Here is a 133,748-nt window from a genome sequence, read left to right on the forward strand (position 1 = left end):
AGAGCAGCCCCAGGAGAACGACTTGGGGGCAGTGGTTGATGAAAAACTCAACATGAGCGGGCAAATGCGCTCACAGCCCAGACAGCCAAACATGTCCTGGGCTGCAGCCAAAGGAGTGTGGGCAGCAGGTCATGGGAGGGGATTTTTCCCCTCTGTTCTGCTCTTGTGAGATCCCACCTGTGTACAGTTCTGGTGTCACCAATATAAAGAGGGACATGGAGCTGTTGGAGCAAGTCCAGAGGAGGCCATGAAGTTGATAAGAGGACTGGAGCACCTCCCCTACAAAGACAGTCTGAGAAAATTTGGGCTGGTCAGCCTGGAGAGGGGAAGGTTGCATGGAGAACTCTCAGTAACCTTCCAGTACTTTCCTCCTTCCCTGAAGGGGTCCTAGAGGGAGGCCAGAGAGGGGTTCTTTGTCAGAAACTGTAGTGATAAGACAAAGAGAAATGGGTACAGACTGAAAGAGAGGATGTTTTGATTAGATAACAGGAAGAAATTCTTTACCAAGAGAGTGGTGAGACACTCGCACAGCTTGCATAGGGAAGTTTTGGATGCCCCAATCCTGACAGTATTCAAGGCCTGGTTGGATAAGTCCTTGAACAACCTGGTCTAGTGGGAGGTCTGCCTGCACATAGCGGGGGAGATTGGGTCTAGATGATCTTTAAGGTCCCTTCCAACCCATAACATTCTATGAATCTATATTAAATCTAGATCAAGTGCTTGTGGGAGACACTGTGGGATAATCATAACCATCACTTCCCAAGATTTGTCATACTGCAAGAATATAACATAACCAATGGTAACTAGAAAATTACCATTTCTCAGAAAAAGAAAATGTCCTAAAAAAACACCTTCTCGTAAAGACCTATTAAGAGCCACTATGAAAGCACAAGGTCTGAAGCTTCTGTGTGGAAGAACAGCTTTTATAAACGTGCCATGTGTTCAGCGTGGGGAGAAGAATTTGCCTGTGGTGCAGAGAGGAACGAGCATCTGGTGTGCAGTGGGTCTGTTGTTGCTGTCGTGAGACTTGAAGAATGGGTTAATGAAGATAGCTTTCAGAAATCATGGGAGAACTGAGCCTCTCTTGTGCACTGTGCAAGGAAAATGCACACAGTCTGCATCCCCATGCTCTTCCCAGTAATATACACACACACTTAAAAATATCTTTTCACATGTGTATTTGACAACTAGAGAGGAGGTGTTGGGGGTGAATGGCAGCTGACGTTGTATGTTCACTATGAATAGCTGAAGTTCCTTCCACAGCAGTTTTCTTTTTGTTTCTTGTTTTTTCCAAAATGTCTTTCTTTTTTTTTTTTTTTTTTTTCATTTTTGAGGGAAGATGGCAAGAAGGGTGTTGGAGGTAATTTTTCTGCAGTTCCTCAAATAGTCCAAGGAGTGCCAGAGGCATGTTACTGTAGTTTTAAGACCAAAGTGTATGTTCCTTGCCCTTGGAGATGGCAAGAAAGTACAGGGGATTCAAAGCCTGGTGGGAAATGGCTCTTTAGGATGAAGGGACCCCAGCTGGGCACAGTCCTGCTCCTCCTGCCTGAAGCAACCAGTACCTGGAGTGAAACAGTCTCCAAATTATGCTCCAGTTTTGTCTTGGATGGAAGCAGTTGGTTGACTTCAAAAGAAAGTCCTGGAGTAAATTAATATAATTGCAGCAGTGTGATCAGGCAGAAACTTGAGACTGAAGACTGAACTTTTTTTATTTGAGAAAGTAGATGCTGTTTAGCAGCATTTCTCTCTATCTCTCTCTAACTTTCCAGTAGTAAGAGCTAAGATGAAATGTAAAATACGAGGAGATATATCAGCTAATGATCTCATGACAAATAACTGTAAATTATATTAGACTACATGAAAAATAACTCAAAAGATGAATGTTTTGTGAATATTCTGATTGTTTGGACATAGGATTGTATGAATGATATCTTAAATTGGTTTTTTTCTTTTTCTGGCCTAGCACTCGAACACAATTTGCTTAGGAGATTCTTTGTATTTGCATATTTGGATTCTTTTTGGCTTTACATTCCAATAGATGTAAAACAACAACCATTGACTGTTGCTTCAACTTCATCTCTACAAATCTCAAAGGAGACTTTATGAATGATTGTTTCTGGTGTCCTGATGCATTAGAGAGAGTAAGATGTCAAATTTAGCATATCACTGCTACTTCAGCATGTCAGTTTTACTATCACTCTATCTGTGTTTGCCAGATGCATTCAAAAACGCAGTTACATCTTTATTACTATGAAGTACAAGAAAATTTATCTCTGAAAGAAGTCAGTGGGGTTTATTTATTTTCACATCCATCCTCCATTAAAAAGAATAATCCAAAATAGCCACTTTTTCTGCTGAGCAAAATGTTGTTCTGTGTGCTGCAGATACCACATAATGCATGTTGTTCATTGAGCCCTTAGCTTTAGGGCACATGGTGCCATTTCACTGTTAGGCATGAAAACTGGCAGTCTGGTGTCTCAGCCAGTAGTGGAGATGGAAAGCCTTAAAGTATGGGGATGCATGTCAGGACATAGCACACTGTGTCATCCTGTGTTTTCTAACATGCACATGAACAGCAGCAGTTCTGAGTAGGGAAGTCACCTTAAAAGACCCCTCCCCACAATCAGTGACCTTAAGGTTGGTTTCTCCTCAGCTTTACTTGCAGGGAAGCAGGAGAAATGCAGGGAAAGGGAGTGTGAAGAATATGGAGTGTGGAGGCTGAAAAAGATGAAGAACATCAAAAGAGAAGGAGAAGTGAAAACAAAATGGGAAGAACAGCTGGGAGGTGGCTTCTCTGTGAAGCTAAACAAATCTGGGGGCTTTGACAGCCACAAGTTTGTGAGCCTATATTTTTGTCCCTGACAGCAAGAGATTGCTCCACATCACTGATGTAAAGAGATACTGGAATAATGTTTATTTAATTGCACAGCCTCAGTAGGTAAGCATTTTTTGGCTGAGGTAATTTATGCAGAGTGGAATCCCAGTCCTCTATTAATGCAGGTGCTGGTCTCTGTTCCTATGGTTACAGTTGCAAAGAGCAGCCCTCTGCTTTTAAGTTGTTTGTAAATATATAAAACTGTCATCTTGGGAACAGAAATTTCCTGAGCTTGGTACCTTCCCTGAGGTAATACTTTCCTTTAAGAACTTTTTTAAAAGCAAGGTGGAGAAAGACAATTCTGCTGGTTAGAGAGGAATGAAGGAAAGTATGATTTTCTTCCTAAGTGAGAAAGCTCGTGCAGAAACTTTGGTGCAGGCAACCAGGAGGGTGTAATAGGATGCTTGCTCTTTTGCTGAATACTCAGTATGTATATCTCCTTTTCCCAGAAGTATTTCTTAGTCATAATCCTCTGGCCTTACTCTTACTTACTGTTATTCCCATCCATACCAAAACGAGGTGCCATGGTCTATCTGTGCTGTTCCCTTCCATCCAAGGGATGGTGTAAAAGCCTGCTTTGTACACAAAGGCTGAAAAATGTCAGATTTTGGTAGAAAAGGAATAGTAATATGTACACATTAATGGAATCAGTGACAAAGTGATGAAAGGCTCAGTGAACTTCTAGCATGGTTATACAGTGTTTTGAGAGCTACACTTTTTTCCCCTCAAAATAAGTAGTGCCCTTTAATTTAGATTGATAGGCTTTCCTGTCCTATTACTTTTTCTAAATCAAATTTGTTTCCAAAAGAAAATCTTATTCTTTTGAAAGCCCTTTTCTGAATGTTGACTTAGATATCAGTCACTGAATTTCTAGCTTTTGGATTAGTCTATTTGTGAACATGAGCTGAAACAATATTTTCTCCCTAAACTGAATTTGAGTCGAAAATAGAAAATACTAGCACACCAAGGCAATTCAGTAGGGCTTCTATGGGGAAAACTTTTAATGGATAAATGTATCTTGATATGCCTCTCCTAGTTTCAGAGGTCTCTGTATTGAATCATAGTAATACCTTTCTCTGACATGCTCTTTTGTATAGATGCCCTGGCTTCATCAAAATAAAACTGGACTTTTTTATTGAGGTAGTTATATTTCTGGAAAATTAGATAGAGATAGGGCTTATCTACTGTTACTTTCTTTTCTCTAAAGAAGGAATGTGGAATCTAGATGGGATTTGTCATTAATAAAACCAGACCTATTGCTCTCTTAACAAGGGTTGTATGGGATATTTACAAATGCTGTAACGTTACAATTTTTAAATTTAATGCACACACATATACATGCATAATTCCTGCTTAGATGTTTACTGAGTAGTGTCTGTCTTTATAATGTACAATTTAATAGGAAATGGTATGTAGAAATACTTGTTTGAACTCAGACAAAATGGTCAAAGAAGCCTCAGCCAAAAAAGGAGGGGAAAAATCATGAGATGTGAAACAGGGTACAGAAAAGCCAAGCAGTGGAGGTAGGGAAAAGAGAGAAGCATGAACAAGGATCCAAAAGGAGTAATACTTTACAAAGAATGTAAGCTAACTGCCTACTTGTCAACCCACATTTAAACCGTATCTTTTTGGAACTTGCCCTCTAGAGTCCTGCTCTCCGTCAGTAATTCCAAAAGCTTTGAGGAACATCTAAAATTTTAGATGTATAGAAAGATCATAGGTTCTATCACTGAACCTATCAGAAATCTGTCAGCATAGGAGAGCAGGAGCTTTTGATCCTTACCTGTACAATCAAGCTCTCTGATGATTCTGCACATCAGTGCATGGTAAGTGAAGTAATAAGAATGTAATCTGGGAGCTTCCACTCTGTTCTGCTTTGTAAAGAGAAGACTGGAAACCAGTAATTTAAGAAAAAGCCTTCCTAAAAAGACCTTTTCCTAAAACACATTGAAAAGAATTACAAAGCATTTTAGTGCATGTGGCAACTGAGTTCAGTGAAATTTTAAGAGAATCATTCTGGCTGCCAGAGAGAGTCTTTGGGACTCTGATGATGTCTCTTATCATCCAAGTTTCTTTTTCTATTTTATGTCATCAAAAGGGAAAACAAAATCTAACCTTTTTCTTGTCCTTTGCCTGTTTTGTTTTGTATTTCAGAAACTCTTTGCGTGCTGTTTTCTTGTACCAATACAACACATAGGATGCTGTGACTATCATTCATGCACATCTGGAAATGCTTCCATGAATATAGATTTAGAGCCAAGTTCAATAATAGAAAATTGCTGTTGCTAACAAATGTCACCTACACTTGACTTCTGTTTTCTAAAAACTTTCCAAGTTTATTGTAAATAAGCTCCAGTGAAAACAAACTGAATGATTATAGTCTGGATTCCCTTCAGAGTGGTTTCTGGCATGTAGGAAATAAATTATAGTATATTCAGAAAACCAGCTGCTTCCATTTGGGTAGAATATGTTATGATTTAATGAAGACAACCATCTGCTCCTGAGTAAAATCCTAATTAAACAATATATGACTCAAAACAAAATTAGCAATAAAGCAGTTAATATTTTACAAATGTTGCCTGCAATGTATAGCAGCTAGTATGTTAAAAGCTTCTTTAAATATGTCTGGCTTTCATAATATTTTAATAGACTTAGAGAACATGTTTGCTATGTCTGTGGCTGGTAGCACCACATTTCCATGGCAGAATTTAGATTTCATAGCACAAGCTAAAGCATTGTGTTCAGCACTAATATGTCCATCACGTTTTACATTTTTTAGATTGTTTGGCTTGTTTTTTTTTCTCCTGTTTGCTGCTTAGCATCACATTTAATGAATTATTCTGCAAAACAGATGAAAAAGCTTCTGAAAAAAAGCTATGGACAAATGGAACAGCCTGCCTGAACATATAATTTCTGTGCCAAAGTCAGATTTGAAGATGGAAAACTCATTTAGTTAGTATGGCATGTCTCAGACCCGCTTATGCAACTGTGCAAAAGGACACAGAAAGCTGGTTAAAAGGATCTTAAAAGTGGAGTTGAGATTAGTGCAATACATCTACTCCCATTCTCTGAGACAACAAATATCATACTTCACACAGCCTAGATGCTGATGCTTAAACTACAGGCAAGGTTAGAGAGATAATAACTGGTCGTGTATGGTTAATGTACTTTATGGAAAAACTATTTTTTCTGGTCAAATGTGAAGAATGTGGACCCAGAGACTGCAGCTGAGGACATGTACAACCCCAGCTCTATTGCTGGCGTGAGCTGAATCTTCTTTGCATTTCTGTGCCATGGCTTTACCTCCAGAAGCATGAGACATGATGGGAAACAAAGGAAAATTGAAGTGGTAGAACAGGCAGGCAACACTTGTGTGCTCTGACTCACTGAGATATAGGAGGTCCTTGTGGATTGTTCAATGAGAATGAACAACCATCATAAACAGCACTACTGTGCATAAGCACTACTCCATCCTGTTCATGGCATATTGCCTCCTTCTGCATGTACGACCCTATTTTTTTTAAGTGCTTTCAAGAACTAGTAAAAGATATAAGGAAAACCAGAAACTACAGCTCACTTGACATGGATATAAAATTTAATAATCCTGAGAACTCTCTCTGTCTCTTCTTTAAGCTGAAGTAACTGTCTGGGTCAAACAAAAATGGAGAAGGTATTGTATTATTACATGAGTGAAATTAGGTAGTCTGTTCACAAATCTGCTCCTTGCCTTTTTTTTCAGAGCCTTCGAAGTAGACGTAGCTAGACTAAAAACTTGAAACTCCCACTTCCCCTGCTGTTTCCCAGTGCCTGTTGAATGGAAGAGAAATTTTTGAGATTCAGAGCATTGTTGAAGGGTTTTATCTTGCTGTGATCTGCACAGCCTCTGACTTGCTGTGGCACAGCTGTCTGTACATGGGTGATCCCACCCTGGGACTGTTCAGGCTGACACAAACCAGATGTAGGGCTCCCATCAGCTACCAGCCAAGTCTGGGTGTGATAAGGGATCAGGACACACACCCCACACGTGTATTGGTTATCAAAAGTACTTCATCTATGACTCAAACCAAAAGGACTTTAAAATTTTAGTTGTTGTTGTTGTTTTTCCTTGCTTATCTCCAGAGACTCTTCTGTGTTTTTTTTCCTGGGCAAGCTTCTTTAGTTTAGTCCCTGAATAAAATGTTCCAGTGCTATGCTGAACTGGGCTACACTGGGAGGAATATTTTTCAACTTAGAGATAAAGGTGTTCTCCTTTCCCCTAATACTCTTCAAATTAAACTTCAGAGAACACAGTGAGTTCGCTCATTTCATACCTAGAATATACAGCAGGTCTTTAAGGCAAAATCCTCTGAAAGAAAAAATGAATAATTTTCTCTTGAGGATTTTCTCTGTCTCTAGGATGAGCAGCAGTTGCAACAAATTCAAAAGTTCTTCAGTAACTCAGCTAGAGTGGCCCCAGTGGATAGACCCCCTATCCTCTGCGGTCTGCAAAGATCTGTTCAGCTGTGTATGGAAATTTTACACTGCTTTTATTAGGCATTAAACTGCAGTGCAGTTTTGAAGAGCAGAGTTAGCCACATCATGTTTTCCATATAGGTGCTGAGGGAAAGCAGCTGCATGTAGGAAACACAGTTTTGAGGGCCAGAGACAAAGCTCTGAGATGATTATGCATGTTGTTTCTTTCCCATTACTGACTTTGTCCTTTTATTGCTTCTAGTCAAATTACTTGTTCTGGTGCTGCAGACAACCAAAATTTCTGTGTGAATTTTTTTTTTCTTTTTTTTTCTCATGTTCTTTCTCCTTTAAAGTACTCAGAATTACCACTCTAAATCACTAGCTGGATGTTAGCCAATACAGCAGCAGTCTTCACTCATGTAGTTTAAAGCCCCTGGCTGCACCAAAGCTGATCTTAGCCTTGAGATCATCTTGTTCCACCGCCCTGCTATGGACATGGATACCTTTCACTAGACCAGATTGATCCGAGCCCCATCCAGCCTGGCCTTGAACACTTCCAGAAAAGGGGCAGCCCCAGTTTCTCTGGTCAAGCTGTGCCAGTGTTTCACCACCCTCACGGTAATGAGTTTCCTCTGTCTGGTCTAAACCTGCTGCTTTTCAGTGTGAAGCCATTAGACTTGCTGTAACAGGTCCATGTCTCTATCAGGCTCCCAGACCTGGATGTAGCACTCCAGATGGGGTCTTGTAAGAACAGAGTAGAGAGGCAGAATCACCTCCCTCCACCTGCTGGTCACACCTCTTTTGATGCAGCCCAGGATATGTTTGATATTTCTGGGGGAATGGGAAGGTTGCTGGTTCACATTGAGCTTGTCAGCCACCATTCCTTCCCTTTCCTGATGTATGAGATACCTGTCAATCACTGACAATGCAGAAGGTGTCTCCTTAGGGCTGGATATGATTAACTCCACAATAAACAGGTTGCAACTTTTGTCTCAACCTCAATGAAAACGAAAGGCAAACCTTACAAACCTGTTTGTACCATGTGGGTATGAGAACGACGTACCTGCAATGAGTTTGCAGATGATTTTTGAATCTGGACAGGAACCTCATGAATGTCTTCACCCTGGCTCTTTCTCCTCAGGAGAGGTGCTGGACCATACCTGTGGAGGAGGCCACTGCCTGTCTCCTCGCTGTCTGTCCTGCCAGGCCTCCCTCCTTTCTCTCTGTGAATGGTCACCATATTGTACTGGCCACCTGCAGGCGTCTGGTGGCCAGATTTTGCTACAGGGACATCTGTCTTGGCAGGCCCCTACATGGAGGGGACAGGTTTTGGATAGGGACAGACCTGCAGGACAGCACAGTTGTGTCCTCACAGCTCGCTGCTGGCAAATGCATTTTTGTCTCCTCCTTCTCGGGCATTGTGGAGGACTTTGTGTCTTGAGGAGTTTCTCCGGTCAGCAGGCCGAGGGCTTTGTGTTATGGTGAGACCCCTCCCTAGAGTCACACTGAACTTCTCTGGACTACTGGCAGGTATTGCTTCAGGCAAAACCTAACCCTCACCGCTGAATTTTTGCATCATGAACCTCTGCACTTGAACTTGTACAGATTAGTGATTATTCCAGGTCTCAAATTTGTTGTGGTTACATTACTTCTACTATGAAGATTATTTAAAAATAACAGGATTTTAAATTGGATGCAGTAGCTACTCTCAGTATGTTTCCTTTGAAGGAGGTATCTGTATATGTTTATGTCTTCTCTTCTTTGCAACTGATGAAAAGGTTTTTGAGGTGTAAAAACCAGTCTATCTTTAAGATCCTTTTTTGGCAGTGCAAAATATGAGGAAATGTATATTTATTGGTCAATCTTACCTGTCTTCTGCTGGATTGTGCTTGATAATTTCTGCCTGATATCAATAGAAAAAGCTTGTACATATAGTGTCAGTTTGCCTTTGAAAGCAGGTCTGGCTTCAGCATCAAGACAGAAAGAGTGTGCACATATCACTCCTGACATTTTCTCAGAGGTATTACTGCCTTGCTAGCTCACCTATCAAGCATGGTGAATTGTGTTTCTACTCATTATTACTAGCTTTCCTGGACAACTGAAAGTGTTGCTAGCTATTACCTGACATGATGTAAATCTGTTGAATACTTTAGCAGGTACATTGTGTTAAGAAACTGTATTTTTAAAATGTCCTTAAGAGGATTTTATGTATGTCAGTTTGCTTTTATCTTATCCTAGTACTGGCAATATCTACATTTTTGTATGTATGTATGCATCAAGGTGCCTCTACACCAACCTTCTTCCATATTGTTATGATACGATGTTTTGAACAGAGCATTCATAAATTATATTGGAAAGGGTTGATTAAGGGGGTGATTTTATTTATTATAGTCACAAATCTTTAAAATCCACAGGGAAGGCTTCTCAGCCGGTGACGTTATAAATTTTAATGCTTTACTGACCAAGTTTTGGAAATCACACCTTGTCCCTGAATACTCTGAGGATTACGTATCCCCTTGTCAAAAATGGCAAGGTTATTATTCACTCATACAGTGCCAGTAATGTTCAGGGGCTGTAATCATCTTGTAGTGATCCATGTTATTAGATTTCAGTAGTTTGACAACGATTTATCAAATGCCACTTACTATATCAAGAAGGGCAAGCAAATAAACCTGTCCTGTCCTGTCAGCCTCAGCACCAGCACACACGCTTGCTTCCCGGAGCACCCGAGGCGTGAAATCCACCAGGGCTATTTCTGACACATCCCGCTTTTAGAGAAAACCAGATATTTCTGGAGAAAGTAATTCGCGTGCCCGTTCATCCGTGCGTGGGACCCAGTTCACGAGGGACACCTGTGCAGCCAGGCCAGAAATTCCCTTCTCCTACAGCCTTCGGGGCTCCCGCTGCACGGCGCCGCTTGATCCCGGCGGATGGGGGCACGGCTCTCCCCGGCCGGGCACCGGGACGGGCACAGGGACGGGCACAGGAGAGAGCACCGGGGCGGGCAGAGGAGAGAGCACCGGGGCCGGCAGAGGAGAGAGCACCGGGGCGGGCACAGGGACGGGCACAGGAGAGAGCACCGGGGCCGGCAGAGGAGAGAGCACCGGGGCAGAGGAGCCGAGTAGCGGAGCCGGGCACCGGGGCGGGCACAGGGACGGGCAGAGGAGAGAGCACCGGGGCGGGCAGAGGAGCCGAGTAGCGGAGCCGGGCACCGGGGCGGGCACAGGGACGGGCACCGGAGCCGAGCATCGACACGGGCAGCAGAGCGGCCGGGACCCGCGGGGGAGCGGAGTAGCCAAGGGCCGGGTGCCCTCTCTTGGCCACCTTCACAAAAGCAGCCAAAAAAAAGGCCTTTAAAATTGCGGCTGGCTCGGAAGAGACGTGACCGCTGAACGGCTTCGCGTCGCGTCTCCGAATGAAGAGAAATGTTTGTTTAAATGCAGGCGCAGGAGCTGAAGGTGCTTGTCTGAACCCACAGTGCCTCTCGAGCTTGGGGTGAGACAAGGGACCCCTTGGTCTCTGTCAGTCCATCCCAACGACAGGGCTAGGGAACTCCTTGGGCTCTAACAACAGCGACAAATGAAATAGTCAGGGTTCCTTAGCCTGATCCCACGCGGACTCTCCTCTTTGGCTGGTGTCATTGATCACAGCAGCCTTTAGCCATGGGATTTACATTTCGATGAAACACCACAGCTATCATTATTCCAGCAAGATCGCCAAGATTGGCCAGCTGTGGGACCAAGGCACACATATGCCCTCATGATAATACTAGAGCTTTAGTGAGGCTTAGTGGGGGATGCCATCAAATTTCTGAGGTTATTCACTTCGTCAGCAATCAAACCTACTAGTGGATCAATCTTCTAAAAAAGCACCTTCTGGCACTAAATAGTGGTTTCTCTGTGTGAAAAATAGAACCAGGACCAGGAGTTGGGCTTGGATGATCCATGTGAGTCCCTTCCAACTCAAAATATTCTGTTATTCTTGAAATAAATGATCATTGATTAACATATGAATGAAAATAGAATGGTTAAGGAAAAACAAACAAACAAACAAACAAACAAAAAACCCAAAAAACAAACCACCCACAAAAAACAACCCCGTTTGATCAACTAAGAGTTTAGTGAAAGAGACTTTGTCTATATAGAGTCCTTGTCATCCTACTAAAAGATAGCATTCTACAAAGAATCTAAATTATCTTTATGTGATAGAAAAATGTAATAATAATATTTTACTTATGCTGAAGACCTGAGGATCTAGCACCATCCTTTTTTTTTTCCTCTTTTTTTTTTTTTTTTCTTTTAGCTAGATTTCTCAGCAATTTGCTTATAAGTAAAAAGAAACATAGAATATAGCAAAATTTGGTCTATGCACTGAAATTGCATCCCTCTGCTGTTTCAGTCAGGTTTTGGGTGTAAGACAGGATTGTTAAATAGGAGTTGAATGCACTCTATTTCCAGCTCTCTTGCTATCTTATTTTAAATATCTCACTAAACCTCTTAACTCATAGAATTATTATCTGAAAATTGATAACTATCACAGGCATGCCTTTGCATCTGTGTGTGAGCTGTGGTTTATGAAACCCCCTTAAATGCCTAGTGGAAACACACTCTTTGAAGGCTTGTAACTGGTTTGTTGTGTGACATGGATATAGACAGAGCAATTGCCATTACAAGACAGACAGCCCCTTTCTGCTGGGATGATACTGGGGTGAACTGGTATGGGTACATCCCATGTTAAATCTTTCACCCTAGGCAAAACTATTTGATGCTCAGTTTGGAATAGAGGTAAGCATTTTGCATCTTTTGAAGAGCTGTGTGAATTTCCTTAGAATCAGAGAGCAGAATGATTCAGAACAAGCTTCAAGGCCAAAAGAATGTGTATGGATGTAGAAAGGAGATAAACAGGCCACAGCTGATAAAAGAGAAGCTCTCAGAAGAAGTATCTCAAGCGTCCACTAAAGAGTGGACAGCCATGAATCAGAATTAGTTGCAATGAGCCACTTTTAATGTGAGAACCATTGATATCCTTTGAGCTGCAACAGGCATTTAGATCTTGTTGCAACCAATTCCTGTTTCTCCTAATTAAAACCAGAATGCATTCAATACTCTAACACAAAATGCTCATATAAATTATTTGCATTCTTCTGCTTGAGTTGACAAGTCAAAACAACCCCACATGAGAAGGGACTGCAATATGCTCTGATGGCCTATGCACAGTGCTCATTGATAAGACAAACATTTCCTGAGATGCATAATAAAAAACTGATCTTAAAACCCTTAATAGGCAGGACAGAGTCTGCAGGCTGCCTGCTCAAGCTACCTATTCATCATGTATGGAGCTTATAAACAGTGGGTGACATGGTGCTATATTTTCATGTGGTTTTATTATTAGTTAACAAAACCAGGAACGATATTTGAATAGCAATTCTATGTTTGGAAAGGTAGGCACTTTTAAGGCACGCCTCAAGGCTATACCTCATTAGTTTGCCTATGTTACCTAGCTATATATCCCTGGGAATGGAGTAGGTGCTTTACATACAAATAAAAGGTGTGGGTGGAGGAGGAAAGACCAATGAATTATACTCTTTTCTGCCCTGCAGCTTGTGTAATCATGCATGCTATGGCAAAGTGAATGTAAAATACCATAAGCAAGGTCTGAAGCTGATGTAAGTTAGTACAGCCCTGTTGAAGTTGACAAATATCATGGGCAGCTTCTGTGAAGGCTTGAACCTGCATTATATTCACTGCTGTGAATGACTATAAGGAATCAGGTCTGAGCTCACAGGCCTTGTTTGTGCATTCTAAATAAGCATAGGAAATCAGGGGGGAATGATCTGAAAGCAAAATATTATTTTGAGTTGTACAGGTTTCTAGACATGTGAGCAGGTAACTGGACTTCACTTAGGCAAATAGATGTCAGCTGGTTGCTCTTGAAGAGTAGGAAAAATAGATGTCAGAGAAGAATTCCTATTCCAAGCCAATAATTGACTCTTTAAAAAAAAAAGTTTTCATAATTTTAATCTAGATTAGGAATAAAACTCTTAGTCAATGTGACAGTGGCATGGGTTAGTACACAATACAAATGCCAGGAAAATGCATAAAAAACCAGATGCAGTTTCTGAGTTAATTAATTGCTCAGCACTGGTAAAGCAATGTAACCATTTATTAAAATAGACAAGGTTTTGTGTGGAAGTCACAGCTGAATTGCCTGCTAATTAAGAAAGAGCTAATACTCATTTAGATAATAGTCTTGTCAATAACTGTGGACAAAAGGAAGAAAAATTTTATTAACTGGAAAAAAATGGAATTGATGACTTCAGGATATTGAAATCTGAAAAAAATTAATGAGCTTGAGAGATATCAATAGTAAATGGTACGAGACACTTCCTGTTGGGTGACTATGTTCTATTAGACACCTTCCAGGACACTATTCTCTCATCACTCATCATTATTATTGGCTAGGGTTCTATTGTGTATTTGATAATGTACTTGAGGGAATCTTTAATGCACTGTGTGGTAGTAAAGAGCATGGGAATAAAAATTTGATTGTAAAGAATTTCTTTGTTTACCTACAGATAGAAATTCTGAACTTCATAATATCTACAAAGATGCAATTTTGAACAATCTGTAGATGTCTTATTTCCAAAGCTCAGTGGAGGGATGGTCCAAGCCATAGATGAGTGTTTGGGCTACATCCACAAAAGGTCCCAGGTCTCACAGAAAATACCTGGTGAAGGGAATGGTTTGCAGAGAGTGATTCATGGTGGCTTTCCCGGGGAGGCATGGCAATCCAAAATGAAATACAGAAAGAGAAGCTCTCAGTAGTAATAATAAGTGCAGGGACATTCTGAAAGCCATCCTTTCAGTGCTGATGGCACTATCCTAGTATGCTTGGTACAATCATGAGCCAGGACTTTGCTTTGATCTTTCAAAATATCTTGGCTCTTTCCATTTACATGACCAAGAGTGCTGTCCCTGTCATGACCACCTTACGGGATTATTAAGAGCTTGTGACTTGTCTGGAAAGTGAGATGTGCCCTTCTCAGCCTTCCAAAAATTTATTCTTCAGATTTATGCCTTACAGACCAAATACCTGGGCTTTGCAAGTAGATCTGTGTTCTTTAGGCCAAACAGGCACGTTGCACATTGTGAGCCAGATGTCACCTTGATTGCAGGCATCAAACAGAAAACTTCATAGTTCTTTTTCTGACACATTCCTGCCATCTCCTCTGGCAAAGATTTCACTTTCCTCTATACCAGACTAGTTGGTATGCTTTTCTGTAGACCCTAGGGGTAAGCTTTGGCATATCTAATCTTAGAGATCTCTAGTGTAAACTTCAGCTTCTGAGTGAATCATCGAGATTCCCTTTATAGACAATAAGGAATAGGACTGTCTTGAGCAAAGTCTTATTGTATTGTAAATCAGATATGCAAAATAGGTTGGGTGAATCCTGCCTAAAAATACGTATTTCTTTCCTCTAGAGAGCTTCAGGTAACTAGCTCAAGATACACTTCTAGGGAGAAGCATGCATATCAGTGACATCCATGTGAGATAAATCCCTCTCTAGATTTCAAGGTCTCCCACATCTGAAAGTCATTGAAGGACGTAATAGAGGGTGAAAAATAGGCACTACTGTCTGTCTCCTTCAATTCTCTGTCTCAGGCTTCTCCTTTAAAATTTACAGAAATTGTACTCAATTTTTATCTGTTGTCCTATTGATACCCAGAAAATTAGTTATGTTTTGTTACTGACCTTTTTTGTAAGGAGCAGTCTGGAAGCCTGCGTGTCTTCTATTTTGTTTTTTTGAAAGGGCTCAATGAAGAGAACGAATCATTCTAAGTCAGTTGGAATTAGATCAACCTTTTGGGAAGATTTTTATGTGTTTTGCTTATTCCCCTTTTCTAAAGTTCATTTTTGTGTTTGGAACAGTTTCCCCTTGTAAACTCTGAGTATAATATAATCACAGAGAAACCGATATTCACATAATTATTTCTTTTTTTACTTCTCCACATCCACTGTTCATCTGCATTCCTAATGTTCTTATGACTTGTTCTTTGGACCTGGTGAACTCATAGTTAATTGACCTTGACATTGATCAGTGAGATGTGACCAGTTAATTTGACTCTAAAAACTATTTGTGCTGGCAGTTAAATTTTTCAGCATTCTTAATGGAAAAATGCAATGAGACATTGCAAGATGCTGGATGTTTTGGAAACGCGTAAAATTTACAATATAAACATCAAATGTAAAGAAATAAACTAGTTGACAAATTGTGGCAAAGAAGAGACTTGATCAAGCTTCACTTCAAATGCTGGATGCTGACTGTATCATCAAAAGTTATGGCTGTTTGTGCTGATAGAGGGATTTCAGCCCTGCATGCCTATTGCTACAAAGCTTTAGGTTGCTTTTCTTCGGGTCTAGGCCAGTTTTCAAGAAACTGAAACTGTTCTGTATGCAGGTAGTTCTGCCAAAAACCCCTCAAACAAAACCAAAGTAACACATTGCCTAATTCAGTATCTACAATTTGGACTTTTTGGAAAATGAATATGTACATCACAATTTTAATTTTTAAGTCCTTTCTGATGAAAACCCATGTCATCACCTATCAACAATACCCATGTAACAAAATACATTATCACAGAAATGTCACAGATAGCAATCTATAGATATATTATGGATAGCCTCTTGGTGGGAAGTCATTATTTGTCAAGCTTATTCTAATAAACTCTCATTTACTTGGGTTTTGTTTGTGGTGCTCAAGCTGAGAAATGCGACTTAGTGGGATTGATTATTTTGCAACTTAATGCTAAATCAGGAGGGAGAGGCCTTTCTTGGCAAGGATTACAAACATTTCTGAATCCAGAGATTAAGTCTGCTTGTACTTGATGATTGTACTTGATGATTTTTGGTTACTAGTGCTGATAAATATAAGGGTTCAACTAATGGCCAAAAGTGATAATTTGCTCAAGGGGCTTAACACTGACATCTTGAAAAGAGAATCTTTGGAATTCATCCAGCCATATACTAATGTCAGGGCCATCTATTGCTATTTATTATAATTTCAAAACCCCACCTCTTTGAATCATCAGTGTTGAAAGGAGACCTTCAAAACCATCTTGCCCAACTGTCAACCCAGCACCACCATAACCACCCCTAAACAATATCCCAAGTGCCACATCCAGATGCCTCTTTGCACACTTCTAGAGACAGTGACTTCACCACCTCCCTGGGCAACTAATTTCAATGCCTAAGCCCTGTCACTGGAATGAAAAAAAATTAGTACCTAATTTGAACCTCCCCTAAACACAATTTAAGGCTATTTCCTCTTGTCCCTTCACTTGATAGGTGTTAGAATAGACTGACCCCCACCTTGCTACAATGTCTTTTCAGGTGGCTATAGACAGAATATGAACACTTAGACTAAACACCCCCAGTTCCCTCAGCTGCTCCTCACAAGACTTGTGCTCCTGACCCTTCCCCAGCTCTGTTGCCCTTCTCTGGACATGCTCCAGCCCCTCAGTGTCTTTCTTGTCATGAGGAGCCCAGAAGTGAACACAGGATTCAGAGTTGTGACCTCGCCAGTGCTGAGTACAGGGGGACAATCCCTGCCCTGGTCCTGCTGGCTGCACTATTGCTGACACAGGCCAGGATGCCACTGGCCTTCTTGGCCACCTGGGCACACCTGGCTCATGTTCAGCTGCTGTCAAATGGCACCCCCAGGTCCTTTTCCACCAGGCAGCTTTCCAGCCACTCTGCCCCCAGCCTGCAGTGCTGTGTGGGGTGGTTGTTACCAAGTATTTTAGTTAGTTTTGTCTTGAACAGTATAGAGAATCTATGTAAACATTATTCACATTTATGTAAAGACATCCAAGACATTGGTGGGAGGAATGTGTTATTCAAAGAGGGAAAGAATTGAATTGATGATGATATTGTTGTTCATAATTGTAAAGATTATCAGACTGTTTACTAAGATTGTGGGGACACAGTCCAAGCTCATGAATTTTCCATTGGATTAGAACTCCTAATATTCAGGTCTATTTTGTTTTCCTATATTTGACCACATTTATGTTAAATGTGGAAGTTCTTTCAATCTTGTTAGGTATAAACCATGTGCTTGCAATAAAGTATTGTAAAACTAATGGCCCTGTAAATCTGTGACCAAATATTCTGAAATTTTCTTTAACTTAGGGACATGAACAAGCATCAAACTGACAACAAACTTCAGTGCAATTCTCTCACAGTTTACTGGGTGTGAGAACAAAACTTTACTGAGTGCTTGAGATTCACTTGGTCTCTGTCTTAACCTTTGTCTCTTATCGGGTTCATCAAAGCTTTTAGGAGATACAGAAGCTTTTTGATGAAAAGCAGATTAGGACTGCAGGATGATACTGAATTTTGATTTTGGGTTTTTTTGGCAATCCTGAAGATTTTTTAAAGCAAAGTACAGTGGCTTTTAACAGAGGGAAAAAAAAAAAAAAAAAAAAAAAAAAAAAAAAAAAAAAAAAAAAAAAAAAAAAAAAAAAAAGTTATTGTAGACAGTTTAAAGTAGACCATCTAGACAGGAAAAATAATATTTCTTTTCATTCCCCCAGGCTGTTAAAAGCATCTGGTGGCTGATGAACCTTTCAGTCTAGCTGGGAAGTAGAAGTTCAGCGTTAAACTGGAAATGTCATGCAGGTGTCAGATTTGTAACCTTTTGAGGTGTCTCACAGCTTTTACCTACTGTCTGGCCTAGCCCTTTCCATGAGATGGAGACATCTGTGAAAGGCATTAATGTTTTTATTTTTGTTATCAAAAAACTTTCCCTCCCTTTCGCTGCTAAGTTAAAAATAAAGACAAGGAAAACTAGCCAAGCAGTTCTCTCTCTCCTCCTAAATCACCTTGATATTTGTTGTTCCAAAAAGGCTTATTTTCCAGCTTTGCCTTTGGTAGGCTGGTGCAGAGATGAAGAATGTTTGAAAACCTGTGTTCTGCAGAGTGAGACTCAAGGAGAAAAAGCTGAAAACTTCTTTTAGGCTGTTTCCTCTGAAATTACTGAACTTCTTTCTTTTCGGTGCAGGTATTTGGACAGGTCTTTCTTAGAGGCCATTTGAGAACAGTTTAGGGATATCTCTGCCAGGATCACCTCACTCCATTTTCACATTCGTCCTAACAGCTTCACCATCCTCTTGTTTCCTACTGCAGCTCAAATTTCCATGTAGACTCCCCATAATCACCTGTCTCTCACTTTTATCCTTTTAAGTTTTGTCTGTTCAACAAAGCTCCTCCCTGCTATTTCACGCTTGGCTCTTCCTCTTTTGTCTTCTGGTCATCCAAATCCCTAGACAGTGAATCACAGACTCCTAAAGGGAAAGTGAAATGCAACAATAGGGTACCTGGATAGTTGATGCTTTGGGGAATGGCTCCAGCCCCATCAGAGACGGTATTTGTGCAGTCTCACCATGGAAAGTAGGCAGGAGTTGGGTGCTTCGTGTCACTCCAGTACATTTGATCCATGTATGAAACCAGAACTTGGCTGGCATTCAACCACTTCTCTTCCTTCCTCCTCCTCTTGCTGCCAAATGCAGTCTTCTTCTTTCTTGAAAGTTACTGATCATCCTCCTTCAGTCCAATGGCCTTCAGGAAAACAGTTAATTTCAGACATGTGGTCTGACAAACTCCTTCATTTTCTCATCAGCTTCTGCACTGACTGCAGCAGGGCAATAAAACAACTGCACTTTTCTTTTGCAAACAAGGCGCCCAGTGCCCTCAAACACAACCTTTTAGAGAAAGATGCCCAAAGCAGAATAAATAGGCCGAAATTATAAATCTATTGCTGTCACAGAGTTTACAAGTTCTTAGTTGCCTTGCCTGTGCATAGCTGGTTGTTTTCTTTCTGCACAGCAGCATGTAATTAAAATATTCATATGCAGATTGCAGCCCATTTAGGGCTTAATGCTGCTTGATGCTGAGCAAAATTTGAATAGTGCTGAGAGCTTTCAGCTGCCAAGGAAGAGAGAGGACGCTCAAAGTAGTCTGAGTTGGCCAGCATCTGGCAGACTGCCTTAACATTGATTTGTTCTTATGTTAGGATAAAACTGGCAAGGAACAGGAAAGCAGTTTAGGGCTCAATTAACAAACAGCCTTTAAAAAATGTATTTCACTTTCTGCCTTCGGCTTTGCCTTAGGGCTAGTCTTGTTCACAGAGCTAAGACTAAAAGAGAAAAACTGCTTATATACATAATATCCTGTAAACAGTTATCCCCTCTATAATAACGGCAATTCAAAAAATCTCAATGTCACAGACACTCTGGTACGGGAATCAATCAGGCTGCTATTAGGCCAAATTATTCAGTAGAGTAACAAAGATTGTTTTGGAAAAGGCTTGTTTGTTTGTTTGTTTGTTTGTTTGTTTGTTTAAAATTTTCATAGTGTTTGAACTGGAAAAAATAAAATAGTATCTTTTGAATTTGGCCATTAAGCAGGCTGGGCTGAAGAAGTTGTATGGTACAAGGAGGCTGTTGCTTTATCCTGGTCATGGAGAATATTGTGGTGGATAAAGTAAAGCTGGGATGATGCTATTGGGACGTATTACATTGGATAAATATATCAATTACGGCAGTGGCTACTCTTTTCCTGTTGCACTTCACAAAGCTGCAGAGGGCCTATGCTGTAACTGGGGGTAGTTTTGATTAAGTCACTTGTGTGCTCTTACAAAGGCTTATGTTATGGCAAAGAAGAATGTTTTTTTTGAGAAGTGTTTTTGGAAAAGCAGTGGAAGTCATCTCTGCAGAATGACTGTGACTGGGGCCATGGTAATCTGTGACCCACCTTCTAGGAGCTACTGCCCGGAGAGAGCATGTCTCACTGCTGCTCTCCCTATCAGCAGATAATCTAGAAGACTGGGGACTTGAAATTCTTCAATGCATTACAATCCTTTTACTCCTTTAATGGGGTCAACAGCCATACCACCCTTGGCTGAATTTTCTGAAGTTTTGCAGAGGTCTTTGTGCAGAAGTTAAAAGTTAAATCAGTAAAAATGGCAAGACAAATATCCATCTGCTTTATCTTGTTAAGTTCATTTCTGATTATTTGACTTTATGAGACCTTTTTGCCTTTCCTTCGTTCAGGGCAAAATCAGGCGGCATAGAGAGAGAGCAATTCCTTCTAGAGCAATGTTAGTCTACATTCTGTTTGTCTATACAGTTTCCCTAAGTTGCTATAGCAGTGTTGATAAGGGAGATTTATTTCACCTTTCTATGTATTTGTTTTTCAGTTTGGAGAGTAGAGAAAGAGTGTGTCTGATCACACACTTCCTTTCTTCCCTTTGGAGAAAGGTGGAGAGTAATATTTCTCAATTGAGCTGATTCAAGATTGATTAGCACTGTAAAAAACCTGATTTTGCTGCCCAAAAGATTGAGCTTGGGCTAGCTTATGTGATGGGGAAGAGAGGGACTGCAGAAAGGATATGGGAGAAGCTGTTGCACAGGGAGATTATGAGCTTTGGAGAGCCAGGCTTGCTATTTTTGCTTCTGCAGGAGGAATAGGATATAGGGCTGACTTTTGGGAAGGAGACAACACCACCTCTTTTCTTTAGCAAAAGAGCCACAAGAATGACCCCACAGGGGTTTATACATGCTACCATAATTCTGAGCAACTCGGCCAATCGGCCTCAAAGAAACACAACAATGTCATTGCAGTCCCTCTTTCTCAATGGGAGCTTCTCTGCTGAACTTACATGAAAAGCACAGCATGGGATGAAGCTGAGGGATGACAGATGCTGCTCTGCTGTTCTCTGTTCACTGTTCATGTCCAAGTCTGTAAAAAAGGATATGATTCAAGGGTGATGGTAAGAGAAAAAATATACAACTAGCCTCTTATAAAGGTTAGACAAAATATCATGCTGGAATTATTTGATTTTGGATATTTTTGGTGTTCTGTTTTAATTTCAAATCAGCTGCAAAAGTTGAGGCTTGAAAATAAGGTGATACTTTATTTTTGTAGATCTGAAGAATCCCTTTGAAGGTTAATTTATCATAAGCTTGTAAATTACATGCGTTTTTCATGAAAAGTTGAATAATGGCCATTAACAAGTACAGAATCTCCTAATTGTTTCCAAGTGATAGTGACTGATATAGGTATAAAATGCTTTAATAAATAACATGAGTAACTAGTTCTTAAAACAAACTTCTTTTGCAAACAGACAGTGCTTTTTTATATTCACTCTTGCTAGGGAATTGACACTCCAGTTGTTATCTGCATTATGTGAATTCAGTTTTGCAGTGGAAGTGAAATTTTATTTTTTGAAGATGTCTGATATGAAAAAATACCAGAGAATTTAAAATTTTCCCTTGAAAAGCCATTCAGATTTTAAAGAGCAGTCACTATTGAATATTACACTTGGTTAACGATGGATAGTAGTTTTTCATCTTTGCTGAGACTGGATTTTTCCCCTGCAGTCTAGAATACTTGAGTGCTTTGTCATCTGTGTGGGTAAAGTCCTTTATTTTCTTACTATGATATATCTTAATGTGGCACCTGCTGCTGTTCTTGGAAGTCTTGGAAGACTTATTCACAATCTAGTTTTAAAGACAGATCAAATAACCAGGGATATTGTCTAATTTTTTTCTTAGATCTGTTTCACTGTCTACCCCTATCATTACCCTGTCATCTTAAGGTGACAGGGCATTAAATTGTCTACGAATTTGTTTATGTGGTACCTGGTAGACCTGAATTCAAGTGGAATCCCTCACTATTATATTCATCATAATTAGCCATTCATGTCACATCAGCAGGAACAAATCTTTTGAACAACTTTCAAACACTCCTGTTTGTTGCAGCCCTTTCAGTCACAGACTGACTACCTTATATTTTTTAAATCAAGTAGAGATGTTGCACATCTTTATCTGTAATGCCCTTTTCAGCTCTGCCTGTATAACTCATTCCTTTAATTTATCTTCTTTTTTCTGCCTTTCCATTCTGCTCTGTGTGTCTGTTTATCCCTTCTCAAATAAATAGTTTGCAACTTTTTCTGGTATATTCCACAGAGTCCCAGCTGACAGTCTGTGTTTGGCATAAGTGAGTGGACCTTGTGCAATTGGAAAAAATCCTGACTGGGTTTAGGTGGAGTTGCTTGTGGTATAGCTAAAGACCAAACTGTTTTTCTAAGTGTGTAAAGTCTCCAAAATTCAGTGCAGGATAAGTAAAGGAGTGGATAAAAAGGAGACCTTCTTTGTATTTTGAAAAACTTCCAGGTAGTTATTTGGTACCTTGATATTTCCAAGTACTGTCTCATTTATAAACCAGAACTGCAAAGACGCTTGCAAATGGGTGAGGCTCAGAAAGAAAATAATCATTACATTTCAGCTCCTCAAGAAATAATGTCTTCTGACTGTGTGTCTAAGGATGAACTCAGGGTTAGAAAGACAGTTGTAATCATAACCTGTGATTCTTTTCTACTTGTACCCCAAATTGCTTGTAATTCACTTAATTTCTCCCTTTCTTAGTGGATATATCAATATCAACTTCTTCACCTTGAAAATAAAATTGTAAAGCACAAATCTGTTTTTCTTGAAAAGCAGTGTATTATCCATTTGTTGAGAATCAGTTTGGGATTCATGGACTTAAAGTACTTTTTTCCTCTTCCTTTCTTTTTCTCCTTCCTATAAAAAACCATTTGCACTCTTGACCCCTCTTCCATCCTCCTCATGCTCTAGTTACTTGTCAGTATATAAATTCTTGGACATGATAATATTTCATGCGCCATCTTCAGCTTCTCTGCAATTAATATTCTGTCCTGTCATTTAAGTCCAGTCCCGTGTTCCTAATGTCAAACACATTTTGTTCAATATGACCAGCATGGTAGCATATGTTTCCACATTGAGTCTCACTGCCAGTTCTGGAGATATCTGCCATTAATCATGAAGTCTACTTTGTCATAGTGCAGCTAAAGTTATCACCAAATTTTAAGTACAAAGTTTGAATAATAATGACTCCTCTTTTGTTAAATGGCGTTAACACAGCTGAATAGCTTGCCTGATGGTTTATTATATTAGTCTTTCAGAACATTGACTGATTTGTTTTTATTACCATGAAAGCTTTTGTCTTATGAAAATTACTTGGGACCACAGGTCAATGTTTTTCATGTCACATCTCTATAAGCAGTACATTGCTTTATTATACTTTGTATTCTGCCACTGCAACCTGCATGTTACTTAAATTTATTTGTCATGATACCACTGCCAGGCTGCCATTAAATTGTTAAAGGATATTCAGGAAATGTTGTTGCAGTAACCTTTAGAGGAAGACATATGGAAATGGACTATATCTGTTAATTAACTTTTCGAACTGCAAACCTTCCAAAATATAGGGCCTGGTATGAATCATTACACATGAGCAGAATACTTAGGGGGGTGATGATCATGTTTTTCCTGAGACAACAGATCCTTCAAGTTCAAATTGCCTATCTATCTATTTAAACCGGAAGACTAAACTGTTAAAGAACAAAAATGAAGTCTAGAGAAAGGTCAAAAAATATATGTCTCTCTTCTGTCCTTCCACACCAGTATCAAAATAAAATGTCCTGTGATGCTTGTCTGTCTCAACAACATTTAAAAATTGCAGCTCACAGAAGGCAAACAGAGTATAAGGAATGCATAAGAAAGAAGAGAACCCATGGGAGAAGCTCCTGAGGTGTTTCAGGTTAAGCTGAACTAGGGATCCCAAGTCTTGGATACTTCACACTCCCCACTGGAGAAGGCACTGACAGAGAAGATGTTGCTATCTCTGAGATAACATGCTGTGATGCTTCCCTGACATGTCCTGGGAATAAAAAGTTGGACTCCATGCAGATAAACTGAAGCTGGAGAGGATTAGGTTTTCCTGTTCCAGATACTGTGATCTCGAACAAGATTGGTATGTTGAGGGATATTTAGAATATTAATTGTTCATACTTCAGGGATGGTCAGAATTCCTGAAGCTGGAACTCTTAATGCTGATCCCATAGTAATATGAGTACCTGAAGATGACCGAATCCAGCACTGTTGAAAGAGGCTCACTGCTTTTCTGCATGTTAAATTTTCATCTACATTGATTCCCTGACATGGTTTGGGGCTGCATAAATCCCTGTGGCAGCATAAACTAACATAGGAACATGCTGGGTTTTTGAAGGTGGCAGAGACAGGGAGCTGTGTGCACCAAAACAGGTTTGGAGTTACAGTGGGAGAAGTAGTCTCAACAGGCAGCTGCTGACAACGTGGCATAGGGATAAAAAGAGAGTGAGGTTGAAGCAGGACGTGCTTTTAGCCCATGCAAGTATGCTTAGGTGAAAATATACATGGATAAGTGTGATACATGTGAAAAGCAAAATGATAGACAATGAAAGGAAATCCACAGCCTAGAGAAGGCAAATTTGTTTGCTCTGAAAGGAATGATGTTGTCCGTCAAACCTGGCAGGATCCCCCAGTTTTGCCAGGTCTGACCTACCTGACAACACTGCATGTAAGCCAAGAGCTGCCCAACAATCTGAGCCTAAAAAAGGAAAGGGGTTTATTGAATACAAGCTATTTTTTTCCCTGTGGACATTATAAGGTAAGTGGAGGAAACTGAAAATTTGTGGTGAACTCAGACAAAAGACTGATGGCTAAATCTAATTTTTTGTACTTTCCCAAGCATTAGATTTCATAGATGGCACTGTGAATTCTGGTTAGGTACATGTACTAGGCTATGTAGCATGTGATGTATGCCCACAGCATCTCTCATAGTATTAGCTTGTTTTCATTCTTTTGGGCTATTGCCTGGCACAAGTAGTATAAAATAGGTTGCAAGAATTCTATAATCAAGCTCAAAATATGAAGAGAATGCAGCTGTGGAATTACATATTTGAGAGGAAAAACTATTATAAGACCAGAAATATAGGATGCCAATATAATTGTTATTTCCATTGTTCACTCTTGTCTCACTAGGTGAAAACCAAAACAGAGGCTTTGGAAAGATCTGCATTGTATCTTGCATACAGGTTGTTTCTCACTACAGTGTATTTCAGGATCCAAAATTACACTTCTGGAAAGGTTCTTCCTTCTTACTCTGCTGCTTTCATTAGAGAAATTTCATTATTCTTTTTCATTATTGCTTATGAGCTTAGGGCTAACCAGCAAGCTTCACAATTTCTTGCTTTTCTGAAAGCAGTTTGTCTATGAAACTAATGTGGACGACTACAAGTTTTTCTTGAATTTTGAGGTAGAAGTAAACCCCTAACTTGTTTAAGTATTTGAAGTTTTCACTTGGCTTGGATGAGAATACAGTGTAACACAGATGTAGGAAAAAGAGAAATTGCTTGAAGGAATATTTCAATGCAGTTCACTAACCATTAAGTATTGTTCTACTTTTCTGAGCTTAAATCTCTACTGACATGAATCTTTTATATCCTGCAGTGCAAGTTGTACTACTTGGATAACTAATACAGTTAAAGCAGTGGTTTCATTAGATCTGAGAAACTTTGGAATTGGTTGTGATTGTTGAACAATTGAGTCTCTACTTTGTGACAGTGGAAATTTTTTATGTTTTGATAGACAAATATTCTTGAATGTATTCCTGAACTTGATTTTAGCCATCACTCGTTAAAAAAAAAAAAAAAAAAAAAAAAAAAAAAAAAAAAAAAGTAATTTTAAATGGGTTTTTTTTTGAGACAGCAAATTGAAGGTGTATTTTTTTGTAGTAGTAGTACATGTTGGTTCCTATTTTTATCTATGGCTTTAAATTTGAGTTTATTAGCATGGAAATTAGAATGAATGACGTTAAATAAGATGAGCAGACAATGAAGAGAATAAAGGGGAACTGTGACAGTCACAGAGGCAGTTTTAACAAAACCATGGCCAAATGTTTTCTACATATATATAATACTGTGCCAGATACAGCAACTCTCTATGGAAATTATATATACTGAAATGTGACATAGGGTAGGACAAACCAAAACTGTTGAGCATTTTATTTGTTTAAAAAACATACATTTACTGCTGCTGGTAAACTGAAGTATTTTTTCTTGGTCAGTTTGTTTGTTATTAATCTCTTCTCTCCTCATTATCCACAGGGAATGAATACTGTGTACCCAGACAGCAATAAACCTTCAGCTGCAGAACACTGACAGAAATCTATAGACCACCAATTTGAGAAACCTCAGCTTTAAACTCTAAATGATTCAACGTTTGTGTAAGTCAGACATGTTCTGCTATTATGTAACTGAATAATTTTATCTCCATGTTCATTGTAATGCTAAAAAGCTCAGACAGTGTATGAACTGTTTACTCTTGCAAATTGTCTCTCTAATAATTAGGTGATAAAACTGAAAATGCCTTTGAACTCTAAATATGTCCTTAAAATGTGCAGGAAAAGCTGTGTGCTGTTTGCAGGCTGTTAAAGAAATCCTTGCCACAGTGACACATTTTGTACTGCTTATGTGGTTTGGGTTGGGTTTTTTGGTACAAAACTTCAGCTTGAACCAATATTGCTAAACAACTAAGGTCCTATTATATTGGTATTTAAGGCAAGGATCAAATATTAAGTTTAATAATGCAAATGATGTGTAGAAAGTATAGAGCTAACACTCAGAGCGGTTTTTTTTTCCATAGCCAAACTGAGTATTTCAGGCAAAGACAAATATTGGTATTTAACTTTTTACTTCCTCTGTTGCTCTGCCCTTTTTTTACTTTACAGTGAGTGATATTATGGAATTGCAAAAGTATTACAAAAGGGGACAATTTTGACTAATATAGGTTGAAGTGTTTTATGAATGGAAACTGAAATACAAGCCATAGAGAAATCACTTAAGTCACTGCTGAGATGCATTCATCTCTGGTAGTGCATAAAAGTTAATTAACAGTGCAGTGAACTGGAGGCAATTCAGAGAGAAACATTATTAGATGAGGATGTACAAAGAAAGTGAAACATCTTTCAGTTTACTGGCTAAGGATAGATGAATATCTACTAATGTCTGTAAGTGACCTTGACAGCAAGGAGGAACAGTCTGACTGGAGATGTTCCTTGGGGTGCTCTCTCTGTGGGAGTAATAGGGTAAAAGAACAGGTGATCAGGCTGTGATGTGAAAGACTAAGGCCTTTTCCATCCTAATGTCTGGCAGCTATTGAGGCTGCATCCATATAGCCCCTATATGCAGAAAACATCTTTACTGATTGAGCACACTCATATAGGGCCACTTAATGCAAATTTCAGTTCTCTGTTGTATATATAGCAACTGAAAGTGGAGAACAAAAGCCACTGAGGACTGGATACTGAATTCCCAACTTGAGTAGATTTCAAGACAAGGAAGAGCAAAGCCACTGCTTTGTGTATTTAAAGCTAAATTAGAAACTACTATTTAGAGTATTTTGAGAACAGTCCTGCTCTCACAAAGAGGTTGACTTAAAACTTTAAATCAATCTTTTTATATTCTGTTTCTTGTTATGGGATGATAGAGTTTCCTTGTGCCAGCCCTGGATAGGCTCACAAGAGTTATTAACCTCAAACACATATTTGTGTGGACTTTTCTGGTTTTATTCTGTTCTTCCTTTGTTGAGACAATTATGCACACTTGATGGAAAATAAGTGATTAAACTATGCCTGCTCCTGAAAGCTGAATTTTCCTATCCTTAGTTTTCTTACCATTTTCTAGATAGATTTGGGATGTGGAGTTTGTGAACAGTAACAGGTTATTACTCATGTGATCAAGGACAACTAGGATTCAAGAGAAACCTCAAATTTCTCTTGACTCCATATCTTCTGCTGTCACTTCCTTCTCTCCCAGATTTTTAGGATTTTCCATTGCTGCAGGTTCTCCATGAATGTTATACCAATTCCTACATCACTGTCAGAATTCTGGAACTTTAAAATTTTAGCCCTATTTCTTCTGTTCAAATGGTAAAATGAAATGGATTTATCTGCATCTTTATTCAGGTTAAGAAAATTTAATATTCTAAAAGATAATTTCCATTTCATCCATGATCAGTTAACATCCAGAAGCTCTCTTTCTCTATTGATATCCAGAATGAAGGTTTAAAAGTACTGAATCTTATTTTGAGTATAACAAAGTTGTAAAGGTATGAGCTTGCTCCTTGCTTGTTTGAAACTGAACCCCTGCTGTACACCTTATTGGCTAACCAGGCATTCAAAGAGTTCACAGACAACTTGATGTTTTGATGAGTGACTGACCTCTGCAGATGAAGTACCAGGAGAATTCCTGGGAAAGTGAGCTCTGTAGCTACTGGAAGCAAAGCTGTGGCATCTGCATGTTTCCCATTGTTCTAGACTCTGTGAGCTGGCAGTCAGCATGAGGAGACAGAAATATTTTCTTGAAAATATTTCTGTTCAAATGAGTAAAAGGATAGAATAAAAATAAAACAAGAGTGAGAGACAGGAAGATAGCATGAAAATAGCAATTTGAGTTATTGTCACAAGGGAGCATTACACATGGCATCACATAATGCATGAGTTAATCATCACAACATTCTTTGGAAGTGAAGCAGAAAAGTACAGAACATGACAAGAATTATATTTGAATGCAATAGAATCTTATTTGAAAGTTGTTTACATTTTAAAAAAGTAGATCAGTAAATTAAGGGTAGATGAAACTGGTTTGTGAAAATTCCAGGAACTTGGCAGAATTCATCCATACAGTGACATTAATTCAAGGCTGATATATTTTCCTTCATAAGGTTGATTGCAGCAGGCTCTCCCTCCCTGGAGACCAAATTCTGTCCAGCATTCCTTAAGAAAGCAATGCTAGCAAAGCAGATAGAGTGAGGGAGCTTAGTTGTCTTTGCACCTTACATGGTTCCTTGGGGGTGATTGAGAGAAGTGCTGGCTGAGCACAGTGGCTGCACTGTCACCTGGCCTGCAGTAGTGTGACAAATTATCACCAACCTGTGACACCCAAAGTAGACCCTTCCACCAATGTTCCCCATTGGTTCTGATAAGAATGTCTTCACTTTGCCAAGACTGGCAGAAAGGGGCCAAGTGGGGTTCCCCAGGGGACTTCCATCCTGGTGCTAATCTAGAAGTAACCAGGAAAGAAAAATGAGGAAAGACAAGATCAAAAAAGGAAATTGTTTGAGGAAGAAAATAATGAAAGCAACAGAGGCAAATCAATTAAAACAAAACAAAAGAAAGGACAGGAAGGTTTAATTCATTCCCTGGGCCAGATGCATCCCTGGGACCTCGGCAGTGCAGCCCTGACCATAATGGGTATCCTGGTGGAGCTAAGGCATTCCCTGAAACATGACTTTTGTCATGATGTATGATGACATCTTCTAAAAAGTAACTGTGCTATCTGTGCTATTCAGCCTTCCCAGAAAAATTGGGACCTTCCAGTTGATATGGGTCATGATGTGGTTTTGGGACTTGAGTGCTAAGAGTTACATACACCCCTGAAATTAATTTGACTGCTGTGTACCAAAATCTAATTTATTTCCTTATCTTCTTCCAACCATTAAATTGCTAGATTTGGGTTGTGTAAATGCTTTAAAGAAAGGCAGCTTCTAGTCACTGAGGAATATTGCAGAAAATTTGCCTTCTGAGCATGGTTATATAACACCCACTTATTTTAATTAGACTTTAGCTCTCAAAGTCCCACTTTACCTAAGTGGCATGATCAGTGAAACACAGTAGAGATCTGTGATAGCAAATGCAATCTATCTGCTCCTTTCAGCAGTGACTTCTCCCTTAATATTATGTCTCTCAGGCATGTGAGCCCCAAGCAGCTGCTTGCAGTGTTGTCTATTATTAGTGCTTACTCAGAATGAGTCTTGTTCTCCAGAAGAAGTGCAAGAAATGTCTGTGTAAGCATTGCATAGCTTTAATTTTCCTACAGAAGAGTGGTCCTCAGGGAGGAGAGTCAAATAAACAGCAGCCTAAACTGTACTCCAGGTAGCTGAACACCAGGAACAGGACCAAACCAAATTACTCACAAAGTAATGCTGATGTTAGTCTTTTCTCAGGAAGATACACCAAGCAGAGACAAGGGTTTTTTTTCTTAAATAAGTAAATTCCAACTAATTAAAGGGTTCCCTTCCTTCCATTCTTACTTGAATTTTTTCTGCATTAATGTCTTTGGCAAGCATGAAAAAGGTATTGTGATTTCATCCATTAACTCCTCAAACCCTTCAGCCAACTGCCTCTTCTTCCAATGTTTTTTGTGATGTGTCTTGCTGCAGAACATGGAGACCCATTTGGCCAGGCACTGAATGAATACTATTTCTATGTACAAACCCAAAAAGAAAGCCAAATTGTACATTTGTCGTATCCTAAAAGGCTGATTTGTGTATGTAGGTGGCAACAATCCCTTTCTGGTTTTTGTTTCAAGTATTCTTGTACTTCTAACTGAGCAGATGAAACAATCTGTTTCCATGTAATCATAGCAGGCCTACAGGAAATTTCTGATAATTGTGCTATGCTTTGTTATGATGATGAATTACTGCACATGTTTCTACCATACTCATTAGTCTTACTTTGCAGTCTTCACCCTGCATGTGCTCTGAGATAAATTGGACATTGAGACTAAAAGGCAGCATCATCATGAACCAGATTTTTTATCTTGCTTTCTGACATCTTTCATATCTGAAAATGGGAAAATTTTTTTTTCTCTCTGTGTGATTTAGAGACTGAATACTTTATAAAACATGCCATCCCTTAGTAAAAAAGCAGGAACTAATTCCAAGAATAAGTTCCTTACAAAAACGAGCAGAAAAAGCCAATCCTACATATAGATAAAACAGTCTTGGAGCAATAAGGAAGAGTTGGCTCTGCCTGGAGGGAAGAAATACAACTGATAAAAAATTCAGGAGTTTATAGATTGGTAGGGAAATTTGAATAAACCTGTTTAGGGAAAGAGAATAATCAAGGTAATAATCAAATGATACAACCCATAGTGAGCATTTGCAGCAGTTTATTTTACTGAGTGGATTTTTTACTTCTCAGAGCAGCCACTGCAGTCAAGCAGGAAAAGAAATGCAGTCGAGCATCTGCTACATGTCTTCTTTCTCTCAGTGGACACTAGAGTCTTTGCCACACACAACACATACACACAAGAGGCATGTTGGGAAGAAGCTCAAAGAGCTTGCTCAGTCATCTGGGAATATCTAGTCTAAAAGAATAGCTAACCATCAAATGGGTATCAGGAACTCTACCTGTGTAAACTGCATCCATAATCACATTTATTATGGTCAATTTCTACAAAAATGCTGCAGTGGAGAAGTTAAAAGGGGATTAAATGCACAAAGATTACATGAGTAATAAGATTATCTGAACTTTTTAAGGGAATTACTCAGGGAACTGGTATTTACAGAACATGAAGCTGTTGGAAAAATTACTACATTTTGTTTAGATTCTCTTAATAAAAGGCAACTTTTGTCAAAAATGGACTGTCAAAAGGTGAATATGTGTTTCTACACAGATATGCTCTCTCAGTGCTTCATGTGTGTTTTGTTGCTGATGTTTCAATGTACCAAGTTCATGGTGATCTTGCAGTGAGGGCTTCAGCACCAAAGTGTCTGTGTATACCTAAATACTCAAAGGTTAGTATCTGATGCCCAAGATTCTGCAGCACAGGCCAGTTCTAGCTTGGATCATAGCCCAGTTTGCTGTTTACTGAGCTTGCATGAATAAACTGAGAGGTGTGAATTTTTAGTTCAAATGTTATCCTGCAATAATGTGTCTAAATGCATTGCAAACCTGAGGGGGAACATAAAATGTGGAGTTAACTTATGACCATCTAAATCTAATCATATAGCTATGCCTTAAAATGACCCTTCAGCCCAAAATCACTCTTCTGTAACTCTTGTGAAAGGAATTGCTGGTGCTTTCTGCTTGACTGGTTCTGAAGGCAGAGTATGCAACGCATCCTTGTACTCCTGAGGAACAGATATGAATGAGCTTGTGCTGTGCTTTTCTCTTGTTAGTCTTTTGAATAGGAGGGAAACCATAATAAGCTGCTCCTTAGAGTTCTACATATACTATGGCACTACATGGCCTTTCCAGATAAAGCTGTTCAAATTCCTAAATGCCAGAGATTCAGCTGACAACTGAGATATCAGATTTATTATGCCTACCTGCAGGAGTCTATCTGTGGCCTAAAGGCTTCCTTCAGTCACCCTCACAGAGGAACTGCTGCCATTTCAGATGCCCTGGAGTAGGCAAGGCACCTTGACAGCTCTGCAAGATGTATTGCCAACAGGACAGGCAGGTTATGCTGTCCATCTCAAATGGCACTGGCTCCTTCTGTGTGGGCAATGGATTGAGCCCTCAGTCTCAGAGCCGTTGTTAGAGTCAATAAAGATCAAGGCTGGAGTCACTGGAGCTGAGCGAGTGATTCAGCTCAGCAGCTGCTGGTTCCCTTGGATGGGGGGAACTGAATCGTGCTCCAGGTTGCATTGGCTGGATTTCTGCTGACTGCAGCAGGCAGATGAATGTGTGCGTGCCTAGATGTACATAACTGTGTTTGGATAGCCTAAACACAAAAATAGTTTCAATGGTCAAGAATTAACTTTAGAAATTTGAAAGGATAGTGGCAGAAGCTTCTTTTCAGAACTAATACGGAGCAATCACAGTACCTATAAAGTTTAAAGGCCTCATGGGTATTTTTTTCTATGGAAGTTTATAAGGAGAAACAGCTATTTACCTGGTATACAAAAAATTAACATACAAGACAGACAAACTAAGAAATTACCTGTCAGACAGGTTCCCAAAGAAAAGCAGAGTCTATTGCTTGGTGTCTTTTAAATGCTAAAAGACATGCTAATGATGAATGGAACATTTCCAGGAGGTGAACTGGAACTAGATAGCACCATCACAGTTTTTGGCTGCTCTGATCCCAATAGCTTTATGGGGCAAGATTTCCCATTCCTCATTAGTGAAGTGCTAAAAGGGAAAAGGTGTGCGATTTCTTTCAGTAATACATTTTTCAGGGAGTGAAGGCTGAGCTTTATGTGCTGTTTCTCTGCTACAGGGCTGGCCTTGTTGTACTGAAGACAGAGGTGCAGTAGCATTCACATGTGCAAAATTTAATTACTCTGATTTATCAAGCAATTATTTTTCCTACTAGTTTTATTTAACTGTGGGAGATCTCATCCCTTCTTTGAGCGTAATGAGTGCATTTGCTTCGGGAGGCAATTTGCCATTCACAGATGAATTCTCTTTAACAGTGACTTTGCCTTTATTTATCATTTTCAAATGAAATTACATTCTCAATTTGTTAGTAAATTTGAGTAGTAAATTTCTTGGTATATGGGAATAGTGAATTCTTTATTGCATGATGACAGAACTTCTGCAGGAAAGCAATTCTCATCCAAAACTTCCTTCTAAAATTGATAACCCATGCTGATGGAAGATGGAAATTTTGAGTTTGAACCACCAGGCTCAGGAAGGTCCCATATTCATAGTTTCTATTTCCTGCATAAGAGCACTTAAAGTCTAATCTATAACATAAATTATAATCACTGCTTCCATTTTTCAGCCATTTAAGTGAATTAAGGAGTGTTCTGTTTCCAAAGTACTTACCATAAGTGCCAACATCCAGCACAGTGTTTCAGTCTCTAATTGACAAGCTTGCACAAGCTTTTAGCTCACTTTTTAGCCTTAGTTTTGGTAAGGGGACACCATGCCATCTTGTTACTACTACCTCTGGTTAGCAGAGCGCTGTGTTTACTTGTGATTCTCACTCCCATTTAGAAGCATCTATCTCTTCCTTGCATCATGAGAAGGATTTGTTTTTACCATCTATATTTGCACTATGTGGCTTCTTCTGAGGGATCAGATAAGTCAAAGGAAATTAATCTTATTCTGAAAATATGGACTCAGCAGGGAAATGGGTTGGTTAGGTTGTCCTGCTTCTGCTGCCCTGGGGATAAAGGTAAACCTTCTTTGTGAGCCTTTAAAAAGAACCATTACCAAAGAACCCTCGTTCACAGAATGATTGAGTTTATATCAGTTAAAGATGTGACTTGCATATGACACAACTCCAGATTTCAGTAGTGAGGGCCTGGAACTGGACAGCAGCCCTCACTGGGCTGTAGAAGCCGATTACCCCTGGTTTTGCCCCTCCATTCCATCTTTCTTTGCACCCTGAACACCTTCCAGTATTTTGTCTGTTTTTCTTTTAAGAATATTCCACTGAAAACTTATCCTTTTCTCATTTAAAATTTCATATTATCCATTCTAAACTATTGGGCTAAATTGGTCTTTATAATTCCCAGTTCATGTGGAGCATCTCATCATGTTCTCCATTTTACCAAACCACCTTCTATGTTTTTGTATCACTGCTTATCACATACATACAGGGCAGCATCTCCCAAAGTCTATAACTTTCACCAGATTCATTTCCCACCCTCATAACAGCAGAAAAGAGCTGAATTTTCATTAGAAAAGCAATCCTGTTGGAACAAAAATAATTAGGATACATCAGAATAAAAAAGCCATGTGGACCATGACAGGAGAGAAAATGCTCTTCACATCGATTTTTCTTCTTTTCATTCTTGAATGCTTCAGAGTTTTCACTTGATTCATGGTGATAAGATGCACTTAATATAGTTGCAATCTAGAAATCACAGAATCTCTCAGAATCGCAAGAGCTGAAACTAGAAGGAGCCTTTGGAGACCGTGCAGTCCAAACTGGTGCTCAGAGCAGGGTCAATTACAGCATATTGCCCAGGGCTGAAGATTCTATAACACCTCTGGGCAATGTGTTGCAATACTCAACAGTATTCAGTTAAATATATTTATGAAATCTAGATAGCAAGGCCAGAAGAAAGCATTAGAACCATGTAGTTTTATCTCCTTCAGAAAAAAATAAGGAAAGACCTTGTCAGTCATTTCTGCATAAAGCCACACATATTAACTGTTGCAAGACAATATATTTCATAGGAAGGACTCTTATTTTCAAATGCAACTAGAAGTAATTAGCTGCAACATCTGCTGGTGATTTGTTCAAGTAGTTATTTTCCTCTGCAAAAACAGAGGGAAAAAAACCTGAAAGGACACAGAAAATAAAATGGGAAAAGATCCAGAATGCCAACTCCCTTAACGTGAAGCGGTGTCATATATGCCTAAGCATTTTTTGATAGATGTTTGTCTGTCTTTGCCTATATTAACTCTAGTGATGGAGACTGAGCTGTTTTGTAAATAACTTTGCTTGTCCAAAAGTTTTTCCAAGACGCGGCTTTGAATTTTCCTTTTGGTATTTATGTGTGAAACTCCTTGCTTTATCTGTAGTTTTGTGGAGAATTGCTTAGTCTCTTCCTTACATGTAGTTTTTTCACATTTGAAAACTGTTAAAGTTCCTTTCAGATTTCTCTCCTTTAGATTATATGACCCAGTCAACGCTTCTTGAACAATATTTTATTGAATTCTATCATGCATTCTGTTCTCTTAACTCCTTTCAGATGACCTAGACTATTCTCAAGGAGCAGTGCTTGTAACTGAAAACCTACTCCAGTGGATGCTGCACCAGCTCTTACAGCCAGCTTTTCATTTAGGCAGTATGTTTGCTTTTGGCAATGTTATTGGCACATGCTCTGATCTGATCCATTTTAATCCTCAGATCTTTTACAGCAGAGCAGATCTGTCATTTCCTATCCTCTCTCTGTGTAGTGTAATCTAAATGCGTAGCTTTTTTTCTTTTCCCTCTAATATGAATCCTGGTTTTGTAGGACTGTTCATAAGCCTTTTAAGATTATTTGGAGTTTTATTTCTAGACCTTTCAGTGATAGAAACTTCTGCAATTTTTGGTATGATCTCTGTATATAACAATTATATTATATTCATAACATTATATAAGTGATCTTAGAAAATATCAGATTCTGAAATACTGTATTTAAATATACTTAAATTTTGAATGGAATATCCCCAAATAGTTGTTGATGCAACTTCCAGCTCTGAAAGTCATTAAGCTGCATATTTGTTGAAACCAGTACAGCCTACAACATTAAAGTTAATTACATTCTTACCATACTTTTTTCGTGTTCTTGCTTGACACACATAGTGGTTTCTATCAGAGAAAAGTTATTCAAATCGGTGAAGTTTAAATATGACTTATACAATCAGGGCATCATTTACAGGGAAAGACTCCTGAGATCATTAAGACTAGTCATCAGCCTAGCACTGCCAAGCCCTCCCCTAAACCATATCTGTAAGTGCCAGTCTACATGTCTTTTAAATGCTTCTAGGAATGGTGATTACACCATTTCCCTGGGCAGCCTGTTCCAGTGCTTGACCACCCTTTCAGTAGAAGCTTTTCCTAATATCAAATCTAAACCTCCCCTACTGTAACTTGAGGCCATTTCCTCTTGTCCTGTTGTTTGTTACTTGGGAGAAGGGCCCAGTCCCCACCTGGATGCAGCCTCCTCTCAGGTGATTGTAGAGAGAGACAAGGTCCCCTCTGAGCCTCATTTTCTTCAGACTAAACAGCTTCAGCTGCTCCTCACAAGACTTGTGCTCCAAACCCTTCTCAGTTCAGTTGCCCTTCTCTGGACATGCTCCAGCCCCTCAGTGTCTTGTCATGAGGAGCCCAGAAGTGAACACAGGATTCAGAGTTGTGACCTCACCAGTGCTGAGTACAAGGGGACAATCCCTGCCCTGGTCCTGCTGGCTGCACTATTGCTGACACAGGCCAGGATGCCACTGGCCTTCTTGGCCACCTGGGCACACCTGGCTCATGTTCAGCTGCTGTCAAATGGCACCCCCAGGTCCTTTTCCACCAGGCAGCTTTCCAGCCACTCTGCCTCAGTCTGTTGCACTGTGTGGGGTTGTTGTGACCCAAGTGCAGAACTGGCACTTGGTCTTGTTGAATCTCACACCACTGGTCTTGACTCATGGATCCAGCCTGTCCAGATCCCTCTCAAAACCTTCCCACCTTTAGACAGAACAACACCTCCACCCAACTTCATCTTATCTTGTGACCTGCAACCCCTTTTATTACTGATTATTTTTGTCTTTTTTACCCTAGTAATTCTGATCTCATAAAAAGAATTAGATTAATTTACTATGATTTGATATTGAAAGGTCCATGTAGGCAATCATGATATCTCTGTCTTTTAGGTGTTTGTGAATTTGTTTGACTCTTCGTTGCAAGATTTTTCCAAAACTGGAAACAGTCTGAGTGGTTTTCTCTCCTCTAGCCTGTCTCTCCTCTTTTTTTTTTTTTTTTTTTTTTTTTAATTAGATGTAAGAGTGGCTTTTCTGGTTTTGTGGAGCCTAGGGTTTTTTGATGAGTTTTCAAAATATAATCATTTATCATCCATGGGACAAAAGGCAGACTTAAGGAAAATACCTACAGAGAATTTCCACTGAGCCTGTCTTGGAACCTCTCATTTACCTATTTCCAATCTGTTTGTCACTGGTCTGGTTTTATTACTCATCTCTATCTCTGCAGCTCATTTTCTTAGCTGCAAGATCAGAGTTGACATTTTTAGTGAAGATAGAAGCAAAGATGACAACACTGTGACCTTCTCAAGATTCCTATTCAGAAACAAACCAGCATTTTTCTTAATAGTCTAATAATAATAAAATTTCTCCTATCTTTTACTTTGTCACAAGTTATGTTTTGCCTTTCTCATTTTATTCCTAGACTGTTGACACTCTAGTTTAGGATGCTTTGTGCCTATGAATTTTCCTTTTTCATTCCTTTTGTTTTTGTTTGTTTAGCAGCACTAGCAGCTCTCTCCAATTCCTACTCCCCTTTTTACTGACATTTTGTAAAAATCTAGCACTTCCACCTCCAAGTGTTTATTGCAGTCTGCTGTCCTGAGCTCCATGATTTATGATGTTTGTGTTCTCCCTTCTAACCATCTGAGGCTTGTTAATTCTGTCATCTATTTCATGGTCACTCTGACAGGTTACTTTGCATCTGCACAATCTCAGCCTGTTCTTCCAGGCTGCCCAGAAACACAGGCAGAGGCCTTTTCCTTTACTTGCTTTCTTTAGCTTTTGTAGAAGCCGATGTGTCACCACGAGACTTTGTTACCAATATGTTCCTGCTTCCCTGTTTTCCAAGTGGTCTGGGTGATTAAAGGGTACACCTCAGACCTGTCCTGTGCTCTTCATATTTTTGCCAGTTGCCCAGAAAATGCATCATCCACCTTATCTTTGTGACCAGACCCAAAACGTGACAATTTGCTTTCACCTTCAATATTTCAGCAGGTTTTTATTCCTACATCACCTGAGATTCAGAATAATATAATTTATCTTGGATACACAGAGAACATGTAATTTGTTTTATTTTTCAGTGAAAACCCAACAAGATATATAGACTTATGTCTGCTAAATAATTAAAGTAGGCAGTATGGAAGAATTCAAAATCTTGTACCCTCTCAGTCAAATTATCTGTTGGTATAAATCCTGTGAGTTCAATATGGTTTCTTAAGCAGAAAATTACCTATATTTTCCCCTTGAAAATGAACAAAAAATACATGTATTTTCTTAAAATCTGAAGTTAAGTTTTTATTTTAACTTAGGAAATCACAAAACATTTGGTTAAATTTTCTGACCCATGTAATTATTACTTTAAATATTATATCAGGGGTAGTTCATACACCAGAAGTAATATTACTGCAAAAAAAAAATAAACAGGATTATGAGAGCAAAGACAAAACCCAAGACAAAGAAAATCTTTTCACTACTTGTGGTTACTACATAATAAGGCAATGAGGACTTTCCTTTTATATGATTAATTCAGATTTTAATAAGTAAATTCTTCTCCAAAACTGCAGTCAATTTTTCATCATTAATGTAGAAGTTAAAAAAAAATGTTCTTTCTCAAGATGAATGGAGAAAAAGGTATAATATTATTGACTTTCCTAAAGCTATCTCATATGATGGATTTATGAAATGAAAATAATATAGAAATTCCTTAGACTGTGACAGGAAATACAAATCAAGTGGATGGAAAGGCAGTTGCACTGAAATAAAGACATTTCAGAAGATGATGGGTTCACTACAAAAGGGTCTTCTGTTAAATACTCCTTGTAATTCTGTTTTCAGTGGAGCACCTGACAAGATGCATGCAAGGCAAAGATGTATGTGGGTACATCATGGTTTTGTTCACTGGTAGCTGAAGATGTATTAGGGCTGTAGGCAAACCAAATGCATGAGGGTTGGAAGGATGGAAAATTCTTTCTCTGACCTGGAATACTTTTTCCTGGTTAGTACAAAACCAAAGGAAACCAAGAAAAACTTCCATAACTGACTTACTAATGCTTTAGTTGTGATTTAACTCATTCAGCTAAAGGGGAAAGATCATCCAGCCACAGTGATAGAGGCATAATACCAACAAAGATCAATGAGTTGTGTCTTCTGGGTCTCAAATGTGATCAGGAAAGGTTTTACTAAGTTGTGCAAAGATGTGTTTAGTTCTATATTACCTTTATACTGTCTCAAATAAATTTTCTGGAAAAGAAAGCACATGCCAGGGAGATTTTATGGCTTAAGGTGATCTGTTGACTGGAAGTCTTGGAAAGACATGGAAAGGACTTTGGAAGCAGCCACACCTTACCATGGCTTTGAAAAAGATGTTCACACTCATTGCTGGTGGCCGGGCTTGTGGGTTTGCACAGCATCATGGGTTTGTGCAAATTATAGATGAAGATTCTTTTTTTAAATTCAATGAGCTGATGTCAAAAATTTTCCCAAGGAATGCAAGAGATTATCTTTAGTGATGGCAGTAGGCCTGAACATGCAATTACTTTTGTTCCCTTGTATTACTCCATCTGGGAATTCCTAAAGGTTTCTTCTTGCTGTTAGAAAAAAAAAAAAAAAACAAACAAACCTTTGGTTTTTTTGTAAAAGCTTCCCCTACCACTGCTCTTCTTTTTCTTTTCTTAAATAAAATTTGAGGCTATAACAGGAAGGAATAAGAATGGGCAGAGAATTCTGACAATGCTTTTCTTAGAATTGGGTTTTTTTTACTTCTACTCTGAGATATAAATTCCCAACACCAAAGAATGAAATAATAGGTAAAATTTCTCAAAGGTCGTAAAACTGAAGCAAAATTTCCAATGCCTGCAAAAGCATCACCCCAGATAGGCCGAAATAGAGAATGTCTCAAATAGACATTCAGCTTTTTATGTGGGAGTAATTGGTTCATACTAACCTGTCCTAACGTGAGAAAAATGGTCTCACTTGAATTCATGGAAGTTGATCCCAAAACACACGTTCACAGAGCAGCAGATACCAAAACTGAAAACATCTTCAAAATCCATTTTAGAGCACTTGAATAAAGGCCTTCTCTATGTTAGATTCTCATCCCTGTTCTTTTTAACTAAAGCACATCTAATGCCTCATGTGCGCTGGAAATCAAATTCAAGAATTACATAATTTGCTACAAGAGAAGTGAGTGGCTGCCTTAAGGGGTCATCTCCCATTCTGCTACTTCACAGTAAATCTGAATGAAATCCTATTTCAATGAAAGTAGTCACTAGAGGGAAATATAACAGAATTTCATCTCTAAATTTTAATGCTGAAACAGGAAACCTAGAAGTTATTTTTCTAAAAGTCTTGTGGTGTATCTGCCCTACTTTAAAATAATTTAGAAGTTCATGTATTTCCCTAAATTGAACAATTATAATTTCTTTTTTTTTTTCTTTCTGAAAAAATCTAAAAACCCTTTATAATAGTTTTTGAGAGCATGGGAAATACCAGACTGGAGGAAAAAATATGATTTATTGTCTATCATTTCCTCCAGCATAGGCCAGCAAAACTGTGAAGATGAAATTTGGTGTTGCCTTCTTCATTGTAACATGCCCTTCTGGTGGAAAACCATAAAGCTTTACAGTTGTTAAAGCTGCTTAACCCATTTCTGAGCAGAAAAGAAATAGATGATGGGGATACTGGAACATACAGTCACCACAGGACAATGGGCAAGGCATGTCTGCTGTGTGTTGAATTAGGTTATGCATAATATGGGCTCTAAATTGTAAGATTGATAGAGGGGATATTTTTTCCTCCCAAATTTGCCCTAAACCATGTCAAGAAGCTATTTTTTTTTCCTATAGGAAAAATAGCCTTTTTTTTTTTTTTTTTAATATATATATATAGGAACTCCATATCACCATTTTTAACTTTTTTTTTTCTTCTTATCTAATAGGTATTCTCTTATGATTTATTAGGAGGTATAGGACATGTATTCTGTTAAAACTGTAGAGAGATCAAGTACTGTAACAGTGAAATATTGTATGAAAGGATAGAGAAATATTTATGCAGAATCTTACAAATTTTTTATGTGTTTTCTGCATATAAATTCACCCAAATTTTCACCAAGGAGAGACAAGAATAAAGAAGTTCTTTGGGAAGAAAATTTGAAGTTTTAAATAACTAGCTGATGGACAAAGCTAAAATAAAATAAAAAAAAAAAAGATAAAATAAAAAGCAGAAAAAATTCTTTTTTTTATTATTTAGTTATGAATACCACTGTTCTTTCTGATATTTATACACTTGAAAGTGTAAGGTCTATGAGATGAACAGCATTCTAAGAAATGGGCATATTGAGGAAACATTTCTCTAAATTCGATATGAGTGAGGATTCTCTCCTTGTTCTGGATTTCATGACCAAGTCTTTGTAAAACTCCACTAAAACTCTCATCACTTGTTAAGAAAATTTTGCATAACAGTACAAATAAGAAAATTATTTGCTTCATTTTGTTCAGCTTGAAACAGTTTAAAACAGAACTATAACTCTTAATAATGATCACCCATGCAATGGTGTTATATTTTATGAGAACTGGTTTGGAAAGGTTTGTACAGTAGATGTTTAGAAAGAGAGATACAACATCAGAGATTAAATAAATTACAGAACTAGGTATTTGTTCTTAGTATGTGTTCATACCTGTTAAATTATTCCTCACTCTATAAAACAAAATATATTTTTGTGAAAATATTCCTAGTTGGTTCTCTTCATCCTCGTGAGTATGTGTATAACACAAAACAGAAGACCATTAAAGCTGTGAAGAAAAAAAAAAGAAAAAAAAAAAGAGCCCCAAACTTGAATATAGAAGATTATTGAAAGAACACGTAAACATCCAGAATATCACACTTCCTGGTAGCCTCTAACAGGACAATTGAGCATGCAACTTACTGTGTATCATCTTAGGGCTGCAATTATGGGCTGATGTTTTCTAGTAAATGGCACCTTCCTTATAGATTATCGATCTTCTAAAATATTATTATTATCCCATGACCCCTCTAGTTCTCCCTTCCTCTCCACACCCCAATCTCACTTGCACATATTAGAATCTGTAATGTATTAAATATTTAGGATTTCAAAACACATGGACAAAATTTTTTCCATTTCCTGTAATTTAGCTGTGAAAATACTACCTGGTCTTTATTTTCTGCTGAATTTCACAAATATTTTTAAGATCATAAGAAGACCCTATGTTGAGGAAGTAGTATATGCAAATGGCATTCAAAACTGCTACACCTGTGGCTGTATTAAGATTGTATATGCAAGTATAATGCTGTCACTGACTGACTTTGAGGATTTTAATCTTCCATTTTAAGACTCTTTGGTGGCAGCTGTTTGATAAAATAAGTACTTCATATGTCATTTGAAAAACTTAGCTGAGAATGATATGATTATCTAAAACTGACTGCAGAAAAAATATATGCAGTTAGAAGAAAATAAGCCTATGTAGACAAGAAGAACTTTACAGGTTATGTCTTCATAGGAGATAATTTTTCTTCACAGAATATAAATATATTTTTCATCCAGTACTGGGTGTTACAATACAGAGGAAAACTCATAAGTGAAATGTGGAAATTATATTTCTACAAAAGCTGTAACCTTTAAACATACATCATCTGGAACAAAGTCATTCAACATCTATGGAACTGTTTGAGATTTCCAACAGGTCTAGCTAGGCATGTGTCTGCAAAACAAAATCTGTTAAAAGTGATTTAGTGTGACACTCCTTGTGCAGCAAGACAGCCAAACCCCCTTCACTGCCTATAAACCTCACCCTCCTCAAGCTACTGGAACAGAGCTGACTGAGATCAGGGCCTCCCCAGAAGGGTCACTGCCCAGGGGCTGCTCTTGGAGAGAACCTGATAATCTGCTGGGAAATTACTGTGGGACAGCAAGCCTGGATTATGCTCTCTGGTGTCTTTGCTGAGTTAAGTTTTTCCAAAACCTTCTACCATAATATTCAAAGAACCTTAGTTCTAATTTTTCCCATAAATTTCAGGCTCATAGTGGCATTACAAGCTAATTCAGGGACTCTGCTTACGTTTTCAAGCAGCTGAAAGTATCTACCCTTTGACCATTGTCCTTCTCTAACTAATTCAGCTTTATGGTAAACAACTATAAACACAGTGTCCATTAGATTTGCTATGCTAAAAGCAAAGAAACAAGACTTCCTTCCACATGCTAAGAATTCCTAATCAGATTCTAAGAAGATAGCTTATAAAAGAAATTCTTTTCCAACATATGTAGGAGAAAAATAAATAAAAAGAATCCGAAATCACCAACTGTGAAGTTAAATACAGAGTTTAGGAAAATGCTGTGTTAGCACAAGTTAATTCTTCAACATAAAATAGGAATAGAAATGTTTGAGATTTTATGTCTCCTTTGAAACCAGTTGCCAAAATATTTCATGAAGTTTAACTATTTAGGAGTATTTAGAATTCAGATCAACTCTTGTGTAAAGTGCTCATGTTACTGAAGGCTACCCAAGAACAGGAGCTTAAGATGGAGCGTGGAGAAAAATACATTACTCAATTGAAATTGTAGAAATTATTTTATGTAGTTAGAAGGCAATTTCCTGAGTTGGATTTTGTCCAAGGTTCTGCATTTGTCACCTGAAGCTTATGGGAAAGACCACACAATCTTTCATGAGCACAAGTTACCGTGACCTTTGCTTTAATGCCTCAGGACAGAAGATTCAGAATAGCTGCTCCTGACAAAGTGCTGCTGCAGATAGTAGAGATAGGAGCAACAATACTATTTATTCCTTGCTTGTCTTGAGTCCTTGATTTTGTTGTTCTTGGATAAACATAAGAGATACTTAAAAAATAGAATAACTATAACATAATCTGGTAGACTAGAGAATAATGTTACTTTTCGGTGAAGATTGTGACTTTGCAGACCTAAAACATCCTATTTTGTTATGTATATGGTACTAGCATTTCTTAAACTGAAATTTTCCTTCCTGACTTCATAAAATGGGGAGGCTCTTTAAAATTGAGTAGGGCAAATGTGCAAAGCACTGTGCCAGAACCCAGTGTTATCTGATTCCAAAGATGAGGATGTAAGTAAAAACCAAAGACCAAACAACAGAATATTCTTCAGGAAAAAGGAAGAGCAGAACAAATCAGTGGTTATCTGTGGACTGAAAAACAAAAACTTTCTTATGAATAGAACTGTTTGACCTTAGACAATGTTTTCTATCTGTGGATTGCAAGGCATTTCATTAATGATAATAAAAATATCACAGTGTCTTTTTGTGGGAAGTAAATTTTATGTCTGTTTTACATATGGGTAATGATGATAGTGGCCCTCATCTTCCAATACTGCTCTTGACTGCTCCTTTCAAAAGCTGCAAGTCGAAATGAAATTGAGTTGTGATGATGGAAAAAATAGCCAGGTTTTTGGACTGAAATCCTTTGAACCTTTCCAGATTATTTTTTGTATGGCTGTCACAGGAGTGTGCTTACACTGTGAGATTGCTCATTGTGTCTAGTTAAGCCATGTTAATTAGAAATAGGACTACAGACTCATTGTGCTATTATAGTCCTCTTTCCATGTAGCTCGATTGATATATTATGGGTCTGTTGAGTTAGTGAGTCACATGAGATGCAAACATTCTTTTTGTTCAAAGTTAAAAAAATATCACTGCATGTACTCTTTGAAGTGCTAAGGAGAAATGACTGGTCGCAGGTGCTCTATAATGGAAATGCTGAATGAATGGATGACTGGGCTGAATCTTCCATATGTGATCTTTTCTTTACAACCCCAAGAATCTTCCTCATGCAATGCACAAATCAAAACAGAAGCTGATATAAGATATCTGTGGTTCATTTATTTTTGTTTTATGAACTTTACATTCTAACATGCAGTTAGAATGATTGCAATAGCTTCATAGTATTTAAGCACTGTCTTTCCTGAAAGAATGCAGTCAGAGAAAAAGAAATAGAAGAAATAAAACTAAGTCTTTCACATCTGTTCAAGATGTGCAAAAGTAAAAGTCTTCTTTTACAGATAAGTCTATGTGCAAATTGGGTACTTCTGACAAGTGGGCTAAACTGGGTCAGAGTCAAACATTCACTAGGTGACCTCCTGAGGTTCCTTCCTACATGAATTAACCCATAAGCTTATATTTGTAAAATATAATAGTCTCACACATGTCCCCATTACACCCACTGTTGTGATCCTTTGGGATTCTAGTTCAACATCATTTACACAGATTGAACAAGCAGCACCTGGTGGAAAACAGTGCATATAATTAAAAGTGAAACAAGGTAAAATATAAACTGGTGTGGTTTGGGGAGTCAAAAGAAGTTTAAAAGCTAACACTCTCAACTTTTGCATACTTTTGAGCTGGAAATCGCCATTGTGGTCAGATGAGACAATGTACCCATCCATAAGTATTAACCCACAGTTAATACTTACCCACAGTTAATAAGTATCAGCGCAGTGTAAAACTTACAGAGCTTAAACAGCTCCTTTGGCAGCTTGTTGACTGTGACTTTTAATTTGCAAATGGCATTGAAAGGGTGAGGCAATACTTTCTGAAATTGCTCCAGCTCAGATTTCAAGAACTTGACCCAGTCCTTGGAGAGAAATTAGTTTGGTTCTAGGTATCCAGATCCCAAGCACCTCTATATCATGTAGTAAACACAGAACAACTGAAAGAATTGCCCTCAGTAAGTAATCTTAGTAAAATCTTAGTGCAGAAAGACAGGCTAAAACTGTTTAAAAAGATGAACAATCAAATTAAAGTAATTCTCACTCCCACCTTCCTCCTCCCCATCAATTTTTTTACCAGGGATTAGATCAGAAGAGAATTTGGCTTAGGCAGTGAATTCCTGGACATGATCAAATCACAGTTTGGGGTATCTTTTGCCTTCTTACCTGATTTCAGCATCCCAGGCTGTTTGCTTCACACCTTTGCCCTTTTTACATGAGTTTCAATGCTGTCATGCATATGCCTCCTCAACCTATACCTCGTGCTCGCTTCCAGTTGATCTTTTTTCCCTGACATCTCCTTTTTAGCCCTGCCCTTAGCCTTTCCACCACTGGTTTTATCCTTGATTTGGCCTTCAGTCATCCTCTTTCTGTCTCACCTCCATTTTGTAATTTATCTTTTCTTTTTAGGGTTCTGAGGGGTGACCAGGCAGTTTACAGCTCTTCTTTTTTTCAAGAGCTAATGGACCAGGCTCACTTCAAAATGGGCCCTATAGAGTTCACAAAAATCTGAAAAAAAAAAAAAAGGCATTATATGGATATATTCTGGCAGTTTATTATGGTATTCCCCCATTTATCACATGCATGATGTCTGAAAGAAATATGTTGTAACTTTCTCTTAAAGCAACTGAAAGGCCAGAATAATTTTCCTTTGATAAAGTGTTTCTGTCTCTGAACCATGAAAACATTCTGCCTCTTTTTCAAGCTTGGCTTAGACATTTGGGCACTTACACTGAGCTGAAGACAATTAATAAAAAGTTGTTTGTCAGTTTAGATTCATGTTGACATGTGTTGGCATGATATGGATATGTTTAAATACAGGTTCTACTCTTTAACAGGGAACACCAGGTAGCTCAGTGGCAGCCTGTCCAGCTTTGCAGTGTTAGAACTGATTTCATATCTCACATAAAATAACTCCTTGAGCTTAATCAAAATTAAACAGTTCTTTAATTTCTTGCTGCTCCTGCTACAAGTAGAAGTAATCAAAATTTTATTTTAAAATATGACTGAACTTAAGCCATAACTGAATCCTAAGCTGCAGACTCAGCTTCCTGAATCTCATGTACTGGGACTTGTTTTTTCAGCACAAATAAATTTATTCCAGATATGAATATGGATATGCACAGAGTGCATCAGGATTTATGTTTCTGGTTAGAAATAAAAGTAATGTTATTGCTAAAGACAACAGTTTCCACCTCTTTATTTTTGTGTTTCTTGTTTATTGTTCCTTCTCACAAGGCTTTGCACCCTGAACAGTGCTAACTTTCAGTAGTTATGCCTTTTTAGTATTTTTTTTTTTGGTCTTGGGACTGTTATACCATTCGATTATATTTCACCAAGGACATCATGCAGGATATGCTATTTAATGAAAACAACTTACCGAGATACAGAGAGAGAATTGCTTTGATGAGGGTTCTCTGAGCAGGATACAAAGAAAAAGAATATTTGGAGGTCTTTGGTGCTTGAGCAGATGCATGTATTTCATAAAATTAATTGATCCCAGTCTGTCAAAGGCTGTTTTCATGCTGGAATTGTATCTAAAAAAATCCAGATGACAGACACAATGAGCATTCTATTATGCTTGTTAGGATTCTGGCTTCTTGAGGAGCTTTTATGGTATATTATACCATATAATACTATATACTATATACTATACTTGTATGTTTATACTATACATATATACCTTACTTGTATGTGTATATATGGCTTATATATATGGCTTACAGTTCCTTCTGACCTTCAAAAAGCACTGAAGGTGCTCAGAGTCCTTCCTGGGACAGTCAGACTCTCCCAGGATGAGAGGGGAATACCCATAAGTCCTCTGCAAGGGTAGTGTCACCTTCCTATGCAAAAACAACCCTTGGAACAAATTCAATTTTTTACAGTCAGTAGCTGAAATGCCATGTCTCATAGAAAACTATAGACCTTCCAGTGTTATTAATATCCTACCTTTGGGACATACACACATTGACCTCTATTCCCAAAGTGTATCTTTGAGTGCTGGAAGTATTTTGTACAGAATATAAGGCAAATATTTTTGCACAAAGATTATTGTATCTGATGGAAAAGGGATAATTCTGGCATTCAAAATAATTTCCAGAGGCAGGTGCACTTTGTAGTGTCAAAACATTGGATTTCTTGATGCTTAGCAAGATAGTGGCAAATTTCATGGCCATTGGCCTCTGTTTCTGGAAGAAGCTACTGATATCTTACAGCTGTCTTTCTAGTTTTTTTCTTCTCCTACTGCCCGGTGTTAAAATGCACCAGTCTTTCAAAGGTTCGTTCAACATCAGACCTCTTCCAAGATTTCTCAGGCTGGTAACCCAAAATAGGAGCCCTGACATGCTAAAAATACACAATGCATTGCAAGCATATTTAGTAAAGTCGAGTGTGAGTTGAAACCATCCTGAAAACATCCTCCCTGAAACACCAGAGACTTTATTGCACTGGCAGTGCAGGAGTAGCCCCTCATTTGTAGTTTCAGCCCAGTGCATGTTGGTGTGCAAAAAGCACTGTGTGCTGCACCAGTGGCAGTTTCTCTGTGGGCGGCAGTGCAGTTTGCTGTGTTAGATGGTGCAATTGCTGCTTTGCTGCCGTTTTATCACAGGGGTGCTGCATGAGGTGCTCTGGAAAGCAGCCCTGTGCCAGTGGGAAGGCTCAAACACCCAACCAAATTGCAAAGCTGACCAGGAAGAGGGAAATTTCCTTGCGGACCCAGTGGGTCTGAAGGGCATTGTTACAACTCAAGATGTCACTGAAAGTTACTGGACTGGGCTGTGGGCTGGGATTTTCTCTTCAGTGTTCAAAAAACTGTGTTCACACCTTTCTATTTGTGGCTATTCCAGAGTCAGTGGGGTTCCTGTACATCTAGAAAGAGTATTTGCCTTCCACCTGGACATCAGATACAAAAAGTAGTTAGCATACCTAATGCTCAGGGACATAAGAGCAAATGCTTCCCCTACAGGATCAGCCCCCAAAGCTCCCTCAAATGGAAGGCTGTTTTCCATGAACACGTAAGCCTAGAATACTCAGATTGCAGCAAAATGCAGAATTGTGACTATGGAAAAGAAGGAAATATACAAACGAAGCACTACAGCATTTTGAGGCAATCCCCTGAACTATCAATGATTTGTTATGTGTCAGGGATATGGTATTTGTTGTATCTGGCATGTGCAGTTCCTCAGGGCTTAAATATGAAACATGGCTCTGTTTGGTTTCCCCATTTTTTCTTATTTTCAGTGTATAACACAGATGCACCTCAACTCCAACCTCTCAAACGAAAAAAGGCAATGGAAATAGGAGTTAATCGGGTGTTTTTTCAAAATGTGATGTTTTCACTGAATAGAAAGGGCTAGATCAAGCTCTGCTAAGGGGAAAAATGACCCAGAGCATGGCAGGGTTAATAACTAGAAAGCTTAAAGTCAAGAACACTGTGTTCTGCAAGATTTGGTGGCACTGCAGGTGGGTAGTATGTGTGGAAAGTATGAAAGGTGACAGCTGGACAGTAAATTCATGCAGCTGAGGAGTTTCTTTGTTTCATGCTTGAATAGCATTTGGCTCAGTGGCGTTTTAGTCTGTGACTGGGCTCATCATACAAATAAATGGACTATTTTCTTTTTGGCCCTGAAGGGAACAGGCATGTGTTAGTGCTGCATATATTATCTGAGCAGACTCAGACCCAGCATCACACTGTCACATCCAGGACAACTTCAGGTCAGAGCAGGGTTTCAAACAGCTCCTTCCAAGTTGTTTTTGGTGACTTAGTGATCTAGCTGTGTCTTGATGCCCAGGGACAAAGGAGCCAGCTGGCAAAGGTCCTCATCCACAGCCTATCAAAATCTACTTTAATGGGCTTCAGGGAGATTTGAATTAAGGTTTTTAGGCTGAAGTTCCCATTGCTTGGTGCCAGTAATTGGGTCAGTTACTCCAAAGTGTTCAGTACTTAGGATTCTTCTAGAAGTCTTCATATTTTCCAGAGACCCCAAAGACCTGTTATATTTAAGCTGCAGGAAGACCAGTCACAAATGTGCTGTTTGCATCTCGGGGATGCAGCACTCTTAATTGTTCACCCTCCACAAAAGCTCCAGAAAATATTGATAATGATAAAATATTCTGTGGTACTGATAAATACTGCTTTTACATTCACAGCCTCAATAGATCTGATATATTTCTCAGGAGAGAAGACTCAATTAGAGTAGTTACATATACTGAAATTTCTTTCCTCCTTCCTACCTGTTTGCTGTTAGTTAACAGAAAGCTACCAATTTCCTTTGCACTCTGGCATGCTAGAAATTAATGGAGTAAATGCACATGTTTTACTTTGCCAGAGACTGGCTTATACAACAGATTTTTACTCTGTAAGACAGATTTTGCTGTATTTGTGCTTTTTTCAACTCCCCCTGAGGAGTATTAACTCAAAGCAATCACAAGACACCCATCCTTGCCTGCTGCTTCTTGAACTGCTGTATCCTCTTCTTTGCTTCTTGCTTTTCTATTTGAAGCTTTTTTTTTTTTTTTTTTCCTTGATGAGGGAACAGCAGCAACCAAAAGCATTAAAGGATGTCTGCTTTCCCAAAATAATGACTATTTGATGTGAGAAAACAAACTCACAGAACACTTCTGTTCACGTAGGATTTACTTTCAACAACTGTGCTCTTTCTACCCAAATGAAGATAGGTCGAGTGCTCTGTGGAGTACCGTACTGGAAAAGGAAGATGTGTACAAGCTTGGAAAATGCTGAGCTGCCTGTGAAGCTCTAGACACTGCATGTTTATCACTTGGTTTTCTAAGCAATCTCCAGAGCTTGAACGGATTACAGTGATATTTTAACAAGGCTGCTGGCATCCATCATCAGCTTTCACTTACTGAGAAAGCTAAAAGATGGAAGAATGTAATTATTTCCGTGTAAGATAAGTGCTAGTGGCTGATTGTCACGAGAACTTTGATGCTTTAAACTTCCTCATCTTCTGAAGGCAAACAGGTAAGTCTCACAGGCTTCTCTTCCCGTGCTGGTTTTGGTGAGGGAGCAGGGGCTTGCAGGGGACCGGTGCTGAGGGGAAATGTGTTTGATATGAAGGCAAACTGTTTGTCTCTAGATTTGAAACATGCAGTACAGCACATTGTCATTTTCTGTCTGTCGGGTTACAAATCCATTACCTAACAACAGCTATTATTTCTTTCCATAGCCAAGATATGAATCTCACTCCAAATTAATCCCTAACTTTTATACATTTTTGCTGTTGGAGGAGAATGTGCATATCAACCATCTGTGCATACTGAAATACCCATTTCTAAATCTCTTTCAGTCATCCTATAATTACTTCTAGATCAATTACTCTGGTTAGAATAATGTTATTTCATATGAAAAATGAAATAATATGTATAGGATTGTACTTTCTAAAGATAATTTTTGTTGAACAGTTTTTCCCTGAAAACAAGATTTCCTGAACTGAGATCTTTGAGCAGCTTACTTTCCAGATGAAGTCTGCATTATTGTAGAAATACTGTGGTAAACAAAGGGTTTCCTGTCCGGCAAGTGGGAATCTAACAGCATCAAAAATAGATATTTCTTTCCCATTCACCCTTGAAAGAACACTTATTCTCTTTGAGTAATGGCACTGCTTGCTGTGCCTCTAGAGGTGAGGCTTCCTATCTGAAGACTTTTAACATAAAAGCCCTTATTATCATTTAGGGAAAGAAAAAAGACCCTTTGACCATAAATAGGTTTTTTCTTAATTAAGTTTTTTGTGTCCTCTGAGAACATTTGCTACCTTAAGTATTATTAGTATTGAAGGGCAAAAATGTTACACGATTCTCTAATATTTTTGTTTACAAGAATGACTATCAGAGAAGGAAGAATTTTGAGTTAAAAATAAATATTAATATTTCTTGTTTGCTTGTTTTAAAATATGGTTGTTTACAGAAAGAATTCATTTAAGCTCTATTTCCAATCTGGCTATGATAATTGAAACAAATCCTGCTAGCAGACACAATTATAAATAAACTTCTAAGAATAATTAGAACTGTAATTAAGAGAAGACTGAGTTATTATCACTTTCTCCTCCATATAATAATTCTGCATAAAAACATGAGAAATGGCTCTCATTAAAATCTCACAGCAGAGAAATCCACAGAAGGGAGTGAGACATTAAAACAAAGCATTCAAGATGTGCAAATACTGTGATTAATTAATTAAACAGAGACCAGCTCCAAGGAAAAGCCTGAAAGCAATTGGGATATTTGAGAAACACATATCATAAAGAGCTAACATGTTCAGGTTGGTTTTGATTTGTCTTGGTTTACTGCTTTTTTTTGTTTTTTTTTTAAGAGGAGGTTGCTCGGAGTACCTTGTGGATCTATATTTGTGTATTTTTCTGGTATCATTTAACTCTGTGGAATCCTTCTGAATACCAGGAACTTATTAATTACTAAAGCTTTCAAAATATCCATCAATGGAGTGACTATTTAGGAGGGACTCAAAAGAAGCTGGCAGAGGATTGCAGATGGAGATTTTCCCCCCACCAGCTAAGGGGCATTCTCTGTTAAACTTGAGAGACTTTCAGAGCTGTTCCAAGTGACTTTCACCAGAAGGATGCTTACAAAGACACCTTTGCTAGTGGTGAAAAGAAAATCAAACCGGCTGCTGAGTCTTCTGTGAAGCAAAGAATGAACAGGCATTTGAGAGGTTTTACCAGTCAGAATACTGGTATTCTGGAGATCAGCTGCATTCAGAAGAGAAATGACAGCAGCTACTTAAATCTGGCTTCTGTCACATTCCTCAAGGTGCATTTATTCAAATACCGTGCAGTATCATGACAACACCCATACTGTATATTTTGGAGTATTGAATAATGTTTAGGTCTACTTTGGCTGCTATGCAACACTAATTTTAGCAACATCCTGTGTAGTAATTAAGAGGTTTAGGTGTGAATCATATAAATATTCAAGTTATGTTACTTTTCTTAATGCTTGGAAATTAATCCAAGGAAAGGAAACCTCCATCTCTTTTGCTAAAGGGCAAAAATCAAAACCAAACAAACACTAAATAAAAAAAAAAAAAAAGAAAAAAAAAAAGAAAAAGGGAGAAAAGGAAAAAAAAAGAGAGAAGAGAGAGAAATTTTTTTCTATGGTATTAAATAGTAATGTCATGTAATACACACCCAAGAGCTTAACAGAAGTGGAGTAGCAGGACTAATTTAGCCCATGTCTGCCTAATCCTTCATTAGCATACTATTATTTTATTTTTTTTCCCAGTGGGTATATTGCCTGTTGAGAAATAATGTGAATATTTATTCGGCAGTAATAACTGTTGCTGCTTGAGAGCTTCTTTTGCCACGTGTGAACATGCTTATCTAGGAAAGAATTTCAGGCAGATGATCACCCTTGGGATTCAATGAATTCATGCGTTGCATGTCCTATCTTACTACACTGCTGTGCAGCAAGATTACTGTTTTTCTAATGAGATTCCACTTTGAGCACAGACACTGCAAACACATTATTGCCTCTCAGAACATAGTACTTGTCTTCTGGAGTGGTTCAGAACTAGTCCATTTCAGCAGCTTTAGAGGGGCAAGGCTGCCTCTGTTTGGTGCAACAGGCTAAGCAGTTTCTGTCTGAGACTGGAGTAGTCTCCTAAGAATGCAGGTCAGTCATCTTCCCCTAGAAATCAGGGAGCATTTTTCTACCTGTTTCAGAGGATTAGGATAAAACTCTCTATTTTGATATCTTACTTGTGTTCAATATCAATGACTTCCCCCTAAAAATACAACTGCCACTGCATTTTGCATGTACAAAATTGAAGTCTAGGTCAAGATATCAGTTTTTAAATGGGTTGAAATCATTAATTTTATTTCATTTGTATGCTAAGTGGTTAATTTCAGAACAGGTTTTCTTTTCATATAGGAAAAAAAGATGCTTTGTGTGTATATTTTCTGCAATGAAAGTGGCTGTGCCAGGTAGTCAGATTTTTTTGTGCATATATTTTTGATGCAGCAGTATTGAAATGCTGTTTTTAGAGCTAGAGTGATGTAAGGAAACAGTGCTATATGACTGGTACATAACAAATTTAAACTGAAGTTAACTCTGCAATGAACAAAAATTAGTAGTGCAATTGATTATACTCACTACACTGATGTAAATTAAGGGTGATTTCATTGAAATCAGTGAATGTAAGTGGATTACTTTTCCACAAATTAAATAAAAGTCAGATCCACTAATATTTATTTCAGACTAACTTATGTATGTTAAAACCCAATAATTATCAAACAAAAGTTGTAACCTTTTATCATTCTTCAGTCAGTTGGCAGTTAAGTTATAGTAAAGCAACATTTATTTAAAAAGAAAGAGAATAACACATCTTAAATGTTTTCAATTTTACTGGCTTTATTTACCATTTACTTACCATATACTATTTTCCTAGTGTTGTAAGTTTTTGACAATCATGGTATCCTAGTCTGATTTGCATGGATGGAAAACAGAAAAGAGACCAGTTGCCATACAGAATATGGAAAATAATTATTACACTAATAATATATTTAAAATGTGTTAAAAATAGGGTTTAGTAATGCTAAATATTCTGCAGATAGATGGAACTGTGTATAAATTCTCTATCATGTTTTGTTGGTTTTTTTTTTGAATGAAGGTATATTTCTTACAGTTTGATTTTTCAATTAATTGTTGATGAACTGAAAATACACTCACTGAAGTTCAGAGTCTCCTGCACGTATTACAGCATTTAAACTAAAAAGGCAATAAATCAATTCAGTTGTTTGTGCTGTAATTGACTGAATAGCAAATGTGACACAGGATATTGAAAATGAGATCAAATTGAAAATGAGTCAAAATGAGAAACATGCCCATAACACTTGTTTGAAAATAATTTTCACAAGTTTTTAATCAAAATTTGGTTAATAACTGAATTATACCTTTTATTTCGTATGTTAAATAATTTTCATTATCTGGACATATCCTTGCATTTCTGTTAAAATTACTGTATCTTTTACATACAATACTGCATTTAAAAACCTAATTCACTTTCAAATCACAGATACTGGAAAAGATGCGGAGATTATAATTACAGGAATAAAATTATGGTCTTCATAGTATTAAGCTATGATTGTGATGAAGGCTAAAGTTTTGGGAAACAAGCTGTTTCATCTGCTTTCAGTGTCTGGACCATACTGTGGCAGGCAGCTGGGTCAGCTGTGGAGGAGGTTTCCCATGTCACTTGGTGGCCTCTGCACTGTGCTGTGAGAAGGCACCTGCTGCTGACAGGCACTGCAGAAGCAGTCTGAGCACACAAAGGACAAAGCTGGTGCACCTCTGCTTCCAGCTCTCTGGTCTTCCCTGCTCCTGACTTGCAGGGAGATTCCCGAGAGATTTTTCTGCTTCAGATTCTTAAATATCTGGCAGTCTGTTCTCCCATCTCCCATGTCGCCAGGGGCCTCTGCTGTGCTTCAGGGCAGAAAAGAGTAATTGCCCAGCACAGTAAGGAGCCCATCCACCCGGGCTGCCCTCTGTCCCTGCAGCACAGACATCCACTCACTCCAGAGACAGGCGCTGTTTGCCTGGCCTCAGCCACCACTTCATGCTTGCTGCAGCACTCACTTGCCTTTTTCAAATGCCATCTTTCCACTTGGCCCTTGCCTACTCTCTGGACTAGAGCATATCGACAGAAGCATCTTTTTCCTTCCCCTTTGTCTCCCTGGGGACTTTCTCTCACTATCAGGTCCTGGCAATAGAGTCCAAGATCAGAAATAGGCTTCTGTCCAAGCTGGTGCCATGGCTTGTTTCACCTCCCAGTTATTTTGGTGCCCAAGGTCCTGTAGCAGGGGTCCTGTCTGGCTCAGGGGCTTTACCATGGAGAGCACTGCCAGGTTTTGATGGGATACCAGCTGTTGCCCCATTCCTCAGGGAATGAGGGCTGACTAAGTCCTAACTTGCTCTGGTCCTTAGACCCACAGGACACCTATTTTCTCAAAGAGGATAATGCTATTATTGAAAGGATATAAAGGTGGGAAGAGAAAAGATACATTAAAATGGAAAAAGAATAGAACATATGCATTAGTCAGCTTTTTCAATGAATAATAAAAAGCATTTATATGAGATTAAATTCAAGTCTTGTGTAAGTGAGAGAGAGATACTGTACCTGCTGAATTTTATCTAAGCAGCCTTCCATTTTTCTAAAAGAAAGGTAAAAAAGTTGCACAAATGATGACATCTCCAAATCTACCTCTCCTATTTTTTTTCATAATCTGATAGCTCCTTCTTACATGCTAGTTTGCTGTCCTTTTCAAACTACCTGTTGTTGACTTGCTTTTTTTCTGTGGTTGTTTTGTTTTATTGTTTTGCCCTTCAAACTGCCCTTCCCTAAAACATCTAATATTTTCTCCACTACAAAGGACTTCTACACTATTGGGTATTTTGCCTTGTAAAGATACAGGACAAAACAAAGCACATTAAAATCTTAATACTTTGTTGTTACACTTTTTAGAGATCATACTGTTGGGGATAAAAACAGGCAGCAGCATGAATGTAAAGGAGTAATAGTGGAAATATAAAACAACAACTTATCATGCTGAAAGAAATCTTTCTTTGCAATGTATTTGGTGAGATACGTTCATATAGACTTAATAATTCCTTTGCAAGAATTTATGAAATCTCTCCACCTCTGTTTGTTCCCTTAGTCTAAATGTTCCCATATTTCTCTGGATGTTGTGCTTGGGGAATAAGGAATTCCCAGTATATGCTCATATCAATAAGCATATTGGATGAACGAATATGTTCTGCAATCTGCTTCACACAGCAGCTCTGCTAACAGGATCTGATGGCTCTTCCTGAACTTTGAATATATGTGAAGCATCTGGCTTTGCTAAGAAAATGAGACTAAACTGTAGATCTTTCTTTATAAAGTATGAAAGCAGTGTGGTGCAGCTAAACTACTGTCAGAAAAGTAATTTTCTTCCTCAAGATAACCTGTCCCTTTCACAAAGACCTGGTGTTTGCCACTTAGATAGGGCTTACTAGATATGGGTTGGAGTTTTTCAAGGGGAGAATTAGATAATTCTGCTCTGTGACTGCAAGCTAAGGCCGTTCTCAGGGCCTTGCCCTTTAACTTATCCTATCACTATAACAGAATAAAGAGCTGATCTGGCTCAGATCTTTGACAGTAATCATGCGTGAGCAGTTTGGCCAAGATCTAGTGCTGTACTTACTGCCAGGTCACGGGGAGAGAAATCTCGAGGTCTTTTCATTTCTTACATCTTACCTGTGCAACAGAAAGACAGCTTAGTCAGTGCTGAACAAATGCCATGATCTGACTAAGGATTTATACGCCACAAGGGAAATGTCCTCTTTTAGACACTGTGGTGTTTGGGGGAGTTCTTTCAGACTCTGGAGAAGTCAGTGGAAGCCCTGCCACTAATTGCAGGGGTTAGGCCCAGCTCAGGGTCCATCCCCTTGGCATCAGCCTTGCAGAAATCCTCTGTGTTGCTCCTACTGGGCCATCAGTCGAGGCACTGTAGGAGAAACCCCTTTGAGCCAGCTCCAGTTACCAGTTATCCCATCTCTTTTGTGGACCAAAACTAAATGGCCTCTTTGCTGCTTCGCTCTTCCATGGAAGTGTATCAGTTAAAGCAATTATAAGGTTTTGTCAGAGATATCTCTTTTGCAGTATCAAAAACAGTGTCAAAGACACCTAGGCAATTCCTATGCATGGTGGTTCTGGTTTAGAGGGCACCCTTTCAGCCAGACAAATGTCTGCTCTGTCTGAAGTTCAACATGATAAACAGGTCAGGAATAAACAATAGTTACTGTTATTGCAGGGACAGAGCTTAAATGGTCACATGTTCAACTGGAAACTCACATAAGATAGGAGCAAATGACACAAATTGTGTCAGAGGAGGTTTAGATTGGATATTAGGAAGAAGTTCTTCACCCAGAGGGTGGTTGGGCACTGGAACAGGATCCCCAGAAGAGTGGTCACAGCATCAGCCTGACAGAGTTCAAGAAGCATTTGGACAAGGTTCTCGGGCACATGGTGGGATTCTTGGGGATGTCTTGTTCAGGGCCAGGAGTTGGACTATGATAATCCCTGTGGGTCCCTTCCTATTCCTGATATTCTATGTTTCTGTGATAACTGTGGGACTTTCTGGTCATTTTAACACCTTGCAGATAATTTTTGCTTTTCAGAAGGCATCTGCCCCACCCTGATTCAGCCACCTGTGGACATATCTGGGTGGGTTTCCTGTGGCTCCCAGCCCCTGTGGCCCGGGCACCCAGCAGGGTGGAAGAGGGGCATTGCTGCCCTCCTGAGTCCTGCACAGCAGGCTGGGGCAGCATCCCACCTCTTCTCCCTGGGCACCACCGAGGGCTTCTTTCTTTTCCTTGCAAAGCTCCGCTGCAGGGCAGCTAAGGACATGCGGGCAGGGTGGGTGATCCCGGGAGGAGGAGAGGCGGCGGAGACCATCCCCGCGCTCTGCTGCTGCTGGAGCTGCGCTGGAACCGGAGCTGTCGATGTGGCTCCCCAGAGTTAGTTGCTCAGCAACCAGAATCAATTAATATGCTTTGCAGAAAGTGCAGGGGAAGCCCGAGCTGCTGTCAGCGAGCAGGCAGGAGGCTGAGGGTGACTCAGGATCCCACTCCTGCCTGACACCCATTTGGTCCCACCCCATCTTCTCCAAACACTCCCTTAGCCACCGTTCTTTTCTCCTTCCCTACGGTACTTAATGTGTGTGTGTCCCCAGATTCTTCAGGCAAAGTACCTCGTTGCTTAAGAAGCTTCCTGCTTCAAGGCTTTTGCTTTTAAATCTGATTTGTATTTTTTGGTTGTTTGTCAGATTTTCTTCAACACTTTTCTAGAAATTTTAATATTCGTGTTCTTTGGGAAGGGAAAGGGGATAGCTGGTGCTTTTGTCAGATGGTTTTAAAGATGCCTCAGGATAAAAAGGGTTGTTTGGTTGTACACATTGAGCAGCAGCAATGAAAATACATCATGTGTAAATTGGGAAAGTTTTTGCCTCTTCCTTTGTTACAAATGATCAGCACTGCATATATGAGACCAAAGAGGTAGTACTGATTGTTGTGAAACACCCAGATAATAGAGTAAATGAGGGGGGGTTGTGGGATTTTTATATCTTCTCCTTTTCAGTGGTAATTTCAGGGCTTTTGTAAGGTATTATTTTCTTTTTTTCTTTCTTTCTTTGCTTTTCTTTGGAGTCCCTCTGATGACACCGCGAATCTGGGAATGAAGAACTTCTTGGAGCTGATTGGAAATGGCATTGCGGAGCTGAAACTTAACTGGAGGAAATATATCTCCTGAAGAAGAAAATATAATGCACTGTAAGGATCTGTCTTCTGGTGAAAAATTCAAGCCTAGAGAAAACTCTTCTGCTTTGTTAGGAAGAATGGGTTGGACAATTTTCTTCAATTCCAAAGGATATCTGAATGCCATGCTGAGCTTAATCTCTGCAGCATGCTCTGTGCTTCTCATCTTTTCCTGATGCACTGCATGGTAAGGCCTTTTTCCTTCCTTTTAATAATAGCTATCTTTCTGATGTGGTGAGAGGTATAAAATAGTAGCAATAGTGAAATGAAAATTGAAAAAATGTACAGATGTAACAAAAGAATGCTTGCTTGCATAGTTGTTTTCAGGAGCAAGTGTCCTGATTACTGCAGCAGCTTTTAAGATCATTTCTGCCTTTCTCCCTTTCTTTGTGACAGTGGTCTGTGTGTGTGTGTGTTTGTGCACCTGTGCTGTCATTTGCACTTGGGCTGGAGCATCTGCAGCTGTATTGTACATATTTCCATGCTAAAGAGGATGTTTAGGAATTTGCTTTGACATTTCTCTCTCTTTTTCCCTCCCTCCCTCCATTCCCCTCCTCCTGCCTCCTCCTCCTCTTGCTCTGTGTGTTTCTCTGGGGTCATGGTTTTACACCTTACCTGCACCTCAGTTGTGCACTGACCACTAGAAGGCAAAAATAGGAAGTAGAAGAAATCCTATATCAATGTAAGAATGGTCTTGAATAATATCATTTTAGCAAATGAAAGCTGCAGAAAGGTTTTGAATGTCTGCAATACTGGCAGGTACAAAAGATTTACTCTATTTTGTTTCCATGGGAAACAGCCGTCAAGTGCAGACTTGGATGCTGTGTTTTAGAAACAGTGGCAGACAGATCCTTTACACGTGTCAAAAAGTCAAAAATGACCACTGTGAATTATTACCCAGGTCATAAAATAAGCAAATCCGGTAGAAGTTGTTCTCACATCAAGTAATTTTTGCTATGTATTAGAGGAGTGTTGAGAGTTATTAGAAATAACTTCAGTAGGCATTGCAAGATATTTTTTGTTAATAACTGTAAAGTGGTTTCGTCTTCCTGGATGAAAGGTGCTAGGGGAATGCAAGCAGATGTAACTACCTGACTTACAAATACTTAGGGTCATTGTCAAGAAATTTCCAAGCAGATCAGGAGTTGCACAATTAATAAACTGAGATGGAAGAACAAATTTCTTTTCCAGGAAGACTGGTTTACTTGGGTCTTTGTTTCAGAAATTATTGTATAACTAAAAGGTGATATAGTGGTGATGTGAAACATGTATTTTCTTATGCATCCTGGCTGATCACTGAGTTTGGAAAGTTGAGTGGTTCTTGGTATGCTGTGGTAAGGGCCTGCCTCCACTCTGAGGGCAACCCCTTGGAAATCTGACTGCTTTTGATGGAGCTGGGAAAAGATCAGGAGCAGGTTTGTGTGGCAGCTGTCATGGACTGTGCAGCTGGGTATGGAGATGACAGGTTCCTGGCAGCAGGTTTTCGGGATGGGAAGGATAAATAAGGCCAAATCACAAAAGCCAGGCCACAGCAGGACTCATGAACAAGAATCAGAGCTTAAATACTATTCAAAAGATGTAATTTTGTGGTAGTTCCCAATAAATCTCCTCCTTATATGATGGAGGACTCCATAAGGCAGTTTTTAAAGAGAGAATGGTAGTGCAACTTCTTCAAATCACTGCAGCAGGAGGAAGCACAGATGAAAAAACACATTGTAATGTGACAACATTTCAACAAGGTTCAGAGGAATCAGCCTTGATTTTAGGAGTAAAGGTTCAAAACACATACACCTGTGCATTGAAGCAGAATTTTTGTGTATTTTATTGTCTAAAATGTGTGACTAATGTAAGAACCAAGAAGCAAAACTGAGGAAAAACAAAACAAGCCATAAATGTCTTCTTCACTGTCAGAAGGAATCTCTTACTTGTGGAAGTCACCCACTCAACTCTCTATATGAACAAGGACTGCATCCTAAATTCAAGTTGCCCATTGCAAACCTCAGATCAGCAGTTCTGTGTCAATCAGTGGAACAACTTGCATGAATATTCTTGTTTAACCCCAGCTGGAAACTAAACACAGCAGGGCTGCTTGCTCAGTCCTCTCTGGTGGGATAGGAGAGAGAGCCATGGGTGAGACAAAGACTCTTTAGCAGGTAAAGCAAAAGCCACACTCAAGCAAAGAAAAACAAGGTGTTAATTCACTGCTTCCCATGGGCAGGCAAGTGTACAGTCACCTCTGGGAATGCCAGACTCCATTGTGTGTAATGGTTGCTTGGGAAGAACATGTATAATTTTGAACATTCCTTCTCCCCTTTTCCTTTGTCTTTGCTCTGTTTTTTATGCTGTTTCATGTGTTTAATATGCTGTACTGTATAGAATATCCCTTAGGTCAGCTGGGATCATCTGTACCAGCTGTGTTCCCTCCCAATTCCTTGTGCAGCCCCAGCCCAGTCTCTGGTAGTGTGGGATGAGAGGCACCAAAGGCTTTTGGCACTGTGGAAGCTCTGCTCTGCTCAGCAAGAGCTAAACCATCTCTGTATTGTGAAAATACTATCAAAGATAACCTCATACTAATTACTAGAAAGAAAATTAACTCTCTTCCAGCTAAACCAAACACATTCTCTGCTCCTTATTCTACAACATTTACTTCATGCTCAGGTACCACACTATCCAATACATCCTCATTAACCAACCCCTCTTCCCATCTTTATATGTAATATGCAGATATCACTCCCTTAGTCTATGGACCACCCTTGTAAAATATCCAGATATGTCCACAAAATCTCTGTTGAGTTCATTTAGTCCATGACTTGGGGCTCCATCTCTTACAATGGTCACTCAGAATGGGAGAGGTCAAAACTAGCACAGTGAGTAAGAACTACTCATGTGAATAAATTCTAAAATATTTTATGAGATCAGGCTCTTTGATTGTCATGGCAACAGATTTATTAGGCTTCAGGATAATTTGGATTTCCCTTCTAAACAAAATCATTTTTCTATTTACCTATGAAAACCTTTTGCCTTGTAATTAAACAAGAAAAATAGGTTAATTGCATTCCTAAAAATCATGAAACTGTACAGATACATTGTTAGAGAAAAACTCTCAGAGTATGCAAAAATTTACCTTTATTAGTGGCCTCCAAATAGAAACAAAGTGTATTCTTATTGGAAACATTCATTCCCTTATTATTTTTCTGACAGTATTAACAATTCTACTAGATATTGTCAATTTTTCCAGGAACCCATCCTGGGTTCATTTGAACCGTCACTGATACTACAAAATACTCACTATTATTAGGTTCAAGGATACTTACCCAGATTTTTCCTACATTAAATATGTTCAGTTTTTTTTTTAATACACGATGTTTAGCTCTTTAGTTGATCCAGGATCATTTCTTTTTACAGCATAGAAACACAATATGAAATCGTAATTATAGTAAACTTCCTACAGAATATAGATGTATGTTGAAAGAGGAAGGATAAAATCATCTGGGTTTAATTTCTCTGTGCAAATTTCCATGCTTAAAATGTCTAGATTATTAGGATATATATTACATAACAAGCAGTATTTAATTGATTGCCATTTGTGAAGAACAGTTCCTTTTTGCATAGGATTTTTTTCCACAAGACGCATTATGGTAGAAAGAAAAAATATTACAAAAAACAAGCATAGCAGCTTGATATGTATCCAGTACACTAATACAGTAATAGGTTCATTTCTTTATTTTATCCCTATAATATACACAGTAAGAATAGTGGATTCTTTTCTAAAGAGTGTGTTATTTTGAGAGAGAAGGATTTACGTGATCCAGGGTGTTCATTGTCTTTAGCATACTGTATTGCCCGTGATTTGCTGTGACTTAAGACACTTTAATGACATTTTAAATAATTTTAAAACTTGCACAACAGCTTGATCTGGCTTTCTCTGTCAATTCAAAAAAGTAAAATTAATAATTTCCTTTTCTTTTAAGATAACTTAGAGTAAAGGCCTGATGCTAACACCTGTATTTCATTTCAGTCCATTGAACTATTTCTTTAGATAAACAGTATGGATTAAAGCTTGAACCATCTGCATTGTCAGGGAAGGTATACTGAGCAGTGGAAATATTTTCCATACCTGCAGCAACTATTTCCAGTCAAGAGAAATATGGCACATAAGCAGTTCCTGTATTCAGAATACCTTGAGCTGTCTTGATTCAAGACCCAACAGAAACCTGACTTTTGAAAGGCCTACAAAAAACTAAAAACAAAACAAAAAAAAAATCCCAAATGAAACTTGAAGTTTTGTCGCTCAAGTGTAAATGTCTATAGAAAGAATATTTCTTGGTCAAGTGATTTCTATGGATCAGCATCTGTGTTTTACATAAACCAGGATAAAAAAATTGAATTTTTTAAAAATGAGAAGTTCTAAAAATCAGTATGCTTGGAAATACTGATGACAAAATGACACAAGATTTAATTTTGACATTTTTAATCAGACATCTGTTTGTTATAAAAAATTGTACTGATCTGTTTTTCTCAGTGAAATCTTGCAACCTTTTTGAACAAGAAAATGTTTTCTTGGGAATTTTTTCACCAGATCTTTTATAGCTGTCCCGATATTTATTGGTTCTCACAAGTCATTCCTTTAACTAGAAGCTTTCTGTTGGGTCATCTTTAGCACTACATATTGCCTAACCCCATATTGCTGATACTGAGCAGCAATTCTCGCCAGGTCTATGGTAGAAAATAATCTCTGGTGGTGATTCCCTTCTTTAATTCTTCTTGTGTCTTCAACAAAAAGCAGGTCTGTATTTTTCTGAGTTTCACTGATGCCAGAAGTAGTACTTTTTACTACAAAAGCCTTCAAGAGGCCTTCAAAAGGCATGCAGGAAGGAGTAGAATTAATAGAGTATTAATATCCTTATTAAATAGATAAGGAACTGAGCAACAAAGGAAGTGCCCAAAGCTATACTGGCAAGGGAAGAGTTCGGAATTGAACCCAAATGTCCTTATTCTCAGTTCATCACTGTCCCTGCAAGGTTGTCTTCATTTTGTTCATTTCTTTGCTTAATGACTTATATTTGGACTTTTAAGTTAATACTAGCTGAAGTATCAAATGTGAAAGGGAATTACTGATGCATACTTCCTTTCCAGTCTGACACAGTTGTCCTAAAAATTCCTCTTTCTCTCCTGAGCCATTCTGTTTGAATGTAACCATTAATTATATAATTGCTTTACTACACAGGGGAAGTAGATCCTATATTAAACAGAAAATTACTAAATATAAGCATCCTAAACATGCCACACGAGTTCTGGGGGATGTACATATGTACCTGTTTGTGCTGTCAGGGTTTAGGGACAGCTGTGGTTTGGTTTGAAACCATTTATGTAATGGTTTCAAAGGCTCTTATTAAATTAATCAAATTTCAATACAGAAAAAAATCCAGTTAAAACATAAAAAGACTGATGATTTGCTGTCTAGAATCCACACAATTCATTATGAATCCAGCAGCTGTGGGGAAAAGAGATGAAAGGGAGACTATGATACTTACAGTGATTATTATTAACCCTGGTATGCCTCCTCTGTCCAAGGTACTCTTTCAGTTTTGTACCCTCTTTATGAGAAATGAAAGGATGGTTTGTATGGAAAGTACTTAGCTGCAAAAATTACATCTCAAGTTGAGGGGAAAAAAATCTGACTTGTCATCTTAATACAAACTCAGAAAAATTTTGTGCATTTGTCAAGAAGGAAAAATAGCTTTTTGCAAATATGCCAGAGTTTTGGAATGAGTTCTGCAGAAGAATATCCCAGAAGCTTAACTAGTATCTGCCTCACATCAGTCTTTTTGTGCAGCTCCAGGTGTTACATACCTCTGGATGCTGACAAGTACAGTACTTGCCCAATTACCCAGTGACATATTAATGTAGAAGAATATGAAAATCTGATTAAAAACAGTACTTTACTGGAAATCTCATCTCACTTTGGTTTTATTCCTGCAAAAGGCTAAGAAGAGAACTTAAAATGGACCCTACCTGCACCAAGTATAATATTTTATTTTTTCTGACATAAACTTTTTATTAGCTTATAATGGAAAAAATATTAGAAAGGAATGCTTTTGTCAATACATAATCCATTGTAGTAAGCAATTACATAACTTGCTTCAAAAAAATGTTCTCCAGTGCACAGAGCTCAGCAGCCAGGAGGATCATCTGCACTCTAATTTCATCCATAGTGATGGTGCAGAGAGTCATCTTCAGCCTTCTTCAGCCTTCCATGCTGAGCTATACCTAATGCTATCTGTAAATAGCATAAAAGAAATTCTGAAGGTCTTTTCTGGCTAAACTGGCATTTTTTTCCATGCAACCTTGGATATTAAAGTACATAAAGGTGTTCAAGTTCAAGCACATGCTGGTGCTTAAAAACTCAACATATCACATAGCATCTACTTATTTTATAAGCCAGAGGGAATAAGGATATCCAAAAACCTTTGAGGATCTGACCAAGCGATTTATAATATTTGCATATTTTCCACAACATTAGAAATCAGGAAAGTAAATCAAATTATTGGAGTTTGGTATCTACTGCACTTTCACAGGTAAAGTGCTTTTTATTTGGCTAAGAAATATTAGAGAACAACTGAAGTCTATCAACATAAATAATGAAAAATAGATAATGAATTTCATTAATTGTAATAGCCTCAGAGGATATTAATGGAGACCATATTCTTAACTTCTGAATTTTGAAAATGTGTGATTTATCATTTTTTGCCTGTCTTTAGATACTGAAAACAACACTTTCTCCTTAATTTGAAACAGTGATATATTTGATGAAAAAAATTAGGACTTTATTTTGACACATCCCAAAACTTAGCAATACTGTCTTCAAAGTGAGATTTTACTGAACGGTGTTAAGAATACCAGAAACTTTCCTTTAGAAAGACAAGCCTAATATTAAAAACAAAACCATGTAACTTTTTGAATGGGAAAGCTGATGACAAGACTAAGAGCTGTGCATTGGAATTCCTTTTTTTAACCTTCCATCTAAACAAAACACTGGGTCAAAGGTTTTTTTGTTCAGGTGTTCACAGTAGATGTAACTTTACACTGAATACAGAAGCACTACAAAATACTTAGCAGGAGAAGGGACGATTTTAGAAAGGCTTTTAAAGAATTCTCTAAATGGATGACCACAATGGGCCTTAGGATAGTATTGTTTCTGTGCTGCTGAACACAGTACTTGTCCCCTGTATGTATTAATGAAAGCTAGAAAACAAACCTCTCTATAAGGAAGATTTTCAGTAATGTCATACCCATTTGGTTTGGGGTCCTGTGACCTCATTCCATAGCAAATGGAATGTTGCACCAAAATGCTCTGAAGCATCCAAGCACAGCTGGATGAGTTCTGAAAACACTGCTGTGGAAATGCATGACAATCTACACTGTACCTGCTCCTCTGGAGCCATTCTGAGGTATCATTGGCTCAGCATAAAGGGAATGGCATCTTTGACATTACTTAATGTTATGTTCAGTATGTTTTAATGTGTCATTTATTGGGAACACCCTGACTGTGTAACATGATGTACCTCATTGCATGGTTTTAATATCGTGAGCACTTTAGAGGAGATGAGGAAGGGCTGGTCTATTCTGTCTGTTTGTAATTGTTATGCTACAAATTCTGCATATCTTCATGTGCTTTCAAAAGGACTTTTAAGGGAATACTGTTGTCTTTCAGTCTCGTTGTTGGCCTCACCCTGAAAACCATGCAATGGACGTTTAAGGCCAAAGGGTCCTGAGTGTCTGCTCCATTCCTGACTGAATTTCAGTAAACTAGTAAAAGACCAGAAATCACATCTGCAATGTTTCAAAAGAGAAGATAGATCAAAAGCATCACTAAAACAACTCAAAACCCCATAAGTAGACCACGTGTAATGGTACAGAGAGGATCCTACAATAATTTTGCTGAACCTATCTCCAATTCCATTTGTGACCTCTCATCTGGCCTTTGGCAGATAATAAGAGTATGTGAAGAAGGCACACCAAATAAGCATCACAGGGATTTGAATGTCAAGAACATTAATGTTCCTTACCTCACAAACTCTTCCTACTCACAGCCCTTAGCTGCAGCCTCACATGGATGTGCAGCATCTCAATGCAGAAGTCAAGTTGCGTGTGAAGAGAGAAACAACCTTTCTGAGTCTCTCCAGGTTAAGCATGCGAATAGCACAGTGTGAATATGATGCAAACAGACAGGATCAATAAGCAATTTCCTTCACAAAACAGAGACCTTCAGTTAAAATGAGTTAAAATTTTTTACCAAGTTACAGCACATGAATTACTGTATATCTATCAGAAACTGTCTTCCTCTCCTCCTTGCCCACATGTCTTTAGCAGATGCTTGTATGGATTCACCTTCCCCTGATCCTTTCTGTGTCTATCCCAGTCCATGTGGACATACATGGTTAAACCCCATGCCAGTGCATCTGGGTACATCCATGCATTGCATGTGGGTATAAACCAGGATTCTCATCCCTTCATACATGCACATGTCCCTCCTGTGAGGGGTCACATCTGTGGAATCATGCCCTGTCCTGCCTCACCAGGGACCTGATCTCTCAGTCCCCTGTGGCTTAAGAACAGCTTCTCAGCCCTCAGTGATACTGCTAAGACCAGATTTCTCATCTGCATAAATGATCTGTGCACAAATCATGTCTCTCACATAATTAAAAAAACCAGCCAGCATGGGCTCATGGGTCATGGCCATGTGCCACTTTGTCTCTAGGTCTGTGAGCTCTGTCAGTATGATCTTGTGGGCCATATCCATCACAGGTCCTCCCTGCTTTTCAATCCAAAGCCCAAGCTCTGTTTTCAGAATTCAGTTTTCACTCGTATGATGACTGCTATCTTTTATAAAGTGATTCCATTGAGATTGAGGGATCATTGGAATGAGCTGAGATGCTTTGGGTAGCTGTCTGCGTAAGGAAATCACAACCAGGTAGGATTTTTCCACTTCAGCTGCTTGGTTTGCTTTACACTCTGGGCGTGAAGCACAGCACTTTGCACATGAACGTGCCCGTGTCCTCAGTGCCGGGGTGAGAGCTGCCATCCTCCTTGTGATTGTCACAGCTGCTGTGAATTGAACAGGAGCCAGGATAAGAAAGTCCCCACAGCCCCAGCTCCCTGCAAACACAAGGGGTTGGGCTGAAGCTGCTATCTGCTTCACACTTCTTTTTCTCGTGGTCTGGAGGTATGAAGTCTCATCCTCTTTGCTTTTACAAGATGTAAAGACGCTGATCCTCCTGGAAATCAGGTTACCATCACTGTGGGAGACAGCTTCCAGATCTGTTTGTCAGGGCTACTGAACCTTGCTTGTGTGTCCCAAGGTGAGGATTAATCTGTTAATGTTTGTAAAAAGCTATGTAAATGATCTGTATCATGCTGACAGGTCAAGTACTGCATTGCTCACTGGCTGCTCTTCCTGACAGCTTAAGATACATGCCAAACAATGCCTACTCTTTCAGACCATGTTTGCTGATGTAGTTTGACTGGCTTAACCCTCTCAGGATTTGGACTTACTGCTTCTAGCCTACTGATTGGATGATAAAGCACGAATATGCAAAACCAGTGCTTTTCACATAATCTAGAATTCCACGCAGACATTGATTTATGTTTGTACAGGACCATGGACTCAAAGAAAACCTCTTGGATCTATTACAGTACATGTGCAGTTCAGGTCCTGCAGGAGACACGGAAAGCAGTGAGGGTAAGCAGAGTTCTGTGCTGTCCTTGGGCAGGAGGCAGCAGCAGAAGCTGCTTTTGTGAGCCACTGGCAGGATTTGGCCCTGCTGCACCTGCAGGAGCTGCAGAAGCTCAGAACAGCTGCAAGTCTGGGCACAAGCTCATCCGAGAATGTGAATCCTACCAAGAGAGAAGGGTGTGCTTGAAATTCGGGAACCTTTTTGTTCTGTGCTTATCACATAGATTGCAGCTAATATCAGTTATTGAGATCAGGGTCTGAGAGGGGTAGATATTGAAGAAAAGATAAGAGAAACAACCTCTTCTGGAGAATTAAATTCTGAGTGAATGCAACTCCCATAATGAAATCTGCAAGCACACAGAATGAGAAAAAGATAGTAACTGATTTCACTGTCTGCTTGACTACATACTTGGTCCCAGTTATCAGAATTACATGTCTATCTTTATGTTGAGTTTTGGTATTAAAATTAATACTTTCATTATCTTTAAAGCCTTTTGCATAGAGGATCACTTGCACCTATCTTTACTGATGCCTCTCTGGTTGTAACTGTGTTTTTCCTTAACTACCTAAGCTAGAAAGCTGTGCTGCATCGTTATGCAGGGGCTGTTCTCTTTTTGAGCTGTTACTAAACAAGACTCTAAAGCTCTAACTGAACAAGATCGACAAAAGAATGGGACTTCCTGAGAATCTTCATGGTTGCATGATCTTCTTTGAAGTTACTGGAACTAGGTGGTTTATTTTCGGGGATTAACACAGGGCTGTAGGGTCTATATACACTAGCAATTTGAGTGACCAGGTTACTTCAAAGTGTATTTTGTTTCTCTCACTGTTGCTCATCTGAGCAACTTTTGATTTCAAAGCCTAATCCAGTACCTAGTGATCAGTGAGAATTGTACCACTGATTTCTTCCTCAACTGGATCACATCACTGGCTTGTTTTACCTTCACTGGTACAAGTTGCTGTGGTAGAAAATATAAACATACCTTGGCTTTGCACTTTATTTCTTTATCTGGAACTTACTTTCCATCCCTTTGCTCTTTCAGATACTTACCTGCCATGCACTTGGGGCTTCAGCAAATGTTCAGGGCATATCTCTGAGTCTCTACACAATGCCTTTGCACACACATCTCCACTGCTATCAGAATTGCTGCTCCACAGCTGGCTATGTCCAAGATTTAGCACACCTCTTGTTTTGTTTCTCTCAAGCAGCCTGTTTGTCAGCCACAAAACTTCATGAGAATGACTGATAATGAAAGAAATTGATTTCTTCTTTCTCCCTGTAAAATGACAGCACAACTCCATTTCAGGTCTTTGTTTACACTTGCACTAAACAGTGTGTATAAATGTACCCAGTTGGCATTGATCTGGCTGGATTAATCAACAGGCGGGGGAGAGATGGTAGGACGTGGGTTTTGGAGCACATCTAAAGGGTGTAGCAGACTGTGGCTGTGCTTTCAGATAGCTGTTCCTCATGGGGCTGTTCCTCATGGGGCTGCAGGCCTTTTATTTTCTAGGAGACTTCTGCTCCCACCTGGCTGGGTGGCAGCTACCTTGGGCACAGTTATGTGTCCTGTCACTGTAGCAGAGAAATAGATAATGTCAATTCTCAATAACTGCAAGTTGGAAAAGTTGGAACAGGATGAATTTATAAGCCTTGTTTGGGAAGTTTTAAATATCTTGTTTACTGTGCTGTTAAAAAAAGGTAAAATGTTAAAAAAAGATGACCAATCATCTGTAAATCTTCCTTTGATATGATGCCTAGTGATGTTCTAGTGTTTACAGTTTTGACAGGGAAATGTCACAAGAAAAAAATCAAAATTAGCATTTACAAGAAGTCAGGAATGAGAAAACAGAAGGAAGGCAGCAGAGATTTGTGCTAACAGAGGGATTATGGCTTTCAAGGAAGAGCAATGTGCCATCTATAAAGCACAGTCATTTTTGCAAATCCCTGTTTTCCTGCTTTGCAATTACCACCTGGCAACAGTGAGGAAGGCAGCCCTTACAGTGCTTTGACAAGATGGCAATCATGTGCTTTAATAAAATGTTTAGTAGCTCTGCACAGCATTGTCCTGGCAGCATATGACTGAGGAGAGAGTGCTAATATGAAGGGAAGATGAAGACATAGTTTCTCAGAGCTAGAATTGTCCACGCTGACCAACTTCCCAACTGCAAAGGGTATCCCTGTGCTCATGAAGGTGCCCTCAAGACCTCATAGGCCCTGACTCCTCAGTCCCCACCTGGTGCTCTGGCCACTCAAACATCCTTCCTGTGATAGGCAACAGCATCCACCAAAACTGTAATTGCAAGAGCAATGTAGAAGAGTTTGTTCTTAACTGGTGGTGCAGGATACAGCAGGTGGCACGTGTTGGTGAAGCATGATGTAAATGCAGATACCTATGAGAAAGCTATTCTGTTCCTAAATATCTGCAAATATCTGCATGGGGTGAAGTGCTGTGGATTTGTAAATCATGCACATTTTCTCCTCAGTAATGTTTACTTTAGCCCCAGGGACAATGCAGAGTGTAGCTGTGACCAGAATGGATGACTTCATAAGAGGAGGGAACTTACCCAGCCTCACTGACAGATTTTTATGAAGGGTTTCCCAAAGCCAGCCTGCAGCAGTGCATCACTACAGATACGCTTCTGACATTTGTAGTTCAAGAAGCAGCGGTACTAAAAGTAAAACACTGCCAGTGGGTTTCCGTAAAAAGCCTGATTCTTGGATTATTTCTGGGGGTTTCAGTGTAGCTGTGAGCTGTGACCCTAATATTCCTCTTGGAAGGACTTGACCAGACTGCATCTGTCTTCCTTTCCACCCCTGCCAAACAGAGTGATCAGCAGCAGTTCTGCAAGCTCTAAAGAAGCAAGGACTGGAGACAGGAACCTGAATTTGGGAGCAATTGGAAGAAAGAGACACATAAAGCCAAGAAAAAAGATTCAGGACTCCTTTGAATGTTTATTTTCAGAAATAAGCAAAGAACTCTCCTGACAAAACCTTAGCTTCATAAAAAATTTAACAAAGTTAATTTATTATCCATAAAATGGATTATCCTTTTGGAAAAATACCTAGAGTCTTTCTTATCCATGCAGAATGGATATCCATGCCCAATATTCCTATGGCTTCTGCCATAGGTCCTAGTCTGATTACAGGCATGATAGGTAGGTAAGTGTAATTATGATACAGGCAGATTTTTGTGTCCCCAGGCAGGTTTTAAAATAACAACAAGAGTATAAATATTGGATCTATGGAAAGAAAATGTCCCTTATTAAAATCAGTCCATAAGCTAGTACTGTGAAAAGCTTTCTTCTTCAATACAGCCGTCAGCCCCGCTGAGATTTTAAATTGAAGTTTGTCTAGTGTAACTCTCACTTTCTATTTAAAAGCAAAGCCAGAAACATTAAACTTTTGTTTTGGGTATTTAAAGTACAGGAAAACTAATATAATTGCTGCACTAATGTAGAGTTATGAGCTTTTAGGCTCCCCAGTTTTTGGCAAAGTAGGGTTGCGTCTCTTGATTCATGGAATAAGATATTTCCCAGTATGAATTTGCCATACTCTTTCTCTTCAGAAAAAAACCCCTGCATCCCTTCCGCTCCTCTGCACCATTTGGCATGGCTCTCTGGTTTGTAACTGCTTGTGCTTCACTCCAGAGCTGGCTGCACTTCAGTCACCAGTCCCTGTGCTGGGTTTCTATGTGAATTACTAGAGTGGGCTTCACATCTGGGGTTCTAAGGAAATGAGAACTCCGGTTCAGATCTCAGACAGCAGCTTGAAAGGTGTACAGAAATGTAGAGCCAGTTCTGTGGTCTGGCTGAGGCAATGCCCATGCCAAACTCAACAGAAAAAGTCACTGGGTGGCAAAAGCTGTCTCCCCTTGGACCCCTGGCATGCACATGGCTTTTGGTATCAGCTGAAAAAAGAGTGGTTTAGAGGGTGACCCAAAATCCCTGCACAAGGGTCAGATATGACACCTCCACTGTGTCAGTGGAGTTTGGGCAGAGCTAAGGGCTGACAGGACAAGCAAAGTAGGACTTAGCTTGAGTTCTTAAGCTAGACAGGCTTGTGTGAAATGAGCTGACTGGAACTTCCTTGGAGAAAAATTGTTTCAAACAAAGAGAAATCTTTGGAAGGTTGTTTTTGTATCAGGAGAAAATAGAGAGGAATATTGTTTAAGGATGTTTTTATGAGTTGTGTTAATTTATTTTCATCCATCATTGGCATTGATTAACACTGGATTGACAGGACAGTGTCATTATTAAGGCTTTATTAATCATTTTTAGCAAATTAATTGGTGTAATAACAAAAAGAAGCCTGCACTTTTTATTTGGTGGTTTGTTTTGTGCCCCTCCTTGGAGTCTCTAGAGCCACAGATAAATTCCTAGTGTTTAGTAACCTTCTGCTCAAGAGTGTAGAGCCTGTGGGTGGATCTTCTTCAATGGCTGGCACTTGCACAGTGTATAATCTGAGATGACACTGACTCTTTCAGCCTTATAAGAATAATATTCTCAGCACAATGAATTGCTCTTGAATGTTTTCTCCAGTGTACTGCTACATGCCCAAACATTTTTTTTCATCTTGAGCATATGTCCAACATTTCCTCTCTGCTCTCTTTGTTGCATGGGTTTGATTGTAGCCAACAGCAAAGGTCAAAAGACATTTTACTGTTTCTATTTCTATGTTTCTGTAATGCTGAATTAAATTGTTGATGCTGCAAAGTGACTTCTTAAAAAGCTTATGCTGCAACTCTTGAACCAATATAAACTGAAGATGAACTGCATCAGTTTAAACCAGAGGGTGCAGAGACAAAATGTGGTCCAAAGAACAGAGTACTCATCTGGAAATCAAGAAAAAGGCTTTGGTTCTCTGGAGCAGTGGGCAGCTTCATGAATTTAGATAAATTTTTTCATCTTCCTCAGCCTCTGGCTTTCTGAATGGGTGGTAGAGTGACACTTTATTTTTAAAGCACTTTGCACATTCAATTTTTCAGTCGTGTAGTCTTTTTCCTTTCACATCTAACATTTATCAGTATGACTGATTAATCTGCCCTACAGATAGGTTTTAAAATCATAATATCTGGGAATGCTATGGTATCCTGGAATAGGTTAATTTCGTTTACCAGTGCCTGTGAGTATTTACTAGAAGGTGCCATTTCTCAGTCCAGGTCTGAAGCAGCACTGACTTTTGTCCATCAAGCAGCTTTCCATTTCTCTCCTACATAGTGACGAAAGTCCAAACATTCACTTAGAGTATGAATGATTCTGATCAGCATTTTCAGGTTTACCTGAATTTATATTTAGTTCAGCCTTCAAATAGCCTCTGGAGAAGTTTAGCCTAAGTGGTTGGGGTTTTTTTTAATCTTAGATTTTTTTTTTTTAATTTGTTAGAATTTCTTCAAATATCATGAACTGAAAACACCTGAATATCTCTGCTATGATTTGCCTTCACTTCCCAGCTTTCTTTCCTGAGGAAAGACCTTTTTCTCACCAGAGCCTGAAGAACAGGGCTACCATTTTCCATGGGTTTTAGATGGTCTGTGACTATATGCTTTTTTTTCCACTACTATGGTCGGTTCTCCAAGTCAGCTCATGTCAGCACTCTTTGATGTTGTCTTAGACCATGAAAGGGAAAGAAATGGATGAAAATCTCCTTAGAGGATCACCTGGCTTTAAAAATACAGGTAAAGCCAAATGGATACTTTACAAATGTGAGCCAAGTATTTTAATGAAGAAAGCATCAATCCTGTAGGCATAGTATGACAGCAGCTAGAATAAAACCTGGGTCTGTTGGAACATGCAGAACATCTTGGGCAACAATTCATAACACATAAGGCTTTGTTTTGAAAACAAACTTTAAAGAAACATTATCCAATCTACTGTTTCCAGGCAAGTTGCTATTTATTTACTTTTCACATCAGTTCAGTGGGACTCAGTGCTCTCCCTATGTGTTATAAGAATTCTGGGACTTACACACAATCATTTCCAATGGCCAGTTTTGCATAATTCAGGTACTATGAATATTTTATTTATTGTTAGCAGCCTCTTTATTGCAAGCAATATTTTTAATGAATCCATTATATGTTAAAAAAATCATGATTAAACTTGGCCCTCTGTTCTGGGGTCATAAATCCAGATTATCTTTCTTTTTAGCAGTAGTTTTACTCAAGGTTTTGTGAATGGAATTTGGCTTGGTGTCCATTGAAGAAAAATGTGGCAAAATATACATTCTTTTCTTGAAATCCTTGTGACAAATTCCCAATATGCTGGTGAATCCTTTAATACAAAAAGTCAGTGGAATCTGTCACTATGTTCTTGGTCTTATTCACATTTTATATGGTCACTGTTTTAAATTACTAGCACTACATTAGAGTATGTCAAGATGCATCATATAAACAGATACAATTTACCATGACCTTGAGGCAACATGATGTGTACATTGCATTACATTAGCCATCAAAGTATGTTCCTTATATAGTACAGTACTCACTGCAGACAGAGATTTGGGTTGTTAGGCATACAGAGTTGGGAGACATATGCAAATAATCTCTCCAGATATGTGGCCATAATTTTAGAGAGAATTAGAAGAATTAGAAGAAGCAGTGAGAAAAAAGAGCTGAACCCGAGTGGCTCTGCTCCATAGGCAAGGAGCATATCTTTTGCTAAACCATAGAAACCTCTGCACCTCAGGAAGCACATGATTGTGATGGTGACCAAGCAGGGGAACAGGTTTCACAGAGAGGTTTTGGAGTCTCCATCTTTGAGATGTTGAAAAACTCTCTGGACATGGTCCTGGACAATGGGCTGTAGGTGATTCTGCCAGACCAGTGGGTTGGACTAATTGACCTGAAGAGCTCCCTTCCAACCTCAGTCATTCTGTGACCCTGTGATACCCACACCTCCAACAACGACTTCCTATAGCAGTGCACCAGTGCACAGGGGTTAGGAAAACCATCTCTTCCCATGCTATTTTCTTCACTGCCTGTCCCAATGGCCTCACCAGGGCATTTTGTGAGTTAATTGTGACCTTTTCCCAAATGTCAGTTCTCTGCTCTGCCACAGAGCTCTACCCCAAGACCTGAAGGGGAGATGAGTTACCTTGCCCTTGTGTTTTCCCAAATGTGTTACTCCTGGCATAACCAGCTTCTTTCCCCAGGAGCAGGGGGCCTGCACAAGTTGAGCTACCACCTCTCATCCATGCCATGCGCAGAGCACAAGCCAGCAGGGCAGCTGCTCCCATGGATTGAGGCCCTGACTCTCCTGGCTGTGCCAGGTTTGTGCAAATCGACCTTCAGCAACCCACTTCAACCTTCTGTTCTTCCTCCCTCCCTTTCTGCTACTCAATACTGTTGTAATTTTGCAAGCTGCTTGTGCTAGGTATCATTCTCACTATCTCTGTCTGGTTTCTAGCCCAGACGTCAGCAGGGGTTGCTGCATGCTGCTGCAATATAAATGACTAATGATGATGATGAAAGGTGTGGGAGTTGGTTGCCTGGAGTGTTACCCTACTTCGACAACTTTGTTTCAGAAACTAGCTTCTTCCTCAAATTATCTGCTATTTTATCTCGTTACATCTAATATTTTACAAGTGGCAAGGGATTTTTGGCTGCCTCCATTTTGGAGTGCTCATCCTAGGGCTTTGAAAGAGGCTTTGAAATTTTCAGAGTTTGGATGGTGTTGCTCTGACAGCGCCAATAGCCTTCAGCATCAGTGGCAGGGTATTGGAACCTTTAAAAGTCAGCTGCAACTGCGTCCTAAAAGAGGCATTCAACAGAGAAGTGCTCTATTTTTAAATTTGGGCTGATACAGGTAATAATTACACACAAAACAGTATGTGAAAAGAACATTATCAAGGTTGCACAGCTCAGCACTTGAAGCTAAGAAATGCTGTAAGCAAAATTGTCTCTACTCCATTAATTTGCCACCTTGCACAGGTGCATCAGTCACAGACTATTTTTGCGCAGGATCCGAGTCTCACTTGGTGTGCATAACAAATGACTCAGTTTGGGAGTTCAATACTTGATTTTCTTTTCAATGCATCGTTCAGACTCTGCTGTGAAAGCAAAATTATTTCCCGCTGGGGCATTCCAGGGTGTTCCACTGTGTGGGTCTTTGCCACGTGCAAGCACTGACTAATTTCCATTTATAGCATCTTAATAGCAATTCCGAGTATCCTTGTTCCCTGGTAAAGCTGATAACCTAAGGCAAAAAAAAAGAGCAAGTTCACAAATATCCATAATTGTGGGTGTCTAATGTAAGTTTTTCAGAGGATTTGGCAGCACATCCAGCAGCTCCTATTACTTTCCCCTACACTACTGGTCAGTAGTTGCCACTTTCAGGTGTTCCAACTTTCCAATCCCAAGGCAGGTTCCCAGAAACCTGGACCACAGGAATAGGTTTTAAAAGCACAGTGTGAACACCTCTTCCTGTTCCTCAGACCAGCATGTCAGATTTGTGGACAAAAGGCTGCTGTTCCTCTTCTCAGATTCTCCTGATACCTTTAAATTCTGACAAAAAAAAAAAAAAAAAACAAAAAAACAAACCCTGAAACATTCTACAAGTAAAAGCTTTCTTTTTCTCCTCTTCTATGGCAAACGTCTGGTGCTCTGCCTGAAGCTGGAATTTAATTTCTAAAGCCTACCTGATAATGCATGAACAGAGGGAGGCTGAATTCTTTCACCTTTAATTGTGGCATTTTTGGGGTGGTCTTTGTAAATTAATTTAAAAAATAAAAACAAAAACCAAAGAATGTATTTTTAAAAGCAAATTTAAAGCCTTCTACTGTTCAAATTTTCTTACTGAAAACTATCAGTGTCATTGCAACCTGTTGGAGAGCTGCAAGGGTGCACTGAGCTAGAAGAATAAATTACAAGAAAATAAATTACAAGAGAAGTAATTTCATTTATAAAACCTATCACTTAAAAATAAACGTATTTTCAGACACACAAAACCTTCTTCAGGACCTATATCAAACCATCTCAGCCACAGTGAAATTGAGAATACAGTCCTTGCTTCAGAATGAAGATATTTGAGTATTTCACAGAAACGGTTGTCAGGGTTTTATGCGGATTTAAAAAAAATGGTTTACAAGTATCATTCCTATAAGCAGCAAAACCAGGTGACTTTTTTCCCCAAAAATGTTTTTCCTGAGACAAATGACCAGTAAGTATAATTTAAAACCAAACTCTTATAATTTAAAAATTATTTTAAAAATTATTTTAAAAACACCTGAACTCTCCTAAATCAGAGAGTGCCTGTTGGCTAGATTTATTTGTAGTGTCCCTTAATGTAGCCATAATTAATAACTAATTTTTGGAATAAAGATATAGATGGAAGTAAAAGTGGAGATTTTAGGCTTTATAGATTTATTTTTTTTTTTTTTACCTACACACTAAAAGACCTTCCTAGAGAAACTCTACTTCTATATCCCTCAGGCTTCTGAATGCTCTTCTGGTGCACATTTGTTTTGTAAGGAGGGGTCACATCTGAGCTAAAGGTTTGATCCATTACAGGCCAAATTATCTTTTGGCCTTGGCTGAACTTGGAGATAATATATAGCAACAAATTAATATAAATTTATGTCACTTTCCCTTCTCTTAATATTTCTTAAATGTCTTTGAAGCAACTCAGTTTCCATTCCAACATGCAGTGGTGAGGGCAGATCTTCAAATTGCTTATGACAGAGGTTATGTGCCTTCTGGCAGCTAACGGAGACCTGTCTTTCTCTGAGACTTGGATATTGCATTTTTTCCTTGTACAGGGCTTCAGTGTACTTTTTCTCCTAAAAGAAAAGCCTGGAGATGCCCTTGAAATAGAAAAATAGGTCTGAAATTATAGAAATACTTTAGCATCTCATTCTTTCACAGAGCTTTTTCAGCTTTCTACTTTTATCTGGAAAAAAAAGTTGCAAATTTGAGGACTTCCTACTGATTTTATTTATTTGTTGGTTTGTTTCTTTCTTTATTTATTTATATCTGAATTTTCCAGATGTGCTTATGATAGATTTTTATTGTTCTGTTTTGTTAACTTCAGGAAAGATGGGCAAAAGACTGGAAGAGAGAGCTCTGGCTTTAAATCTTTATAACTTCTGGTGTGTGGTAGGGAGAAGTGTTAGCACCTTTCCTTGCTTTTCTTTTTCTTTTTCTTTTTCTTTTTCTTTTTCTTTTTCTTTTTCTTTTTCTTTTTCTTTTTCTTTTTCTTTTTCTTTTTCTTTTTCTTTTTCTTTTTCTTTTCCTTTTCCTTTTCCTTTTCCTTTTCCTTTTCCTTTTCCTTTTCCTTTTCCTTTTTCTTTTTCTTTTTCTTTTTCTTTTTCTTTTTTCTTTTCTTACAAAATGTGTCCTTTCTGCCGGCCTTGATATGTGTAAATTACAAAATCTTTGGAGTAAGGACAGTACATCTTCAGCTCATAGGCCAGACATTAATACCTGAAGCACAGAAAGGTTTTGCCATCTGCAGCTTAAAACTCATCCATGTTAATGGAAAAGCCAGAGAATAAGGCAAGAAAAATAACCAAAAGCATGGGATAGCCTCTGTACCAGGATATCACTAGATAGACTGGGATTTGTCAGTCTTGAAAAAAGGTGACTACAGGGATATGGTAAGAGACTTACAGCATTCTATGTGGCCTGAAGTATAAAAGCCAATTACTCATTTTTGTTCCAAATTGCCTAATGAGGAGTGAAAAAAAAATGTGAATACTTTTCAAGAAGTCCTCTAATTATCTTTTGACTTCATTGTTAGAGGACACTATAGTGACAGGTTCACTAAAGAGTCTGGACTGCAAAATACCAAAACAGAAAGGAAACAATTTGGGGTACCAAAGTCAAAGAATAAGATGCTACTAAACATAGCTGCATCCATGAACTAATTAAACTACTGACTACTCCTGGGATAAAGTTGTTCCTTGCTTTTCATTTATTCAACCATTTTTGTATTTAGTCATCTTAAAGACTTTCTTGTTGCCTGCTGAAGTGAAAGGCAGCCCATGAACTCTGATGTCAGCTAATGTGAGAGAATATTGTTCACTGATTTCCAACAAGGATTTAATTTTCCTCTATGAGAGCAACAAATGGAAGCAGAAGTTGGACCATCTGACATTTTCTAATAAAACTGAGCAATACTTGCACAAGTATATACTATAGAAATCTAAAGGTCTGAAAAGAAGTAATGAGTATTTAAAAGGAGGAAAATGGCAAGTGTGTGTTACAGTACCACTGAGAGTCAAACACTTCTGCTTCTGTGCATTAGCACTGAGCAACCAAGCAAGGTGCGCTGTGTCAGGAAAACGGGTTGTGAACACAAAATAGGCCAGTCTAAACCAAACAGAAGCATACTGATTTTTCACCACTCTTTAGGTTGAACCAGAAAATTAATAACCTCTGTACTTGTTAAATTTGGACTTTTAGTCATAAAATGTCAAAAAAGGTAAAACAAGTCATAAATGCTTCCTCCAGATGTGTTTTATATAGACTGTTAATTTTGATTTGTAACAATTCATTCTTCATAGTTCATCTCATACCAAAAAGGAAATAACTGTAAGTTAAAGGGTAATTTACTCTCCCTTTGGTCAGGTTTTTTCTTCCACCATCTAGGAAACTAGGACTCGTGCTGTCTTATGAATCCTGACGTGGGAAGCCTTGCTGTAGGTGGAGGAACCAAAGGCTGTCACTGAGTCTGGGGATGGCACAGTAATAACAGCCTGGTGCTTGAGGATCATTATTCTGCTATGGATTATAGCTTTGTTTCTAAGACAAAGATATCTGTACAGAAAATATTTGGTTTCTTTACAATAAAGCTTAGGTATCCTGAGCATATCACAGCCGTGAGCAGTCCCAGAGACACAAACAAGAAGGAAGAGCTGTAAAACCGGCTGCAAGTCCTTTTTCTCCCCTGAGTTCTAAGCTGCCTGGGGGATAAAAACTGCTGCCAGAACAAACTGGATCAGACCCAAGGTGGAGAGCAGGATGAGCCCTGTAATACATTACTTATTTAAATTCTGCCCTCTCAGTGTAACCTCTTTGCTGCTGAGTGCTTCCCTTTATTCTGGAGGGGGCCTCACATTGCTGAGACCTTTGGAAATATCCTGACTGTAGTGCTATAAATAGCAAGTATTTCCCACTGACTAGAACCTGCAGCATAGCAGCAGTCTGATGTGGGTTTGTTTTTCTGCTTCAGGACTATGTAAGTGCTTGTGTCCTCTCTCCACTGAGACAACCCTTCACTTTAGGCACTGGTCCCTCTGCTCACTGTTGAGGAGTGTTACTGAATCTGGCTCACATTCCTGTTCCTTCTGAGATTTTTTTTTTTTTTCTCTAATGAAAGACCTCCCCATAGGCACCTTTCCTATTTTCCCCTCTCTCTTCTCTTATGGCAGGTCTTTTCTTCTCTTCGTGTACTGATTTTTACTGTTTATTAATTTCTGCTCATTCCATTTTGATTCTTCTGCTATTCATTTATCCTGTGCACTATCTTTGCACACTGCTGTGTCTGGATGAGCTTTCAGTCAAGCTTCTTATAACCCCAGAGCTTCTCTTGGCCTTATCTTGCCAAGATGGTGCCTTTCAGTTCCTTGAAACCCAGCTCTAAGAATAAATGCAAATGTGGTTCCCTGCACCTACCAGTGCTTCCCTGAGCAGGCTCTTGACTGATAGCTGACAGCACTCTGTGTTACGGAGTTCAGGAGAGGCCTGTCCAGTAAAAACGGCACAAGAGCAGATACAAAGTCGTTACAGGAGTGAGAATGTGACAATGCAATCCCTAGAAAAAGAACAGCAAGCAAGCACAAACCTGTGTGCCAAGCGTGCCCTCCTCCATCATAAGCAGCACTTAGTGCCCTGCTCAGCACCTTGCTTGGGGACTGGCCAGGATTTAAACCAGGCACCCAACTTCCCAAGTTTGCCCTTGGAGGAAAAAGAGGTTAGAAGTACTTCTTAGGAGGAAACGAACAAAACTGCATTTGGCTTTGATGTTCAAGTGAGGTTAAATCCTCGAGGAGCCTCTCCTCCCTGTTTGGTAATTCGAGCACTTGTTTGTGAGATAAGGGAAGGTGTCAGCTCCAGCAGCATCTGAACTCACACTCTGCTTTGTATGATTTCTGTGCCCTCTTCAGTTTGCTAATCAAAACAAGTTTCCGCTGTTTTTCTTATCCCCGGAGGGTGGAACTATCCTCAGAAAATTAAAGCTCTCTTATCTCTTAATGTGTCATCACAACTAATAGCCTGGGGACTGTAAACAAGTTTAAATATCAAAACAATTTGGCTGGTGATTGTCTGTGATTATGGATTAAGAATACAAAATTTGTGCTTGCTGATATTCAAGGTAGATTGAAAACAAGGAGCCATATCCTCAGCTGATGTAAATGAAGTGGCTGAGCTGAACTGGGGGAGGAAGACTGCTTTATACCAGCTAAGTATCTGATCTTGGGAGGTTTTCAGAAGTTTCCATTCTTGTTTTTCAAGGTGCCAGATAGTACATGACAGCATGGGGCTGATCAGGAGGAGCACTGAGGGCCCCCAGGAGAGCCTGGATGATCCTCCCCTTCTCTGAGTTCCCAGGAGCTCAGATTCTGGGCTGGCTGAGCCCTCCACTTGCAGCCTCTTTGGGGAACTCATAAATAATGACTAAGAGGAGAAATGATTTAATATTACGAAACTTTTTCAAGATCAAGTCAAGGTGCCAGCATATCCAAAACCCGTCAGATATGTCAGGGCAGGTGCTTTGTGAGGGATGTGCTTTGTATCTTTGATGTGACAAACATACTGCAGTAAATTCTCAAACATGCACTTGCTACTGCCTTTTCCAAAGCCCTGCCATCAAGCCATCACCTTTAGATCAGTCACGCTGAGTGAATAAATGCAAAAAGATCTTTTGCTAGAAATGCTTTTCTTGGTTCATTGGACTGTTTGCAATGGCAGTGATGTGCAGCACATTCCCCCAGATTTGGAGAGATGGTAGTGGGTGTATGTCATGGCACAGCTGGATTTAAAACTTTTCATGTTAGTGTGTTCCTCTTTTGGAAATATTTGGGAGGCCTCACTTTTGTTATGGACCATTTTCTGCTGTAGGCTGAATAACCTATTCTTCAAAGAACCCCACAGATGGAAAAGTGAGGCAGAGAGAGAATAAGTGGAATTCATTTAGATATATGGGAAGTCAGCAGAAGTGCAAGGAGATGAATAGTGCAAGGAGTGTCCTAACCACTGAACTGTCCTTGTCTCCCATGTGCAGTGCAGAATACGCAGAATATCTCTTAATGGATAGCTTTTTGGAATACATATCTTTTCAAAGGCTGATGTTAGGTTAATGATGAATCTTACAAAATGAAGTAAGAAAGACATTCATTTTGATGTGGCAGGAAAGTGCTTTCCTAATGAGGTAGTAATTAAATAAAGAAGGATAGTTATTTAAAAAAATGAAAAATTAGTGTTCTCTAGCCCTCCTATATCAGTTCTAGCAGTGGTTCTGGGTAAGGAAAAGGAATGTTTCTGTCAAACATGAAGTACCACCAGAAAAATATAAAAGGAAAAATGTGTCATAAGAATTATAAAAAATATTAAATAATGTCAAATAAATGAAATCAGTTTCTAGAAGAGAATAATAATGACTGAGAAAAGGTACCCAGAAAGCCAGATGACTTTTTTATTTTCTTAATTGGGGTAATTATACTAAAGCTGACAGCAAGTATTTCCCCAATGGCAAAAAACACCCACAAACCCCAGCCAGCAAAAATACTGCTCTCAGCATGAGATCTGTGAAGGTTAAAGGCTTGAGTCTGCCATTAGGAGAGTGCTACTTTTCTCCCAAGGTCAGTCCTTACATATGGAGAAGTAATTTTGATTCTGGTCTCCTCACTGTACAAAGTCAACGCTTACCTTGATTTCAACAGTGCTATATTTGGCAAAGTACTGATATAATTGTATTTGGTCCCAGTCATGTCCTGTTTGAATGTTAAACTTCTCTTAATACCAAGCCATTGTGTGCTCCCTCTTGTATCTTAGGGAGTGTATAAAATAGAGAGCAGCACACACTCGCTGGAGCAATCCCTGCAGGGAAACCTGTGCTGCCAGTGCCCATATTATATGTGTTGGGGAGGTTTTACTTCGCACCAGCTTTTGTCTGGATCCCTACTCCCATGGTCTGAAAACACTTTTTTGGGTGTAGTTTCATCCAAAGAAGATGCAGTTTATGCGGTCCCAGGATGCACCATAGCATGAGCCAAATACAGCACATGGGCACATAGAAATGACCTCCAACAAATCACACTGGGCATCAGCCCATGTGTAAACCCTCAGCTGCTGATGCCCCCTTGTCGTTCATCATGTTCCAGCCACCAGCTTCTCTGTACATATTTCATTGCATCACACTGAGGACTTCTCCCTCAGTTAAGGGACAGACAGAAATAACCTGACTGATTCACGTCACCTGAATTGAAACCACCCACTATCTCCTTGATAATAAGTACAACTTGCAAAGAGGAAAGATGTGATTGTACACCCTCAGATCAAGATCAGAGACTGTGCAGCCCAAGGACTTTTGCCTTTCTCATTAGCCAGTAATGGGTGCCTGGGAGAGACTTTAATAATAAGGCAAAGATGTGGTGGTACTTCCTCAGAATAATTTCTTAGCTTACAGAATATTCACAGCTCAAGGATTTGCTAAGCCAGAGGCTTTGTCTCTATATCTAATAGCTTTTGATATGTCTCCTTCGTTTGTGAATTATTTAGCTACTTTTTAGATTGATGTTAATTTTAGGATCTAGCATTCTGCAGGAGAGAATTTGATATTGACTTCGTGCTGCACAGTTTATCAAGAAAAGAACAGGGATGTTAATAACAGGAGATCAGATGCTGTCTGAGCCCCCATGCTGCCTCTGCTCACATTAATCCTGGACTCAGGATTTCCTAGTGCATGTGGTGTAGGGTCACTGTACCAAACTGAAGAGTGCCAGTGGCTGCAGAGCAAAGCCTCCCCAGCTGGGCCTCTGCACCACTCTGTGGGTTTTTGGTGTGAATGGGAAACTCTGCCCAAACCGCGGGATGCAGAGTCAAATTGTACCTTCTCTGGCTTTTTTCAAGAAAGGCTTGACCCACAAGATGCTTGGGCATGATCATATTTCTGTGGGAACCAGAGTGCTGAATCAAGAGTGTTCAGCTCTTGTGGGAACCAGCCAGAAAGAATTTCACTCTCCCCTCAAATTCTTGCATTACAGGCCTGGAATTTTATCAGACTACATTTGTAATCCTACTTGATTTCTCAAATAAACAGTGAAATGCAAACAGTTGGCCAGAGGGAAAACTTTCCAGTTACTGAAGGGGAAAAGAACACAATATCCAAATGACTCATGGCTCTGTGGGTGAAGTAATGGCTGCATGTCATAGCCTAGGATGTGGGTTTGTGGTCTGATGCCACATGGAGTGGATGCACTTAGGTTGTGATGTTAGTGTAAATAGCTTTGGTAGGAACTCTCCTGTGATTTCCCAGAGACAAGTTGCTTGTTAAGATACCACTGACTGCTCAGTGACAATTAACAAGATAGGGAGGACTCACACCAGGTGCAGCCAAACCCTCCTCTGGATCCCAGCTGGGGTAAATATGACAAAACCCTTCTGATGCTAGAAGAGAGGTGCTGCAGGAAGAGCTGGAGATACCTGTGGCTGAAGGCACTCTGGAGACAGAGTTTCTGAAGACTGGAAGGGAATCTGGAGAGGGACAGCAGGAGCCTGTAGGTACCTGATGCCTGTGAAGTTTTGCTTTCCTGGGGCAGGGTGGATGATAATCTCTGATGTTTGATGCTCTGATGTTTGATGCCCCTCGCCTTCATGCCCCCTGCTCCCACTGATTGCTGTCTGCTGTGGGTACTCAGGTTTCTGACCCCCTTGTTATTTTTTCCTCTGACCCATTGGTTACAATCAGACAAGACATGTAAATGCTAATGCAAATTAAGTACAAAGGCCTCTGCAGAGCCTGACTTCTACCTTACTTGCCAATAATCACTTGTACCTGCTGGGAATCAAACACTTCTAGGAAGTTGCCAGCAGTCCCTCTCTGTCCTATATAGGAACAACTTGCAGATGTACAAAAATACCGGTTGTTTTGTCTGAATCCTCAGTTCTTCCTCTCAGTCTCTCCATTTTGGGATTTCTCCCATTGTTTTCCATCCTTTCAGTACTCTGGCTGCTGCTCTGTGGCTGTGCAGTGCAGGAGCAGCACAGAGGGGCTGCAGGTCAGGACTTTCCTCTGGTGATAGCTGCTGGAGGGGATGTGCCCACAGAGCTGGTGGCCAGCCCTTGGGGAGCCCTCACCACCCTGCATGTATGCCCTGCCTGGGAGGCACTGGTTTTGCTCTGAGTTCATGGAGACAGGAATGAGGGTCCACTGAAGGACCAAATCAAATCCTTTTAGGCAGAGTTGTTGGGGAACAAATTTTTTTTTTCCTACATCCTACCCACTGCTTTCTGCTGCAGAAATATGAAGGGATATGGGGTTTGTAGCTTAGAAGACAGCAGCAGGGCTTTGCCTGAACCCAGATCTTGGCAGATCAGTTGGCATTGGGAGACCAGCCAACCTTTTTCAGTTTTCTGGGACACTCTGGTTTGCCCATGTGATTAAAATTTGCAGTGTTAGATAAACACAGATAAGAATGTATCCATTTCTAATTTGAACAATCAGATGTTTACCCATTTTGGGAAGACCAAGGGAGCTTCTTTGTTTGCGGCTTCAGCTGTGCTGGGAGTCAGGGCTTGTCCCACATTTAAGAATCTTCTTTTTTTAGGCTGGGGCTGTTGCTTGGGAAATGGCTGTATTCTCCCTGCAGGCAGATCAATACATTTCAGCTCACTGCACCGCAAGTAACTTTTCATCGTACATTAAGAACGAGGAAAATAAAAGCCAAGATGGATGTTATTTTGGTTTTGCTTTTATTTTGAATTATTTATTAAGAAGTCACTGCTGTCTTCCTTCTCATCGGGAGACAGAATGCCTTTCTCTTTAATGATTTTTTTTCCCAGTAAAGAAGAAGCAAGGTCTTTCCAGTTTTATTTCCTTCACTTGCTTCTTGGAACTGAAGTGTAAATATGGGGTCTCCACAGCATGGCAAGATGATCTCCTGCAGTCCCAGGGCAGGCAAAGTCCCCACTGATGCTGGAGAAGCACACCTCATGCTACATTTGTGACCAGTTTTATAATGACATAGCAGCTGAGTTATGTGTGCTAGGAGTGATTGCTGGCACGTAAGCAATATTCCTTTTCAATAAGGATTCCTTTAATTCCTTTAATAAAATGTATTATGGGGGAAAAATTCTGCTGTTGGCTCCATTATTAATATGAGTTTCTATACTCACACTAATAATCCATTCTGATGTTTTTGTTCCTAAATCTAGGTTATTCTGAAGGGGAGGATAAAGAAACTGGCCACCAAGATGGTAATCACTAGTGGAAATGAAGAAGATAAAGGCAGTCAAGAAAAGGAAAGCAAAGAAGAAACCATCTTGGCAATGCTTGGAATTATTGGGACAATTCTGAACCTCATTGTGATCATTTTTGTGTATATTTATACAACGTTGTAAACTAGAAGGCATGCACATAGACCAGATAAAATGGCCATTAAGAGTGACAACAAACATTGCTGACTATTGACAAGTTCTTTAATCAGAATTGACTCTGTATTATATTAACACATCATAAAAACACTGCCTGAAGGCAGCGAAGACTGAAGCACAATTAATTTAACAAGACTTTTTCACACAGTAATAAGCTTAACTCTTCTCTCCTGCCCTCTCCCTTTCAGTTTGGTTTTCAGTTTGGGGGAGAACGACTGCAGTTATATAAGTTGTAGCTTTGAAGAAATCCACCTGGGATAGGTTGTTTTAACACAGCTGAAAAAAAAAAAAAAAAAAAAAAGGAAAAAAAAAAAAAAAGAAAGAGGAAATAAAAAAGAGAAAGGAAAAAAAGGAAAAGAAAGAAACTGTACACTATATATAATTAGAAATGTATGCTGTATACTCGCAAAGATTGAACTCAAAGATAGCTTCATAGCACAGATCACGTGTCTGTTAGGTCAAATGGGTTTTTCTCTTGGTTTTTGCTTTTACTTACATTGGATCCGACAAGCTTTTTATTTAGAATGAACATATGGTGCAATCATGAAAAAAACAATTCCATTGAGCAAGGTCTGCCTAAACCTGATAAAATGTTGGGAGAAATACATTACATGGTTATTTTTCCTTTCTCATTTGCTTAACATCTGTGTCTGTTCATACCAATGTTTATAAATATATATTTTTAATAAATGTGCTATATTTTTAGCATGAACCAAATATTTGGAGACACTTGTATTCATGCAGCTAAATTTTGTTTGATGAAGTGCCCCTTTTGACAATGGATGTTATTTTTCTCGGCAATTATACAGCGGTCTTGTTTGCAGCCCTCTCACTGAGGTCTCAAGCAAGCTCACATCATGCTCACATGCATGACTTGAAGTTGGAATGTCAGCTGAAAAGCATTGCTGCTTAATATGGGAAATAGCAAAACATTGTAAGGTGACCTTTGGAGACTGGTTGCAGAAAGAAGGCTCTCTTTATAGTTAAAAAAAGAAAAAGCGAATGAAAGGAATACTGAGGCGTCTCACAAAATATTGCAAAATTCATAGAATTTATGGCTTTCAGAATCTGGTCACGCTCTCTAAGTACTTGTGCTGAGAGAAGTGAGCAGAGGTCTATAGTTGAAAAGAGAAATTTATAGAACCTATAGTGAGGGGCTTAAGTGAAATCCAGATTGTAAATACAGAGTGTATTTTAAATGTGAGAATCATTAACTGTTTACGCTTCTCTGACATGTGCTTTAACTGAGTTGCAGTGAAAGTGCAGTGCAGTGAAATTTTCTGACTTGTGTTTTTGACAGGAATGTGCAATGATGATGATCACCATTTTTCTTCAGAGTTCAGTACCTATAAATATACAAAGCATTAAAAATATAAGACCTCAATTCTGCCTCAAGCTGCCTAAGTACATTGCCCACTAACTCTGATATATCCTCTTAAAAATAGGTCAATGAATTGTTTACTGACTTGTGGTTTGGATTGCATCCTCAGGTGCGCAAGGAATATTGGTATTGAAGTTAGCTAGAACTGTGAAAATTTTGACCCTAGAGTCTCATCAATTTTAGTGATCAGACCTGGCCCTCTGTAATCAATAATGCGTTTTTCACTGTTTTTGAGGGTCTAGGAAAGATCTCAAAAATACAGAATTCCATATAGGATATAAAAAAAAGCCTGAGGGGCACCTTCCATAAGCAGAGGTGTTTAGTCTCTTATGGGACCATACAGTCAATAACAAAACCATTAAGGGTAGAAATAAGGTCAGTAAATAAATTACAATGAACTCCAATATGAAGACTGAAGGAAAGCAGAGCAAAAATAATCTCTTGTTAATGAAAACATGACAGGGTGAGAGAGGTGAGGAAATGAGCACAGATTTGAAGTAGAAAACAGCACAGAAAGCCAGTGCCATGCATGCCAGCACGGCAGAGGAAATATTTGTGTTTGCAGTGCTAGTAGAGCTGCAGGTCTCAGAGAGGACAAGAAACAGTAGTGGTGCAGGACAGTGTAGCTCAGTGAAAATGATCTTATTTTTTAATTTATAATTATCTATTGATAATTCTAAGGAATCAGCAAGCTCTACTTTTTGATCATCCTCATAGCTAAAATATATTTTACTCCACTAGGCATTTTTTCTTCTGTTTAAACTACTGCTGCTCACAGCCTGTGGCTTTGAGCACCTGCACATGCTCCAGGCACCAGTCTAACTTCAGGCACCCCCTTTCCTGCCAGGATCTTCTCTGCAGATATTTCTCTTTAACTTCCCCTTCTCCTTTTTCAGCAAACACCACAGCAATCTGCCCGAGGCTCGTGCTCATCTTCTATAGGGGCAGCCTCTGAGTCAAAAGATGAAGTCTCATGCCAGATACTTTGCCTCCCTCTGCATCAAATGGAAATACCTGTCATCTTCTTGTGGGCATGAAGATGCTTGATGAATCAGATTTCATGAGGGGTTCCACTATTATTACAAATTAAAGCACTGCTTTAGAAAACAGCATAGGACACCTCACCTACTAAAGTAAAGAAGGAACTTTTGCTGCTCAGCACAGTTGCACTTATTCAGACATGAGCCAGAACCTTCAACAAGACAGGTATGACAAATAGCCCAAATAAGCTGAAATGGTGGATCAAGAACCTAGCAATTCCATGTTTTCTCTGCTGTACTTTGCCTGTTAGTCTTGATGTGGGCAGTGTGTCCAGGTGTACTATCACCCCAGCAGCTGTGTGCAGTGTGCTTTGCCACAGGACTTCTATTCCTCTGGAATAGGAAGACAGGCTTATCCCATTCCATAAAAAATTTTAACATTTAATATTTTAATTTTACAGGTTTCTGTTCACAGGTATTTCTAGAAGTATCCTGGGGCAATTTCTTCTTAAGTAGATTCCTTAAGTATTCATTTAAATAAAAATGAAGAGTTTCCTTTGAGGGCAATTTCTTTACCTTTCATTTGGTATTCATGAACGCTGATAGGGGGAAAGTATGTTTTCAAGAATGACAGTGGAAGAGGAATATTTTATACAGGGATCTGAAGGTGTGCCTTCCCAGGCAGCTGTGGGCAGGCCTGCTCTTGGCTCAGTGACAGCTGGAGCCAAATTACCCTCATGCTTTTATTTACGTGAGCAGTTTTCAGCATGCACCTATAAGAAATATTCAACTAAGTAATATATATATATCTCATGGATACCTTATAGTCAGTAACTGCTCCATAAACTGTTGAATGAAACTTCTCATTACAAGAGTTGAATGGTAAACCTGCTTTGACAAGGAAAAATCCAACACTCTTACTTTTGGCTGAACTTTTATGTAATGCAAAATTTCCCAAGTAAATTTTTAAAAATGAAGTATTCGTCCATTAGTGACAGGAACTTTCATCTTTGCTTTTGAGTAGAAGGAAATTAATATCCAATATCATAATGAGATACTGAAGGATCACCTTTTGCTTCAGGCAACTAAGAATACAATTACATACCATGTGTAGTTTGATGGTCTTTGTCATGGGAATGAAAAATATTTTCATGAGGTGAGAGGAAGACAACTCTGTCCCCATTAGTATCTGTTGTGTTAGCTGGTGCATACAAAAGACTCTCAAGAAGGGAGAAGATAAAACTATGCACACAACAGGATCAGGAGACAGAAAACAGACAGGTTACTGCCCTCCAATCTGGTTCTTAATGCTGCATTGAAAACTCGACATCTCAGGAGCCACATCCTTGTACAGGAATGTATCACCCTGCGTGTTGGCTGCCAGGGCAGTCCTTGCAGTCTGTACCTTCTGCCCCTTCCACCTGCACCTCTGCAGCAGTGTGTGGTTCATTGTGCCTGAGGAGAGTTTGACCACAAACCCAGCCTGGCAGCCTCTGTTTTGTTTTACTGAGGTGTAGCAATGTACTATGGGCCTGAGTTTCATTATTTTAAGGACAGTCAGTAATCATCATCATGTTACTCTCTGATAAACTTGAGGATACTTCACTTTGTGAATTCCCAGACAAATCCTCCCCCTGGCCTACAGGTAAAATTGTAGTTCAGTAGGCATCAAAATACAGAAGACTTCAGTTACATCACAACCAGATTTCAGTATGAAGCACTGCTTAAGTCCATGGGTCTTGTATTTCCATTTAATCTATACTCTGGAGCTCATCCCAAATGTCCCAAGATCTCATCTGTGTAAAGAGGTCTCGTCTCTTCTGAAAAAGAATTATCATTTATGTGTGAATTATGGCATATGCAGAGAACTTTGCCCATAGAGGGAAAGGATAAAAATTAACTGAATTAAAACTCCAGGAATACAGGGCTTTAGAATTTACTAATTAGTTCGAGGTCTAGCCAGAGTACTTCATTTCTGGATAGCCAATATTTTGGAGAAAAGATATTATTGTTCCTTGGAAAGTTTCTGGAAGAAATATGTCTAATTGAAAGAAAGAACCTCATTGAAAATATTTCAGCAGCAGTCCTCCAAAGAAAGCGCTGACCAGGACTGCTTCCCAAGAGAACTGTTTGGCAGCCCAGGAACAGAGCACACACATATGTAAGCACCTCTTGTTTACTTACAGGCTTTGTCTTCTTTGGAACAAAATGCACAGATTTACAAATTTATGAAGTAGCACATTATGCAACATCAACAACAAAAACCATCTGTTTACCTTTATTTCCAGCAGATACACTGCAGACACCCCACAGAACCTGTACAGCTTCCATGCCTAGCTGTGTGTTTTGGAGGCTCATCCCAGAAGGTCTTACAAACTCAGCGTAGCTTTCTTTCCCCACCACTGACCCAAGGGAAACAAAACCTATTCAGTGTGGAAACCTCCACACCAGACTGAAATCCCACATGCTTCCACATGCATTTATCTGCATATGGACCATCTGGTATCCAGTAAGGCTTTCCTTGTCTCAGGCATTAGGTTTGCTTTCCTGCATTTCACCTGGGGACTCAGACGGTGAAAGGCAATTTGACGAGCTGAAAGCACCCAACTGTTTCCAATGATCCAGCTTTACCTGGAGCTGTCACCTGAGTGCCAGGTGCACGGCACACCACACACCATCCTCCTTGTGTGGTCCCACACTGACACAGCCTCCATGACACCCAGGGGTGGGGCTGGGCTGTAACTGGCCCACACAGCCGAGACAGTGTGCAGGAGAAAGTGTTCTGTGCAAAAGCCTGGGTCCCAAGGCAAGATCTGCAAAGTGAAAGGACATCCTGCCTTGTAAAGGCACTTAGCTATGCCCACTGGGATCCCTTCTTCTGCAACCAGTCCCAGTTTAGCTGAAGGTGACCCGTGCACCACCCTGAGCCTCTTGTGGCAGCCCCAGAACTTCCTTCCCCCTGAGGGAAGTGAACAGCTCTGGACTTTCCTAATCTCCTAGAATAGGGAACCATGTCACTCTTGCAAGGCAGAAATAGCAGCAGGAGCATCCATTTCTGGCTGACAAGGACAAGGCCACCTGCCTAGGGCACTGATGGAAACCCTTTTCCTGCCCATCATTCCTCGTAGCCTGGGAAATGCAAGTTAATTACCTGGGCTCCAGGCTCTTCTTCACAGACTCAGTCACCATTTAGACTGAGGCAGACTTCTTTTATGAGGCAGACTTCTGAGCCACATCTTCAGAAACATTAAATACCATGAAACCTTAATCTGGCCTTGATATCAGGAAGGTGTCACCATAGAAGCCTTGGCATTGTCAGTCTCTGTCAACAAGATGTTAAGGGACACATATTAGCAAGGGACACCATATGAGAGCCTTGGGCAGCCAGAGGTAATGCACTGTGGCTGCTTTCCCCAACATTTACCTTCTTGAGGAGCAGTGGTATTATGGTGGATTGATATTGGTGGTGGGTAAATGTAATAAAATGTTTGTGTAGCAGGGCGTGATTTCTCACCTTTATTTCCTGCAAACTTAACGGGAAAGGCTTTATAAATAATTCTGGCTTTGTCAATTTAAAATATGGATTAAAATTTACTATATATGTTTTCAAATTTTAATGTGCTGCTTCTTTTTCCCCCCCTTATCAAACAACTCAATTTTAGTTTTGCAGGTGCTATTCTTCTTTCTTTAATAATGGTGGCTTATGCAAAAGCATTGGTACTGGATGCAAAAGAGAGGAATGAAGATTATATTGTCAGTGTTGTGTTATTCTGTTCTTGTGAGCAGGAAAAGACAGTCAGTAGTTTTCTTTGCATCGAGTGCACACAGTTAGCAGTATTTTAATTATTTGATATCATTATTTCTGGAATTCTGTGGGACAAAGTTCCATCACTTAGAGCAGTGCATATTCAAACAAATGTCAGCAAACTGAGAAGTATATGAAATGTTTGCATTAGCTAAAAGAAAACCATATCAGACATATACATTTTGAGCAGATTCAAACTCAAAGTGAGACCACACAACTATCATTCTTATACCCCTGCTGACATTGTATAATACACACCAGGACATAATTTAGAAGCTTACTCTGCTAAGACTATTCATGTACATAACTCAGATTAAGGGGCTAAGTTCCTTTACAGTTAATATGCATATGAATATGTATTTGCAGGTTTGGGGCATTACTTGACAGTTAGATGACAATTCAGCTGTAGCAAAAAAGCAGCTAATCAGACAGGGAAAAATAAGAAATTTCCTGTACAATGAGCTATTTCTCTTTGTCTCATTGGCCTTATTTTCAGCTGATTGTTCTCAGACTGCGTGATTGATAAGAATGATGCTAAAGCCTGCCTAAACAATGAAAGAATAAACACCATAGAGGAATATTAAATCTGCATTTTCTATCAGAAACTAAGCATTTCCCTAAATGGCTTTAAAAAAAAAATCTCAGAACTAAATGTTTTACATTTTCCTTTATGTTTCACCATCAGCCAACACACTATTTCTATTTGATTGTATAATAATATTTATGTAGTTTCACTGAGCTGTGCAAACACCAGCAAATGGATTTTGTATCCTTTGTTGATTTTTAAGTTTTATGAGCCTCTTTTCAGTACATACCCATCTCCTGTTTTAAAGATCACGAAGAGAAATATACCACATCCTAAAGTACTATACAATTATGCAAACCTCACTACAAGCTTAGATTGAAAGCATATGACCATTTACACAAAACAGGGGTGTTATTTCTTGAGACTGTTCATATGGCCCAAGTGACCCTGATATGGTGCTGCATAAAATATTAGATTCTTTTAGTTTTGGAAAAAAAAAAGAGTCCAGCTGTGAAACTCCTTGAAACAGCCCATTGCACTCTATTTGCAATTTACAGAGCAAGGCAAAAAATCTGATGAGCACAGACAATGCTCAGCTCCTGGCTGACCTTCTCCCATGGGGCAGCAGCCCCAGGTGTACCCTGACAGACCAAGTGCTCAGTGCCCTCTACACTTGATGAAAGGAAGTAATAGTCAAGTCATTAACATCCCAAAATTTGAAGTGTCACTATTTCCTCTCTGCTTTCATTGGTCTAGACAAAAAACCACCACCAAACAGTAGTCTAACATAAAACAGAAAAGCAGCCAGTGATTTCTTAAGGTGCTCCTGAATGTCTGTCCTCAAATTACATCTTTTTAGAGAAGTGTCCCCAGGAGCTGTGTAGAGCCCTTTGCAGCACCTGGTACAATCCTCAGCCCCAGAAGTCATCACTGCTTTGACTCAAGTGGCCTGAAGAGGCTTCCTAAAAATGACCATGCCAATTCCCTGGAGGATGTTGTGTGATGCTGTAATCCCTTACTCTCCATATTTTCCTGCATGTGCACTTTCCAATAGAATAGGACAGGACAGGACAGGACAGGACAGGACAGGACAGAACAGAACAGAACAGAACAGAACAGAACAGAACAGAACAGAACAGAACAGAATAGAATAGAATAGAATAGAATAGAATAGAATAGAATAGAATAGAATAGAATAGAATAGAATAGAATAGAATACTTTAGTTGGAAGAGACCTACAGTAACCATCTGGACTGTCCAAAAGCTAGACCACATTACTAAGGGCACTATCCAAATGCCTCTTAAATACTGACAGGTTTAGGACATCAACCACCTCTCTAGGAAACCTATTGCAGACCTATTCCAGACCACACTCTTGGTAAAGAAATGTTTCTCAATGCCACCTCTGGATCTCCTCTGATGCAGCTTTGGACACCATTCCCAGACCATACATCACTGGATCCCAGGGAGAAATGCTTAGTCCCTTCCTCTCCACTTTCTCTCCCCAAGAAACTGTAGAGAACAATGAAATCCTCTTTCACATTCTTTTTCTAGAAACTAGACAATCACAAAGTCCTTATCCAGTCCTCATAGGAGCTGTCGCACTTCTTGGTAGAGTTTGAAAAGGGAGCACCTTTCTGTATGTGTATTCCCCAGGCTCCTGCCACCTCCATGCGACAGGGTGGATGGGAGGACCACAGATGAAGGCCTGGGTATCCAGCTAAGAATCTTCTTCCCTAAAATTTGATTCTCTTTGGTTTGAAACTCCCAGATGGTTTAAGGATAGTTTTTAAGTGCAGCTCAGCTTTTAAGAGTCACTTAAGAGTCTTACTTGACTTGTGAGCACTTCCATGACACAATGTTGTAAGAATTGCAGTAATGGCATGTTTCATCCACAGTGCCTGGAGTTCTCACAAATTCTTCATGGAATTGCTAGGATATTCCCATCATCTCAGAGACTGAATGAGGCACAAAACTAACAATCAGAATAGAATCATAGAATGGTTTTTGTTGTAAAGTCATTTCATTTCAACTCCCTCTGCCACGGGCAGGGACACCTTTCACTAGACCAGGTTTCTCAGAGCCCCACCCAACCTGTCCTTGAGCACTTCCAAGGATGGATCATCCACAGCTTCTCTGGGCAACTTGTTTCAGTTCTTCACCATTCTCACAGTAAAGAATTCCTTCCTATCTGATCTGAAACTTGCCCCTTTCCAGTTTTCAGTGGAGGCACTTAGCTCCCCAGACCCCACCCTGCTGTCCATCCCCTTGAGAGGTGTAGGAAGAGAGGCTGCCATCGAAGACTGAGGGAATAAAGTTGTTGAGTACCTCAACCTTCTCCTCATCCATTACCAGCTTTCCAGCATTGCTTATCAGGGGCATGACACCTTCTTTGACTTTCACTAGTAGAGGTTAGTAATTTCAATTGATTCAAACCTTGTTGCTTGTCTGAAAATAAAGCATTCTTACAACATTAGTGGCAAAAGTAGAATTCTTTTGATGCCATGAAACCTGAGGAGGATAAAGATCTCATGTTATTAAAATACCATAATTAATACCAGCTGAAATTCATTTTTAGTTCTGAGACATCTCTGCAATTGTCAAATGAGCTCAAAATTTTTGCATAACTTTCCATCATTTTGCAGAATAAAGGAAAAAAGCCTGAAAACAGTGATCCTTGTGCTGCAATTCCACTGCCTGGAGACTAAATAAAGAAATCAATAGGCATGCAGAGTGTTCCTCTGTTAGTCCATTCTTGGTTTCCAGAAGGATGCACTGAAATGTGGCTCAACAGTGAAACAGAATCTGACTGGTACTTTCCAATATCCTTTCAGATCAGTATATTTTTATTTATAGTCTTGTTCCCTGTACAGAGGATGAGTACCCTTCCTTTCAACCAGATGGTTTCCTCCTTCTGTGTGTCTTTTTCCTCACCAAGTCCTGCATGATAGCATTGTTGATATTTCATTGCTGAGAAGTAGTTTTAACAAAAGGAATTTAATAGCCCAGTTGTAGGAATAAAACATATCTGTATCAATCAATTCAAGCTCCACAGACCAAAATGTATAGAATTTTATAAGAATTAAGAACTTCTTAGAAGCCATGATTTCCTGAGGAGTGGTAGAAGCAGAAGGATACACAGCATCTATCCAAAAGCTCTTTGAAAACTACCTTGAAAACTTGTAACATTTTTACGCAGAAGTTAAATATATCAGTTCAATTCAGTGTCTTTTCTTCGGTAAGATTTTTTTTTCATTTCATTCACGTACACACAGGGTGGTGTTTCCCAGCTATCAGTCCAGCCTTTGTTGAAGTTACACGACTGGAGCCGAAGGTACAGTCTAGCTCCCAGGGCTGAATCCAGCAGAGCATTTATATTCATAATTCTGTCCAAAAAAGTGCATGGTCCTCTTGCCTTTCTGGGCAATCCATAAGCTTGAAAGTAAGGATGTGCTTAATTGCTTCACTGGAGCAGGGCACTGTCCTGCAGCCGTGCTGAAACACTCAGTCCATTTTGCTTTTTAGGGAGGTTATTACTGCTTGAAAGAGGTATTTCTTTGAAATAGAAGGGAACAAATGTCCCAGAGCACTCATTCATTTCCCTCTCAGCCCCTTTTCTCCCTTCTGCAACTCCCATCTTGTTTCCTGGCTCATACCATCAGCCTTGTCCATTCCTTACAAAACATCGTAGCTAAACAGTCTTGCTTAAATGGCTAGCTCTCTCTGCTTTATGTGCCTCAGACTCAAACTGAGAACCTCTTCCTTGCCCAAGGCTCTATTTTATCTTCTGATCCCATTTCAATCACCAATGTCACCAGCTATGCTGAGCATCATCATTTCCCACAGCCAGAACAGCTGTGGGCTGTTCCTATGGTATACCTGCCATGCTTTGCCTTTTATACCACCTCTGCTCCTTCCCTCACTTAAAGCTTGCCAGAAATACCTCCCCATCACATAGTGGTAATACAGCTACCCCTCAGCAGAGCTTTTCTGGCTAGGAGAAAAAAAGGCTGGTGAGTGAGACCCAGTACCAGGGCAACAGCAGAGAGGACTCTGCAGCGTGATATAAGCTACCAGAACTTCTTGGACTGAAGTGCAATCACCAGAGCCTGTGGTGAAATACTTTGAGCCATGAAAGAAGATCAGTATACAGGAATCTGACTGAATGCTGCAATCAGTGCTGCATTGCAAGGACGGTATAAAATCCCTTCCTTACACACTTTGGTTAATAGAGAAAGAGATGAAGGGTGGAGATGCCAGAGTCTCTTATAATGAGGCCTCTGAGATTTTTGATAAAGCTGCTTAGAAAGAAAAAAGCACTTTGGTTTATTATCTGGTACAATCCCATTCTTCTGCAGTGCTAGTCTTACAGAACTAGTGATGGTGATCAAGCTGATTTCATGCTCACAAGGTTGCAGCTAATCTGACTGAACCTTTACAGCAGTCTCTAAAGAAGTTGGTGCCCTAAAAATCTGCCTGTTTGTGATTCTGTATGGATTTTGAGCTTTTTTTTTTTTTTTTTTGTTCCAGAGGGTTGGAAAAGCTCTAGAAGACACAGGCAGATCTGTGGTTGCTCCTGTGCTCTTACCTGCTCCGTTACAGCAGATGTGGCTGTGCTGGTGGTGAAGAGGAGGTGGCACCAGGCGAGTGCTCTCCATGAGGGCAGCATGGCTTTGTGAGCAAACACACACCCCTCAAGATGACTAAGAGCAGGCTTCAAGGAAACATGGGAAAAACAGCAGGGAAGCATGAATCATCCGTGAAATGTCAGTTTGCATGTGTCCTTATCTAGAATGCAATTATTTTTATACACATGTTTAATTAATTTTTCTTTGTGTTTCCTCTGGGATGACATTTGTTGTCATTGTCCTTGCTGGGTATGTCAACACACTGTTGCACTGTCAGTGACTGCTTTGGCAGAGGGAAGCCCTTGAAGTTAGTGTGGCTGCCCCTAAAGGCAGTCTGAGCTGGAGACAACACCCTGAAGGTAATCTGTGACAATAATTATATTGTGTTCTTTTGCACAGCTCTGTCCTACACCTGTGTCTGAGCCCAAAGCTAATGGTCAGGGCAGAGCCAGAGATGTTTCAGCTTTGGGACTGTCTGAGCTGACCCTGGCCTCCCCTGGCTGCAGAGAGACAGAAACCTGCCACATGAGCATCCTGCCCATCAGAGCAGCCTGGGGAAGGGCAGCCACATTAGGGGCAGAACTGAGGTGCTGATGAAGCCTCTGTGCTGAGGTAGCAAGGAGTGCTTGGGAAACCAAAACATATAGAACTAGCTTCTACCAAGTGCAAGCACAGGGAAGTGATCTCAGAGGAGAGCTGGGAGTGTGTTGTGGCAGCTGGAGGTCTATGGAGGCAGCTGAGGAACGGCCAATGACAATTTCCCTGCTCCTCTCTATTCCTTCATTTCCACAGGGATAAACCTGAGGCAAAGGTTTAAGCTAGGAAGAAAGAAAAGTGCTTTGTCCAAAAAGAAAAAGACAGTAGCTTTACCCTTGCCATCAGGAGAAAAGCTGTATCTTAGGGCATTGGACATCTGTTGATTTTATGGAGTTTTTCTTATCCCCTTACCCATGAGAAAAGATCTCTGACTTTCCCAGAGGAGTAAATTGTTAAAGCTGTTCCCTGAAGATTTGATTTGCTCATGCAAGGTGAAAGCAGCCCATGGCTCTCCTGTGTAATTGAGCCTAGGACATGAAGGAGAGAGGAAATCTTCCTGCAGTAGTGCTACTTCTACCTATTTATTACTTATTGCTGTTACATGTGAGTTTAACTCATGAAAATCTTTGGCTTTTCCTTATTTATACAACCATATCCCACTGGAGCCCCCTGTGACAGCTGCCCTCTGGACATGTGGTGGGTAGCAAAGGGGAGGGATCTGCTCTGCCCAGGCTGGGATACCACTGAAGCAAAGGCATAAGGATGTCTCTGGCCAAGGCTGTGAACCCCCTTATCTCACCTAGATAATATAGCTCAATCCAGTGCTGTAAAATATAGCATGAGACAAAACTGGGCAGATTAAGCAGTACCAGCTTTCTGTCAGAGGCACAAAAAGTTTTTGAGAATGGCCCTGCTCTCAGGAGTAAAACTGAAATAACCCTATTTAGCACAGTAGAGTCTCTCAAGGAATGAAATTGTTTAAGCAGAATGAAAATCCTCTCTGTCACTTGTTTCTGGCATTTTCCCAGCACGGCTTCTGAGCACAGGATGCTCACTGCTGGCCTTCTCTCCTTGTCCTCTCTCTCTGCCATCTCATGAATGTTTTTAATGTTGGTGTTTGTTTAGCCTTTGAAACATGAAATTTTTCTTATATATTTTTTTTCTTTTGAAGTGTTTGGAAATTAAATTTCATGGTATTGTGCCTTTAAAGAAAGGCATGATGATTTTTTTTTTCCATTCTTCATGGCTACCTCATAACATGGGTTTGACCTTTTCTGTGCAAAATAGTTGCTAACATTTTGCTTTTTCTAGCCTTTTGAAAGCCTACAATAACCCTTCTGCATTCTTGCATATTTTCAAAGAGTAAAAATGCATTGGAAAATGTATTTCTTCTGTCCTGTATTACAGCAGGAGAGGCAAGGAGCAATTCTGTCATTTACTTCAGTATCCCTATACTTACATCTTGGGGTGTGAGTTGTGGGTGCTGCATCACAGTGATGTTCACAGTGCTCACAGAGATGTTCATACTCTTCATAGTAACTTCAGCTGGTCCATCCCCACCATGTGTGAGAAGAATGATGTGCTTTCACCTTATCTCTTTGCATTTACAGTGTATCACAGGTAATAACTTCACTTTTCCTGGAATGAGCCAACAAGCCTTTGGCAACTCAAGTGCTGCATGGAAAGATCCCTACTCTCACTCTACATGAAAGCTCTTCAGGAGTTTCATGACTGTAGGGCCCAGAGAATAAAAATTGGAAATGGCAAAACTAAAATAAATTTCTTTTGTCTATATTCACAAGAGAAATGATCAATTTAGTAGCAGAAAGCTTCCTGACTTGTCATATACATTAAGGTGTTACTTGTGCATCTGCACTTTTCAGCAGGTACTTCTTATATTTCTAGATAAAAAAGGAAAACTTTCCCATGTTTAAGAGTGGGGTTCAGAGTTTCCACTTCAGAAAAAATGTGTACAATGCAGCATGCACTGTGGACAATTCAGTAGAGACTGGACACTCTCACAGAGCTAAGTTTGAGGTATAGCTGAAACACCATAAAGAAGGAAAAGTGAACTTGAATTAAAAGCTCATCAATATATTTAATTGAAACCTTTGAAGAGCATTTTGCTTTTGACCCCATCTTCCATAAATGGAACTGAACAGGCAGAAAGCATTCCACAGTTCCCAGACCATAGTTCAGTGTGGAGGAAGGCCACACTCTACAGTGAGCGTCTGTTTGAGGAAAGGTCTGATTGGTCCTTAAGACTTAGCCTGATTTAGCAGCAGCTTTTCTGATGCAGATGAACACATCAGCGGTATCCTGGAGGGGAATGACACATAAGGTGTTTGAAAATCTTGGATGGTCCTTTCAGACATGCTGCAGTTTCCTGGGATACTGCAATATCCCTATTGCAGTGACACCGGAGGCCCTTCCTGAACAGGAAAATATTTGTCTAATTGTAGGCTTAGTCTGGCCAAATGGAAATTTTCCATTCTTTGTAACTTTTGTCTTCATTGCTGGTCAGGATCTCTCCTCCACAGATATATGGGGAGACAGAGAGCCTGTCGACAGGCTGGTACAGATTCTAAAAAATTCTGCAAAAATCCCAAAGGCCCTACCCAAGGTAATTCTCTGTGTGGGGAATCAAGAGTATTCAAAGCTGAACACTACTATCCTGATGGTCCTTTTCCTCTGTTTTAGTTTGGGAGTCTGTGGATCTCTCCTGTGAGATATGAATCACTGATCCCCTTAGGCTTCTGTTCCCCTCCCAGCTGTGGAGGAACCCAGCACTAAAGAAGGATCTGTCCCTGCAGAGCTTCTTGTGGAGTAAGTTGCCAGCTAGCTGCAGTGTGTGCTCCCCCATGGCTTGAAATATTGTTGGAGGAAGAACCTGTGGAGGATTGCTTGTCATCTGATTAAATTATTTTTCAACGACATAAGCAATAAATATTTAAAATCTGGTTGTAGGTGATGTAATAACTCTGTAAATACACACTTCTGAATAGAGAAGTAAGAGGGAATCTTTTAAGAGAAAACAAATACATCTCTGGCATAAAGTGTCCTCCTCCCCATTCTGTAAGGAAGAATATGTTGAGGCAATTTTTCTGCTATAAAGGAAGGTGAAAATTAAAGGCAGAAAAGTACTGCTGCATATTTATTGCTACCTCCTGGTGATCCTCTGTTCTTTTCCATTTGTCAGATCGAAGTATTAGATCAAAGCCCGGAAAAGAAAGGCAAAGAGTGAGAGAGGGAACTGAGAGAAAGGAATAGCTTCACTCTTTCTCCTGCTGCATTCTCTCCCCCTGCCTGTCCCCACCCTGGTTTTTTTTTTTTCCTGACAGAGAAGCTGTGAACAGTAATAGAGACAGGAAGCAGTATGGGAGCTCCTGTGACATTTTTGTCTTCTCTACAGCACCACATGAACTTCCACTATTCCAAGTAATTTGATTTTACAGGAGTACTTGCAGTTATTTTTAATGAACTGAACATGAGTATTGGCATGAGCCTGCAGATGCTGAGCCCATGTCAGCACTAGTGGAAAAGGGCAGCTATGGCCAGAGGTGAGAAACATCCATGGGTGTGACTCGGAAGTGAGTACATGATCCTTGTCCTTGGACATTGACCACAGACTTTGTGTAGTGTAGAAATAAATCCAGGCCTGCTTTGATGTCCTTTGTTATGATTAAATCAGATTTTATTTTCCCCTTTAGAATAGTTTTGGAAGGAAAAAAAAACTACTCTGGCACCGACTGAAGGGAGATGTAGGGTCTCAGCTGATTTAAGCTGAGAAGCAGAGTTACAGTAGTGGGGAAGTAGCTGGTTCTGCACATTGCCCTCTCTAGCTTCCCTGTTTTTCCTTTTTTCAAAAGAGCTTCCTGTATTTTTAGAGGTGATTTTTTATGAAGTGCTTTTGCAATTGAGAAGTAACTTGTGATTTGACTCATGTGGTTTGTTTCTCCTCTGTGAGGCATAGTTAGTAAAGTTTTTTGAATGTATAAATGATTAGCTAAATGTAATGATGTGTGAAGAATCTTACACCCCTGCTGTTTCTAAAATCCATTTAATGAACAAATTCCTTAGTGGTCATCTCAGAATAAACCATTATCAAACAACTCTTACCTACTAAGAGAAATTTCTTTTTCAAAAAGCCTAGCTCAGGCATAGTAGAATATTTATTACATGGATGCCAGTATTCTTCTGCCTGAGGGATGGACTGCAATTACAGTGTGGTAAATATTTCATTAGAACAAAGCAAAACTGCATGGGAAGTAGCCTTCCCTTTATTTAAAACATTTATTAAAATACAATGTTAGAATCTACATGGGAATAATTCTTTCTACCTAATCTACCAACTAAGCTACAATTTTAGGCGAGATATTTTGTTATTACAAAACCTTGCATATTAGAGCAATCTATCTTCTCCTCTGAGAAAAATGGACATCTTAGCCTTGATTAAACTTAGTGTACACCAATGCTCCTCAGACCATTCTGGCTTCTTCAAGGAAGGAAGAAAGAGCCGGTGCAGAGATTTCAGTGCCCTTACAAAACACTTTCTCTTCAAAATGACAATGTAAATGTAGTTTAAGTACAAGACCAAAACACAAATGAATGTTGAATTCTGTGCACAAGAGTGGAATAGTCACTCCATAGTGCATAATGATGCATGTGCAGTTTTGGAGATGCATATTTAGTTCTACTCTAAATACTTCCTGAGTTCAAGTTGTTTTTAATTTGTCCACTTCTCTGGACATTGAAAAAAGAGACAAAGACAGTTCTTGAGGGCTCATCCAACTGCAGCAATTTTCTTAGTGAGTAGAAAAGTCATCTAAGAGCACATATGAGGAATGAAGTCTTACTGAGCAGTTACCTGGCTATAATTCCTTTTCACTGGAGATCATCTTCCTGCTAGAGCATCAGATTATTCAGCTTTGTCCTGGGCAACCCAATGTGTTATTGTATCCCATATCTACCTGTGCCCAAAAATATTATGGTCTTCCTAAGTCCCAGCAGCTGGACACAGAACCACAGAGGTCAGTGTGACAGGTCCTTTTGAGGTCAGGGTCTCTCAGGCAGAATTCTCTTGCCCTTTTTATTTCTTGCTTGAGGGGAAGCTGGGACAGAGCAAGGCAGAAGCCTTCTTTTGTTCTTTCTGAGCTCCTTGCCTGCTTGCAAGAAACTGCATTTTGCAGTGCTAAATTGTTTCAAGGAAAATTTCCCAGTACCTCTCTACAGCTGTGGTGTGCGGCCAGGGCTGTCGGGGCTGGGAGGTGCTGGGTTTGGTTCTTAGGGAGATCACTGGTGGCAACACACCGATGGAAAGCTCAGCAGCTGCAGTGCTGACACAAACCAGGTCCAGCCAGCTGAGGAGGAGGCAGAGAAATTGATTCTGCAGGCTTGCTGAGTTCTCTGGCTCTGGAGTTTCCCAGGTGCCAGAGCCTTTCAGCAGCCTCTGTCAATGAAGCTGCTGCCACTGGGAGGGCGGCATTGCCTGTGAGTGCAGAAACTGTGTATCCACTTATTATTTGCTGCTATTTTTCTTCTTGTTGTTTCTTCTTTTTGGTAAACAGCTACTTTTTCACTTATATCTACTTGCATTTGTCTCTCTTTATAAACACAAAGGGAGGAGTTAAAACTAAAAAGGAAGGTAATTCATTTTGGAGTGTCTGCCCACTTAAATTATCTTAAACCAAGATGATGTTTAGGCAATACCCAACTTTATCTGCTGGAGGTCTATGACAAGGCCCCAAGTCTACAGCCTGGTCCTACAGTGATAACAGCCTTCTTGCTTCTTCAAAAGCTAAGAAATGAAAAGAAAAATATCACCTCACTGGGCCAGACACAGGCAGCCTCAAACCTCAACTCAAGCTTTGTTCTTGATCTTTTCTCTAGTCTCTCAAAAATTTACAAAACTACTTGACTATGCTGCAGAATATGCAAAATCCTTTCTCATGGATCAGCGTTTCACTCATAGCATGACTTTCCATCTGTCCCAGCTGCTGCCTCTGCTGCTGTCCAGTGACAGGGAGCTCCAGCTTGTCTCTGGGCAAAACGCACTTTTTCTGGTTGTGGGAGTTGGTTTAAAGTTGTTGTGAGCTGTAAAAAATCAGGGTGACTTTACTAGAGAAGAGTCAACCAGGATTTCTGGCTCACATTAGCTAGTCCAGAGAATTTTATTGTCTTATTGGCATGTTTTGTCCTAACACCCTGAGCTCCATAGTGACTTCTTCAACTACACTGGATAGCTGACACACTGCAAAAGTTAATGGACAGTGAAAATTGTCTCTAGAGAGCCCTTACCATGCTTGATGTTAGAAGCATCCAGGTGCTGAAAAGCTGTGTCCCCTTGTTTAAAGCCAAGGCTGTTTCTCACCCTGAGAAAGGGATCTTGCAGTAAATCTGCTCCGGGGCATAAAACCACCATTCATTGCCTATGGCGTGAGCTAGCTCCCAAAATGCAGCATCAGCTCCAGAGACCAAAATGAGTTTAGGTTCAATGCTGCTTTCTTTTGGGTGGTCTCCAGACTCTGAGGATGCAACTGCAAAGCATTCTAGCAAGACTCATGAGAATATGCAAATGGATCACAAGGAGTCTCCAAAGCTGCACTCCCAGGGCTGGCCTGCCATGCACTGCAGTACAGAAGTCCTGAGCAAACAGAAGCTTAAGCCAGCATATTTTCAGAGGAATGGGCAACTGAGCTACAGGAGCCCACGGGCACACTGCTGACTCTTCCAAGCTTGATGGGCTGGCTGCAAGAAGAGGCCATATTCTGCTTCCCAGTGCCTCCTCCTCCAGGGCTGGCAAATACGGGGTTATTTCAGAGCCCTTTGGAATATCTCTGAGCTACCTAAACTTAGACACTTTAAGTTTTTTTCCTTTTTTTTCCTCCCCACCCCCCACACTTTTTTTTTTTTTCCTTTTTTCCCCTTTTAATTCCTCCTGTCAGAGATTGAAATTAGTCGCTCAGAGACAAAGAGTCTGAATATACAGAGCTGGCCATTAGGATGCTAGGCAGTGCCTGAGCATTGGAGGTTGACGATTTCATGTGATAAAAGCAGCTGAAGTAACACTAAAATGGGTTTAGGGTGCCTAATTTCTTTGGAAACCTAATCCTTGCACTCTCCCTTTGTAGGTCACAGGATTAATGCAGCATCCACACAGACATGTTACTCTTCAGAAAGGTAGTGAAGCACTTTGTGCCTGTCTTTATATTTAACATTAATACATGAAGCACTCCACATGCAAATAATTATACTAGGATTTCTGTACATTCCTGTACCAGAAGAAAAATTGTCCAGCTCTATCTTCATAATGCTATTTTCCTTCACTAAGCAGTCAGAGCAATGAAATCTCACAATATTCAAAACCAAAAATGTTAAAGTACAAATAAGTAATCTTCAACAATGCTCAGCAAAAGAACTGAAGGGAATTTATAGTATTAAGTTAGCAAAACTGATAGTAATTGAAAAAAAAGTATGGGTACTTTCTGCCTCCTGTGAGGTTTATGAGGATGTAACAAAATGAAGGTGAGTGTTAGGAGTTGCACTCCTCCCAGAGTGTGTTCTTGGTGGAAGTATCGGCATACCTCCAGCAACATTCCTTCTGCTTTTTTTCTCATATAGATAAATAGACTGATATGCTTTGTGTCTTGGTGTGATGCCCTTCACTCAAAAGAAAAGACCACCATTTACTGTCTCAATCTGAAGTTGTGAGTTAATTTTCAATGGTAAGTGTGATGGTGTTTTAACGAGATTTGTTGGCAAGTTATACTTGATTAGTTACTGCATAGAGGACAGGGTCAGACAAAACCATCAGGAAGAGCCTCCCACTGAACCATGAGGTTCAGAATAGACTGTCCTGCTTTCTGAACCCTTTCTCAGAGAGCAGTCTAGGCACAGCTGGGTCCACTTCTAGTCCCAGACTTGGTCGACAGTCTATGGCTAAAGGATTAGATGTGCACAGTAAATCCTTTAGACCACTTAGCTAAGAAGTCAAAGTTTATCATGCTGTTAACCACTTAGTGAGGGTCTGTGGTGGGAAGGGATGTCTCAGCCTGGAGGAGTAACCTTGAGAGGTGTCCCTGCTCCAGGAGAGATCCTGGCGTGCAGCCCGCGGCCGTACAGGAGAGCTCCACGGGCCCTGGGCTGGCAGCTATTTATAGAGAAGGATGAGTGACTTATGGTCATATTTGCATCCCAGCAAGACGTCTGGGTCACCAGTCCAGACAGACCCTGGCTACCATGCTGCCATCCACCCCCAAAGTCCAGAATAAGGTGGGGGCAGCCATCACATCCTTTATGAGTGGTTATTGCTTAAAAGGGATGGGGGAAAGCACACCTCACAGGATGTTAAGAATCCCAAAGATCCACAACACTAGTAATTTGCAGTTATATTTAATACTTTAAGTAGTTATTGAAGGCTTGAATATGTTGCTATCAAGTGACAAGGTACTTCTAAGTCCTATAAGCTGAAATCTTTTCTGCAAAACAAAGAATGGGAACAGCTGTCTTCTGGAAAGCTACATTGTTTTCTTTTTTTGATCATGAATTCTACATCTCTATGCTTGTCTGGATTTTTGTTAGAACAATTTTTACATCCAAACTCATATGTAGGTCATCTGTCATCCAATTATTGGAGGTTATTCAAAGGTTATGTTTGAAGTACTCACTGGAGATATAAAGCAAGTGTTTCATTCATTGATAGTGATTGCTGAACAAAGGCTTGGAAATCCTAAAGGAACGTTCAGAACAGATTTGAACTTCTATACCATTGGAAGAATGTTGTGAAGTCAGTGTGACCTTGACAGAAACAGCAGGTAGCTGTGCTCACATCTTCTGAAGTATGAGGGACACATTTGCATAATTGACTGAAGGTGCTTTTCTTGTGACTGACAAGTTGACAGCTATTAATTATCTTAATATTTGCTTGGGGTTCTAAGCCTGCACCAAGTGATTAAAGATACTTTTAGAAATTAGTGGTTTTGTTTGCACTCCTTCCTCTAATTGTTTGCTAAATAATTTACCATCATTGTGTTTCAAATCTCTGAGTACTGCAAATAGTACTTAAATAGTATGGTTTAATGCAGAGGGAAGTAAATACAAATGTGTAAAGAATGTGTGGAAGAAGGGAGGAAAGGTAGATCTTCATGGGAATATGAGAGTCTTCCTCACCTAAATCTGACATGATCATTTAGATGTGGCTGGCACCAAAGTGCTGCAATGTTTCAGGCAGACATGCAGGGTCTGTTTTTATTTTGTGGATGTTAAGTGGACTGTTAGGAACTTGAAGACTGTAGCGAATTTTCCAACAGTTTGCATTTCTCAGTGTCAAGTAGCACACCAAATTAGGTCCCTTGAGAAACCAAACTCTCTTCCCCTCCCTGCCTGAAACCTCTTTTGCTGCACCCATTTGTTCCCAGCATCCCTCACCTGAAACTCACTGGGCAACTTTCTATGTAGTCCTCTGTTTTCTTAAAGGTCATCATGATACCTGTGGTGTTCAGGCTGTTCTATAAGTATGGTAGACATCCTTTCAGTATAAATTTCACCTCATCATTCCCTACTAAATGAATGGCAAAAGTTTGTAACCATGTCATGCATTGCTGCTGTATTTTCTATTGAGATGAAATAAAACAAATGATCCAGTAATGGTTTTAAGAATAAATTGAAATTCTGGGAAAGAAGTAATGAAAAGCTCTGTCTTTTGTAATTTCTGATCTGAATTCAGAGTGACCTGAATTTGTGAGCAACAGGGAAGTTCTGAGTCTTTTCCTTTCTGAATCTCATTATCTTGCTTAGATCACTGAAAATTCCATGACTTAGCAATCACCATGCAGTCCAGAAGTCAATTAATGAATACCAGAAGGCATTGGTCAGTCTTGGATGCTGTTGTCATTGCTATGCCTCATCAACAACAGAAACTTTTAGTATTAGGAACGAATTCTGGCCAGCTCAGACAAGGTGTCAGTCCTGGGGCAACTACTTACCTTGTGTGTGAGCCAGGATAAGCTTACATAAAACTGATAAAATTGATTGTGCTGATATGTGGTAAAACAATGGCTGAAAATACAGATTTCTGCAAAATACTGACCAGCTTCCCTCCTTCTGTGTGACAATGCAGACCTTCTAATCATTCATATCCTTACATTATCCCGCTGCTATGGTCAGATAAGGTCAGCCCTAAACAGCAGCCTGACATCAGTGGATGCTGAATGGTTGTGATAGAACCCTTTTATTAGATTTAATTTAAGCAATGTCAGTAATTCCCCATTTCCATTACAAACACAGGAAGAAAAAAATCAAGCAAAGTATTATGAAAGAAATGATGGGAATCATCTTACATATTTATGAACAAATGATCTGCTCCTACCCTTTGGCGTGTCTGGACTGTCCATATGCTAAACCTTTGGTAGTTTAAGTTTCATTCTGCAGAAATTTTTAAAAACAACAAAACGCAGAAAAACTTTGTGGGGAAAAAGTAGAAAAATACCATTTCCAGATCTCAGAGCAATCCTGATTACCTACATTAGTCATTCTTTGTTATAAAAAAAATAAAAGGTAACAAATGTGGAGTGTGCTGTGCCTCGTATTGCCTCGTGCCCCTGTTCATGTAGGCAGTCCTTCCTATTGTCAGTGGATGTATTGGTATTGTCCACCAGCCAACCCACTGGCTCTCCATGAACCCACATTGCCTGACTCTGTGCCTGGAGGTGTAGGTGTATTTGCTCTGTTTCTGTAGACCTCTTGCAGTATTTCAACCTGTGTAAGACTTTGATGTCCATGTGAAAACATGTGGGCACCAAAGTATGCTATAAACCACGATATTCAAACTTGTTAAACAATCAAAAGTGTCACTGCTTTGTGCCAGATTAATACAGGCTGATCCTTCCAGTTGTTACCTGGCTGTTCTGAGTAGTTGGCTATCATCTCTTCCCCTCTGCTGTGTGTAGCAGGGCTGACAGCTGGGGACAGGAGTCGCAGCTCCACTTATCCAAATTCAGAGGAAGACAGTAATCAGGCTCCAACCCATGAAGGCTTTTTATTTCCTGACTGTTAAAACAGAAAAAGCATTCACATATACATAGCAGGGACAACCTGTGGAGAAAGAAAGACAGGGCAAACTCTCAAACCTGGCTGAATATGCAATAAATAACTATCATTCTACCACACAAACACAGAGCTGTTGCTATGCCATGCACAGGCTCATCATTGCCAGCCATGTTCTTGCTCCTGTCCTAGGCAGACTCCTCACACACGTGCATGCAGCCTGATAATTGCCTCTATCATGCACTGTATGTGTTCCCCTTGGCTCTGTATAGATTCATAATGGTCAGAATAGTTTTGAGAGACCTGAGGCAGAATTCATTCTTTTCATGCACAGAATATAATTAAATCCTATTTGGAAGAAAAAAAATGTGGTTTTGTAATTTTTTTTTTTAATGGATGTTTGTTTATAAACTAAATGCAATATTATGAATTGCTCAAACTGCAGTTGCTAGACGAGCTGCACTTATTTGCTTTCCTTCTTTCCTTTGCCTCTAGCTGTCTGTTCCAGAACAGAGACTCCCATTCTTCTCTGTCCAACTATTACAAATCACAGTCTACAGGAGAGTACTTACGCAGCAAATGGTACTGCTGCCATCTACTTGTTGAAGGAAGCATTGCCATTTCCTTTTTAATCAAGAACACAGCTCAGTTTACGTCCCAAATCACCTTTGTTTTCCCTGAGTCTAAATATTTAATCAGAGTTTTTATCTCACTTGCGCTATGCATCCACCAGACAATCCATCCATGTGCTTTCTTTCCCCTTAGCCACAGCAACACAAAACAAGTAGCTGCATGAACATTAGTTTCCTATTTTTTAATGGGACTAGGAGTAACTAAAAAGAAGCTAACTGGGTCAGACCTTTCCTGTAGCTGTGCCATTAACAGTGTGTCTCTCTCACATAGATTCTCTTGGCTTCTGTTGTTGCTGAACTCTTACTAGAGTGGAGACCTTCATTTGGCGGATGGTCCTTGCAAAATTTTTCTCCATGATTTAATAAAAAATATTATATAATAATAATCTATTGTAAACCCAGCTCCTAATTTATTTTTGCATTTGTCTTTGATAGATCTTTGAGTTTCATTGAGTTTCACCTAATTGTGATCAAGTGGAAGTTTTGTTCACTTATGTCCAAAGCACTGTGACTCAAAATGTAATTAAAATTTAATTTTGAAATACTACATACAGGGCTGTATGGTCAGCAGGACTCGCCAGCATCTATGTTCCCTTCAATATGAGAAGAGGGCTTTTTCTGCTGTCTGATGTGTCTTCATGATGCTTCTGTGATTAACCTGCAATTGTGACCATTTTGCTACATGTGTGTCTGACAGAGGAATTCCAGACTGAAAGTTTTCTCTAGAATTACTTCGATTTAAAATCCCCTTGATTTTCCAATTTTCTTTTTGAAATTATTTTTAATTTTGCTGCCTGTCTGATTCCTTTATGAAGTGAGTGTTGACAATGTGCCTAAAACTTTGAAGGGGTGTTGTGTCCAAGTATCTCCTTGCCAAGCCTTTCTCTGTCTGGGTGTTTGCTACATAATACTAAACTGCAATGGTATCTTGGAATTAGCCTGTTTGCAGATGCTTTGGTTATGGCAATGTTTGTGCAATACATCAGTGTAAAGAAATAAAGATGACATTTTCTTATTTATAAATGTATTCCTCTTCAGAAAAATGCCTTGAGTTCTCCTATTATACTCTTTTCAAATGGCACAGAATTGATCTGTGTTTTAAAACTCTCTTGCTGAAAGTTTTATACATTGGCACTTCCTTCTGGCCTCCATAAATGCCATTACAGCACCCAAAGGAATACTGTGGTCTGGAAGCCCTTCTAAAAGCCTAATGACAGAAGGAATATGTTGAATCCTAAAGAAGTAGGAATCAAGGAAAACATCCTACATCTTTCTTTTTTCTCTATCTTGTTGGTGAGCCCTTTACCACTGGGACATGAGTTCCAACTGGTTTTTGAACAAGCTTAACTCATTCTTCCCTTGCATCAGTGTAAAGGCCTGCAAACAGAGCAACTCTGGCTTAGTCCATGGAAGCAATATGTGCTTACCATGAGGCATCTGATTCACTCAGGGGATTATCATCTGCTTAAGCAGTGAAGGGGATTTAGACAGTCATGGAGAAATGGAGTGGAGAAATTTAGATTGTCATGTTTCAGCAAATGTATCTTTTAGCATATTAACTTGTTTATCAAAGAAAGTGAACTGTGTAATACCAAGTGATGCTTCCAGTTGGCACTGGTCAGAGTCTCTGCAGAACTACAGTTACCCTTTATGATTAAATTCTCAGGCAGAAAATGATAAAGAAATCCAAGTTATCATTTCAGAGAAGACAACTTTTTATAATTATTTATTTCTAAATGTCTCTGCCTCACTTGTGTAGTATGAAATTAAAAACTTGCTAAAACTCTCACATGAGTAAATTTATTTTTTTAATTGCCATATTTAGAGATGTAATGCATCTTTCACATCTAAGTATGCTGAATCAGGGTCTAATATTACCAACTCTGAACCAGGGTTTTTAACTGTAAATACTTTGGTATATAGATTGCAGATAGCTCCTATAATAAAACATTGATTTCATAGTAGTAAGATTTATATTTGCCATATTTATATTTTTATTTTTTCTATTTTATGGTGTGCTAAATTATTTCTAAATTCTAAAATGGATCTCAGTTGATTTGTAGGATGTGTGTTAGCAATTAGTTTATGACCTGTATGCATAGCTCTGTCCAACCACAGGGAAGAGAAAAGAGAAGCAGAGCTGAGAACAGGAAAGTTAATAGATCAAATCAGTACTGAATATAGATTATTTCATAAAATCCACTGGTGCCGATGGTGTGGTACTGTACAGGTCAATTAAAGATAGTACTTTCAAGTATTTGTTCTGTAATATTAAAAAAAAAAAAAAAAAAAAGAAAAAGAAAAAGAAAAAAGGCACAGAAAGGCACAGAAAGGCACAGAAAGCATTTCTGAAGGCATGGGAAGGACTTCTCTGAGAACTGCAGTCTGGGAGGATAGGAAGGAGGAAAGATTATATTGTATTTCTCTATTATTATATTCCTCCCTCAGAGATTTGCTATTGGAGACTCTGAGACAGCCCAGAGGGCTGGCAGGACCTCTGCAGTGACCCCGTACATCTGGGTTTGGATGCTCATTCCCAGGGTCAAGGACCAAAGGAAGATGTGCAAGGACCATGGAAAGTCCCAGTGGAGTAGCTACACACACTCCCAGAGCGGCCACTGAAGGCAGGCAGATGACTACCAGGCTACTTTTCCTTGCAAATATCTCACGGTCATGTCAGACACTTTCTCCTATTCATTTGTGTTCGAAGACACGTGACAAGAGCAGCGGTGGAAGTGCGCTGCAGTGCTCTGGAAAGCTGTGAAGCCTGTGCCCTCATGGACATAAATCGTCTCCGTTCTGTCACAGGCTCTGCTCGGGGGCGGAGGGACACAGAGAGGGAGGATGCTACTCCTATTTTTGCCAATTCTGGAAACACAGCTCCTGTTGATTTAAAAAATAATAATAAAAAAAAATTAAAAGCGTTTCGTCTTCTAAGGTAGGCTTCAGTTGGTGATTTCTTAAATGGCAGGGACACCTGGCGGTGCTAAAGGAATCCTGCAGATCATCCAGCAGGATGATCCCAGAGTGCCCCCAGGGTGCAGTGGAGGGTAGCCCGTGATGCAGGGCAGGAGGGAAGGGGCCAGAATGACTAGCAGCAGTCAACAGCTCCTCAGGTACTCTTTGTTTGCAAAGAGGCACGATAACAATTTTTCATGGAAATTAATTTAAAATTTTAATTTCTATAATTTTTATCATTAAGAAAACTCATTATAAATTGATAACTGTAGTTATTTAAGGCGTGGACAAAATACAGACCCTAATCTTCCCGAGCTGCAGTGAGTGATGCTATATGAAAAACACAATTAGTGCACAATTCAGTGATCAGCCAGGATTATAATGCAGCAATTTCAATGTCAAATCAATATTCTTCATATTGTTTGTAATAATTTCACATATCAAAAGGATGACTGTTTGCCACATGTTTAACCCCAAATTTGCATCCCAGTGCTTCCATGCCCCATTACTTAATGCTCTTACACAGTCTTTGGCAGTCCTTTATACCTCTCCATCTTTCCAGAGGGTTGGGGTTATAAGGGACATAATGTATGCACTCAGTACCACATTGCCCAAGAGTTTATAAGGTTTTATCTAAAATCAGTCTTCTCGTCTGAACTGGTTCTCTCTTGGGTACCATGTCACCACAAAATGTGCCTCTCGAGGCCTGGGATGGTGTTTGGAGCAGTGGCAATATCTTACAGGCCACCAGCCGAGGTCTCTGCCTGTGACTGTGTAGCTCTTGCAGTGTAACATGACACAAACATGTCCTAGCTCTCACCACCTCCACAGGAGTCTTTCCTTGTCCCCCCTCATGCAGAAATCAAAACAACCTAGAATAGCCTTTCCACCCCATCACAACTCCAGTCCTAAACCCTAGCAGCCAGTCTCTTTATTCACAGATCAGTAGGCAGCCAAGCAGTAGAACACCCATTCATGATCATCAGACAGTCTGCCTCCCTCACTTAACTTCACAATCCTCTTAATCCTATGCCTGTTGTTGGAGATTTAGAAAACAAATTACTTAATCTCCAGTCTTTGGTTTACAAGACCAAAGTTTAAATGAATTATTAGAGTAGTTTTAGAGGTTATGTCTTCTTGGAGTTCTTTCCCTTCAGAAAGAAGGGCAACCTTTATCTACAACTCCCAAAGCTGCTATTTTAAATTAAACTACTTTTCGACCCCTCTCTACCTTAAACTGCTCAAGTCATTTCCCAAGATAGCCCCCATAGAAGTTCTAAGATGACAAAAAGGGTTAGCAACAGCTCCAAGCCTGCAACCAAAAACCACTCTGGTCCTCATTGTGAGAACAGAGCTACCCCACTAAAACCCAGTCACACAGACAAGACACCCCCCTCATCAACAGTGTCTGGACCAAACCAACACTGAGAGCCACTCCCACTATCATAACCAAAGCTTGCCACATTTTCTTCAATTCTCCTACGATTCTGGAAAGGGGTCCACTGCCAGAGACAGACTAAACAAAACCCACTAATATTCTGCCCACATACACTAAAAACAGCACCAGCAACACAAAGGAGGTACCTGGACTCATCAGCCACTGGCACCCAGCAACACATGCCAATACTAAACCTACCACCCCATAATAATAATAATAAGGATTGGATGCAACTGCCAATTCTCCTAAGATAAAATATGCACCCAAAACCATAACAAAATTTCTCATAATGATTTCTACTTGACCTTTCTCCAAGACTTATGGTTGCATAAAGTTAACAATGATTTTCATTTTATAATGCAAAATCTCCATTTTGCAGCTGGAGAAAAACAAATATATCATAAACCTGTTTTATGTGATGGATTGGTTTGTGTTTTTTGGATTTTTTGTTTTTGTTTTTTGTGGGTTTTGTTTGTTTGTTTGTTGTTTTTGGGGTTTTTTGGGGTTTTGTTTTTGGGTTTTTTTGTTTTTTGTTTGGTCCCCTTTTTCCACTCTGTAAGTAAAATTATAGGGCCAAAGAGTTCTTCTTTCCTCTGGGCAGAGAGATCAGGCAAGGAGGGAGTCTCAGCTTGTGTGGGCACAGCCACCTGGTGTCAGTGAGAGTGCATTTTGAGAAGGGCCGAGGGTGTGAACAAGAATAAATGTGACGTATCCATACAGTGAAGAGCTACAGAAAGCATCTCACGATGGTCACAAGAGGGCAGAAGCATCCCAAGATTAGGTCTGTAGCTCCTCGGTATCTTTCCCTTCCTTGAATTTGTTTCACATTCAAATTCATAAAATCATCTTTGAACAAAAATAAAGCACATGAAAAAAAGTAAGCACATGACTTAAAGCAATTATTAGCTCAGGCCTAAAAAAAAAAAAAAAAAAAAAAAAAAAAAAAAAAAAAAAAAAAAAACCACCAAGCAAAAACCCACAACAACCCTGAGATGATTTTTTTATGGTCTGATGGAAAGATAAATTTTCTTGGGAATGAGGGGCTTCAGGGACACCAGTCTTAATAACATCTTTGCTTCCTGTCTCACACTTCTCTTAACATCCAATTGCAAGTCAAATTGTGTTACTCAAGAAAACAGAAAATCGAGAAAATATGCTAATTTCTTCAGGTACAATAGTCCTTAAAACATTATCTCCCCTTGCCACTCTTTGTTTATTTATCTTTTGGTTCTGATACCAAGAGGTTGTCTTCATGTATTTGGCTTTAGTTATGGAAGTATCTTCATTAATTCCACTGGGGTCATAACAATAAAGCAAAAAGACAAGAATTTTTTGGATTTTGGCTCAATGGCTCATATAATCTTTTTTAATGCACAGTTAACACCACTCCTGCAAATCTCTCTACACACAGAAATTAGTTTCAAAATTGTTTCTAATTACTTCAAAGAAGCATGAAGAAATTGTTCTCTTTCCATCAAATTATATAAATCTCTGGTTTTCTAGTTTAAATGCAAATCTGAGTCTGCTCCTTCCTGCCAACATCTCTGGATCTGACAGGCACACACCATTTCCCCTGTGCACAGAAATGTTCTCAAGAGCCCTGCTCTGCTGGCAGATGGGTTCCAGCAGTGTGGACGAGCCCACATGGGTAAGCAGAAACCCTGCAGGACTGGGCACAGAACCTGAGCTGCTCCAAACAGTTCTAGAACATCTCAGTGCAAAAATAAGCCTTTACTTTAGAGGTTTATGAACAATGACTGATTTTTTTCCATAATGCTGAGTAACTAAGCCGAAATATGTATGATGAACATACATCATTATACAACATATGATGCATGTTCAAAATGCCGAAACTTGTAATGACCATTTTTAGAAACAATTCCATCTATCATGTAAGGAAAAGGGCAGACAGAATCCCTAAAAAACTTAGCTGAATTCCTTCTTTAATATAATGCACGGCTACCGAATCAAATCCATCTTTTAACAGGGAAATTAATTTAACGAGGAATTGAATAATAGCAATACTAGTAATAAAGTAATATAATAATGTAAAAAAAAACCCAACATAGACAATAGCATGAAGGGTGAACAGAATCAGGAATAAACTCTTCTCTTTTGGTGTCATTTGCATGTTCCACTGTTGTTAAGAGATAGACCTTTGTACAGGCAAGACCTCTGGGTAGCCTGAGACACCAGAAAATCTGGAGATAAGTAAATAACTTACTCTTTCATCAGTCTAAAGTCACATTGAGTTCGCATCTGTGTGACCTTTATTACAATTTAGAAGTGGCATGACATGAAATCTTAATTCTTTTCAGGGATTTCAAACTGATTCATCTTGCAATGCACTGATGATGATGGTTTCTAGTTTCTAGTAATTAATTCTTACATTAAAATTGCAAATGTCACCAAAGACAGAAATTCTTTTGATGACCAAAAATAGAATTCAAAAATGTTCCTGGGAAATTTGAAAATGGAATTAAATATAAGATTAAATTAAAAGGAAGCTAGAATTAAAATTATCCAAAGACATGCTGTATGAGTGGGATGAATCATCCCTATTGGTACAGGATGGGGAGCAACTTTCTTCAGCAGTTTTGAAGAAAAACCTCTGATCAAGTATGGACTTTGGTCAACCATGTCATATTACAAAAATGGGAAATGTCATCCTAAGTTGCATATCCAAGGGTAAAACTTATAAAATATGTGAAATAATTTCTTCCAGTGTACTTTTCATTGGAAAAGATTCAACTCAGGTACATTATTCACTTTTGAGTGTGGCCATGTAAGAAATAGACCAATTAGATTGACTTAGTTTAAAGAATTGAGGATTTAAAAAGTGTGTTGACTCCTTGCTATGATGTGAGAAGCAGGAGAATTCAAGGAGACCCACCCTCAAAACTGTGGGTTTTATGACTGTGAAATGTAAAGAACCCCAGCAACCTTATCTTAAGACTCTGTTAAGAAACTCCAATACAAAAAAGGGAAGAACAGTCCATGATACAATGAATTAATAAACAAATGTGTGCATGTTAGAATGATAGGAAGTAATTAGAAGAAAGGGGTGGATCTGTATTTTAGAAATCACTAAATGGTGGTTAGGAAAGAAGAAGAAGAAGAAATTTTCTTTAGCTTTCCTGATATTCAAACACCAAAGCTTCTGAGAAGATCTATTAATTTCTGTGGCCAGCCATCTGACCATGAACTCGGCCCCAAAGGAATGTTGTTTCAGAGGGAAGCTCTTCCTGCTTACCATACTAGTCACATGAAACTGTTCTAGCATATTTATGATAAGTGGGTCTAATAACATTGTTATTTCAATCAAGCTTATTTCATGGACTGTGCTTCTAGAAAATTCCAGCTCATCTCTTATTTCTGAATAAATGAAAGCTGTCCTCAAGCTTCATTTATGCTAGATAAAGAAAATAGAAAATGAAGAAGAAAATGAAAATATAGATATAAATAGAAAATGAAGCTGTCCTCAAGCTTCATTTATGCTAAATAAAGCTAAGGAAAGGCTTAGGTGATCCATAATTCTTATTGCTCATTGTTTTCTCTATTCCTAAAGCTACCTTTAGTTAAAATTTACTTCATTTAAGACTGAAGAGGATAGATACTGTCCATGGGCTCTATAAAATGGCATAATAATGTTCTCTAAATGCTGAAGAGATGGCTGTGAGGAGCTGTGGTGGTTTGACCCTGCCTGGCTGCCAGATGCCTACCAAGCATCTACCTCTCACTCTCTCAATGGGATGGAGGAGAAGACATGATGAAATGGCTTGTGGGCTGAGATAAAGACAGAGACATTGCTTAGCAATTACTGTCATGGGCAAAAGAATCTTGATTGAGGAGGATTATATCAATTTATTGCTAATTAAAATATATTAAGATAGTGAAAAGAAAATACAAAACTAAAGTCCTCTTCCTCTGTCCCCTCCCACTTGTTCTCAACTTCAGTACTGGCTCTGCTGTGTCTCTCCTGAGCTGCACAGGGGCTGGGAATTGCGAAAGTGGTCAGTTCATAACCTTTTATCTCAGCTGCTCCGTAATCCTCACTTTGTTTCTCTGTTCCGTTTCCTGGTTCTTCCCACAGGTACAGCCCTGGCTGGGTCCCTCATGGGGGCTGCTGCTCTTCAGGAACAGCTTGCTCCAGTGTGGGCTTTGAACAGGAGGAGGAATATGTGATTAAATTGTCATCAGGAAGATAAGCATTAGCCATCCATGTGGTGAGGCCAGAGAAACAGAGGAATTTCATGGGAAGGATACGGAATTTTGAGTACAGAAGAAGTTTAAAACAGAGTGAAAATCCTCCTATCAAAATGATTGTATTGCAGAGTAGGGGTAGAAGAGAGGGTCCCTAGAAATCCCTCCTAATTCTGTGATCTTGTCAGGTTGAAAGAATCAGTTAATTGATGCCACATAGGGTAAATTTGCTCTAGGGGCAAACCCATAATCCATGATTTTAGTTGACTGATATTTCATATTTAGTTTTTTGTTGTAATTCCTTTGGGGATTTTTTCCCCCTTCTTTCTTACTTTAAGCTAAGCTTTTGCCTTTGTGTAGTCTTTTACTTGTAAGCTATTATCTATTTGTCTCTCTGGAAGTTTGGAAGTTTTATAGCGCTGTCCATGTCTATTACCATTCTAGTTTAGTTTTTACTGCATGTAATTGATAGCAATAGCTGCTTCTATCAGACTTCATACAGTTGTTTTGCTTTCTTTTGCTTTCTGGCTAAAAAATTCTGCTTTGAGCAGAATTTAAAATGTAGAACATATTCATTTGTGCTTTATTTGTGCCATCAGCATGGCTCTTGTTAACAAACAGACTGTTTCTGAGAGTGGATATTTTCTAGTTATTGCATTTTTCCTCAGGTGCAGACATCATAGAGTCAAATAGTGGGTTCTGACCTCTTTCTTTTAGTCTGTCTTCGCAGGCTGTTAATGAGCTTGAATATTGCATTAAAGGCTTGATGATAACTCCCTAGAGAAGAGCAATCTGTGGATGGTGTAATAGCAAGTAAATATTTAAGTCTGTTCCCAAGACACTCAGGCTGTCAGCTTTGCAAAGCAGGGAAGGCATTTTGCTCTCTGCAGTGCTGTGCTGTCAGAGGAGGGAATCATTGCTGCTGCCCATGTTCTGGTCTGCCTCTGTGGGATCCCACATCAACCTCCAAGAGGGCACATACCTGACACCACTAGCCACTTCTTTCCTTACCCTGTCACCTCTGGATCCACAGGAGAAAAGTGGGAGTTTCCAATCTGCAGCAGAGAACAGGAGTGCTGAATGTGATGTGGGAAGTGCCAGCCTGGCAGCCCATGCCCAGCCTGTGTGAGCCTTGGTGGGTGCAGCAGAGCCCCAGCCCATGCCCAGGATTTACAGACACTCTGGTTATACAAGTGAACCAAATATTACAAGGTCTCTCAATAGATATATATGTCTGAGCATTACATTCACATTAAAAAAATATCCAAGGCAATTAATTCTACTGCAGTGCTGAATTAGAAATACTAAATTCCTCAAGGCCAGGAAATTTAGATAAGCTATAAACTTTTCTGAAACAGAGATCATTTTACCTCTCATTTCCTGCCCTTTTCATAAACACTCATAAAGGTTTCCCAATAGATGATGATGCTATCAAGATGATAATTTACTTTGGAAAACACTCTGGGTTTTATAAAGCAAATATTATCATGCTGAAGTTACACAGGGTAAAACCACAGCTGGCTGTATTGGGGTAGAAGGTTAATTTAGAACATCTGTAATAAACTAATGACCCCCCTCAAGCCATGAAGAGAAGGTAGTGCACTTTCTATTTGTGTTAGTATTAGGGAAAGAAACCACCTCACTGAGAGGGGAGGGAGGGAGATACTCTGGAAAATTGTCATGGCACTCTGGCTTTAGGCAGATTGAGAAAATCTTTCATGTCTCAGCTTTAATAATGATCAAATTCTTGGTGTTTGAAAAGCTAAAGGCATCTGCCACTTGCTTTTTTTTCTTTTAGGGTAAGCAGAATGTAACAGAACTTGGCCTATTAAAAGTGAGCCATTCCTAGTCTTTAGGCACACCTGCTAGTACCAACCCCAAGCTTGCTCAGATTGGTGTGTGTCGAAGTACAAGAAAGTCACCCTCAAATCTTTTTAGCATATTGGCAGTAGCCAACACTGACTTCTAGAAATGGTATTGAAAAGGCTGTCTAAGACACAAGAATTTGTAGTGTAGAGAATTTATATTTGATAAATAGAGACAGCTTCTTTAAATCCTGCTACTAAAAGCCTGCTAGGGCATAATGGAAACATCCAGAGCAAACACGACCAACGAGGGCAAGAATGGTGCACGGTGCTATCAGACTGAACTTTTGACAGTGCAGAAAACAATGCTTTCTCTACAAGCCCCATGCAAAAATAAGAAATTTAATCAGATAACATACTAATTGCACAGTGACTATTTAGTTCACGCCATATATATGACAGAATTATACACTCATGCTAGTTTTCTTATGTCCACTGCTTTTTTTTCTGGATGAAGTGATTCCACTTAGGATTCAGTAATGAGGTTACATGTAGCATATAAACTATGCATTTTAAATTGCATTTTGTGGGATAGCTGAAGGAATGGAGCACAAGACACATTGTCATCTGATACAGCATAAAAATATTTTATTTGGATGTATAAATGTATTTAATACCCAGAATTACAATGTTAGAAGATCTTGACTATAGTCCCTTAATGAGCACTTTGAGGAAAGACAGCAAATGGAACAGGCTCTGACATCCAGTGTACACCTACACAGCTGCTCTACCACATGACATTTCTAAATGGGCTTCCCTACAACAGTATGTGACAAGTGATAAAAGCTGGTTTGTTAAATCTGACAGTATCTCAAGTCTATATCTCCAGGTCACTTTTCATTAAAAGGCTCTCAGCTTTGGGTCTTCTTGAAAACAACTACTTCAAAAATTGTACTGCCACATTAAAGTCCCCTTGTTTATCATGCCCTATTTTCTAGAAGAAATCAAGGACGTAAAGCTATTTGCCTGAGGCACCCAAAACTAGACCTGAATTCTTGGAAGGTGGATGCACAAGATCATTTATCACCTTCCCAAGAAGCACGTAAACTAATTAATATAAAATATAAATGTGTAGCATGTCAAAGTAATATTATATTTTATATAATATGCTATGTATGCTTACATATTCTCATTTTTACATTTTGAAAACCCTGGATTTAATTTAATTTGCTTTTCCCAGTGTAGCTGATTTGGGGTCTGTATTTCAAAACTGTAATTTTTACATATAATGTATGTGAAGTGCATATAATATCCATTATAGGATATTCCTGACTGCCCCCTCCTACCTTTTCAAATTCCAACATCTCAGCCACTTTAAAAAAAAAAAAAAAAAAGTGTATTGATGATAATCTGTTCCTTCGAAGACTCTAAGAACAATAATAACCCAATTTCTGTCTGAAATACGTGTGTATGCTCATCTTAAGTAACACCTGGCCAAGCCATTTAAGGAATGCCTGAGACCCACTGTCCTGAGGTCCTGCTCTGAGGACTTCAGATATGAACAGCTCAGCAGATCTGATGCACTGTCCCATAAAATGTAGCAGCATTCCTTAGCATGACAACAGAAATCATGCCTGCAAGGTCATGTTCCTGCCATCTAAACATGGTCAAGCACCCTATTGTCCACTCCATCTCTTTGTGTTGAGTTCTTTTTACACAGAATTATAGAATGGTTTGGGTTGGAAGGAACCTCAAAGTTTATCTAGTTCCAACCCCCTTTCCACAGGCAGGGACACCTTTCACTAGAACAGATTGTTCAAAGCCCCATCTAACCTGGCCTTGAATGCTTCCAGCGATAGGCCATTCACAATTTCTCTGGGCAACCTGTTCCAGTGCCTCACCACCTTCACAGTAAAGAATTTCTCATAGTTAACCTATATCTATCCTATTTCATATATAATTTTCAAGAGGAAGAGTAGAGTATCCAAAACAATCTAGTTCAGTATTTAGGAGACACTTGAAAAAGATAGGAAGAGATAGACTTGGATAAAGAATTATCTGATACTATCTTATGGCCAATACTTTTAAAACACCTTTCAAACCCTGCTTAACTTCTACAAATGCTTCAATGTCTGCCTTTACTGTGGGCAGATTTCCTGAATCTCATTCTGGAAGGTGAAGACTCACCTTCCTTCTGACAGCATGTTCATGCCTGCTCAATTGCTGTACAGGCTGACAAGCCAGACATTTTTGTGACCATCTCTTTCAGTGACACAGCTCAAACTCGTCATTGTCTCAGCCCATGCTTCCAGAAAAGACACTGTATGAAGCAGCAGTAATGCCTTTTCTCCCCTGAAAGCCACTTAAAATACTCACCCTTCCTCTGCTGTCCATGTAAGCCCATATTATGTCTCTTCTTGGAGAGTTTCCTGATCATCTCAATTGGTTTATTGGGGACCTGATTATTCCTTCTATTTCTCATGGAATCCCTGTGCTTCCTCTGAGAGACCAAGTGATGGAGAGTACATTCAGTATTTAGTAGCAATACCATCAACTAGGGAGGGCAGAGATATACTCCCTAGTTTCTACATCAGTAAATAGTTAAATTTAAATATTTGACCATTCAGCATCACAGCTCCTAAAATGTCAAAGTAAATACCTGCCGGACTATGGGAAAAGTGTGCAAAGTCACAAGTAGAAGAACTGATCTATAACTTTTCTGTTTCAGAAATAATCTGCAAACACACTCTGACTTCTGCAAAGCGTTTCCCACATTTAAAGCAAATTACTTGGGTAGTATGAATGAACAGGCTGAGTGTCAAAGCCTTGGATATAAGTGAACCTGCCTAAATACGTGCGATCTAAACAATTGCTCCAAAATGGTTTGTGAAAATTGGACAGCTCACAGTTACAATCCACCCTAGAAGAAAAGGATAATCCAGTTTCTTGCTAATAGATCCATTGGGGTGGATTAGAGTGAAATGACACTCCATGACCCATGTTTGTAGATATACTTGTGGAGGGTTCATTGTAGTGGAGTACTGCACAGAGTTTGGGGCTCCCCAGGGCAAGACAGATGTGAACATAATAGAGCAGAGCAAGATCAGCAGAGGGTTTGTAGGATAACTGAAGGAATAATGCACAAGATATATGAAAATAGACTGAGACCTGGAGTTGCTCAGCCTAGAGAATGTGAAGGGATCATACTGCTGTCTACAACTCCTTGTGGAAAAACATTGTCTTTCCATTATAAACCTCACCATCTTGCTCTATGGAAGACTTTTTCAAACAGAATGAGAAGTATTTTTCATTGCACAAGAGATGAAAAATGGATTTTTTTTTCACCAACTTGATCCTAACCTTGTTAAATTTTCAATAAAGCAAGGGAAGCTTTCCTTAAGATTAGAACAAAATACCAAACCTCGGAGTAGGACACTTGTCACAGCAAAACAATTTCTGTCCCTCTTGAAGGTATCTTTATGCTCATTCAGATTCTAACTTCATAGGTGATTTCTTTCATTATATAGTCATTGTATCTGGTTTGATTAGATCACAGTTTATTTGACTTGATGGGTATTACGTATGGGTCTATAAAAGATGGATCAGTTTGGACAGGTGACATGGTTTGGAATTCAACCAAAACCATTGATACTTCTGTGAGCTGTTCCCTTTGAATATACCATTCCCCTTATCAAGGGGCTGCATGCTTTAATAAATATAGGGTGAATTTTCAGTATGCAACCAAACAGCCTTGTTCTCAAATTCTGAATTATGAAGACTCAAAATGCCTTCCTCATTATTTTTGGTTTAGGTTCACTGACCAGTAGAGTATGCAGCCTCTATTACGAATTATAGTACTGTGTTTCTCTTTTTGGATATTAATTTCTTTTAGTGCTGTTTCTTGCCCATGTCACTGTGCCATGTTTGTTTGTGAGCTGTTTGGGAGAAGCTTTTGCTTACTTAATGCTGTAGAGGCTCAGATAATCTACTCTCTTTTTCAATATAAATTTTTTTTTCATTATTTATAAAGCTAAAGAAAAAAGTTTTAGGGTGTCACTTGTAAGTTCATCCTTGATGTATAATATGCCATTCTTTGTTTTCAAGAGTGCAAGAAAATGAAAAGAGGTCAAGAAAAGCCCATGAGGTCTAGAGAGTGTGAACCATGTAGAGAGGTTGAAACATTTGTTGTTGAGCTACAGGAAAGAGGAAAAATGAAGGGAAAACGATAGCAGTCTTTGTATCTCTGAATGTTTGTTATGAAAAGAAAGGCAATAAAGTATACTTCATTTCAACTGAGGATGAGAGAAAAGTAATCACTTTAAAGAGGAAAAAGAAAAACTTAAAGTTAAGTATTAGAAAAGGCTTTCTAACAAGTAATGTAGTTAACACTGAAATATGTCCCTGGGGAGTTTGCAGATCTCCACCACCTCTTCATCACTGGATGTTTTTAAAATCACCTTCAGGAGAACATTGAGTTCTGTCCCAGTGTGGGAAAATTAACCGAATGGTATCTTCAGGTCCTGTTTAGTCTTCTGTGTCTCTCATAGCTCCATCAGTACAGCTACAGGTACAACTTTTGTTCCCCACAAAATATGTTTCTGGGACAATTTGTGAGCTGAAGTTTTTGCTGCCACTGCCAGTGGGACTGGCTCAAATGCTTGCTAGGAGCTATAGCTGCTTCCCTTGTGAAGTGTAAAAATGTATTTAGCGATAACCTGTGAATGTTTTGCATCACAAAGGAATGGTTTTAAGGACAGTCTTTTTCAAACATTCTATTTAAATTGTATAACTAGCTAATAGGCCAAGAGGCAGACTAAGCTGATTGTCAAAAAGAGGAAGGGAAATCAGACAAAAGCCTGAGGGAGAACTGCATCCTGCAGGCCAGCCTGCTATCTGTTAGGTCTGCTGTATTTTCTTCATTATATGCTTCAGCTTGAGTCCAAGCTGTGCAATTCTAAGAAAGAGCCTCTCCTTCTCCCAGAAAGCAGAAGAACCTGGGACACATTAGGACCATCAAAGAGCAGCTCCCTTTTGAATACAAGAGCTCTGACACGTGAGCATGATAAGATGACATTGGATCACATTCTCTGGAGCTGACTCCTTGCTCAGCAAACTCACTTTCTCTGTATACGTCAAATGTTACCTGCTGTAACAATGATTGACATTAATCATGGTGGCAGTTCCGTGGTATTCCTCTTCCAACTAGACAGCCAGCATCGTTTGTAGGTATTTATGTAGACTGGGTTTATTACTGGCCTTCTTAACTACTGCTGGGTATGTACTCTTGACGGCAGCATGTGAACTAGGAAGAGCCAAGGCCTTTTCTGCTCTCTGTGCTGGCATGCTGGCAAGGAAATTGGGGTAGCACGTGAAGCTGGGAGGAGACATAGCTGGGGTGAATGACCCAAAGTGACCAAAGGGATATTCCAGACCATATGGCATCATGCTCAGTATATAAAGTGGAGGAAGAAGGAGAACTGGGAGGACATTTAGGGTGATGGATTTGATCTTCCCAAGTCACCTTTACCTGTGATGGGGTAAAGTTAGGGTTTCTTTGAGAGGTCGGACCAAGCTACGACACATTCACACTGATGCAGTGATAAATGTCATACTGACGTTTATTGTTTGTGCGTCTATATTTATCCCTTTACAACTTTCTTGATATTACAAGGCACACGAAGAATGTATACATTTGCCTCCTTAAGGTGGCTACTGTATTAGCACTATACATCTACCTGTGAACACCCGTTAATACCCAAAATACCTTAAGAAAAAAAAGTAATTTTTTGCTGCGCCACAACCTGAATTTCTACTGGGCTACAAAAGCCCACAGGTCCTGCAGACCCAAGGAGCCCACAGGCCCCACAGGCCAAAGGGCCCAGTCTGAAATTGCTCACACCTTACTCCAAATACAAATCATGTTTTCCATTTCTTAGAAACTCCACTACAATGGGGCTCTGCTCTCCAGGAACTGGCTCAACACCTGCCTGCCTGAGGGAAGCAGGGAAATTATTCCCTGTTTTGCTTTTGCTTATGTGTGTGGCTTTTGCTTTCCCTGCTAAACTGCCTTTATCTCAGCCCACAAGATTTCCAGCTTTTTATCTTCTGATTCACTTCCTGGTCTTGCTGTTGGGAGCAGCTGCCTGGGGCTTAACCACCTCAACAAAATATTTGTAATGAATTCACTGGAACCTTTCTGCCAAAACCAATCAAAGAGTCAATTGGGACTTCTGCCAAAACTCAGTCCAAGTCTAATTTCTTACGGCAAATTCTGTATATTATTAAAGTAAAACACAAAGACAGCAGCAACAAAAAAAAGAGAATAAAAAAACTTAATATTGTTATAAAGCAAAAAGCTCTGACATATGCCACCAGAAATGAAGATGAAGATGTTTCTCTCCATAGGATCATGGAACAGTTTGGGTTGGGTTGGAAGGGACCTTGAAGATCATCTACTTCCAAAGCCCCTACCATGGGCAGGGACACCTTCCACTAGACCAGGTTGCTTAGTGCCCCATTGAACCTGGCCTTGAACACTTTCTGGGACATCTAAAATTTCTAGGGAAACCCATTCCAGTGCCTCACCAGCTTATTGGTGAAGAATTTCTGTCTCACAAGATTTAATGATGCCTGATGCAGTAGTTCTCAGGGACTTGAAAGGTGCAAGAGTGGCATGGCTCTGGCAAGTGGAAGAAGGAAAAGGGAAAAATCTTCCTATTTCAAAAATTGTGCTTTCATTTTCCCAAAATAATACGTACATACATACATATGTATATATAATATATATAATACAATAGGTATTTTATAAATAAATAGTTTATATATATATATTTCCTCTGACCTTTTTTTTGCCTTTCTTCAACTGGCATGAATATAGTTCAAATGAATTCTTCTTGGGAAGATAAAAACATTACCTCAAAATCTGAAGAAGACAGACTCTATTCTACCAATCTTGCAAAGTCAGCTTCTGAAGAAGGTGCAGACCAGGGAGGGTGAACAGCAGTGTCTCTCTGAACTGACCAGATGGAGAGAGAAGGGACATGAGATATTCACACGGATTCTGCAGCTGGCAGCATTGGGAAAAATGTGAACTTGGTCAGTTTTCTTTGGTCAATGCCTTTAGAAATATTTGGCTTTTCCAGATTCATCCCTGTCCTATTTTAGGATTTTTGTTGCTCCACTCCAGGAAAGCATTATTTGTTTTGCTGTCTGTTCAGCATTCATTATTTTACTTCCAAAAGAAGGGAGAAAAAAGCAAACCAATTTCTTCCATTCATTTTCCACTGTTTCTAGCCTTAGGGTCATCTTTGGGATTCAGGGAGCAATATGCTTTGTGACCTAAAATACTAGGGACAGCAAACAAAGTATAATCCTTGCTGATCATATTAGTAGCTTTCTTTTTCAACAAGGAAAACACTTTTAGCTTTGCTTGCATCCACTGTGAATTTCATCATGGAATCCTGCACTTCTTTATCATCTTCCTTTAATGACTTCAAGACCTTTTAATTAAGTGAATGAAGCTGGGCATGATGAGCATTGCCAAGTGAGAGGAAGGAAAAAAACTGATGTCTGCTCTTCTAATCAAATTATTTTATATTATTTACATACAACACCACTGAAGTGCCTCACTCGTAAAATGCAGTGGGAGGTGTTGATGTGTCAGGAATAGTAATTGGTTCTCCGATAAACTGAGGCATGTCACAAGTGATATTTGTGTATGAGATTGCCTCACTTCTTCTGTTTGTATAATTTCATTTTTAAAAAAAGAAAGAAAAATTTCTGGTTGTTTCTAAAATCTTTACAATGCACAGCCCATGACACTCTCTCCACTATGCAGCACTAGTAGTGACAGAGAATATTTCTCTTTCTGCCTCTCACTGGTGCCAAGCACCTTCTTTCTGCCAATGGAAGCCTCTGCACAGGGGTACCTGGTTGTTATTTTCCTTTGTGTGGAATGCATAAGGAGGGAAGGCTGAACAATACCTTAATCATGACAAGTCAGAAGGGGATCAGCATCTAAAAATAGCTGCCACACAACCCAGAACAATTGTTGCTCCTAAATCAGGCAGATTTTGCTTTCAGGTGAGAAGAACATATCAACCTGTTTGTATCTGCAGATGTATTTCAGACAGGTTAATCAGAGCTGGATCCTTCTACTTCATTTGCCTCTCAGTACCAGACGTACTGATGTTCTCTGTGATAATGGGAATGTTCCTGATGAGGACTGGACTGGGGTCCCTACACTTGTCTCATAAAGCTCTAAGCTTTTCTGCTTGATCAAGGGCACATGGGGCTGCCTTACATTTTGGAAGGGTGACAACTATTTGAAGTTGTGGGGAAAAGGTCAATAATGTGTAGAGAAAAAAACATTTTCACAGATTTAAATTCAAGAAAAGCTTCTTGAAAACTATTAGCTTATGGCATATTGTCTCATAGAAGTGTGATACGATATTGTCTCATAGAAGTGTGATTGTCCTACAGAGTGATTAATGAGATGATCCTGTGTTCTAGCTTTCAGTGTCACTGCCTTTGTGAAATTTTTCAAGACACGTAAAAGAAAAAACCTATGTAGATCGACCTAGAGCAATATTACAGAGAATAATTCTTTTAAGGCACTTCATGAAAGACATCAGGAGTTAATTTGGCTCCTCAGGTGTTGTCTTCTCACTGTATTTTTAGTTCTTGTTTGTATTATGCCATCTAAAGATAGAAGAAGCTGCATCTTTGATTTATCATTTTTGTCTTTCAGTGTTTGGAGAACTGAAATCTCATTATTTTTCCTAGTTGTATTTATTAATGTGGAAGTCCCAGAACCTGTAAATAATTTACACTCCTTTTGAAGTTTCTTTATCAGTTTCACTTCAGCAATATTCAAACAGAGATCAGAGGCAAGATGAATCTTCTTGTGATACCCTATGACTGTAAGGTGACATGCTGGAATGTTTGAAATGTGATATAAACGTTTCAATGGTTCAAAACAAAGTTCAATGTGGCAGTAGCTACATTTCATTCATTATGTTACCTCTTTGCTGTTAAAAGTTCCTTGAATCTTTTAAAGAGGTGAACTCAATTTCACAAGTGCTGACACATTAAACACACACTACATTGCTGTGAAAGATGTCTTTATTAGCTTTGCCTCACTGGTAAGCAAAATTAAATGTCTGATGATGACTCAAATTCAGCTCAGTTAGAATACCACTGTATCAGAAAACTGCCAGGTGACAGAAACACTGAAATTCAATTTGAGTGTTTCATGAGCTCAGTGTTCCAGGAAAAGAGAGGGGGAAAGTATTGATCTTTATAAAATTAACACTTTTCCCTATTATGTCACCCCAAGTGTTATTAAAAAAAAAAAAAAAAAAAAAAACCAACCAAAATGTCTGAAGGCAATTGGCAATCATGCTTAATTTGGTAACTTTTAAAATTTCCCTTCCTGATGCAATTACAACTCTTTGCAATACCTTCTACCTCTTTTCTTCATTTAGGTAGTTTTTTATTTTTCATTAGTATGGTGAGATTTCACTGCCTTCACTGTTTTCTTTCACTGCAGAGCCCTCCTGCAGACCCCTGAGCTTGGTAAAACCTCATTTTCTCATGTTTATGGTCTTCTTTCAGCATTTTCAGTTATTCTGTTCCTTAGAAGATTGAACACTATCCCTTCAACCCATCAATAGAGCGGAGCAATATCTGACAGTATGCCCTATCTGCACTCCAAATGTTCACTTTAGTGCTTCAGCACTTTACATCTCTTAGAAGACTGACATGTCAGAACATGCCAGTTATTATGTCACAATCTCTGCAGTTCCATTCTACTACAGCTTTCACCCAAATTGTATTTAATTCTATCAGTTTTCCCCACCAGCCAGACCCAAGTCTAAACAAAATGCTTTGAGAAAGGCTTGTGAAATGGGAATTTATATTTAGCATGGTTCACAGCTTCTTGTAATGTTTTCCCACTCTACATATGAGTAGTGAAAAATCAGTCCCATCTCTTTTACCACTATTTACTCTCCTATTAGCTAAGTCTACTAGCCTTTCATAGCACATCCAAGGCAAATCTCACCATGGCACAGCTCCTGCTTTTATTTCTTTTTCCTCTTTTTCCACAACAGAGCTGTCTCAACATTTTTCACCTTTTCCCATGGGATATTACTGGGTTTTTCTTGTTGTTTTTTGCCTCTAAAGTATTCAAGAATTAAATCATGCCATTCATATTACTTTTTACAATGGGCAAGTAATTTGAACTCAATACTAAAAGCTTACAACGTGGCCTTTGGTAAGTATTTCAGAATGTGTGGAGATCTTCAAGCCAGAACCAATCTGATATAACCAGCAAGGTGCTGGGCCAGCGAGGCCATTCTGCACTAGAACATCCCCAGGGTTGTTCCTGAGATACTTTTGACCTGGTGACTCTAAGTTATTGAGTGCCCACCAACATTTCTGGTTTTGAATGGGTTTGTGGAGAGCAGAAGCACCTGTGTTGTAGATATATTCATGACTCTGTGTTTTGGTTTGTTTTTCCATCATAGCCTAACAACATTTGTAAAGCGTGTTGAAGGAGTGTTCAATTAACATTTGTGCTGTGCTTTTTATAAGTGGAGCTTATTTTATGAACTCTCTGCCTCCCTTAGATAATTCCCCTACCTTTTCTCTTCTGCCCTTTCTGCCTCTTTTAGAGGGCTACTGGGCAACCTTATTAAATATTCAGCCTCTTTCTCTCTAATGTGGGAAATAAGATGAAGAATGAAACCATTTTAAAGAACACTGGCTCTTTCAGGCGTGTATCAGGAAAATGAGAATTATGCTGCTCTTTGAGAGACCAGCAGAGCCAGATTTTCACAGGCAGGACTCATGGGTATTGGGAAAAATATATACAGACCAGAGTATTTTGAGAAAATACAGAATCAAAAGCAGCTGTGGAATTTATGATTGAAACTGCCTGGGCTTTTTATTTTGAAGGGGAGGTGGGGTACCAGGGATTTGAATGACGGCCCAACTCTTCAAAGAGGTATGCATGAAGATGAAGGCCTCTTCAGCAAGGAGAAAGAACTGGCCCACCAGGGTTGTTAAATAATAATTGATCCCCGTTTCAAGGCAGAGGATAATTTCTTTAGGTATGATTTCTTAAAGTTCTGTGCCGTGCTATCTTCTGGATATTTGATTATCTTTAAAAATGAAAGCCCACACATGTTTATAGTTTTGCAGGGGCATCCCTTTTGCAAACTAATTCTCTTGAGAACTCCAATGAGGGCCATAAAATTCTCCTTCTAAAGGCCATATGCCCTCTTTCCAATATTTTTTATTAGCATTTTGGTAATTATGTCATGGAATATAGTCCTTAAATGGATGTTGACATTTCTTACTCAGAACTGAATTCACATTATGGTTGATGAATATATTGTTTCAAAGTGCCCAGAGTGTGTCAGTGTCAAGAAATCAAATGTGCTGTGACAGGAGACACACTGCAGAGCTCATTGCTCGCCTCAGACAGATTGGACCATCTAAGGACAGTCGAAAAGCCTGTTTGAATGGAGTAAAAAAGTAGTGTTTATTTCCACTAGGAATGTTTTACACTGTTAGAAGCTTTTTTATAGACATTTAACTCAACAACAAACAGAACTGATAGACAGCTTTTCCTTCAGGGTTAGAGGGGCTACTGCAAAATCCACCCTGAACTGGGAATTCTGGCCTTCCTGGCAGCAATCTTTTATTCATTCCTTTGTATCATTTAATGTACATTTGGGGTGGGAATGAATGTTTTCAAAAGCCAAGACATTGCTTAAGTTTTTAATAATGTATAAATATGAAGCCTTTTCTGTTTTGCTTTCATCTCAAAATAGTGCCTCTTAAATTCAGGCCAGTTTCCAGATCCATTATGAATCTTTCTGTCATGTAACATGAAATAAACTGATTTGAAGCCATCACCTC

At 39.4% G+C, this 133,748-nt stretch overlaps 1 protein-coding gene across 1 annotated transcript; it reads left to right on the forward strand.

Moving 5' to 3' along the window:
* Positions 1 to 26,404: 26,404 nt before the first annotated feature.
* Positions 26,405 to 88,220, forward strand: TUNAR (TCL1 upstream neural differentiation-associated RNA). Its single transcript, XM_066321827.1, has 3 exons — positions 26,405 to 26,512; positions 59,451 to 59,745; positions 87,666 to 88,220. The coding sequence occupies exons 2-3, from the start codon at positions 59,707 to 59,709 to the stop codon at positions 87,849 to 87,851; spliced, it is 225 nt and encodes a 74-aa protein (XP_066177924.1). The 5' UTR covers positions 26,405 to 26,512; positions 59,451 to 59,706; the 3' UTR covers positions 87,852 to 88,220.
* Positions 88,221 to 133,748: the final 45,528 nt, after the last annotated feature.

The sequence above is a fragment of the Sylvia atricapilla genome, chromosome 6 (genome assembly GCF_009819655.1).
Source record: "Sylvia atricapilla isolate bSylAtr1 chromosome 6, bSylAtr1.pri, whole genome shotgun sequence".
Classification (NCBI taxonomy): domain Eukaryota; kingdom Metazoa; phylum Chordata; class Aves; order Passeriformes; family Sylviidae; genus Sylvia; species Sylvia atricapilla.

What these genes read in the sequence shown, in the direction of transcription:
- TUNAR (XM_066321827.1), top strand. Translation starts at nt 59,707, where the DNA reads ATGCTCTGTGCTTCTCATCTTTTCCTGATGCACTGCATG. An exon ending in TTTTCCTGATGCACTGCATG is followed by an intron (nt 59,746 to 87,665) that starts GTAAGGCCTTTT and finishes TCCTAAATCTAG; the next exon opens with GTTATTCTGAAGGGGAGGAT.